The sequence below is a fragment of the Balearica regulorum genome, chromosome 24 (genome assembly GCF_011004875.1).
Source record: "Balearica regulorum gibbericeps isolate bBalReg1 chromosome 24, bBalReg1.pri, whole genome shotgun sequence".
Classification (NCBI taxonomy): Eukaryota; Metazoa; Chordata; class Aves; order Gruiformes; family Gruidae; genus Balearica; species Balearica regulorum.
The window spans coordinates 3,923,991-4,054,876 of record NC_046207.1 but is presented as its reverse complement, the minus strand read 5'-3'; the positions used below and the strand labels follow the sequence as shown (position 1 = coordinate 4,054,876).

The window sequence follows — 130,886 nt, the reverse complement described above, 5'->3', positions numbered from 1 at the left end:
TCCTGCCGCCCACCCCCACAGGATTTACCAGAACCCCGGCTGCCTCCAGAGCCTCAGCCAGCAGCCGCCATTCCGGCACTGAGTCACGCAGATGGTACTCCAGCAGGGCCAGCCCGCTGGGATTCATTCCCTCCCAGCACCAGTGCTCCCTAGCCAAGCTGGAGGCTGCATCTACACCAGCATCTCCTTCAGAGAGCAGTCCTGCTTTGCTGTGCCCCGCACAGCTCCTTTCCCTCACCCGTAGTGCAGGGGGATCACAGGGGCCAGCGACCCACCTGACTTTGGTGGTGAACTGCACGCCGGTTTTGATGACCAGGGGCCGGTCGGGGTGCATGGGCATGCAGGGCTGCCTCTCCACAACGAAAGCACTGCGGGGAAAAAGCACAAGGACCACGGTCAGACCTCAAGCCTGGCCCAGCACGCTCTCTGCCCACCCCTCCACACACTGCCTGCAAGCAGAAGACTGCCCACAGCTCCCTCCCAGCCCTCCGCACCTTTTCATCAGGTTCCTGAACAACTCCACAATCCGCTCCTCCAGCATGGGCCGGTGTTGGACAATTGGGTCACCCTTGTAGGACACCTTCTGCTGCAGTTCTTCCAACTTCTTGATCTGCTGCCGGGTCTGTAGCTGTGATTCGGCAAGAGAGGTTATCCTAGGGGAGCAGGAAGAATCAGTGTTAGCTTTGGCTGCCAAGCCCCGCACAGTCCCAGCCCGCAGGGCCCTCTCCTCTTCCCATGCTTGTGCGAGAGAAGACGCTCTCCATATCAAGCCAGTGGAGAATGGAATGTGTCTGTGGCTCCTGGTACAGTGCCTTTTTCTAGGCCACACATTACCAAAGAAACCTGCACGTGCTCAAGTTCTGCAAAGACAGACCAGGACAAGGAACTTCTCACAGCAGCTTTAAAACTTCACAGGCTGGGGCTCATCACTCCAGCACTAGTGCCCACTATCAAGGATCAGTCCGACTAGCGGATTACATTTATGCTTGCAGGCATTAGAAGCCGTTTTGCAAGGATATTTCCAGGGTCAAAGAGCTCATTTCCACTGCAGGTGTTTGAATGCCACCTCTCTAAGGACTGATGCAACCCCTAACCAGCTCCTACCAGTTCTCAAGCCGGTCTAAGCAGATATTCGGTGGTCCACCGATGCAGGCAATCTGCTGCCGTCTCTTCCAGTCTGCCAATTCCTCATCTGCCAGCATCTTCTGCACATATTCCATGGCTGACAACAGTCCAGCCAGCTCACTCACAATACCCTGTCAAAAGAGAAAGCAGAACCTTCAACACCCTCTGACTCTCTCCGAGATCTGCAAGTTTCACATTCACAGACAAGAAAGAAGTCGCCCACAGCCACGTTTCCAGCACTGCTCTCATTTCTGGCCATACCCTTCGCATTTGGTCCAGCGCCGTGAGCATCTGTTCCAGCTGCTGCATTTTCTGCCGGGTGACGGACTGATTGTTTCCGTTCAGATCCTGCATGTCTGTACAGAGAGGTGAGAAAGCTCCAGCCGCGCTCACGGACTCCTCCTACCCTCCCAAGCATCACACAAAAGACTTCCACTGCAAAGGAGCAGGCACCCTAGAAAGCCATCAACAGTTTAGCAGCAATCTCAAGCACCTGGCTGGCTTTCCTGCATGCACAGCAGCACCATCACCACCACACGCCTTCCCTCTGCTCACAGGCAGATCTCTGGTTTAGCTCCCCTGGAGGCAGTGGCAGTAACAAAAGACAAGGTTTCTCCAATTGCCATGCAAATGCCCTGAACCTAAGCCACCCTTCTTGCTTGGGGAGGAGGCACCGGGAGGGCTGGAATGTGCCCTCCAGCAAGTTTCCTCACAAGAAGACACTTTGGTTTGCCAGACGCTAACGAGCTCCTATTACCTCCTTGGCTTTTCAAAGTCTTGTAGTTAAAATCAAAGTCATCCTGGAGATTCTCCACCACTTTCATCTTCTGCTCCAGATCCTGCAAGGCAAGAGATGGGGATTTATTCAAAGCACTAGATCACCGCGGTGGGGAAAGGAGGAGGTGCCTAGGCAGAACACATACCTGCACCCTCTTCCTCACATCCTGCAGATGCTGCTCCAGCATCTGCTGCTTTTCTGTCACTACAGCTGCTGTCGGATGCGTTGCCTGTCCCCCTTGCTGCAGGGGGGACAAGGAGGGCATTAGAACAGGGCCTCGACCCAGGGACGCTCCTCTCCCAGCCTGAAGAGGTTTTGCAGGAAGGGCCTTCACCCCCTCACTAACAAAAGCCAGTGCGGCTGGCTGCTCACTCGCAGCATTAGCTGAGGAGTAAGGTGCGCAGTGCAGGGCACACCCTGTGCAAGGGACAAGAGGATGCACAAAGCCAGCAGCCACCCCAGGCAGAGAGCACCCAAGCTGCATCCTGGCGGGAAGCAGCTACTGCCCTGAGAGCAGAAGTTATCAGCCACCGCAGCCAGCCCAGCCCTCGGCATGAAGCAGCTGTTGTTACTGAAGGAAGCAAGCGGGGAGCTTCAGACTGGCTTCCCCACAGCACCGAGTACCCACACAGCACTGCCGGGCAGGTGGCAGGACAGTGGCCCCAGGACACCGGAGTCGCTTACCTGGGCTGCGGTGGCAGCCGTCTGGAGGAGCCGGGACTCTTCCCACAGGCAGCGAGCCACAATGCGGGCTATTTCCATTGGCTTCTCCAAGTATCTGCTCTGTAGAAGGTTCAAACGCCCAAGGTTAGCAGGCACAACATAACTCCCAGGATCTCCTTATCCTTTAGGGCTGCGGGTCGCGACCCGTGCCAAGGAAGCCGTTGGACTTCCACAGGCTCCCCCAGCAGCACCCCCCACCAAACCAGCGCTTCCACCTCACCTGCAGGAACTGCTTGATGCGCCGCAGGTTGTGCTGGTACAAGACATTGGACTCCTGCAGGAAGCGGCTGTACTGCTGGTCAATCTCCCCCAGCAGGTTGTGGAACACCAGCGTGGCGTGCGACTCCTTGCTGGCAGCGTACGCCCTGCGCGAGGGAGGGCAGAGTCCTGGGCGTCCAGCACAGGGGAAAGGGCAAGGCAGCGCGAAAGGCAGCTCTGCTCATGCCTGCAGACCCCCGTGCAATTTAACACCCCAGTCGTCTTCCTAACCTGCACCAGAGCAAAGGCCAGAGCAGGCCTGACTTGCTTCACACCAATAAACCGAGCCCTTGGCCTACGCCCGCAAGGACAGAGCGACAGAGAGGTTTTGGACTCGGGCTTAAAGTCTGGCCTTAAGCCAGGCAGACAGCACGCACGAGCACCTCACCAGTCCCACGTGCTCTCTGGACGGGATCCAGGAACTGGCACTCTATGTCAACCTCGTTTACAACAGAGGCCAAAGTAAGTCAGCCCTGGATGGGGACATGTCTGCTTTGGAGCCCCCCCCCCCCTTCTCCTTGTCAGGGATCGGAGACCACGCACACAGAGACCCACTCCCCTTCGTGCCACACAGGCCTCAGGGAGGAAGACCAGTCCTGCCGCGTTGAGAGCCTAGGGAAAGCAGCAGAGCTCCTGCAGACAGCCTCGGCCGCTGCTGCCACCCCAGGGTGGGTGTCCCAAGCAAAGTCCCCACGCTGGCATTTCACAAGGCCTCACCAGTCCTGGCTCTCAATCCATGGGGCCAGGAACTGCCGGAGCTCCATGGGAAAGCTGTCGCTATAGAGCTGGTGGAGCTGCTCCAGGTACCGCGTGTCGAGCTGCTGCAGCTGGTTCCACTGCGCCATCCTGGCCAGCTCCGGAGACCTGGGATGGGCAAACGTGCTGCTCAGAGCTGGCACCCAGGAGCCTCCAGGCTCCCTCCTGCCAGCCGTTCCCAGCCACAACCGCTGCTCCCCTTCAGGGAAGCCTGACGGGCCCAGACCCAGAGACAGCCAGGGCACGGCGAGCCCAGGGCACACGGCTCCAGGGGGCTGGCACAGGCAAGGGTCGGGCAGTGCCCATCCCTCCGAGGGCAGCGCAGGGCCGGGGCAGCTGCTGGGTGCGCAGATCCGGGCCCAGGACGCTGCAGAGCTCCAACGCGGCCCGAGGGACGAGCCCATGGCTGGTGTCCCAGCAGAGCCGATCATGCGTCTAGGAGCTGGTTCCTCTTCAGTAACACCTCCCTCCCCAAGCCTGCAGTCGGGCCCAGTTTACTACCACGGTTCAAGGACCCCTGGGACCAGCGCTGGTTTGTGGCTCCAGGCTGGGCTCTGGCAAGGTGAGAGCGGCCGGCAGCTCCGTCTGGCAGGGCGGGCGCTGCTGCCATCACCCAGGGGCAGGCCTGGGTCAAGGGAAGGTGGAACCACAACGCAAAACTGCATCATTAGTGTGGGAATAATGGCACGCACGCCTGGGGGACGGCGAGGAAGGAACCAGCCTGGCAGCGATGGGAAAAGCCCTTTTCACACCCGCCGACACCTGCGCCCCAGCACTTGGCCATGGAGCCCCCGGCAGCACAGGACGTGGCAACCCAGCCTCGCCTGCCTGCAGGGCGAGCGGCAAAGCAGCCAGAGCACCAAAAAGTGAGGGCCCAGCAGCACCACTCCATCCTGAGAGCTCAACTCGAAATCAAGGTAAGCGTGGAAGGCGGCTTCAGCCCCAGCCCGGCCTGCCCCTGCCCTGCTGAGCTTCCCAAGAGCAGCGGCGGTGTAGAGGTTTCGCTCCAGCCACCCTAGCTGCAAAGCTGAATAAAGCCCAGATTCTAACTCATTCTCTTTTCACCACATGCTGTGAAATTAATCTGAAACATCTGAGGTCAGAAGAGCAGAGCTGGCAGCCGGTGGCCATTTGCACCAGATTAGAGGAGCACAGCAGACAGGCCCTGGTGCCAGGCTGAGCCTCACCCTCTCTCCCACCCCTGCGGAGGATCTCGCAGCCCACAAACGCCGAGGGCTCGGGGAGGCACAATCCAAAGTGGGGCCAGACAAACGCAGACAGGTAGGAAGCCTCATTTCACACTGCTCTTCACACCACAGGGTTAGACCAGGGTTAAAAGTTAACACAGGCAGCTCCTAACAACATTAAACCCCTCAGACCCGCGTTGAGCCATGCAGGAGCTCCCTGAGCACAGGGAATGCAGCTCCAGGCTCGGCTTCAGCAGCTGAGCTTCCATCTGTCCGGCTTCAGCCTGGTGAGCACCGAGCTTTCCCGCACGAGAACACACTTCCCAAGCGCCTGCCTTCGGCAAAGCTTTCTTCTAGAAAAGCACCATTTCCCAAAGCTTTCCTACCTTCTTGCCAGGGGAGTGGGGTGGGAAATGAGGGGGTTTGGGCATGGAGGTCACCAGCAACAGGTACAAGGCTTTAATCTGGTGCCAACGTCTTCCAGGTGGCCCCCAGCCAGAGCCACACATGCCTGCCCCTGCTCTGGGAGGCAGGGAAGGAGCTGCAGAGCTTACAGCAAGTGCAAAAGGCAGAGACTGCCAGAAAACAATAGAAAGAAGGAGGAGCAATTTTCTAGTTAGCAACTTGTGTATCGATGGAGATTGAACTAACACTAACGAGGGGATGGCAAGCTGCGCTCAGGAAGCGAAGGCACAGAGCTCTGCTGGACGCCAGCAGAAAGTCACTTCCCTGTGGAAAGCTGTTTGCTTTTCCCAAAGGTCACTGCAGCGAGTGACACGCCAGCTGAGGTTTGGGGACAGCCGGGCAGCGGCACAGCCAGTGCCGCAGGAGAAGGGCTGGCACCAGCCACGAGTCCCAAGCTGGCCCTGGGCTCAGATCAGAGCACCGCGCTCCATCCCACGGCAGCGCCGGCACAGGAGCCCACTGCAGCTTCTGCAGGAGCAAACCACCGTGGTGGTGAGACAGCCCCGAAGAGCTGGCGTGAAGGAAATAAGGAAATCACAGCGAACATGCCAGGAGGTGAGAAGGTCTGGGAGCGGGCCGGCAGCAAGAGGGTGCCAGGAGGCACAGAGCAGCACCCAGCAATTTCCAGCAGCATGAGAGGGGTCCACAGGCACCCTGCAGCTCCCACACCCCAAGGCCCTGCTCATCCTGGAGGGGCTGCGCAGCACGGAGAGCCAGGTTTCACTAGCAGCTTCTCCAAGATGGGCCCGTGTATCAGATCACTGCCACCTGATGCTTTCAGCATCACTGTATGCCGTGCTCTTCTGATCTTTGCTGCACGTGACACTTTCCCCATTTTTTTTTTGATGTTTTTTGTAAGAAGAGAGAAAGAGGGAATGTCCTGCTGTGGATTGAGACACAGGGAGAAGACAGACACTGGCACTTGACATGGAGTTTAAGAGATTTTTAAAACTTCACAGTATGAAATAGCCCCAGAGACAGGAGCAACATCCACAGGACATGATGAACCTTCAACAACCTTGAACAACAAACCCTCTGGTGCAATCCTCAGAGAAGACCACGTGAACCAAGCCTGTTTTCAATGGAGCAATAAGCAAAAAGTAGGAGAGAGACACTGGGCTGTGCAGGAGCCTCAAAAAACAGATGCTCCTTCTGCCTCAGAGTAAGACCTGGCTTGATGTGACAGGGCCTTTGTGACCCCGTAACTTTTGTTTTCTGCAGCTGTAGACCAAGAACGGCCAGGCCATTAGCCGCAGCACATGGCTGCGTACCGGGCATCACATCAAAGCCTCCATTTTGCAGTGGATTCAGCTCTTTGCTGGCTGTTTGGCTGCAGCAGCACGGGGAGCACTCCCTCCGTGCAGGGGCAGCTGCAGCATGCTTGCAGCCCTTTTAACTTGGTCCTGGAGGCTGCTACTACAGCAGGAACCATACGGTGCTTCTTCTGGGAGGAAAAACCCCAACAAATTCATGGGCCAGCTGAAAACCTACAAGCCACCAGAGTCCCCTGCCTGCTGGTGAGCTCAGCCACCTCATTTCCTATTGCACCACCAGAACGGCACCCCTACGCACTGAGGGTGCCTCACCAGCCTGTCTGGAGACGGCAGCCGCTGCCCCAGCCTGCCTCCTGCCACAGCAGCGTCCCCAGCCCTGAGCCGAGGACCAATGCTGCTGCGGTATCACCATTGCACGGGAGCCAGCTTCCTGGGCAGCCCCTCACAGCGCCCGGGGCAGAGCAGCTCATAGATGGACTTTCTCCTATCAGGTGGCAGCAGCCAAACCAGATGCCACTTCACTAGACCCTTGATTCAAGCAGATCATCCACAAGAAAGCCACAACCTGGGTATTTCAGGGCAGCACTGGAGCCCCAGTCTGCAGAGCACCGAAAGGCCAAAGGCAAAGCCAAGGCTGCCATGCAGCAGCAGCATTTGGACAGGAATCAGCCACTTCTCACTGCCACAAATAGCTGCAGGACGAGCCACCGCGGCAGCCTGGGCTCCCGCTCAAGCACGAGATCCTCCCTGCCGCAGCGCATGCTCTGCGGCCGCAGGAAGCCGGCGCCCTGCCAGGGCCCCAGCACCGTGCACCATCGTACCGATCCCTGAAAAACAGAACTAGCACGTAGCAAAACACGAGCTGCTCTGCCTCTTCCCACCGCAGGCATCTCCACGCAAGGCGAGCAGCTGAGGAAGCAAAGGAAGTCACTGCAGACCACACGCACAAGCACAGAAGAACCACGGGAGGCTCACCCCACGCGAGAGTGGAACAGCAGCCTGCAGGGACAGCCACTGCCTGCTAGCTGTGCCTGCGGCCAGCCCAGGGTGACACAGTCTCTGCTCGCCATCCCCAGAGGCTCCACTGCATCCAGTTCTCACCTCGAGGGATGTCTCAGCAGAAGCAGCAGATCACACTGAGTTTTTACAGCCCCCAGCTCAACCGGAGCCTGACCTGGCAAACCCTCCACGTTGCACCACAAAAGCAGCAGGTCGGGAAGAGCCTCAAGACAGGCTTTGCTAGAAAACAGGCTCACGCCAACAGAGACAGCTCTGCTGCAGCGGGCAACAGGAGGGCACGCAGCCCCGGGGAGGGGGCCTTGTGATGGAGGCTGCCCGGCCCATCATCGAGTCAGGGGAGGATGCGGAAAAGCAGGACCAGCTGGGAGCAGAAGTAGTCAAAAGCCTCCTCTCCTTCCCAAAGGGCTGAGAGGAGATGTTGCCTCCTTTGGCACAGCACCAAGCCCCAGCTCCTCCAGCATCAACAGAAAGCAGCCAGGCAGCCTGAATCACCAACCGCCCCGGAGGGGAAGGGCCCCGTGACGCTCCTTGCTGTCAAAGCCACCAGCTTTAGGTCAGCTCTGATCGGATCTGCCCCAAAACCCCACGCAGGAGCCTTTCCCCAGCCCAGCCCTGCCGCCGGGAAGCCTCCCTTGTCAGGGTTTACAGATCTGAGGGTTGAACCTTTCCGATTCCGCTGGGCTTGCCCGTCTCTGCGGTTAGTCTCTCCTCCCATCTCTGGAACAGAGCCAGGGAGCAACCAATGCAGCCAGGGCCAAGCACCGTATGATGCAAGCCCAGAGGTAAACACACTGTCCAGAGCTCAGAGTGAAGCTGCTAAAAGTAGCTCGAGAGCTAAAGTTCATCTTTCTTTAGCTCCCCTGGAAAAGAAGAGCACAAGAGCTGGGCCCAAGCTGGGTGGTGTCACGGGCAGCTCAGCAGAGCTCTGTCCACTCCAACAGCCTTATTTGAAACAGGGCTGCTGCCCTGGAAGCAATCCTGCAACTGCCTTCGTCTGCTTTCTCATTTCTGGGGCACACCTGAGCACAGCCCTCACCTGCACCCCCCCCAACAAGAAGCAGCAATGACCCCCCCGGGGTACACACGGAAGAGTCACCGGAGAGGGCACTTCTCAGCCCCTGCAGTGCCACGAGCAAGAGGAAGCTTGGTTACCGATAGCGTCGCATAGGTCACGTTAACAGAGCTATCACCAGCGGGAGCATCGTGGACTCACGCCAGTGCCAGATGCCATCAACAACACTTCACGGGAAGCCCTGCTTTCCAACAGGCAGCTGCACCCACACCAGGGCCTGGCTGCCCCGCTGCCACACAACCAGCAACGGGCTGACAAAAAACTGTTCTGCAACAAAGCAGCTAATTGCTCTGGGCAAACACAAGAGCAAGTTTTGAAAAGGCTGTTAGGAGAAGTCGGCTCTGCTGGTTTTCAGAGCCAGCCCCAGAGGTGGAAAAAGGGAGCAGCGGATGCAGAGATTTGAGAAAGGAGAAGGTGACAGCGCGGGGCAGAGGGAGGCTCAGGGCGACCTCGCAGCCACAGCATCGAGTTCCCTGATCAGCCCACAAGCCACAGCTGGCTGTTCCTCATCACAGCTCAGCAGCTCTCCAGGGTCCATCCCAACACATAACTCCTTGCTGAAGGAGCTGTAAGACGTTCACCACGCCCCCGGGGCAGAGGATACCCAGCCACACAGCCCTCCTGTCCTCTGCCGCTCCAACAGATCCACGGTAAAGCAGCAGAGTGTCACTCACTGGGGAGTGACAGGGACAGCTATTCCCTTCAGGGTGGAAATGGGGGTTAAGCACCCCAACATGCGCACAGAGGCAGGGCCAGTGTCCTGCAGACGCAGCAGGGATCTTCTCTAGAGCTGGCCCCAGGCAGCCCCCCCTCCCCTGGGACACCACCCCTGCTCTCCCCGCACAGCGGCCCTCCGGCTGTGCCCCAACAGGCACACGCGGGTGTGCGCACAGCCTATGGCACAGGACTCACGCACGCCTTGGGACAGCGATGCGGGACAGTGATGTGCCGAGTGGTGCGAAGCTGACGGGCAGAGCGGAGGTTGACAGCAGTGGCGGGCAGAGCTGTCAGCCCCCACAGAGCAGCTCAAATGTTCACCCAAGATGCACAACCCAACAGCTCTGCTCCGCATCCGCTCCTTGGCCACTCTGCATCACACCTTCCACCAGCGAGGACTGTTATCAAACCCACGCCTGGTCCAGGCAGAAGACCCCAAGCAAGACGTTGCCAAGCAGTTCTGTTCAACGGGTGGGTAAAGCTGCAGCCCTGAGCTCACAGCTCTGCTTAGAGACGTCACTCAGGTCCTCAAGCCTTGGTCTGACCAGGTGCAGGACCCTCGGTTAGGCTTTCAGTCACTTCATCAGCATGAAAGCTCCACACTGGGACAGGCTGCATCAACATCCATCCCAAACCCTCGCTCAGGCAATCTCAAGTTTGTGGCTCAAGCGCCATCCTACTGTTAAACCCCTCAAATTACAGGGACCGCGTGAAAGCCCACCATCCAACCTCACTGAAACCAGACCAGGCCCTGCTGATCCGGATGCTTTTCCCTCTCCAAGAAGCCCATTTAGGCTTCGAACCCTCTGTTGGGGTTTGTGCAACGTATGCACGCTTCACCAACAGACCCAGCTCTGCGCCGGTGCTTGGGGAGCGGAGACCACACGAGCTCAGAGTCTCACCAGCTTCTGGGAGCTGCCCCTGCCCAGCAAGGACTTACTTGCTCTGTGCCTGCTGGGAACCGTGGGAAGGAAAGAAATCCCACTTGCTGTAAGACCAGAGGATTAGGTTAATTAGTACCTCCCTGATTACGGCTCCCCGGGAGCACGGGACGCTGCCCTCACCCGCTGCTGGACGCCTGCTCAGGCCGGCAGCAGGTTCAGCCCCACCACCGGAACAGGCCGCAGCGGGACCGAGCTGCCGCCTCCCAACAAAAGTGAAACCACCGGCTGCCCGCGGCGCCGGCCCCGGCGGCAGGGACGGCCCCGAACCGACCGGGGGAGGCTCCCGGGAAAGACCCCCCGCTGCCTGCGGCTAGGGGCTGCGCAGACACCCGACGGGGCTCTGAGGGAGCGCCCCCCCCCACCCCGCCCCCGAGGCTGCCGCAGGGGCAGCGGCCGTGCACACCCCGCCCCCGGGGCCGCTCGGCCGCCCTCTCCGCGGCTCAGCCCCACCGAGGTGGGCAGCCCCAGCCCCGCGGCAGAGCCCAGCCCCAAGTCAGCTCCACGCCAGCGGCACCGGCCCCGCGGCCCCAACGGGACACCGGCACACCGGGCCCTGACGCCCAGCCCCGGGCCTGCGCCCCCCGGGGCCCTGACACCCGGCTCCCCCGTGCCAGCCGGCCCCCGGGACCCAGCACCAACGGGACCCAGCACCCCACGGCACCCCCGGGGCCTGATCCCCCCCCCTCGCGCTTACCGACGGTCCCGGGCGGGGCGGGGCGGCGGCTCCTGGGGCCGGCGACGATCGCGTCCGGACTCTTCCCGAGTGACGAGAAACCTGCTGCCCTCCCGGCCCCGCCCCGTGACGTCACACCGAGCGCGGCCAATGGCGGCGCGGAGCTCCCGCGGCCGAGCGAGGGACGGGCCCTGACGACCAATCAGCGCGGCCGCCTCTCGTCTCCGTACTGCTCGCGGCGGCGCGGGGGGGCTGCCCCGTGCCGGCTGTTCCCGGATGGCGCCGCCTCCCGCCGCGGGGCGGTGCTGGGGAGGGGGCGGTGCGCCGCGACGCGGCGGGGGGGGCGGCGGCTGCCGGGAACGGCCGTGCGGGAAACCCAGCTGAGTTCCGGGCAGCGCCGTGACGTCAGCGCGCGACCCGCGGCCGCCGCCACCGCCTCTTAAAGGGGCAAAGCGCCTCCCGGGGCGGGCCCTACGCTCTGCGCCCGGGGCCCGGCAGCGACCCCGCGTGGGACAACGGGGGGTTCCCGTCCCGTCTCCCCCCCCCGGCCACCCCCTCGCTGGTGCCCGCGGCCCGACCGGCGCCATGAACAGGCCGCACGCTGGTGGTGTAGAAAAGAGACTTTATTAGTTGCGCTGCTCGCCGGGACGCAGAGCGGGAACGGTCGGGGGCTCGTCCGGACTCCCGCCGCCTCGGTCCGCGGCTGCGCCCGTCCGGGCCCGGGGGGGGGTCTTGTGCCCTCGGTGCCAGCTGCCCCGACCCCGCTGCTCTACGGGAAGAAAACACCTCCGTGAAACCGGGCACGGGTGGGCTGGGAGCCGCCGCCGCCCTGCCCCGCGGGCAGCCGAGAGCCCTGCGCCTCGTGTCCTGCAGCGGGGTGGCCGGGGGCTGCCTGCAGCCGTGTGTTCCCCCCCCCCCCCCTTCCCCGGGACTGGCACCGGCAGCGCCTTCTCCGGGGACGGCGGCTGCGGCAGGGCTGCCCTGGGGAGGGATCTCCCGGGAGCCGCCGTGGGCCCGGCAGTGCAGGCACCGGGACGGGACCCTGGGGCTGGGGCCAGACTGGATGCGCTAGACAATAAGAAGGAAAATAATTCTTAGAGGAAAGGCGAGTTTATATATTCGGTTATGTTAGCAACAGCGGGCCTCGAGCTGCCTGGGAAGAAAAGCGACTGCGCTCACGGGGAAGGGCTGAGCCCAGCAAAGCAGACGGGGATCAGCATCACCACGTTCGTCCCTCGCCTGCCCGCTGGGATCAGCCTCCCCGGGCGCATCCGCAGCTCCCTGGACGAAGCAGCCGAGGCACCCGGCCTCCTGCCTCGCTGCCTGCTCCTGCGGGGCCGGGTCGTGCTGTGGCGGTGGTGGCTGCCTACATGAGAGCGGGAGCGTGGCAGCCCCGGGCTGAGCCAGGGCAGTGCCCTCAAGCTGCGGTGTGCTATCCCTTGCTGCGGGGGACAGGGAGTGAAGCTGCAGAAAGCGGGGAAACGGAGAGGAAAGCGGAGGACGTGGGCACGAGCTTGAGCCGTGCCGAGACCCCTGGAGAAAGCAGATGCTCAGTAATACTCAAGGTCCGGCGCTGGACCGGTGTCAAGGACACTCTCTGACAGCCAAGAGCCTCACATGGCATCAGCGCATCCCGTATCGCTCTGGAAACAAGCTGCAGCCAGTGGTGGCTGCTCCGGCACTGCTGCCCACGTGTCCCCTCTCCCTGGGCAGCGAGAGCGTACCTCGCTGCCTGCTGCCGCCACCCCTGCGGGTGTACAGGGACCAGATCCAGCACCACACCTCCGCGGTGCTCCCTGCCCCAGCGACGACGCGCCCGTGGTCACTGGGCCTCTGGCAGCCGGATTCATCACCTGGGCAGGGGAGCGCGTGGCCCGTGCTGCTCCTGCCGCAGCCCCAGGGCTGTCACAGCAACAGCCCCAGCACAGCGGGGAGGAGCAGCGGGCCCCGGCTGTGCGATGCCACGCGGGCACCCACGGCAGTCCCAGCTGTGGGGTGGCTTTGTGGCGAAGCCGTCCTGGGCACCGCCACGTAATCCGGTCCTTGGGAGGGCAGAGAGGAGCAGACCCGCCTGCCTGCCGCGCGGCTGGCTCCGCTTCGCCCGTGCTCTGCCCACCAGCAGGACTTGCTCAGCTCTTCCCTCCCGCACGCTGGGTGCATCCCAGTTCCTCTGCTCCCCCGAAGGGGCAGCCAGCTTGGGGGCTGGGAGTCTTCCTGCCCACGGGGATGGCCGCACAGCCTGGCACAGGGAGCCGGGGTGGTGTGGGCCGGAGGGCTGCTTGGCAGGAAGCTTTCTTGACACCAGGTCTTTGCTTATGGAGGACACTTGAGCTTTCCAGGTGTACAGCCGTTATCTTGGTTTTAGCACTCTCCAGCTGGGCCGGGTCCCCGTCACTCAAAGCCCATCTTCAGGTCTGGTGCTAGAAGGCTCTCACGCAGCCTGCGGCAGGAATGGTCTCCAAGGGTGATTTACCAGTGTAAGAAAAACAGTCCCGTGTTCCTAACGTTTCTGTGTGCTAAAACTAAAATATAAAATACACCTTGTCCAAGCAGGCAGGGGATTGGCGTCGGCTCTGCAGGGTAGTAAAGATGCATTGTGTACGCTTCCCCTGGGGCACCAGGGCAGAGAGAGATCTCGAAATGTGAATGATAACATGTTCAGCCGTCGTCCACAACCCTTCCGCGCTGCAGCCTGTTCTACTCGCTGTCGCTCTTGTCCACCAGTACCGCATCAGACTCCTCCGTGATCTCCAGCAACGTGTGCATCTCGGGGCTTTCCCCACGCATCAGATCCGAGTTTTCTCCCTCCTCTCCACCAACCTCCACCAGCTCCGTGGCTTTCACTTCCACCTCGCCCTCTCTTATTTTCTTGACATGGAAAGTGAAGGGTGGCACTTTGTAGACGGCTGTCTTGGACCTGGCATAGATGGTGTGGTCAGGGGTGAAAGACTTCCTCAGCTTGTCCCGAGAGGTCTTCATCTTCTCTCTCCTTTCATTAGTCACAATCTTGGTGCCCAGTTTGTTCATCCTCTTCTCCAGGTTGTGGCGGGTCTTCTCCAAGTTGTGGCGGGTCTTCTCCAGGTTTTCCTTGGTCTTTAGCTTAGTCTTCTCCATCTTCTCCTTTGAGAATGCCTTCTTAAAGTCATCCACTCTTTTCATGCCGCTTCTTTTGATGCGCTCTGCCCGTGACTCTTCAATAATCTCTTCAATCTCCACCTCTTCATCTGAGGAGAGCTGGACGTGGTCCTCCTCTGCATGGTCCTCACCCACAGGCACCTCCTCGCCCTCGCCTTCCTTCTCCAGCTTTTCACCCTCCTTTAGAGACTTGCTGATGCTCAGCTTAGACGGGAGCTTCACTTCATCCTGCAAGACACAGAGCGGAGCCAGTGAGACACACACCCCCAGCCTCTCCAGCTCGGGAGCCAGCCCCCCTGCCCGGCAGTGCCGCAGAGGAGAAGCACAGCTCTGACTCACAGCTGAACAGGCCTGGACTCATCCTCCCTTAGCACACCTGATAAATTACTGCAACGAGGATCTGCTCTACCCTCAGCAGCTTAAGGCTCTGCTACATTTAAGCTCAGGTACACTAGCTCTGCTCACTCTGAGCTGGTTCCAAACCCACCTGTGACTCCAGCAGTGCAGGAAGAAGCAAACCAGCACTGAAACTGGAGACTTTTCCCTTCCTCCTGTGCCCCCGTCCTCCAGTTTCATCTTCATCCCAGGACCTGGCCATCGCACCACCCCTCTCCTGGCCCCAGGAAGGCCCCAGCCCACACCCTGCCATGGAGGGGCGCAGGGAACCCACGTGAGCGATGTGGTGCCCCTTCACTCCCCAGCGCCTGCCCAGAGCCCTTCCTGTCCCCCCCCCCCAGCCCACAGCATTTTCAGCTTCCTTCCCGCGGGTGGTCTTCTCTCGGTCAGACCGCTGGCTGCCCCAGCTCTCCGGCCTGGCCAGGGTCTGGCCCGCGGTGGCCCCGGGCACAGCGCTGCACTGGGCTGCAGATGGCAGTACAGTCCGGAGCCAGGAGTCCGGCCACGCTGCCCGGCGTGTGCACGCTGGCCTGGGCCACTCCGGTCTGTGCTCAGACTTTCCCAAGGCCTGCAGGATCCAGATGTGGGGCTGGGACATCTCTTGGGATGGAGCAGGCCGCCCTTTTTTTCCCATTTCTCCACTGGGGAATAAGTTAGGGAATTTGTCTGAGCCCGTATCCGAAGGCAGCAGAGACGGCGGCCACGACTGACACAGCTAGGTCTGCAAGGTTACGCTGTGTCTCCTCGAGACGGGAGTGAATTCATTCAGCTTCTCCACTCTCCCGGGTCAGCCAAGTTTCTGATCCCGGTGGCAGAGGACAAGCATGTGCCCAGGAGAGGGGCACAGGTCTGGAGTGGGATTGGTTTTCATCTGAACAGCACATAGCGTGCGTCCTGGCTGCAATGAATCACCTCTCTGTTCCCAGGACAGGCTGGAAATAGCCCATCACTGTACAAAGCTTCACAGCTGCGGGGCTGCAGCCCACGGCTCAGAAATTTATTGCCTGAGTAGTTTTAATCTATGGAGCTGGGCGGGAGAGGCGCGGAGCTGCTGAGATGAGCGCTGTCAGAGAGCCAGCAGCAGCCGAAAGGCCGCGTGTGGAATGGGCACGCAGAAAGCGGAGCTGCTGGGCTGAGGTTTTGAGAAAAGCCTGGGCAGCAGGACAGCCGGGTGCCATGCCTGGCCCTGGGGCAGACAGGAGCTGAACAGAGCAAGGACGGGGGATCCCAGTCCAACACTGGCAGGATCAGGGCCCAGTGAAATCAAGGGACAGACCCTGCGGTACCCCAGGCCCGAGTGTTTGAAGTGCGTGGCAAACGCACTGGCTTGGGGATGCCAGGAGAGGAGCTGCCCTGTGTCCCAGGAGGGTGAATTTGTCGTGGCATCTCCTGTGCAAGGCTGCACGCTCTGCGTGTCACACTTGCACGGCTGTAGCCACTGCACCAACGCAGCCACGAGCTAACGAGCTACGCAGATGTCAAGAGCCAGGACACTCGTGATGGTCAAACCACCAAAACAGTCGCTGTGGCCTGGCCCTGAAGAGCTGCGCCAGCTCCAGCCCCGCGTCTGCGCAGGTTTCTTTGGCGCTGCTGCGGCAGAGGACGTCCTGATCCCTCGCGCAGTGCCGCAAGGGACAGCGTGTTTGCACGCTGGCGCCCCAAGCGCTCTCCCACCACTGCACCAACATGCTGCGGCTCCGGCTGACCAAAGTCACCGCCACGCCATTGCTCTGGCCTGAGCCCCTGGACGGAGGCAGGACAGGACGCTCCCTCTGCACACAGGGCTGCTCGGCTCGGCCGGCTATGGCATCCCCAGCTCTTCCTTCCCCTACACCACTTGAGAACTGACATAAGCTCACTGGGAAAACGTTGTGAGCAATGAAAGTCAGCTCCACAGAGCGCTGGGCTCAGTGAAGGTGACACGGGCTGCAGTGTCTGTGGTCAAAACACAGAGTCTGCCACTGCCGAGGTTTTGTTCTGGGGTTTATTCAGGGCAGAGAGCTGCGCTGGGCAAAGCTCTTCACCCTCTGGATCACAGCTCAGGTCCCAAACACTTTCTGGAGATTAAGGTGAAGTGGCCAACATATGTTTTCTTCATTTGATTAGCCACTTCAGGAGAAAACAATACACATGCCTTCCAGAGGGTCAGGTCAGTCCAGAACAAACCCACATCACTGGGAAGGCAGGGATCCTGTTCTCCACAACAACACCTGCTCGAGCGATCCCAGAGACTCCCGGGGACCCTGCCCTGCCGAGCCAAGAACATCAGGAACTCCATCCACTTCCTTCCCTCGAGTCAACACAATGAGCCAGAACAAAGGCATCCCCCTCTCGCCTGGCATGACTGTCACTGGAAACTGGCCATATCCTGCAAACTCAGATACTTATCAGCCCCTTGTTAGTTCCAGAACATGTGTGTGCAGAAAGAAACACCACCTCAAAAACTCCATGTCTGCCACATAAATAACCACCTTTCCTTGTGTTAAACCAATAAATCCATCTTCTGACTGAATTTTCTGATGTGGCTGAATGGCTGCACTAGCAACACACCCATCCGACCTCAGCAGCATCCTGTAACTCTTTCCTCACAGCCGTGAAGACACGGCCAGCAGCAGCTCCCAGTACATGGGACAGCTGGAGCAACCCCTGTTAGGGTGACAGCGTGGCTCTCTGTAATTCCTGCCACTTAATCCTGAGAACAGCCATTGCCTGGCTGTTTGACCCTAACCCACAGACTGCACTCGTGTACAGACCCACACTTCTGCTGTCCCGTGCACCGTCCCCGCAGGCAGCCGCCCTAGCCCCAGCCCAGCATCGTTCATGGACGCGAGACTCCGCTCGCGCCTCTTTCGGCAGGCTCCCTCGTTGCTCAAATACAGAAGCAAAGAGCGAGCAAAGCTATTCCCATAAGTAAGGATGCCTACATTCTCAACCTCCCCCCTTGAGACTGTTTCCAAGAGCTTTTCTCCAGCTGTGCTTGGGAAACCCTTTGCAATCTTTACTCGGCCCCTTTCCTGCAGGGCCAGGCTGACCAGGGGTGACATGCCCACTGCAGGGCTGTCAGGGCCCCCAGATAGTGTGTCTCTCTTTCCTATGCCTGGTGTAACTCCTGCATTTTTTCCCCCTGACTTTTCTTCAGTCTGATTGCTTATCGGAGCCATAGATAACCAGCTGGAGGACAGCTGGTGGATTTTCAGCACCAAGTGCCACGGGTCTCTTTCCTGACTCAAAGCCCACCTGCACTAGAGAGCATTCCTGCTGGTTTAGCGGGCTCTGGCTTATACACAGCACAGCTGGTGTGAGAACAACCAACGGCTCTGGCACATCCTAATGGGGACAAGGACGTTGGCACTGAGCATCCCTCATGTGTAGCCCCCTACCCGCACCCAGACACTGCGCAAATGCCACCAAGGGTCTCCTCGTCCCCGCTTGAGAGGTGTTTCTCTTGTGGAGAAGGGAACTGCCCGGTGTGGGCAGAATGTGCCTACAGACACGGCCGTGTTTGCCTGTGGTGGAGAACGATGGGACCGTGCTGGAACGATCAAGAACCATCCTGGGTCTACAAGTGGCTGCTACACAAATCCCTACTCTGGGCAAGGCACTATGATCTGTGCACTTTATTTCACTCATGACTCATCCAGATGAGCCACATTTTTAACACCAGGCATTCCAACTACTCTATTTTTACTGGGAAAACACTGACCCTTGAAGTGGGTGAGTCCAAAATCCTGGGTCTTGGCATCCCTGCTTGCTGGGGTGTTCAAATCCTGGCTCCCAGTCAGCAGACGCAAACCCCTTGTGTTCCCTAAACCAGTTTGAATCCAGCTGGCACAAAGACAGCGGGTAAACAAGCTTTGTCAGAAGACTTTTATACCAGCAGAGGAAAAATCTTCCTGCTCTGTGCACGAAGCAGAGCTATGCCTAGCAGAAGGACAGGCAGTGTCTGTGTCTGTGCTGGGACTGAGCTCGCTGCCATCTGATGTGCTTCACAGAAAGGTTCAGCTCTGATTCAAGTTCTATTTTTCTTTTACCCATTTGCAATGTGCCACCCCCAGCCCATTTCACAATCCGACACGTACAGCTGTGCTGTCCCCTCAGCACAGATATCTCCCCGAGGAAGCAGTTTGCTTCGGGAAGCTCCCTCCTGCTGGCAGAGCCGACGGGACCAGCAGCCCGATTGCTGCAGACCTTGTGGGCGCCCGTACCCAGCGTCGAAGGCAGCTGGCTGCCAGCTGATGGGGTGCTGCGCTGCTCTGTATTCCTCCCGCTTCAAACAATTCAGAGCTGTTAGATCTATCGGGCAGACCGGCCTCTGCCTGGCTGCACTAAGTGGGCTTTTTATCTGACCTTGTTTTCAAGCCGAGTTCCCCTGCAGTGAGTCACGCAGGCAGCCCCATACGGCCATGTACACACCGCCTGGTTGCTACAACACACGTAAACACTTCCCCTGTCTTATAAAAGGCCAATGAGACACAAAGCTGAGCGGCATTCCCAGCCTAGCAGAGCTCTTCAAGCACTGGAGAATCACCAGCAAATCTGGGGAACATTCCCAAAATGCGAGAAGGGCTCCTGGGTTGCTCTTGAAGAAGCTTTTATTGAACTCCCAGCCACTCCCATCTCCAGTTTGAAGGTTTAATGGAGGTTTTTTTCACACGTGCATGCTAATCACATCTGTACTTCATTTCGTTTAGTTATTTTTACACAACTGCAACAGCACAAACAGTTGAGTTTGGTTGACATGCAGCCGTAACATGCAGAACACGACCAGCTCACATCCCCAGGCTCTGCTATGACCAAAACAGGCTGATCCCAGCGGCTGGGTGAGCCGGAGCTGCTGCACCTCCTGCGCCACCCCAGCCCTTCCTCTGCCCACTCAGGGTAGATCAGACAAGCTCTGGCCTGGGGGGAGGCTGAGGGAGGATTAAAAGCATCTGGGCAGCAGACAGCCTTCCAGGTCAGATTGAGCCCTGCCAGGGAAGAAAAAGTTCTGCACTCCCATTGCCACGATAACCGATTTGCTCTGCCAGTGCTCAGAGGATGCTTTTCTGCGCTGACCTTCCATCAGAGTCACAGGAAGGAGGATTCCTTTATTCTTGAGTAACAGCAACACACCTGATAAGCACCCACAGCTCAGCAGAGCTCAGGGATGTAAAGATGCCCTGCGCAGAAAAGAGGAGAGCTGTGCTTTCTTCCCCAGTGCCTTGTTGGAACAGACGTATTCTGTGGAGATTATAATTGCTATCAGACTCTCTTGCTCTATCACAAAAACCCCGCCTTTTTAAAAAATCTTGTCACTCTCCTTGAAAAGGAGACGTTTTCCCTGGCAGCTTCCCCCAGAGACCCCGATTCCCAGGCTGAGTTTACCTTTGCCCAGCTCCCCGGGGGAGTCTTGTCCACTGACCGACATGGCCGTTCCCACCGTTCCCACCACCGGGTGACCACCCAAAGGGCAGGCAACTGGAGCTTACGGTACTTTCTCCAGTAGCCACACAATAAGAGGAAGGCTAACACGGCACTATGCTGTTACCAGCAGCCCTCGTGGCATGAGATAAGCATTAGACAAACAGCAGTTAAAGTCATCACCGGCTCCAGTCGGTGCAGGAGCCTTGCTCCTAGTGAACAGCGCTGGGGGCTGCCGCTGAACAGCAATGGATGCTGCAGTGCCTACCTGAGACAACTGTAGTTTTATGTCACATACTGCCTGTCTTTTATCTATTTTAAAACAACAACTTCAAACCATTTCACAAACACTTATGAACTAAACCTTACAACAAGCCTGAGGAGGTAGGTATTACCAGGTCTGTATTTCAGAGGGAGAAAATGAGGCTCATAAAACAGGCAGGGTTTGCCCAGTCACAGCAGACGCCAGCAGAGCCAACTGCTCCAGGCTACTAGCCCTTCATGCAAGCCATACAGCAATTCCTCCCTCCCAGATCGCAGAAGTAGCACATGACAAGTTCTGTAATGCCCGAGAGAAAATCACAGCTCCTCACCATCCTTTATAACTAGGGCAGCGGCATGCAGCAAGCAGCAAGCAGGTTAGTCAACAAGCAGCGGCATTTCTGCCAAGTGAAAGATTAGCCTTGCAGGTCTGAACGCTTGCAGCAGCCACAAGCAGGCGGAGAAGGCAAAGGCTCTGGAATCAGCAGCTTTCAGAGTTTCAGAAGAGGTTCAAAGCGATCTTCAGGGATCTCCTGCTGAGGCCCTAAACTGCTGCCTCCTCGCATGTCTTCTGCTGATTTGGGCCATGGCACTTTCTGCAGCGTGGGCAGAGGGAACCTTTCCGGGAGACGGCTCAGAGGGCAGTCCCTGGCGAAGACTCAAAGCGCACGCTCTGGATCTTCTTGGGCTAAGATGAGGAAAACTGCGTTTCAATGGCCAGCGGAAAGGAATCACAATGGAAAAACTTACCTGTCCCAGTTGGAAATCTGATCAGGAACATCGCCAACAAAGGAATCCAGATTAGCATGAGAACAGGCAGAGAGAAAAGGCACAGGGGTGTGATTTAGTAAAGGGAGAAGCCAGGTAGCAAAATTTGAGAGGAAAGACAGTCAGCAAAGATTTATTAGAAAGAAGAGCATCCTTCTCTAATTTATGGCAGGTCCTAGGAGATACAGGCTCCCCTCTATGTGTAAGATTATGAAAAGATAGTGATTTTAAACCCCTGTGTTTATGAATTCAAATACACAAGCTGGAGAAATAGAAACAGCCGGGTGTGAGTCCAGAACTCCATCCACTGGTTTTGCCAGCATATTGACCATATGCTCACCAGAAAATCAAAACCTCTCTCTTCTGCTAAACGCACCCTGAGGACAGGGGGTGGCTACTCAGCATCCCTAGCAGCAGCTGGCATATAAAATTAACCCCTCCATATGCAATAAGCATGGCCTCGACTCTTACGTTCCAAAGGCTGGACAGATTTTATCTCCAATAGTGCCAAGAGGTCCATAAAAAGAGAAGCCTCGAGTCCTTAGAGAGAAGGCTGGAGAGGGACTCTTTGCAAGAGCATGGAGTGACAGGACAAGGGGGAATGGCCTCAAGCTGAAGGAGGGAAGATTTAGATGAGATATTAGGAAGAAATTCTTCCCTGTGAGGGTGGTGAGGCCCTGGCACAGGTTGCCCAGAGAAGCTGTGGCTGCCCCTGGCTCCCTGGCAGTGTTGAAGGCCAGGTTGGATGGGGCTTTGGGCAACCTGGGCTAGTGGAGGGTGTCCCTGCCCACGGCAGGGGGTGGAACTAGATGGGTTTTAAGGTCCCTTTCAACCCAAACCGTTCTACAAGTCTACGATTCTAAAATTACTGAATCCTGCAGTAAGGAATCACCAAAGAATACTGCTGAGACAAAGGAAAAGATCTAAAATACTAGAAGTAAAAGCAAAATAAGTTGGGATTAGGTAAATGTTTAAGTGATAAGCTAGTTCATTCTCAAGTAGCATCTCCCTGACTAGCAGAAATCCTTCTACACTGTAATTTTGTGTATTGCGCAATCTTCTTGGCAGTTTTTTCTATCAGGCACATCTAGTTACTCTGTGTCCTGGAAGCTACATCCTAAAAGGCTGTATCTTCTTCGTTAGCTGGTGAGACTGAGCAGCATGGCACCGCACTGGAGCTGGTTCAAACCTGATGGTGAAAAGCAAGGGAGGAATGGTGCAGGGAGAGGAGGAGGAAAAAAAAAAAAGCACTTTGGAAAAGTGCTTTTGCCTTGCCAGTGAGTCAGAAGAAAGGCAGGGCTGTAGGAAACACAGAAGTAAATAGATTGCAGAGTGAAAAGGTTGGGTTTTTTTTTTTCCTCTGACAGCAGAAAAGTTTTGATCCTATTATCAGTCTGTTTGTACAACTGGCTTTACTCTCAGAACTGCTCCTCCCGGATAAACCTGTCCCAACTGATTAATAACTCCAGAGCTATTTCTGAACAGCAAACCAGTAAAGATGGAGTTTGCATTACAGATGATTTGCAGATAGATCTGTGCTGATACTGACATTTGCATCCTCACATAAAGCTACAGACTAAACATCCTGAGACTTTTTATTCTAAATATTTTCCCTCACTGACACTGAGCATCTTTGTTTCTGGTCCTTGTCTTATCTTGCAGCTGGACAGTGGACCCACAATTCTTCAGGTACTTTGTAAGTTGTAGAAGATCTTGCAGAATCAAGAGGACAACATTATCCCAAACAGGATAAAAGAGGGCTAAGCATGTTGCCAAAGAGCTTATGAGTCATTGCCATGCTTTACACGGGTCACAGATGCATCACAGTATATCAGAGTGGAGACTGCATAGTTCTCTACTCATTACATAGACAGGGACAACACATCGCACTTCTGCGTAGTGTAGAAAGAAGCAGCTTCAGCAAAGATGCAGGAAGAGCCCCCAGTTTCACCAAGTCTGTGCCTAGGTCAAGCAATATGCTCTTTGGGAAAATGGCTGTGTTTGAGTGTGGTTGCTCCCTCCTCCCGCCTGCCTGGCAGAAACTGCGTGCCTCGCCTGGAGCTGGGACAGGGCGACAGCGCGCGGTGAGTCACCCACAGCACGCTCAGTGCCTGCCTCGTGAGCAATGCTGAAGGACACAGAGGGACGCATGCCAACTACAGAGCATTCGCGTTTACATAAAATGGGGGCAATGGAGATAATATGCAGGAGTACTCCTGCTGCTGCGACACTCACACCCTTCCAGAGTTCTGCAGCGCCTACAACACTAAGCAGCTTTTACCACCTACCGGTCAAATTCCCACCCAGGGTACATTGGAGAGTAATGGGACCCGTGTCTTTCCAGGGCACAGTCTGAGCACCGACTGGCTTCTTGAATTCTTCGGTTTCTAATGCCAGACCTGCAAACTTAGTTACATGCAGCCTTGAGAGTTTTTCCTGCTATGTGTCCATGATAGGTTAATTTATTTTTTCTGAGAGCTTGTATCTAGCTTAAGAATGGGAAAATGGGCCACAATCACGCTGGAAACTAGAGCATTCCAGCTACCCAGCCCAGTGAGCACGGCTGGCAAATTCTGCACTTCATTATACTCCCATGTGCAGTGGCCCCACAGGCGTCACACAGACATCACGAGGGATGCTTAGATCCTCTGCTGATAGGCACAAGAGAGGCCAGAGAGGAATATTACCTTTGCCTTTATTTTCATGAGCCATTACTCGTCCGATCTAACCCTATCCCAACCGGCTAAGCAGCCTCTGGCCCTTTGCTCTGAGACAATTTATTGCTGCACAGCTCAGTATGTAACTGTAATGCTGAAAGGATTTCAGCAAAGCAAACAGTCCTGGCACTAACTCCTTATAAATAATACCTGAGCAATGAAATATTAATGCAGTTGATTCCAGGCTGCGGCAGAGAAATCCATGCTCCAGAGCTGTCTTTTGGTAGAAAGATTGATAATCTGCACTAAGAAAAATCCTGGAAGGGAGAGCTATCAACGCCCTGAATTTTTTTTAAGGCTCAGTCTCCCATGATTTATTGAGACTCTTATAATTCAGTAATGTGCAGAGAAGATGAAAAATTCTTTGCACATCAGGGTATTAACATGGTGCGCCTTACAACGGATGGAGAACACGCAGCATTGCAGCCTGAAGGAATTGAGCTGAAGGACATTTCTCTCCTTCCCCTGGGATGGCATTTTTTTCACCTCTAATTTTGCTACTTCTGTGACCAAAAGCAGGAGAACAGAAGGGAAGATACAATAGCTTTCTGGGCTAAGAGACCCCTGTATTCCAGCAACAAAGACAAAGGATCAGAGACAAACAATATTAACTCTTAATTAATGAGTATCAGTTCATACGATTCGAATTTTTTGTGGTTTTTAACAAAGGCTTCATAATTAATCCTCTTTCATATTTTGTTTAAGAGCAGAATAAAATAAAGTGGAGGCAAATCCAGCACCAGAGGAATATGCTGTCCCCATCGTCCATACCAGAACTGCCACTGGATGAGACGTTTCTTGGAATTTGGCAGGTTGCTGATGCACAAACCCACCAGCGAGCCCCTCACAGTAATTCTCCGCTGAACCTGGGATAAGAACAGTTGGGGCTACAAAGGGAGCTGCTTTTGAATGGATTCACAGCAAAATGAAACCAGCCTTTTATTTTAAAGTATTATCAGGAAACAAATACAAAACCCGCTGGCTGCTGCAATGCAAATCTCTGCAGTGAACTGCTGGGAAAAACTGATGCCACACATAGGGCTGCTCCCGATCCAGAGAGGGACTCAAGTTCAAGCACAGAGCACTCCTAAGCACACGGAGCCAACTGGCCTTGCAGGAAAAGCGTAACATGGGTGCCTAGCACCCATGCCTCTCCCCAGTACTATCATTCAAATTTTATTTGAAGTTTCTCTTTATTCTTTATCACTTGTACTTGGGCAAGCTCCCTCGAATCCAAGGCATGGAACCCCCACAGGCTGTTCTTTGGGATTGCAGATCACACTGGCTCTCATGAACCCTCTGCTGTCATTAGTCTCATAAGGTTTTTGTTTCAGAATGATTCATTTGAAACAAAACCATCGCTCGGGGCAGCTGACATACCGTTTAGGCGGTGGAGAAAGGCTGCAGCCCAGGGGCAGTGGGTGCGTCGGCTGCAGCACATGGGTTTGTACGCCCTGTGCTCCCTGCCCCGTGCTTCTCATCAGACCCCTGAGCTCATGTTCTTCTCCGTGCTCTCTTTTGAGGAGCACAGGCCTAAAAATGAGGCTGCTCAGGTCTGGCCTCCGAATCTGTCCTGTTAACATGTGGGTTTGGCATTCATCCCTCCTCCCCACGATCAACAATCTTGTTGTTCTCATCCGTATAAGGCCCACTCGAGGCACAAAAGCCAAGCTGTGCTATTTATATTTCCTCGTCCAGCCCTACCTACCCTACACATTGTACGGTTGAGATTCATGTTCTGCCCTGCTCTTGTAACCACCCGGCCCTTCCAGAGAAACTCCACGTCTCACGAGGCCCTGAGCGGCTGCTGGAGTCACCTGAAGAGCAGAGGAACCCCGGGGGAGCCCCCAAATCTGACAGCGTGGGGAGCAGCCCGGCTGCACACCTCTGACAAAGGCTGCTCTCCTCCCAACAAACAATGCCGCACATCACGAGCCAGACTTCTCTCGAGCCCGGCGCCCACATGAGCCTCAAAATAAAGGACCAGCACATTTTAGAAATTCAGTACTCAATACGTGTGCTGAGTGCTGCAAGCGTTTGTCTGGCTGTGAGAAAATCAGGGCTTTCACATTTGCAGGAATAAGTTTAAAATGTTTTGGGGAAAAATGCCGTGCTTACATAAGTGCTGACACATGCCATTCTTCCGATGAATGTGGCACACTGTCTGGTTTTAAAGCAGTAGCTTTTTGGATGCGACATCCATTATTTAATCAGGAACTGTAGTAACCAGCCCCAGATTCTTGTATCCTAAAATCAGGAGATTTGGGATGAAGTCACTTTAGTTTGTTTTTATTAGCAACGACTCTAACCAAATCTGTTGGTGTCCTAATTTCTCTGAAGGACAGGAGCCCAGGACAGATGGCACAAAGGAAGCACTGAGGAGCTCTGTTCACATGGGCTGCTAATAAGTGCACGTAGTCATTTGACATCAGACTTTTTAGGAAGGCGAGTCCTGTTTACGATGAGAGTACTGAATGTCTGTTTACATAGCAGCTTGTCAAAAGTCTGTCACTTTTGCTTTTGGTAGGCTCATTTTCAAAACAAAAAGATGTGGCACTTTGGAGGGGGTTTGGTTTTTTCAATTTTTATTCTCAAGAATCACTCTAATTCCCTACATTAAGTCAGTGGAAAAACTCTTGCCTCGGTAGAAATCAGACCAGCTCCTGGCAAAACCAGGTACAAGTGGATTTGAGAGAGTGAGAAGGGAGATAGCGCGGGCATGTATATAGGTGACTGCAAGTGACAGCCCGTAAAACATTCTGCTTAATGCCTCGCCCTTGGCCGGTCCCAGTGGAAGTCATTTTCAGTTCTGCACTTTCTCCCCCATAGTTTGAAACTGAGCAGGCAGATGTGCTTTAGGCTCATCTCGACAAGTCAAGCTTTCCCTGAATAAAATTTGATTTTTGTTTCCTCCTACTCTAACAACTAGCAAAATGCCACTCTCACATGTAGTTTGCTCTCTTCTCCCAAGGTGCCAAAAGGTCTTATAGGGACTGAAATAGTCCCTCCGTAACTGCTGGAGACTCCGTATTCAGCGCTGAGAGAATAATCAAACGTCTATAACCGGTAATGAGTGGATTTATCTTTACCTCCTTTTATTTCTTCAAACCCCAGAATCGTGCAATATTAAACCCCTATAGAGCATGACTACTGTTTTAGTCAGCTATCTTGCTTGATAATAGCCACGGCTGGTTTTAGGTAATACTTTATGTCTCTTAAGATGAGCTTATCTCTTTTTCTCCAAAAGGAAAGACTAATAAATCTTTGCATTTTTAGCCATAGCAACTGAAAATGCAATTGCACAGGAAAGTTAATCACAGCTTTCCAAAGGCAGCTTTTTCTGAGTTAGAAAGTGTTGCTAACCATCACAGAATTAGTTGTATTCTCAACAAAATATCTAACATAAATTTTGATAGGTGGTGGGTCTTGAGAAGTGAAACACTGAATTAGAAAAGAGTTATTTTGTAATCTTTTTTCTTTAATTAGAGACACAGTTAGGAAAACACAGTGACTTTTGCTCATTTAAACTCCCAGAGTGGAGCCCACCCGAAAGTTCTGGGTTTATAGACTCTTGATACTTTTTTTTTTTTTTTTAATTTCATGATTATTAATACTGAAACACAAAAGAATATTAGTAAACGGATAATCCAGCGGGAATCAACAAGGCTTCTTGCAACAAATAGCACTGTTCAATGCAAGTAAAGCAGCTGAACATCATCCTCAATTTAATAAATGTTTTTACAATATACCCACAAAAATATCACTTCTTTCTGTATAGAGTTTCTCTTTAAATGTGTTAGCATTATCTGCTTGCATAATCCCAGACAAAGTACCACTCTTGTCATTGATGTGCCTAGAATTACTGACTGTGATAAAATACTCATATGAATAAATTGGGACACAAAAATGTAACCTGCTGTTTTTGTAAATCTGCTGTGCAATTCCCACACTCAGCCTCTGTTAGGAATTTCTGAAGAATGACATGTCCATAATTACAGTCAGACACAAACTCTAAAACCTCTGTCCCTCCCAGAAAAAAACAGAATAAAAAACCCCAAAGCCAAAAGCAAAACTTCAAAGATCCCCCAAAATGTTTAACTTGTTCAGAACAAAAGGGCTCCACAAATAAGGGAGACTGCTGTACAAGTCAGATTATTTTTCCTTGCACCAAGCCATACAATTCAGGTTTCTGTACAATGAAAATTACATGCTGACTTTTTTATGGAGTGCAATCTACAGAATAATTGCAACTATTAAGCAACCCCATTTTCTATATGAGAAATAATTAACGTAGCTCTGAGACAGACTGTGGATTGATGTAATTCAGAAACATTCTCTGTTGACCAAATATCTGTTTCCATCGTATGCGGGAAAGAGTGGTTACACTATTGCAGAGGACTGCAAAAATATACCCCGTTCTTCTAGGAGATCCCCTGTGGTCCATGACTGGTCATCGAATTCTCATTGTCTGAGTCTGTCTTTGCCACAGTAATGCCGCACAATACTACTATCAAAAAAAGTATTTGTTACTCTGGCACGTTAATATTATTATTGCCTATTTCTTTCTCTTATTCAAACATCAAAAGCCCATCACAGATTTTGTTTTTCAGTTTAAGCACCAAATTAAGAGATAATCAAGAGTTTCTCCTCCCAGAAAGACCTTCATTTGCCTTAGCAGTGTCCGTCACAAGCCCGCGCGTTTGCTGCCACACCTTCGGCCTCCCCAGATCTGGATCCTTTCCCTTTGTGGCAAGGTCTGCTCAGGCTTCCCGCAGAAGCGCGAGCATTTCCATGAGGGCGCAAAAGGCTCCATTTCACATGAAGCAAACCTGGAGAATTTCTCACTTGTGACCTGTGGCCTCCCAGTCAAATCACACTAAATTTCATGTGGAGAAATTGTTCCGAATTACACATTATTCTTTTTTCTTTTTTCTTTTTTTTTTTTCTAATATCTTCATGATTCACAAAATCCCTGCTATATTCCCTTATCAACTGATTCACTCAGAGGCTGCTCTGTCCTCATTACATGAGCAAGAGTATTGCCCCTGATTTCCTTTAGAAGCAGGATTGTTTTTTCATATTCAAATAGAAACTCTACTCAATACTCATAATCAACAGCAAACCAAAATGAACAGCTCACAAAATGACAATGTGCCAATGTTCAGGATGTTTCCAAAGGACCTAGAAGCTTGCCAACTTCCTACCTATTTCCGTAACCCGCAAGGAATGTTATGTTTAAACAATTCCCTTCGCTCTTCTCATTTTGCAACGTTTGTTGCTTCTGCAGTGCATTTAAAGTTCTATTTTATTTTTCCATGGATAGATCCATCCTCCCCCAGAAGCCCGATAAAAAGAGCTTGTAATAAATATATATACACATACACACACACATGTATATATAACTGGTGAGGTTGCCCGTATGCTCTGAATAGGCTCGAGTACTTCAGCCTTTCAGGCATGATAAAACTACAAATGCTTAAGCTCTGAATTAGAGAGTTACACAGGCCCCCGTACTTGTTAGATTCCTCAGCCTATTATGATCAGCTCTCCCTCCAAACCCTGTAGTAAGAAGCGTTTTCACTTATTTTCTGTTTTTCTTCTCGCTCTTCCTGTGATCAGCACTGGATGCTTCTCTATTTGCCCCTGACACTGTCTATTATTAACTTCTAACTGAATCATTAACTATTTCACTCACTTTTCTTCTGCGGCTCAATATAAGAGCTTGCTCTGCTAAGAAAAACTAACTCCAGACAGAAAAACTGACAGAAACATATTCCTCTCTTTCTTCTTGTTTAATATTAAAGGAAAAATCCAACACTTAGCACGGGGGTTGAACATCAAGCAAACCAAAGCTGTTATAAAACCAGGCAACTAGAAGATTCAAGACTCGCAGGTTGCAGGAAAAAAACAACATGGAAATCTAGACAAGCACAACGGGAAAGGCAGACCTGAGCACTAATGAGCTCAAGGAGCTGTTCTGTATTTTCTCTGTCTGTCCTAGTCAGTGAGATAAACCCTGATGCTGGGGTTACTGTCTCTGTTGTTATCAGATGCATGTCACAAATCTGAAATATTATCGCTCTCCACGTAGCAATACACATGTTGCCTCTCAGCAGAAAAGACGTTAGCAGACGGATTTACAAGTCTCCTGTCCAGAACCCAGTACATTCTTGTTCTTTTTTTAGTTAAGTAGTAAAATCAGGTTATTTTGATACTTCTGGTCCATTGCAGAGAGTGCTTATGGCCATTCTCACTATCTTCATTAAAATTCCTGATAAATATAGCAACTCTATCAAATCTTATCTTTGAACACACAGACAACACTAAATCATGAATGAGAGAGCTACTTTGGATCTGCCTTAGCTTGGACCACCAGACAGTCGGGGGAGTTTGGGAGAGTAACGGGCCGCACAGAGTGACAGAACCCTTAGCAAAGAAAACACCCACTAACAGGAGATAAGGAAGTTGTGAAATAGCTCCTTACCTGGTAGATCATGACTTTGAAATTTCTGCGTTTCAGGAGCTCCGCTTCGTTGGCTTCTAGCTTCTTTATCTGCCCAGCTTGCTTCTCCAGGTTCTGCCGAACGGTTTTCACATTGACGCTCACCTTGCGCACTTTTTCCAGCATCTTGTTCACGGTGTTGCTGGTGGTGGTGTGTGCCTTTGTCAGCTTGGTTAATTCTCCTTGGATGCTGGTCACTGCGCTATCCATCTCTTGCTGTCTCTCTTCCAGCTGTGTTTGGGTCAGCTGGATCTGATCCACTGCTCCAATAATCTTGTCCAGAAGGGTCAGCACCATCACACCATTGATCTGGTCTGATTTGATGGGTTCTTCAGGCGCTTGCTCCTCTGAGGCCTCAGAAGCAGTTGGTGGTTCAATAATTTGCAAAGTAGTATCCTCCATGATCGCTTGGGAGTCCTGGCTCTCAGAGCCTGGAGAAGCTGTCACTGCAGGGAGAGAGAGGAGGGAAAACTAAACCCGAGCCTCAGCTAAACTCTGCACTGGGAGACACGCCAGAAATGGAGAGCACAGTGTGTGGATGTCTGTGCTGAAATTCAAATGGCACAGCTCTGCAAAGTCGTCCAGTGAAACTGCTCTGCAAAATTTTCCAGGCTTGCAGGTCATTGGCTGACTCCACCTCAGCTATATAAAAGCAGCCCGCTGCCAAATGCCTGATGACCCACCCTTTCTGAAATGATTAAAATAGTTGGAGGGGAGGCGATGGCTTTGCATGCAAACACAGGCACAGCTCAGAAAGGAATGCAAAGCTCTGAAACTACAACTGCCTCTTCTTTACCATAAGTCCAAAGACACTATAAGCAATGAGAGGAAAAAACAAAAACCTTGAGTAAGCAGCTCGGGAAGCTGCTGGAAAGAAAGCCACCCCATCTGGGCACAGCTGTATACATTAAAGGAAGGCTGGTTTAAAGAACTGCACGTTAAAGTTCAGCTGGAAAATTCAGATCTTTTGCCAGTTGTTAGCTTTTTTCCAGGACTAGGAGAGCCTGATTTTCAATACTTTAATGAAGGCTACAATTTGGACTGAGTAATTACAGCACATAACTTCTGGATAATAAAAATGCACGCTCCCATGTGTGTGAATGTACACAACAGGCATACACATGATATATACAGTGTGCACCACGTCTCTATGCAGAGTTAACACAGAAAGAATAATTCACTCCTGCAGTGAAGCAGCTGGCCACTCCCACCTAAAAGCAGCTATCACAGCTCTGCAATCCTCTATCCATCGACAACTCTAGTCACTAGACTTAAACGCCGGACACGCTTCAGCATATGCCACACAAAAATGTACTTGTACGCAATGCCCAAATACTTTGTGTTACAGAAGGCTTAATTGGTAAAAAAAATACTAATTGTTTCAGAACTTAATAGAGTACACATTGCTTTGGAAAACATGAGGAAGAAATAATCTTTATTTTGCTACCTTTTAACCTCAGTATTGACACAAAGCAATTCACAGTCTTATACAGGGTTGGCAGAAGTTTACGCCTCATGGAGCCATCATCAGCTTACTGCCTTAGAAGACACTCGGGAGGTGCTACCAAAGACTGTCCCCAACAACCCAGCAGGACCAAGCACAGGAATGTGAAGAAGGAAAATTCAAATCTTGAGAGTGACCCTGGGTGAGACCCTCCTCACTGTCCCTGGTGTTGGCTCAGCCAAAGGAAACCAAGCTCCCACGGACAGAACTGCTGTGAAGCCTCTGCTGACCCGGGTAGCAGAAAGCCCTTCCAGGCTGGGTAGACCCGGCCAGCTGCCGTTTCCCTCTTGTCCTGTAGCCTTGACAACAAGCGATTCATACTCAGCACATCCTGCCTCCCGCCAGGGTCAGGCCCGCCCTTGCGATTTGCCACAGGTTGGCAAATAAAATGAATGTTCTCCAACGCTCGGCTTCTCCAGGCTGAGGGCCTACCTCAAGGCAGTGCTGGAAGAAATGCTTAATCCCAAGCACACAAGCTGGGAAACCCACGGCGCACAAACAGATGTACAGAACATTGTTCAATGATGAATGCTCACGACAGTCAGCACTTTCCATGCCCGTGTTCTCTGCCATGTGACAGCTCACTTTTTACTGCTGTTGTGCCCGCACTGCACCATTGATCTAGATTTGGTTTCAACCCACCACAACTGTGCATCAGTAAATTGTGCTGTGCAGCCTCCACAATAGATGTTATGTCACGTATTAAAAATAGGTTGCTTTTCTATACCCTGTTTTTCCTGGAGGGACCTTTTTCCTGAGGATTTATTTCCAATGTTGCTGCTGATGAGTCAGTTCCATGAAAAAAACCCTCACTCCAGCCAGATAGCATTGAGGCTCTGCCTTTGTTTCTCACTGGGGATATCTGCTTCAGAGTGGATTTCCAGCGGTAACTGCTGTGAAGTTTCAGGTACAGGACAGGATGCTAACAGACCGGTGCTCTCTTTCCAGGTCTGCTATCTATTCCATCTGTGACTTCGATGCAATCCCTGTGCCTTCATTTCCCCATTTGGGAGTAATTAAAAAAAATCAGACTGAATAGGCCAATCTAGATAGAATCAGATAAAACAAGAGAACAGGAATTTGCATTTGTTCTTGATACTCAGTGGAAGAGATGAAGTGCCACACTCAGTGCCTGCTGTGCACGCAGCAATCACACCCCAAGCTAAAATGCGATGAGTAATGTTCTGTGTCAGGACTAACTTCATTTCAGCCATTTTCTGCCGTGGAGACATACCAGGGAAAGCCAATAGGTGGCAAACTGCAGCCCCCCCCCTTTGGAGCCTTCGCGCTGACTTGAGCACGCAGGACAGTGAAATCCATCTCAACCTCTTCCAGCGCGAACAATTTCTCACTGGTCTCATTGCACAGTAGGTATAGTTTGATCTTTGGCTCTTCCACGCTTGCACTATGCCTTCGATATTACTGATCATTCCAATATCCCAGTGATTTTACAGCACCGCTACTGAATTTTTCTACATCAATTTTACAATCTTTACGTGGACAGACAGTCCAAACAAAAACTAACATATTTCAACTTCAAAGAAAAACTTCAGCCCTATGCAGGACAACAAAGGACGACAATGTGCAACATCTGCTTCCACATCAGTCCGTGGAAGTTCCTGTGACTACAGGAAACTGTTCAGCTCACTAACTTCTTAAATGGCAAGATACAGCTGCTTAGGGCCTGTCAGAAATAAGGAATGGCCTTGGCTTGCAGTGGACAGACTCTCTGTTAAATTTCAATTTGTCCCTTCATCTGTAGCTTAAGTACAGTGGAAATGGACTGGACAGAGAAAAAGAAAGAAAATTATCCCCTGTTTTCCAAAGACCTGGGGATAAGTAGAGGGGGAGAAAACGTGCAGTATGTGTGCAACTTTCTGTACTGCTAGATGCATCCCACAGATGAGGAGAAGTCAGCTTTACAGGCCACAGCTGGTATAACGCATTTTGCAGCACCAAACTCATTTCACGACAAATTATTTGTGTTATTTAACCTTCTAACTTGCTTGTTTTTTCATAATCAATTTGAGAAATGTCAAATATCGGAATAAAAATGAAAACTGAGACTACTGGCAGCCCTGCCACTGCCATTTCCATCACACAGCACCAGCAGCCTCACTAACACGGCCGGCGTGCAAAAGCACCTTTTAATCATATCAAGACCGAGCATTTACTCAAAGTTAGTAAGTAGAAGTAGTTGGAGGTTTAGCGTATCTTAACTTACATATCTGTGATTTTTGGCTTCCTTCCCAATGAACCACGTTTCCATTAACAGCCTAGTGCAGAAAACCCCTGACAGGCAGGGAGGTTTCTTGTATTTAATTGGATTTCTGTGTTACCAAGCGCTATACCCTCGGGTTAGCCTTGGGGCTGCAGGAGGGAATTGCCTGCCTTAATGTGTGCTTGTACAACACCCGGATTTAACTCCAAAAAGCAATTTTTTGCTCTTTTATTTCCCCTAACTCTAATGACTTCAACAAGGGACCTCTGGTTTCGGACCAGCCGGAGCGAGGAGGCAGCAGGGCGGAGGCGTGTGAGGCTGGAGCACCCGCTGGGCCGGGGGCCGGGGCCTGGGCTCAGCCGGGTGCAGACCCTGCGCTGCAGGAACCGGCGGAAGGCTGCCGGCCGGGAACAGGCCGGGAACGGGCCGGGAAGGCGGCTCTGGGCCGAGGGGGGGTGGTGGTGGTGGGGAGCCCCAGAGCGCGGAGGACCCCGGGGCCGCCCCCTGCAGCCCCGAAGCGGGGGGGGGGGGGGGGGCAGCCACCCGCGCCAGCGGCTCTCCAGGACCGTACCTGTGGCCGCCGCTGCTCCCCGCGGTCGCCTCACGGAGACGAAGGCCGGGACCCGCCGGCGAAGGGCAGGCCGCGCCCTAGCGCCTCGGCCACGCTGCCAGTGACGTCACTGCCTGCGTCACGGCGCCACCAATGGCGTCAGGGGCGGGCAGGTGACGTCATCAGCCCCCGCGGAGGAGCGGACCCAGCGCGGGCCGGGTGTCGGGTGACGGAGCCGGCCCCATCCCGCCTCGCCGCCCTCACTTCCGGTACGGGCCCAGCCGAAGCGCGCCGTCGCCTAGGAGACGTGCCTGCGTGACACCGCCCCGCGGGTGTGGTGACGTCGGGGACGGGAGCCGCAGCGGATCAGCTGGTGGCGGCTGCTGCGGGTCCGGGCTTCGCGGGGGCTGCGGCAGGTAACGCGGCGGGGCCGGGGTGGGGCGGAGCCGAGCCGAGCCGGGCCGGGCCGGGCCTACCGTGCAGGCCGCCCTCCCGCCTGGCTGCTGGGGTCGGGCCTGGGACCGTGAGGGAGCGGCGGGGAGGCCCCTGTGGCCCGGCCGACCCCTGCTCCGTCCCGATCCCGTGCCCGGCCGGGCTCCGTCCTTACGGCCCTTCTCCTCAGAGACCGCGGCGGGGCCGGCGCCGCCATGGGGGAGCTGTTCCGCAGCGAGGAGATGACCCTGGCCCAGCTCTTTCTCCAGTCCGAGGCCGCGTACTGCTGTGTCAGCGAGCTGGGCGAGCTGGGGAAGGTCCAGTTCCGCGACGTGAGTACCCGCCGCCCCTGCGGACAACACCCGGGGCGCCGGGAACGGCGCTGCAGCCGCCGGTACCCCCGTGTCCGTGTCCGTGTCCGTGCCCGCGGCGGCGGGTGCCGCCGGAAAAAAGGCCCCGGGTGTGGGGGGGGCCCGGGGATCCCCGTCCCTCGCTCCCGGGGTGGTTCGGGCCCCGTTGCCTTCGGCCGCGGTGGGGGGGTGTCCCTGAGGAAACGTGTGTCTCTCTGCAGCTGAACCCGGACGTGAACGTGTTCCAGCGTAAGTTCGTTAATGAAGTCAGGAGATGTGAAGAAATGGACCGAAAGCTAAGTACGTTTCTCGCTGGGGTTTGATCCGGCTCTAAGACTGCAGCTTTTACCGAACGAAAAACCAATGCAGGCTAAACCTGTAAGGCAGCGTTAGAAAACACAGGGCTGGCTGCAGGGGAGAAGGCTGCCTTTCTTCTGTGTGCCAGCCACTCAGCCTGCCTCCGGGGATTCTCTTCTGCTTGAAAGCTAGCTTTAACCGAGTAAGAGGGTCTTGGAATAGGAGGTGAGAGAGTTCACGGCTGCCAGACGGGCTAGGTGGCGGTTACGGTGATGGTTTGACATTGAAGTATCTTTTTGGTTACCATTAACAATGCTGTCTCTCCAGGGTTTGTTGAAAAGGAGATTAAAAAGGCAAATATTCCTATCATGGACACTGGTGAAAACCCGGAGGTGCCTTTTCCGCGTGACATGATCGACTTGGAGGTAACGATGTGTGTTAAGACTCAGCTAGTATTTGACTCTAGATGAAACCGGGGGAAATCATCTCACTGGTAGATACCAACTGAGTTCAGAGTCAGGGGCGCATTAGTGATAGTCCCCCCGCTGCCACTTGAAATGCTAGCTCACGTCAGTTTAGCTCACGTCACTTTGATTTTTGATTGATGAGCATTGTTTTGCTTGTGCATTTATCCCAATACAGTTAGAAGTGAAAGTACTTAAAAGGAAATTCACCCATTTAAATGAATCAAAAACTGCTGGAACTGCCTGGTTTACGGTGGGTCTGTGTTAAAGTTTATGAGGGTTTTTAATGATTTGAAGACCACTGTATGAATCCAGTCTATAAAAGACTGGCTGAGCATGAAAGGTTTCAAGTTGCCTGAAAAGAATGTCACAAATCTGGATCTGCGTACCATAGACTGGAGACGCATCTGTAATTGCATGCAAATTGTGCGGGGATGTAAAGCATCTTGCCTACTTTCTTCTTTTAATAGACTTAAGAGCACTTACTTATGGAATTGCTTTAAGTCCTTTTTCTTTCTCCTTTTCACATCTTGCAGGCAAACTTTGAGAAAATTGAAAATGAGCTTAAAGAAATCAACACAAACCAGGAAGCTCTGAAGAGAAACTTCTTGGAGCTGACAGAATTAAAATTTATACTGCGTAAAACTCAGCAATTTTTTGATGAGGTCAGAATACCGGGGGCGGGTTAACACTTGGGGAGCTGGTTCTTCTCCCACAGATTACCATTTTTATTCTCAAATATATTTTTAATTGCTGTTTTGGACAGCAGGGTCATTTTTATGCTTTGTTTAAGAAAGCTTCTCAAATGATTTTCCATTTTTCATGCAGTACGCATAGCTACCCATGATTTACCTCTTACGATGTTGTTTGGGGGTTGTTTTAGTTAAGCAATGGTTTGTTTAAAAATTGTGTAAAATAATTAAGATACCAGTAGTTTTTAAAGCACATCAGCAGACCAGAAATTTGATGCTACAGTGAGCACTGTCTTCAGTGGGTAAGAGTTTCTTTGGTACCTATGCAGATAAATGGTAATTCCTCTCTGTAAGCGAGGCGTGAATGCCAAGCTTGATTTCTCTTCAGCCTTTGACATGTTATATAGAGATTACTCATTAGGGCCATAATACAAAGTCCACTGAAGTAATAGATTATTTATTTATTATTATTTATTTGAGCCTTTGATCAAACCCTAAAGTTTTCAGAGGTAAGTTAGGCCAGAACCTGGCAACTCTTTCACTGGGCCTGAGAAGAGCTTCTCTGATGTCATTTGTGACACAGATGTAAAGCCTGCATGGGAGAAGGCAGTGCTTCGTTGTAAAGCTTAAATATCTTAAAGTCTAGGGAGTTTTCTCAAAGCGCTCCTGTATGTTTGTTAGAACGGTAAGGACTTGCTTTTGCTGAGTACGTGTCCTGTTTCCTCTAATCCAAGGATTTGATCAAAGAGTTCTTCATGAATATGGCTTCTGGTGTTTACAGAGGCTGTGAACAAGTAGAGCTGGGCTCCTGCAAACTTCAGGCCGTTTATCTAACGGTTAATTTTTTTGGTTTTTGGCACAGGATGCTGCCTGTTCAGGCATTGAGGTTGTTCCCGTGCCAACACAAGTCTTAGTCACTGCTGACATAGATACTGCTGCTAGTATGATCGGTTGATTGGTCATGGGGTTGGTTTCGATACAAAAAAACCTCGTCTTCGAGTGTTGAGTGTTCACTAACAAGTGTCTCCTTGGACAAACAGCATTAACCTGATAATCTATTACTTAGCTGCGTTAAGGTGTCACCGCCTGCTCAGTATTGAGTAGAACCAAGTACAGCAAGTGCTGTGTGCTTTTTTATTAATTACTGTCCTCTCTAGTGAGAGCTGCCTACTGCTTTTGTTCAAGTACAGTATGGTCAAACTAAATTTAAAGATCAAAATCAATTTTCTAAACAGTCTGTATCAGGTCACCCACAAAAGGGAACTCATGTCAGACTTAAATGAACTGGCCACAGAAAGTTTAGATCTGTTCCTGCTCCTGTTGATAACTGTTTTCTGTAATAATAAACCAAAATACAACAAATGAAAGGTACTGCTCTATGTAGAAGCAAACTGAACCGCGCATGTGTGAAGTTCAGTAAAATGTAAGCCTTAAAAACGTAAAACTGTTTCAGTTCACACTGTAAGCAGCAAACAGCTGGGTGAGAGGTCCCAGGTAGCCCAGGACTTCTGAGCCTTGTGCAGTCTACTTATTATCCCAAAGTGGTGAACGCTTCTTTTCCTCATGCTGTCATTTGCACAGTACCTTCAACACTTGAAGTTTTCAATAACTTGTAATTAAGATTGTGTTATTCATAGTAATAAGTTGCACAAGAAATGGCTTCCTATCCAAAGCTCTTCACACTGGGCATTTGCTCTGTGCTCCGGAGTGTGTGCACCAGGGGAGGGAGGATGGCAAAATGTTTTCACATGTTCTTCATGTGACCGTTCGAGTCAAAGCAGCCATTTCTTGTTTCAACATACCATGTTGATGATTATGCTCCTTTTCTCAGTCTTCTTGTCTTTGCTTATGAAGAACAGTATGAGCTGGAGAGATTTCTCTCAAAGTTTTGCCTAGAGTGTGAGCGCAAAAGAAGACTGGAAAAGTAATGGTTAATGGCATGCAGTCCCCTGTCTCTCTTTCCTCTAACTCTTCTCACCATCTGCTTTTTTCTGTTTGTTTTGCATCTGCCATTCCTGTCTGGGCTCTGGGTTAATAAGTTTGATGGTGAAATGAATCCCTTTTAGTTCTTGTGAAAATTTATTTTTGTTCTGTTCGTGAACTGGAAGGGGCTTGAATTGTATGGCATTGTGTGTAGCATCCAGAGCCATTCCAGAGCGGAACTGTAATCAAGAGTAGGGAAACTGAACCTTTCTTTCAGGCCTTGAGATTAAAGGTGTTGATCTGGATGTACAGTAAGCAATTTACAAATGTTTAATCATGAAAGGTGCGCGTTCTAATTCCTGATGTGCAAACGCTTGGGTTTTTCCCATCCTGAATGATCTGATGTAGTAAAAAGTACTTCACAATAACTATGATGGTTTACTCGCAGCTGGTGAAAACTCTTATTAAAAGTAAATTTCCTAGAGTCTTGCTTTTCTGCATCGTAGCTGGAAAGCTCTTTCGTTTCCACATAGTCTCTCAGGTTTTTATTTCTGTTAAATCTTATAACACTGCTTTAATTATCCTTCCCGAACCAGAGCTGATGTTGCTGTGCCGTTCCCTTTCTAGAAAGGGTGTGATCATCAAATCAAAGCGCTTGAGAGATGCATTTAAAAACAAGGTTTTGTTATGCAAAATAATCCTAAGAAAGTTCTTGTTTAGTAAAACTGGTCTAATCCAAATTTATTCTAAGCTGCTTTGTTTTGTAATTTCAACCTCTCTAAGCAGGACTTGTCTTTGTTTTATACAGTGTCCTGAATAAAGGACATAGCCCCCAGGGGGTCAGGGATAATATTAAGCATTTATAAGAATTACGCTCTCAAGTGAAGCAGATCTCAAGTTTTCACATGTGCTGTCCTTTTTTTATGTTTCTTATGCTAAAATGTGGTGCACCTCACAAAAATTATCCCAGAAAATATTTTGATGACTGATAAATACAATACAAGCCTCTTAAAATTGTAACTTTATCTTACTGTTTTTCAACGTCCTGAAATCTAGATACCAAATAATCACTGGTATGTTTGGTCTGTATGTTTTGTTTTGGGGTACCAAACTTCCTCCTTTTGGTTGTGTTCTCTATGAAGCAAAATTTTCATTCTGTTTTTGATGTTGCAACAAGTTGCCTTAAAGTTGAAAGGATCAGAAATTCTTCGTGTTGGCTTTCCAAATTAATTTAAGGACTCCCTTACTTTTGTAACATCTCTAAGCTAAAGCAAGTGTGTGTCCAAGCAATTGATTTGCATTTGATGTCAGCCTTGCAAAAACTTTTATTCTATATTGTAAATGCTTTTATTTGAAGTGCAAGTAAAATGTTGTAGAGTTTTTCGCTAAAATTATGATGCAACTATTGCACAAAGAAACTATGGCTGAGTCATTAAATTTGCTATAGACTTTTGCAAGGCTGCGCTGTATGTGTGCATGCGTTTTAAGTGTTCTAGGGTCAAACTCTACCTTCCAGTGTATTTTAGCAAGTTCCCTTGATAGCTCTATGGGGAAGACCGCCTGTGTACCACAGAGGGTAGAATTTGGCCCTCTGTTTGTGCTAAGGAACTGTAATTTTCGTCATTTCATTATATAAGCTGCAGAGGTAGAAATAACTGTGACACGGGGTTGTACGAAGTATGAAGATGATGGCACAAGAGGATGTGACTTGAGCATCCTTCCTGACTTGAATTGCTGACACTTACAAGCTATATTCCCAAGAATTTTAGCCTGCAGATTAGCTGCAGTGAAGGACAGTATAAATCAGTGTCCTATTTTAATGCCTGGCTAGTCAAAAAGTGAGCAAGATCATCATACTGCCTTAAGCGATGCATCTTATGCGTGTGGTGATAATACATATAGTGAATAAGGATAAATACCTTGAAGAATGAATAGATTTAATCCGTAAGCATGTTTTTAAGCTGGATGGATTGTATGTTTTTCCTGGAGGGAGAACTTTGTAAAGCCAGTAAAGAAAATTAACATCCAGTACTTCCAGGTTTTGTTACCAGCTCTGACCCTGAGTCTATGCTGACGTGGCAAGTATCATGGAATCAGTCAAACTATCGTCACCTAATGCCAAAATGCATGAGGCATTGCCTTTGCTTTGGAGTACGGCAGAAAGCTGTCACGTATAGGATACGCAGGGCTTGCAAAACTGGTTGTAGGGTACAGCCATGTGAAGTTGCAGGCTGCCCTAAGGTCAGTTAAACTGTCTCTGGGAGACTGACCAGAGCATTGCTCTTCCCATTTCTGTAGAACAAGACTCCCAGGCTACTTCACTTGCACGTACAGTTTCCCAGGCACCTCTTAGTAAATGCCTTTTGCATCTTCATTAATATGCAGGAATTGCATGAGCGCAAGAGGGAGTCAGCATCTACCTTCACGTTTTTCTCCATTTAAGATCTAGGGAAAGATGAGAGTACGGTGTGTCGTTCTGTTTTGCGCCATTAAAAGATGGTTCTTGGGAACATGACTTGTATTTAAAATGATAAATTTTTTTGAATTCTGCCTTTCTTCAGACTTATATATACCACAGCCCCTTTGTTCTGTTGCAGCAATCTTCAGACTTTTCTTGTAGGGAAGCTTTGCTGAGCCATTCCACTTTTCCTCTTGTTTTCCTTCCTTGTGTGATTCTTGCTGTCTTTTCTATCATCTAGCTCCTCCTCCTGCTGTCTTATGTTCATTCTTTCTTTTTCTTTTCTTTTTTCTTTTTTTTTTTCTTTTTTTTGTCTCCCCAAACTATCTCCTGGTTCCTCGTTCCCTGCATGCCACTAACTAGTTTCATTAGATATTAATTGATTTGTGAATTCAGGCTGAATTGCATCATCAGCAGATGGCGGATCCAGACCTGTTGGAGGAATCCTCTTCGCTCCTGGAACCAAGTGAGATGGGAAGAGGTGCCCCGCTCCGACTTGGGTAATGGCAATTTGTGCTTTCTCTGTCCTGTGTTAGGGTTTGCTGGCTTACGTTCATCCTACGGCATCTACAACGATTTGTGGAACTTAGCAGACAGACAGATGAAGGCTGATCTAAAACTAGCCATTGTCTCTGGTTTTGTCCTGGGTACATTAACTTCCCAAGTCCTATCTGTGCTTTGCACAAAAAAAATTTACTAGTTTGTTCTTTGTAAATCTTGTCTGGTTGCTTTTTCAGACATTCTGGGCTTTGTTGAAACTCGTAACTGTTGTGGGTACATAATACTCAAAAAAATCCGTATAGTTCTATATCCTCTTCATTAGCTGCTTCCAGGCCATCTTTGTATGTGTGTAATTCTTCAGCTGGGTGTAGGGGTTTGAATCAGTCTTCTGAACGTAGCCCATGGTAGCTGTGACTGCTATAATCCTTCCCGTGTGAGGTACCAGGAACCTATTGAAGTGAAGACTAGCAGACATAGAAACTGTATGCCTAAATGCATTTGTTTCTCCTTTAACCAGTGAATTTTTTTTTTTTTAATAGACGATTGATTTCATTCTGTTAAAAGGCATAGATGCTGCTGTAGTGCAGTTGGTTTTGTTGTGTTTTTATCTCTATATATTTAGAGGACCTTCCACTTTGCTTAAAGAACTAATTTCAAAATAAGATTTTTGTGGCTTTCAATCTGATGCTAAACTCCAGTTGCCATCAGTGGTTTGGGTGTTAGGCTATGTGTTCTTTTAGGCGTAGAACTTACGTTTATGCTGTCACCTTCACAGGTTTGTGGCTGGTGTGATCAACCGTGAGCGAATCCCCATGTTTGAGCGCATGCTGTGGCGAGTGTGCCGAGGGAACGTATTCCTGCGTCAAGCAGAAATTGAAAACCCTCTGGAGGATCCTGTAACGGTAAAAGGAACTCTTCTTTATGGCAGCAAAAGTCTCAAATGTGTGAAAGGTTTTTCCTTATAGATCTAAGCCTTTATTCCTCAATGAGCTCTGTGCAGTCAAACGTTTGTGTTGTGTCCCCTCACAGTACCTACTTGCGGCCTTTGAGGCTTTAGTGACAAATGCTTTCCTGTTTTAGTAAAACAAAAATAGCAGGATGCATGGTGAATGCTGTTAAAAGGAGGAAAACTCAGAATTTGGGCTGCAGCAGGGCATAGCTGCTTCTCTGGCACAAACTACAAGCGTGACTCCTGTATGCAGTTCTGAATAAGTAGTAATCCTCTTTGAAAGAGGCTCTTTTGGACACTCACAGTGTAACATCTGTAGCTCATTCACTCTGAACGTGGACTTTTCATTTTTCTTAATTTGCTAACAGAGAGATGAGTTGAAACTCAGTCACTGCCCCTTTGTTTCTCATGTAAGGCTGACTTGTCCCACCAGCTGCTGGTAGCTGACCTGTTGAATTATCTGTCTGCTAGGAGAGACTTTGTTCTTATTGTGCAACGCTTCCTTAAATTGAGGTTACACCTAATGTAATCATTCTTGAAACGTTACGTTAAAATTTCCTAAGTAAGGTAGAACAATAACTTGTCAACAAATGCAGGAAAGGGGACCCGGGTACTGACACAAAAACAGCTGTACAAAGAATGTGCCATTGGCCTCCCTGGAGACTCAAAGTTGTTAAACTCCGTTTCATCTTATTTTCATTCATTCTTTAGCTTTTTGCTTGATTCTGTAGGTGAACTGGCTGCAATAAGTGCTGATAAGTATTTCATTGCATCTCTCTTCTTTTGGAGGTCTTCCCAGGTTTTCCTGTTTATTGCATTGCCTAGAATAGGTAATAGATAATCTAGAACATTTTGCTTCAGTAAACCCAAGTACAGTAGAGGTATTGTATACTGAGGCAGAGAACATTGCTTTCCTTGTGGCTGTTTCAGTGTTGTTAAGGTACATTCTTGACTCACTGTGCAGATATGAGTGCTATATGTACAGATTCAGAGGAAGGAAAACTAAGCCTCTGTTGTAAATTGCTCATTTCTGTAAATAGCTGAGCTATTACAGTGCATTCTTTCTTCTGTTCTAGGGGGATTATGTGCACAAGTCTGTGTTTATCATCTTTTTCCAAGGTGACCAGCTGAAGAACAGAGTCAAGAAGATATGTGAAGGGTATGAAAGTCTTACAGCTGGGCAGCTCTCAAATATGTGAAACACATTGACATGAGTTAATATCGATATATTTTTAAACTCCTTATTTCACAGTGACTGTAGGAGCACATATTTTGACAGCAAATAAAACATATCATAAGTAGCTGAGACATATTTTACAGTCAAACTAGCCACTCCCCAAGCCTATAATGCTCAAAGTGGATGACTACTTTGCTAAAGAATGCCTGAAAACAAGGGAGTTCAAGTGTTGAACTCTTGGACAGGCTTAGTGGGATGTCAGTGGGCGATATTCTCACAGGGGAGACCAAGCGTGCCTGCTGCTAGCAGCAGCTGCATTGGCATGATAGCAGCACCCTGAACTGGGATGGCTAATCAACTTCAGCACCTTTGAGACCCTGTCAGTACAGGGAACGGAGGGTTTTCTCCCATTTCCATTTTCTTAAGCATTCAGCTTCTGTTTTGGCCTAAAGCAAGCTTCTGTACCCATTTGATTTAAAGACTGAAACTGCTTGGCCGTCTTTGCTGATCAGAAACTTCTCTTAAGGCGCTTCTTGCTTTATTTCTGTGTTCGGCCATCTATTTCCCTGACTGGTTTATCTTCTTTCCATCTTTGTTACTAAGGTGGCTTGCATGTCTTTCAGATTCCGTGCCTCCCTCTACCCATGCCCAGAAACACCGCAGGAGCGGAAGGAAATGGCTTCTGGTGTCAATACCAGAATTGATGATCTTCAGATGGTAAAATAACCAGGGTCAATGCCCTTTTTTCTTTTTTCTTTAGTAATAGAGTTGAAAACATCTTTGGATCCTGTCAAAACAGGAGAATTTTTGGCCCTATTAGATGGCTATATTTTCAGCTCCAGGTAGCCTGAGACCAGCAGCTCAGCATTGCAAGAAAGATGTTTGGAGACTGCTCCGTTGTTTTATTTGTCAGGGTTTAGGGTGTTGGGGTGGTTTGATCTTTCTGGAGGGCTAAGCAGTTAATTATGTATGTGTAAGTACAGCATCGATAGAGAACTGCATGCCAGAGAGCAAAGAGGAATATGCATGTGTAAGGAGATACTGTGTTTTCCAGCTCTGAAAGCATGCTTGTATAATTGCCTGCTTCATCTGCAAGAACTTTGAAAACATTTAAACTTATTTCCAAGTTGAGATAACAATGCTAACTTTAACTTAGCTATTCTTTTTTCTGCCTGTCTTCATATTTTCATGTTGTGCTGCCCTGAAGAGCTTCTGCTTTACAACTAATCTCTTGTGCAGCAGCCTGAGTGTTGGTAAAAAATAATCAGCACACAAATCTACTGGTGCCAGCTCTGAAATATTTGATGCTTGCTTCAAGGAAAGAAAGGCAGTATGTTATAATGCAGAAAAATCTAAGGGATTTGAGACAAAAAATAGGAAAGGTTCAGAAACTAAAAGGAAAATCGGTTGAATCTGAACTGCTTATTTGATACAGAAACTGTTTCAAGCTGGGAGTTGTGTAGTGCAGCTGTTTAGCAATTTTAAAGTAGACAAGAACTCAGAAGTAATTTATCTAGTAGGATTCAAAGCTGCATGTGCCCTGTGCCCTCACTTTCCCTTGAGTCTAAGACTTTCCAGTCTGGAAATCTGACTTGGCATGAATTAAATATGTTCCAGTTGGAAAACACCCTCAGTAGAAAACACTTTCTCCTTTTTCCCTTCAGTAAAAAAGTCTTTTGTTGTAATCTTTGTGTGTTTTCTCAAGGCAACGTACACCTCACTTGTAGAACTCTTCTCTGTTCTTCTAACTTGGGTGGAGGAAAAAGTGTTCTCTGTAATCTCTGAACAGTTCATTGTTTGAAATATCCACTGACCTTGGAGTTGGAGGAGGAAAGTAGTCAAAAAGAATCTCTGGAAAGAAACCTTAAAACCTTTTAGCAGAACTAATTAATACAGAGACTAAAGCATATATTGCAGGGATGTGGCAGTCTTGGGCATGGGATGGGGGAGAGGGCTCATCCATCCATCCTCAGGGGGGTAAGGCTGTCTTGTTGGTCAGCCTGATTTCTCTGTGCACTTCTGTATGCTTCGAGTTTTGGTCAGTGATTTTTGCCTCATCTTTATCCTACTTCTCCATGAAAGGTGCTGAACCAAACAGAGGATCATCGCCAAAGGGTTTTGCAGGCAGCCGCTAAAAATATCCGTGTCTGGTTCATCAAAGTACGCAAGATGAAGGCCATCTACCATACCCTGAATCTGTGCAATATTGATGTGACACAGAAGTGCTTGATTGCTGAAGTCTGGTGTCCTGTTGCTGACCTTGATTCTATCCAGTTTGCTCTCAGGAGAGGGACTGTGAGTAACCGCTCTACTGCTCCTGTCTGCTCCTGTTCAAGCAGACTAGCAACTGTCGGCAAACGCAGCATGGATTAATTGATTTTTCCGAACTGCGAGTCTCATTCAAACAGCCCAAAGGGATGGTTTTCAGAGTCCTCACAGAGGACAGTTTATTTACCATGCAGGAATTGTGGCTTATAGATAAACTTCGTAACGAATACATTGTGTAAAGCTTTTAAGTCCTGTGTTTGAGTCCTTTGGTACGTTTAGTTAACCTGGCAGTGCTTTGTAGTCCTGCTGTTTGGATATACAGTGGAACTTAGTCAAAGGACCCATCCAACACATTTGCAAGCTTGCCCTCTGATCAGAATAGTTGGGTGTCTGGAAGTCCTTTCACTTGCTGTTTTAAAAAGCAAACAAACTCTTGCATGAGTTTTCTTGTCTGTTGTAATCAGGCACTGTTCATCCTTACTACAAGTGCTTCTCCTCCTGCTATACAAAGTGGAGAGCAGTGGAAACTTGGCAGCCTTCCTCAGCTGCTCAACTATATTTCTCATCGTGCAAGCACACTACAGAAATGCAAGCTTGTAGTTTTCCAAATGCTAATGAGAAAGTAGTGTTGTACTCTGTACTCCTGTGCTCTGAGGGTGGCTGATCTAATCTTTTTTTTTTTTTTTTTTTTTAAAAAGGAGCACAGCGGATCCACTGTCCCATCTATTTTAAACAGGATGCAAACCAACCAGACCCCACCAACATACAACAAAACTAACAAGTTTACTTCTGGCTTTCAAAACATTGTTGATGCTTACGGCATTGGAACATATCGGGAGATAAATCCAGGTAAATTCATACTTATAAAAGTCCAAGACATCTATCTCAATTTTTTAGTCATGGTGTTTCTCTGTATTGTCTGTCCTGTGTGAAAATCTCTAATAGAATACTTAACACCTTTCAGAAGCAGAGGAGAAGCTTGGGAATTATATTGCTGAATTGCATAAATTGTGCTGTGGTAAATCTGGGCCTACTCAAACACAGTGCACTAGGGGTATCATCTTTTCTCTTACAGCACCATATACGATCATTACCTTCCCATTTCTGTTTGCTGTGATGTTTGGAGATTTTGGCCACGGAATCCTGATGACTCTGATTGCTGTCTGGATGGTGCTTAGGGAAAGTCGTATTCTGTCACAGAAGAGTGACAATGAGGTAAAGTGGCAGGTTATGCTGAGCTTTGCATTTAAAACAAAGAGTTGCAGCTTCGTTTACTCACATCCTTCCCCCCTTGAGTTGAAAATGCCCATTTCTCTTCATGTTTGAAATTTGTAAAGTGCAAGACAGAGAGAGAAGCTTGTAGACCACCACTGTCATTTCATAACAGCAGTGAGTTCCTTTGGTTTTCCTTTCAGATGTTCATAGGAAATTATTCCTTTCAGTTGTTTGAAGGAAATTGTTTATCAAGTGTAGATAAGCTGTTGTAAACAAGTCACCCAGAACATGGGTGGATCATAAAGGGGTTCAGTTACTGCAAAACTAATTTCTGTATGCGTATATCATATCTCCAAGATTTTTCCTATTTGCTGATCTAAGTGGATTTCACTTGCTCAGGGCGTAGGTCGACAGGAGGTGAACCAGAGTTAAGATACATTGACAGAGCGTGGAGAAAGCTGGACAGGGTCTGCACTGCCTAGTTCCAAACTAGTGCTGCCAGCTGGGGCTTTGCATCACCGTGTGGAGTGCAATTCATCCTCCTCAGCGAATCCCAGATTCTCTGTGGACAGTCACGCTGCCTGTTTATCCTCTGTGTTCAAATTCTGTTCTGCAGTGCCCTTAATCCCTGCTGTGGGGAAATAGAGACTTTGGGCTTTTTAGTCCATATGGCCAATACTGTTTGTCCTGCAGCTGACTGATTTTACTGTTTCATCTTTGAGAGACCTTCCCTGTTCTCATCGACTTTATTTGTTCCTTTTTGTTTTTTGTTTTTTTTGTACTAGATGTTCAACATGGTTTTTAGTGGTCGCTACATCATTCTGCTGATGGGACTGTTCTCCACTTACACAGGCCTCATCTACAATGACTGCTTCTCCAAGTCTCTTAATATGTTCGGTTCATCATGGAGTGTCCGGCCCATGTTTTCAAAAGGCAATTGGTCGTGAGTAAACAGTTAGTAACTAGATAAAGAGTGACAGTGATAAGCAGGTGACTTATCTTTCCCCATTGTCCTCCCAGCTCCGGAAGACAAAAACTTCTGAACTCAGGCTCAAGTAGAATTGGAAGAGAGGTGTAAATGTGATATCTATCGAGTTTCAAACCAGCTTTTTTTTTTCCTCCAGAAAACTTGTAAGGATGCAGTTTAGCACCTTTCTCCTCATAGACATAGCAGGATTACTGTCCTCTGCATCTTTCTCCCTTGTGACATTGACTGACAGGTCAAGAGACAGGTTTAGATTTCATTTGGAAAATATCTAGGACCACACAGGAACCTTAAAGTTATCTCAATTTGAGATATTCCTTGCTCTCACAAGGGAAGAATGTTGGTAGCTCTTACAGAAAGAGGACAGTGTTGCTTGTGTTAATGTTTGTGTAACCTACTTATACCCAAACAGAGATGCCTTGCTTGAGACAACTCCTCTGCTTCAGCTGAACCCTGCTATTCCAGGGGTGTTCGGTGGACCCTACCCCTTTGGCATTGACCCCGTAAGAGCTTTTCCTTCCTCTACTGCCCTTTAAGAACGTCCTCTGTGTCAACAGAAAGAAAAGTGCCTGTCCAGTTCATTGTGAAAGATTTCCACACCCGAGCCATTCCCTTAGCAAACTGTTTATCGATGTTGGAAATGCTCCCGAACAATAAAATTAATTTTGTTCCTATTGAGATGCTGGATTTGGGACAGAGATACTTGGTTTCAGGTCCATTAAAGGTTTCTTCCTCATCCTTTCTAAGCTGCAGCTTTTTAATCAAATTTTGTTAGACTTGCAAATCACTTTACGAAGTTCCTTTTTTTACCTTGAGTAAAGTTATTTATCTCTTTTTTTTTTTTTCCAGTCAGTCTCAGAAACCTAAGTTTCGAGTAATCTGTCACTTTATATCTGCCCTCATCAATAACGCTGCTCCTAACGCTGCTTAAGATATTTTAAACAAAACTTACGTGTGTTCCACATTAAAGAGGAAGTGCAGAAAATCAGAATGATGTGTAGTTGTTCATTTAAATGGAAAATCATATTTTTTTCTGTCGAGGATACAGCCCCCTTTTTCCTGCAAATTTTGCCTACCATAAAAACAAGCAAGGTCTGATTCCTGCTCAGATGGTGGGATCAGTTGCTGTAAGACAGTGTTCCAAGCAGAAAAAGGTTGTCTGCTCATTTCCCCAAAAGATATCTGTGTGACAAACACTTCTTTAAAAAAACCCTACTTACAGCCTAACGCTTCCTGGATGGTTAATACTGTTTAGCTTAAAGTGAACATTTTCATTTTCCTCTGTTTTTCTTTTACTCGGTGTTTGGCTGCTGACTCAGTGTTGTTTTTCACAGATTTGGAATATTGCCAGCAATAAGCTGGCCTTCCTCAATTCGTTTAAGATGAAAATGTCTGTGATTCTTGGCATTATCCACATGCTCTTCGGTGTCACGTTGAGTCTTCTCAACCACATGTAAGCACTTTGTTCTGTTTTTCTCATGGGGCGGAACCTCTCTGGGTGTAATGCGTGTATTAGTTTAAGATCAGGAGCCTCTCAAGACTTTAACTTCTGATTGAAGGGTGTAGTACAGTTGTTTCTGCCTGCATATGTAGAACTCTGCATGTGAAGTAGTATTTAAGTCCCAGCTATTGTTGAAATGCTGAGCCCCTGCAGTTTTGTTCCAAAGAACTCTTTCTTTTTTTTTCTTTTTTTTTTCTTTTTTTCCCTGTAGCTATTTTAAGAAGCCACTGAACATATACCTTGGATTTATTCCAGAAATGATTTTCATGTCATCACTGTTTGGATACCTTGTTATTCTCATTTTCTACAAATGGACAGCCTACGATGCTCACACGTCAAAGGATGCACCAAGCCTTTTAATACACTTTATCAACATGTTTCTCTTCTCCTATGGTGATACAAGTAATAAGATGCTTTATAAAGGGCAGGTGCGTGCTCTTGCTAGAATAAGATCAGAGATCCTTCATGATATTAGTCTTTCATTGACCTTATAATAATTGTGAAATCAAGTGTGAAACTATTTTTCTCTGTGATAGAGGAAATGTGACGTCATTTCCAAAGCCTGACGTTATGTATTGTTGACGAAGAAAGGAATAATCCCTGTACCGGGGATTTGTATCAGTCTGAACATCAGTCACTTGTGGCTCCAGAACATTTGGATCCAGACCAATAGTGGAAGGTGATTAGGAATATTGTCCTGCCTCTGCAGTGCGGTGCCTCTAAGACACTTACGGCATTTCATCCCTGTGCTATCAGTCCTCTGCCAAACTGTCATTCCCTGCAGAACCTTTTGGATTTTTCCTTTAATCTAAATCAGTATCAGCATTACGTGCTGTGTACCGTCAGATGGGGCAGCTGCAAGCAGGTGTTAGGTACAGCACATCTTGCTGTTCCAGGAAGAGAGAGAGAGTGAAGCGTCCACGTACTCTGGGAATTCAGTCGTTCAGTGCTCCATAAGAGCTCTCCCTTGGTTTTGTGTGTGTGTTTGAGCACGGGCTGCCACTAAATCATCTGAGACTTGTTTCTTTTACAGCAAGGGCTCCAGTGTTTCCTCGTGGTGGTGGCATTACTGTGTGTGCCGTGGATGCTGGTAGCTAAACCCCTGGTCCTTCGCCATCAGTATTTGAGGAGAAAGCACTTGGTGGGTGACTATCTTTTATATTTCAATATGAAAACTAATTCTGGTTGAAAAGCTGTTTTCTCCGTCTTGGTCTTGGATGCGTAGGTTCACACTGCACTGTGACCTGTAAAACGTTTTTGCATGTTTCTAGGTATGAAGGCAGGTGGGTTTTACTGGAGACAAAGTATTGCCTGCCTGCTTCTCAGATCTGGATCCAGCATCAAATCTGCTTTTAAAAACCCCGTATATTGGTCATGATAAAAACAATGTATCTGGCTTGAGCTTTGTCAGCTGGTTTAGGAACACTGTCTTACTAGTTGCTGGATGCACTTCTGTGCCTTCGCTAGGCTGACAATGTAAAAGCAGAGATGTAAGCTTAATTGGCTGGCAGACTTATCAGCCATCTTTGTTAAAGCAGTTTGGATGGAAAAAAATAACAATTAAAAGGAAAAAAAATAGACTTATGCAGTCATTTTGTGAGAGGTTGTCTTCTGGGGTACTCTCTAGGTTTCCAACTGTATCGTAAAGTATCTTTATATAACGTGCAGGAACCTGGCACACGTGCACTGAGGATACTTGAAAATTCTCCCTGCATGTATGGCAGACAGCTTTTAGGATGTTAAGTGAGTCAAAGATCAGTTCAGTTAAAGACACTCCCTCTCCCTTCTCTGACCATCTTTCATCCTCCCATGTCCCCTCCATTCGTCTCCCTTTCTCTTTTTGTTTTCTTCCTCCTCCCTTTCTTTTCTTCCATTCACTATCAGGAAGGGCAACCCGTGGAGGCCCAAGTCAGCACAGTCCCGAACGAGCAGGCACTAGAGGCAGCAGCGGCTGCAACAGTGAGTGGATTTAAAAATCACCTGATGGATTTAAAGATGGGAGTTGGCTTTCTATCTAATGATCAAGAGAGCATGGAATGTATCTGAATTTCATAAGTGAATGACAACTGCACCTTTAGGGTGAAAAACACTTTCTCTTGGAAAGAGCAAAGTTCAGCAAAACTGATACATTCTGGAAGAACTACCAGGCTGAAGGATAATAGTTATGTGTGCACAGAATGCAGAGACACTTCTTTGCAGGAGTGCTGCTGAGATCAAAACCTGCAGAGCAGCACAAGAATACCTTGCTACCTCATCCCCCCAGGTTAAGTTCCCCTTTTTTCCTTTTCTTGCGTATTTGTTTAAGATAGATTAGGATTCTTCTCAGTGAAGCGTTTCTGTTTGCATTATGTGTTCCCAAACATCATGTTTGTGTGATGGCCTCCCAACAACTTCATCTCAGTAGCTGCTGGATTTTTGACACCCATGCCCTTGTAGACACTTTGGCTTGAAACTATTATAAGATAGTTGTGCACAAATAAGCCTCTCGGTAGCAGTTGTTTCTACTTATTTGTGTCCAAACCTATAGACGGCACTTTACTGCCAAAGCTTTCTGGCAGAGCGAAGCTTGCAACAGCTCCCAGAACTTGGTCCCTTCCCCAGTACCGCATATTTCACCTTGTTTTCAGTTGTGAATGCTGCCTGTCTAACTAGGCAGCGTAAATCTCACAAACTACGTGAAGCACACTGTGCACTCTGCACGTCAAAGGTACTTTGAGGCACTTTTTAGCTGTCGGCCAGTGTTTCTATCATGACTTTTTAAATAGCCTCACAGAAATGTCAGAAATTTAAATGGATCTTTTGTGCGTAATCCATCCAGCGTATTAAGTTCATCTCAATACAAGAAGCTGTGAGGGAAGGTCTTTGTATGAGGTGCGGTTAGAAGTATAATGTAAACAATTACATTATACTGTTGGAGCCATGTTTAGATTGGACACTTTACAGAGAACAGATACAAGTTGAGTGTGAGGGAAAAGCTGCAAAAGTGCAAGTTCACACAGGCTAGAAATATATAAATAGAATACTGGTACATCAGTAACTTGTAGTGTTTCAAAGGTGCTGAAAATCCTAATAAAAGCATTGTCTTACTTGCAAATTTATTTTTTCATTTTATTTCTATTTTCAGAGCATAAACATCTACGTAATTTGTTTTTAAAAACCAGACAAAATCTGGCATTTTGGGCAAATTTATAGTTCAGCCTAAAATAAAAGTAGGCTTCTAAGAGCAAATCAATTGAAAAAACATCGAGCAGCCGTTCCACTGATATGCCAGAGAGATGAGCAGACAGGTCACGGGATCTTAAGCCTCCTTGGTGTGCCCAGTCATCCCGAAACTTCCAAAGTCTTAGTGTGTCGAGTTAGTCCGTTCACGCTCCGTGTCACAGATGACCCCAGTGCCATGCTAAAGCTGAACGCAGAGCTTTTCTTCCCATTTGCGGCGTTTCAGTTTGCCTCTCTAGGTGGGTCGGACTTGCAGGTCTTAATTTATAGTCTCTTAGATCAGTCATGAGCGTTTTCTGTCTTCGGAGCATCTGGAGGGAGATAGAAATCCTGCCGTGCAGGGCACAGTGCCGCTTGCTGAGCGGAAATCCAAAGGCAGTGATGTCCACATTAGGCCTTCGTTCTTGAGGCATATAAGCTCTGCGTGAGGGCGCTGTCGGATGATCAACAGGTTTGTGCATCCTTTCTTGGTGGTAAGACGGTACAGAGGAGGAAGCCTGCCATAAATCAGATGTTAACTGTGCAATGATTACAGTTGTCAAGTCAGAAGAGCTCCTGGCTCTTTCAAAGCTTCAACTCAATTTGTAGGTTATTTTCTGTTTGGAGTGAAAGGAGTTACAGCGGAGGGTCAGATGTTGAATGTCAGAACAAATGTCTAAAAAAGGAACTGCTTGCACCACGTAGCATTTCCAAGTAAGGGAAAGTCTGATTTCCCACATGTGGTGTCAGTATGCCTGACACTGGTGGGGAGCAAGTGTGTGCGTGTATATTTGTGTCAGTCCTTTCTGCTGCGAGTGGCCACTTGTGACTTGTTTCATTCACAACAGCAGTGGTGTTTCAGTGCTTGTCCAACAGCTGCTGGGCAAAACGTTGGGTCTCTTGCACGCCAGTGCCAGCAAACGTCCTCTTGAGAGATGTGCCTTTTATTTTACTTAGGGCTGCAGTTACTTTGTAGAAATGCATCAAGTATTCATTCAGCCAGACTTTTTTTCCCCAGCCCTAGCAGGAATCAGCATCTTTCCCATCCAAGCTGGGAAATAGAATTGTACAGCTGGCTTAACCTGGGCCTTAATATTTTGTTTTCTTCTGTGAGCTGCTGCTGCACACGGAGTCATAAGAAACATGCACTCTTGCAGCAAAACACAAACAACACTTTGCTCTTTCTTTTTCTGCATGTGTTAGGGAACGCACAACTTTGGTGGGATCCGGGTGGGCAATGGACCAACTGAGGAGGATGCTGAGATCATTCAACATGACCAGTTGTCCACCCACTCCGAGGAGGGGGAAGAGGTAAGCACCTGACCATCCTCCCTCTCAGGGCAATGCGCGCGGTAGCAGAATATGCTAGCTTTTTGACTGTATTTAACTGATTTCCAAGCTGTTTAAAACCACATAGCAACATTTTCAGTGAAGTGTTTTCGTAGCAGTTTTCATACAGACTATCTCTTGGTCATCCCAGGGCTCCAGAAAAAGCAGTTTAGTGTGCATATAAAGGGAAATGTGGCTCTGTTTGTCCCCCTCACGAGGAACTGTCATCCTAGGGGCTGCACAATGAGAGTTGCACAGTGCTCCCGGGTGGCAGACACAGTTCATGCTCTGGCTGAAGTGCAGTGCAGTTGTGCTGCGTGTGTCGCCAGTGTCAGCGAAAATCCAGGGGCCATACTTCTGCAGCAGTGAAATCTTGTTTACGTATGCATTTTGGCTCTTGGGGGCAATATCAATTGCTTTGGCTTACCTCAGGTAGAGAAGAGAAAGGAGTTGATCTCACGTAGTTTGGGAGTATTCTGATGCCTCTTAACAGTTCTCCAGCGATATTTTGCCTCTGTAGTGCATGTGATGTGTTCCTGCTTTACTGTCGTGTTTAGGAGGGAATTATTGAATGTGTTCATGATTAATGTTGTGATCGAGACACCGCACTAAATGTAAACTTATGTTTTCAAGCCTACAGAGGATGAGGTGGTAAGACTACAGCCAGCTTTGCGTTCATGTGTATCTGGACCATTTCCCATTGGTGTAAAACACATGCTGAATTAAACATGTTATGTCACAACATCTTGTTTTCCAAAAGATCTAGCTATTTACATGTTACGGGCCATTTTTAATTATCCATACATACATGCCCTTTAATTACTTCATCTATACGGCTTGTTTGTCTTATCCCCTGTCTGCAGATCTTGCTTAGTTTACCTGGAAAACCGTTAAGCTAGAAGTCTGAAACTGAAAAGTTTTTGCTATTAAACTTCTGAAGAAGAAGTCTCGTTTGCCTTATGTTGTGTCTTTGGTAATTCTGCACTGCAACAAACTGTTTAAAGATACTTTTTTCCCAAATTATCTGCAATTTTAAGGATGATACTGGTTGTGCCAGTCAGCAAATACAGCAAAACCAGTCCCGTTTCATACAGTTTAACAACTTAACTAACCAGTATCTTTCTGTAAAAGAGAAGCTCTGTTCTGAGAAACTGCTCATTCATTAACGCTTGTAACAAGTGTGAGTATTAAAGAAATTGGTTTTTTAGGAATACTTATACAGGATTGATTGTAGGTTTCAGCACTATGGGGTAACTGATTTTATTACGAAAAAATAACAATTCTGTGAAATTAGAGTAGCTTCACAACGATGATGCTGTTGTAAATTGATCTGCAAGTGGCCTTGCTGAGGGATCTGTTCTCCATAGGTCCATCTAGAATTGAGGGGGGCGGAAACGGTGTGCCGGTGTACCTCTTAATTCTATATATCACTAAACCTGTAGAAAATGTATAAAACTACAAATATTGTGCCATAGCAATCCTGCTGATTCTCCCGCTCCCTAGCATAGTGGCAACTCTCTCCAGCAGTTGCACATGGCTGTAAAATGTCATTGTTTAAATATTTGTCACATTCCATTTGCTGCACGCTGAGTTGCCGTGTGTGCTGGGAGGTGGTGCTGTTTGCTGGGGCAGGTTTTAATAAAAGAGCTCTGCAGTTCACGTTCCGTGGCGAAAGCATTAGGCTTTTGAGAGCTAATTTAACTTAATTGTTTGAAATATTTATTGCCCTGGATATACAAGGGGAGAAATAAGAATATAAATAGCTTTTTGTGCATGCTTAGAGCATTAGTCACTTGATGTATTTAAAACATCATGTTCACTTAAATATGAGCAGTTTCTGAAGCGTGGATTAAATCCAAAACGTAGGGAATGCTTTCCCAAGCTGCAAAATAAGAAACTCTCCTACATGGCAGGCTTCCTTATAAGTTCTTCTTTTATTATTTAAAAAAATTACCAAGACACAGAGACTTTGCCAATGAACGGTGCACAGATGTGACTTTTTCAAGATTGCTTTATGTGTTATTTTTGCTCTCAAAAAGGGCAAGTTCATATCTTGCAAAGTGCTCTTATTGATCCTGTAGCAAAGGTACAAACACAGTATCGACTTGGAATACTGTCTCCTTTTTTGTAGCGGTACGTACCGATTACTGGTGGACTCATATGAATACCATCTTGTTGCTGAACAGTCTTTTCCTGGCAAAGTCCATAGCTGAATTTGAAATACTGTACTTTCATATGCTAGAATGTGAAAACAATAATATTCAACCCGCAGCAGCGAACTGTCGTTCTACAAAAGCTAGCAAGACAATTCATTTTTCATTTATAAAACTGACGTGCTAAGCCAGGAGAAGACAGTATCAGTGTCTAACTTCAAACATGATGTCCTTGGTAATAGCACCAGGTAGCGTGCTTGTTTTCCCCGGTCGGCCAACCCTGGCTGCTTGCAAGGCTCGCGGCTCTCCATTTTCTGTGTTCTCTTTGCAGTTTGACTTCGGCGATACTGTGGTGTACCAGGCTATCCACACCATTGAATATTGCCTGGGGTGCATTTCAAACACTGCATCCTACCTGAGGCTCTGGGCTCTCAGCTTAGCCCATGCACGTGAGTATTCCTTACGGAATTGAGATTCGGATCCGTGTGTCCGATCGCGCTGGGCAGGCGGTAGGTGAAAGGGAGGAATGCACGTAGCCTCTCGATGCTCAGCTGTCAAGCACTGCTGGAAAAGGACAGAGCTGCGTGTGCGTTCGCTGGGAGGAATTAAGTGTAAACACCAGCATCTGCTTGCATAGCGCTCTGTTAAAAGGGAGGGGTGGAGTTGAAAGCCGTGAATAAAACAAAGAGCTGCTGAGCAAGGACTCTGCCCCGCGCTGTGTGCAGCAGTTGGAGGTAACGTCCTGGCATACTTGGCTGCAAAAGCTGTTGTCCTTCTTAACTTTCTCACCTCATTGTAGTGGGATTTTGTTTGACTTTAGTTTTTGCTTTATAAGTAAACCGTAACAACCCTCCGTTCTTGCTGAATGCTCTGAAATGAGCCCTCTTCTCCCCTTTCTCCTGGCAGAGCTCTCGGAGGTGCTCTGGACCATGGTGATCCACGTTGGCCTCAGCGTGAGGAGTCTGGGTGGAGGCTTTGGCCTCTTCTTCATATTTGCTGCTTTCGCTACTCTGACAGTAGCGATTCTCCTGGTCATGGAAGGGCTGTCTGCTTTTCTCCATGCGCTCCGCTTGCACTGGTGAGTTACTGGAACATGCAGAGACTTCATAGCTCTTCATAGCAAGAAAATTGATGTCACCTGGACAATGCAGAAATACTATCTTCTAGAAAATTGTATTGACCCTTACATGGGAAAGCTAAGGCTGTAAAATTGGGGTAGTGGATAACACTGAGCCAAGATCAGCAACGTTCAGAAGTGCTGGAGTACCACAGATCTACCTAAACATCTAAATGTCCTATGGCAGATGTGCTCTGACAGCAGAAAGTCTTTAAAAGGGTCAGAGATTTCAGTCTTGTTTCTAGTGATACACCACTCTCTCCCGATTGTATGCATAAATGTTGCTTAGAAATTGTGGAGAGCAACTGATCTCTGCTTAAAAATAAATTAGACTAAAGCTTTGTGATCAGTGGGATGGGAAGGTTGTGCTAGATGGATGAGCGTGCTTGTGGCTTTCAGTGGGACTTTCTTGTTCTGTCTTTTGGTCTTTTGCCTGGTTCTAATGTTTGTGTTCCTTAGTGTGCAGTAGCTACTGACTGCAGTTTCCTTCATGTGGTCTTGCTTGACTTCGTAAGACCTTGCATTGAACAGGGGCAGCTATGTCTGTCTGCCCTTTGGGGTGCTGTGGAATAGGAGCTATTTCTTGCTTATTGGCAGATGCTTTTGTAGCCCTTTTGCCATGATTATTAAGTTCCCGTGCGTGCAGACAGCCAGTAAACAAGAATGAATTACTAGAGTACTCATCGCCTTCTCTGCACCCAAGTATGGAAAGTATTCAAGAGCTTTCTCTAATCCGTATTTAAGAGCACGCATTGTTCCACTCAGATTCTCTGGTTAGTGTGCTGGTGGGATCAAAGGAGCAATGTGGGAATGGGTTTTGCTTGCCTAGGGTTCTCTTCAATTTAAAGTGTAGGGAGTACGTCTGTGCGTAGGGAGTGCGTCTGTGCCTCTGTAGAGTTCAGGTCGCTGCCATCTCTTAAGGTAGCTTCTTTCCTGGTAGGTCAGGAGAACAAAGTGAAGTCCCATGAAGTTCACAAGGAATATTCTGTCTTGCTTAAATGGGAACAAATGGTTGTGAGCACTTTTTAAAACTAGTTCTGTAAGTGAAAAAGGCAGCCAGTGCCTTAAAAAAAAAAAAAAAAAAGAAAGAAAGAAAATCAGCCTTTTTGCACTTTTTCCCCTGCTTCTGGGGAAGGAAGGCTTTGTCCTTTTGCCCTCTCCGTTGGCAGCCTGCGGGGTGCAGGCTGGAGTGTCCTGAGTGCCTGGGTCTTTGTAGCTCAGGTGGGTCGAGCTTCAGCCCCTGGTTTGGAGGTGTAGCCATCTTGTGCCGAGGAGCCATGGGGGGGCTGCTGCTGCAAATGGCTGCTGGATGGTGCTTCTGTTTTTCCTGGCATCTAGCCTAGAAATCTTCATACCAGTCACTTGAGAACTTCTTGCTGACTGGCTAGTGTTTCCTCATCCTGCTGTCACTGTACTACACCATTGCATCAGTGTGAAAGGAGCTCTGCAAACCCTGCCTGGTATTATGGCTACGCGTCCGAGAAGAGCAGAGAGTATGCAGTACTCCAGCTCCATTTGCAGTGGTTATGGTCAGCAGTTGCTTGGGAATCAGTGGATTTTCAAAGTCTTGTTTCTCTGGACTGCAGTGCTGCGTGGTACACTTCTGAACAATGGCAGATGAACAGTTCTGAATGGCTTTTCTTCTTCTTGGCAGGCTCTGTGTTTTCTTTTTTACCCAAAGGGATGGGGCTGAGATAAGAAAGCATGTTTTTTCTGGAGCTACCTGTCTTGTGTTAATAATCACGAACTGTGCTTATGGATACCGCTCACAGAGCACCTGGAACGAGTGTCAGCTGGAGGCTGCAGTTCAGCCAAGAGGTGGCTTTTCACATCACCAGGCAATCTCTAAAGGGTGATGAAAAAAATTGTCTGGAAATGTGTCAAGGGAAGATGCAGGTCACTGAAATGGCAAACAAATGGAGAAACCCAGATGGGCAACAGCCATGAGCACATGGATCACTGTGCCATGCAGACCAGTGCAGGGCACTTGCTGGGGAGCTGCGGAACTGAAGCTCTTAATGAAGCCATATTTTCCCTAAACTTGTAAAACTTTAATGTATGTTCTCTAAGAGAAAAATCTCTTCAAGCTTAGAGCCTGAAAAGCAAGTGTAAGGCAATATTTCAGACTGCAAGTAATCTGCTGAAATGATTTTGGGTTTGTTGGAATTTTGTTATCACAGTGGAGAGGAAGGCACCTGCAGTTGTTCAAAAGAACAGACTGTTAACATTCCTTTTAGCTTCTGAACACGAAATCAGGATGTTTCCAATGGTAGGTGTTCCCTTTTTAGAAGGGGGTGGGGTGGGGTGTCAAATACAGCTGTCCTGGGAAGAGCAGATCGGATTTTCTGGCTGTGGGAGAAGAGTCACCTATCAGGAATTCTGAAGGTGTGGGTGGTTCAGCCTTCCTGGAAAGGAGGAGGAATTTAGCATGTGTCTTTCTGGTGGGGGAAAAAAAGCACAGATTGTTCCATGTGCTCTGCCTATCATTCCCAGATGAGGAAGATTTATTGCGTGTTTTCTCAGAAAGTATGTATTCTTTCAGCAGGCTGGGTTTTTCTGGGGCATTCTGGGGTGGAGGAAGCACTCCGAGTGCTGCCAAGACTGCAGGCATGTGTATCGGAGGTCTGCTGGAGCTCGGTAGCTGGTTGAGCTGTACCCCACACCGTGCTGTTAACTCCTTTTACCGGTCTGAAATATATTACCTTTGTATTTGCTTTTCAGTGATGTAGTTTTGACATGGATGTTTAGATTAAAGTAGCTTACGTTTTTTTTTTTTTTTAAACTGGTTAGCTCTTCTAATGTGAGCAAACATAGACTTTGCCCAGAAGGAGAAGTTTGTAACTGGATTCAAAGTAAGGTCTCAACATCATGCATTGATGCAGGAATACGGTTTTCGTGGAGCTGTTTTCCTGTGTGAAGAAGTGTTTTAGGTTCAGTTTTAGGCCTGATTTAGAGCCAGAAGCTAGTCTCCCTAGAATATGTCCCAAGACCAGGCCACAGCTAGAAAGAATGGCTAGCAGTAGGCATAATACAAAGCAAATGAGGTTAATTCAGAGCGGTGTCAAGTGGGGTTTGTATTGCTCTGTAGGAGAGAGGTTGGTGCTAGGTGAGCATCGTGATGTACGAGGTTCAGTTCAAGTTTGGAGCAGTCAGACCACGTTGTTCAGGCTCGGTTCTGGTTACCCAAGCGTCTCTTGGCCAGTCTCCCACCCCTCAGTTCGTGTCCACGTGGAGAGCATGGGTCCTGGCCATACGTGACTATAGGTTTGGCAAACACAGAGAAGTCTGTCTGCTCTTGCTAAAAGTTTCGGTCTGTTCTCTCCCTCAGGCGTAGCATCTGGCCAGTGTGCGCACTTTATTCTGGCCATACTTGAGACAGACATAAACCTGATTTTTCTTTATCGTGGGTTGCCTGAGCTCTTTGCCACTGGTCCATAAACATCCCCAGAACGAACTCAGCCCCTTGGAGGCCGTGAAATGGACCCAAAGCAGTGCTCTCGGCCACGCAGCCTTAGGGGAAGCTGAAGGCAAGGAGCTCACACGACACCTGTTTTGTTCTGAATGGCAAAGTTGGAGAGTGCTGTGGGTCTGCGCAGGGATGCCGAAGTAGATTGCAAGCACAACAAACGTGGTCAACCTCAAACAACCGTGTAGAATAAATAAAAAGCGGCAATTATGCGGTGCTTCGTGGCGGCTGTTCTCGGCTGTAAACTGAGAAGGGACAGGCAGACTCTCCTCTGCCGGGGCAGAGCTCTGGCCCGCTGCCGCCCACGGGGCAGCGTTGCTTTCAGGGCGTGGGTGTGCTGGAGTTGCATCGCGGCAGCGGGAGTGGTGAAGCCCAGCTCCCCAGCCGCTTGCCAGAATTTTATTTTTCTTTGTAAAGGTCGTGAGCCAGAGCTTGTCGTTAGTGTGGCCGTTAAGAGCGCGCTACTGCTCTAAAAGGCAGGCTCCTGTTAAGCACAAGACAGAATGACCCAGGGTGCGGGGTATGAAGCTGCTGTCCTTTTTGGGAACGAGTAACTGCAACAATCTCCGCACAAACACCCCAGTCGCGCTCTGACCGCAAGGTGCGCTGGGGGCTACCCCCTTGGAGGTGTGCTCTGAACACAGCTGACCCCCGGGATTGGCACACTCCTTTGAGAACACGAATACCAAGTAGGAATTTGCGCTTGTACCAAATTTAAGTTTCCTGTTCAACAACTGTCTCTGCAGTGGCTTCACACGAGGGAGCTGCTTCCCACTGTGAGCTGCTGAGTTTTTGAGACAGTGTGGGTACTCTATGGCTGTGTTGGGTTGGAAAATCCACGTAACTGCAGTCCAACGAACACTTAAGCTAATTATTAATATAAAAAAGCTGAAGAGTGGGTTTTCTTGAATGCTGACTGCCAGAAAGCTTTCTGGTCTTTTTATTTACAGGGCAATGCTAACTCTCTAGTAAATTCTTCTGCAGAACTTGATCACTGGTGGGAGAGACACAGTGCAAAGTTTAGAAATAGAGCTGGTACGCATGACAGCCAGTGATCCTGGAAACAGCAGTGTCTCAAACAAACAAACAAGAAAAAGACCTTGAATTATGGATGTTCCTGTAGGCAATTGCAGAAAAACCACACAGAACATTTAAGCCATGATTTTTGGTTAAATAAACGTTTTTCACTAGTTCCCTAACCTTATGAAAGCCTCTCCTGGAGCTTCAGGCATCCAGTTGTGGCCAGTTGTAACTGAGAGTGTCCAAAAAGAGCTTTCAGATGTCGGGGCCAGCTGGAACAGTTAATCATCAGGGTTAAAATTTCATTTACAGTGGGTTCTGTGTGACTCAGATACCCAACCCTCTGCCTCTTATTTCGCTTTGCTTACAGAATAGTTACTTAGTCACAGGATACTTATGGAGATTATCAGGGTTCCTGAAAAACTGGAGCGTGTTGGCAAGGAGCCCTTCCTCCCACGCGGAAAATCCTGCTCATCCCAGGGATTCCTCTGCAGGGACGTCTGTGTATCTGCATGAACAGGCAGCAGAAGATACGAGCAGAAAGCTGTTTTTCTGAAAGTTTCCCTCCTGAGCTCTGTTGCAAAATCAGTTTCTGCCAGCTGAAATGCAGCTTTGGAGTTTGCCATGATTCCCCATTTGAAAAGAATAATAATTTGAGTCTGCCTTTTTGTGCTTCATAAAAATACTTCTGAATTGTGTTAAATTGCTCTACAATTTGCTGTCACTTGATTCCTACAGGGACTTCGTTTTTTTTAGTGGATCACGCAATGGAAAGTGTTTCTCATGAGGCTGCTGAAACACTGTGCTTGTTTTTACTGTGAATCATGGGATTATTTTTTTTTTCTTTCCCTATTTGGTGGCTGCTGACCATTGGACAGTTCTCTAGAATAATTCTTTTTTTAAACCGAGTTTATTTGGGGAAGCAGGCAAACAAGGCTCCGTTAATGTTCAGCTGGAGACAACAGGCACATCTCTAGCTCAGCAGAAGTTGTCATGTGGGGATAAACCAAATATGCTCAACTAAATAAACAGAAGTAGCTGATGGAGGAAGTCTGAGCGCAGCATCATGCGATTGAGGTTTGTTCTAACTAAAATGTGAACTTTAGTAATGAGATCTTATAGGAGATGCTATGTGCTCCCAAGTGATACTGCATTTAGGGAGTTCATCCTATTTTTCCTGCCCTTTTATTGCCCGTGGAGGTGGGATCAAAGTACCTGGACAGTTCTCCTGCTCCTCTCCAGAAGCATCAAACACAAATGTGGGTCTTGTGCCAATGGATACACTGCGTTGTAATTCCACTTTTTCTCTTTAAAGCTGTATTTTTTATATAGTTAATAATCATACTTTTAATGGCGTTCTTGCTCTCGTATCCAAGAGCTTCCTTTTTAATGAACGCACGCTCTTACCTCTCTTGCAGGATTGAATTCCAGAACAAGTTCTACACTGGCACAGGATTCAAGTTTCTCCCTTTCTCCTTTGATACCATCCGTGAGGGCAGGTTTGACGACTAAAGATCCCTCCGCTCGACCAGAGTTAGACGTCGTGTGTTTATGGCTAGCTCTCTCCCATGTGTCTGAGTTGCATGTAATCCTCCCATAGTGAAAATAACTTATTGCAGCACACTCGAGTGTTACCGTGGCGTTTCAAAGCCAAGAGCTTTGACATTCTCGGGTAATGAGTGACACTGGATCAAAAAAAACCTTTTCGTTCCTCAAGTTTACCACTGAAGATACTAAGTGCATGAAGTGTCTGAGTTTGGTGTGTAATAGTGTACTTCTCGTGTTGTGAATTCCCTGGCAAGCTTATCAGGGCAGTGTGAGAGAAATGCAGCTCTGGCTGAGTGGGCATACCAGCACAAGGAGAAAAGGTGTAACAACTTCAGCTTGCACAAAGCTTGCTGCTCAGTAAAAGGTTCTTTTGAGAAAGTTTTACATCTGGATCCTATGTGTCTCTGCCTCTGATTAAACAAATGATGAGCAGTGGGCAGTTGACAATCCAGGGCACGCTTCTCCTGCCTCTAGGGCTTCCACGTGTGCCATGTTTTAATCTGACAAAAACCAAGGGATTCAGCTCTTTGAAGTCTGGCTGTGGCTTGAGGAGCCATATGAAGGGGCAGGACTCGGCCTCAGCTAAGTGTGTGGTGGCTCTGTTTCCTCTAGTGATGGGGAAACACCTCGTCCTTCCAGAAAAGGCTGTTCCTGTCCTCCCTGGAGAAGAGCTTCTCCTTTAACTGCGCACCTGCACGCTCGTATCCCAGGCAGAGCCCTCTGCCCAGCAGCGAGGGCCCGTTCACCTCCTGTTTCTGGAGGCGGTGGTGAGAACAGGGGGCTTGGGCACAGAGGGCTTTGCTGCCTTGTGCTGGCCTGGGGCAAGATGGAGAAGGGACGAACTGTCATCTTGGCTACTGACTGCTGGCAGTGGAACTTCTTGGGTTTCTTGTTTAAAAACAAAGCCTCGAGGCTGCAGAGTCCTAGAGGCACATCCGGATAATGCACGTGCAGGCTTGGCATGAGTGGGGGCAGCTCTTGCGAAGGTGGAGGTACCAGTGACATGTCATCACGTTTGTTCGGGGTCTAAGGAGCCTTTTAAGGGAGAACAGAGGCTGAGTCTTGCCATAGGAGTCCCATGGCAGTGGAGTCTGGGTGGGATTTCCCCAGGGTAGCCGTTGCTTTTTCTCCTGTGCAAGATGTGAATAATTTCTTGCCCTCCTCGACTCGATGTAGCTGTAGGAGCAGTGGAAGGGTGTGTTAGTGTTGTGTGTAACTGTCCTGTTTAATTGTCTCAGTGGATCTGAAGTATTTGTGTATGGATTAGAACAATAACGAGAATCATTGTAACCTGGAATTGAAGAGGAAACGCTATGTAGTGCAGGGCTGTTTAAAATGATGTGAGAAAGGTGTGCGTGCACTGCACACCACAACGAGTGCGTGCACGGAGCACGGGGATCCTTGTGCTGCGCGTGGGCAGCTTCTGGGTAACCACTGTGTTTACAGGTGGACGTGACTGTATGTTTACAATGATGTCTACAGAAAGAAAGATGAAATCAAAATGTGTCTGCATGAGGAGCAGTGACACCAGTCCTGCTTGCCCAGGTAGAATGTGTTGCTGGCAGTCACTGTGTAAATTAAACTAACTGCACAACAATTACTGGGGCCTCTTTTCTGTTTCCCCGCACTCTCCGAAGGGTGTTCCAGGCAGTGCCCCTTCCCTGTCCGACACTGGGCAGAGCCCCAAAAGCCGCCCAGGGGGAGCTGGGACCTTCAGCTTTCCTGCCCTGGGATCCTGTCGTCTCGCTGGCCAGGACGGTGAGGTGGGCAGAGCTGGTTTGTAAAACGAGACCGGCGTGACCGTGCCTTGGCTGAAATGTCTCTGTGCTTATCGAGCCCCGGCTGACATCCTGAGCAAAGGCTGGTTGGGGCTGAGCAGGGGCCGCTTTGTCCTGGAGCCTCCAGATAAACCCATTAACTGAGTGAAACGAGCAGTTACGCAGGAAGAAAACTCAGGCTTGATTAAACCCGAGAGTTGTGGATGTCCTTTCACAGGGGCTGGGCAAACACGCTCTGCGTGCTCAGGGTGCAGCCCTGCTCCTGGCCCCCCAGGCCACAGGGCATCCCCCCCTCCGTGGGGACCCGCTCCCCACCGGGGAGGGACGTGTTTACTCAGGCCTTTCCTGCAGGGCTTGGAGCTGCCTGAGGGGGTTTTTCCACATGTGCAGGAGGAGCGGAAGGGAGGTTTCTGTGGGGGTTTGGCAATTGTGTTTTTGAAGCTGTTTGCAGCCTGGTGTGTTTCCCATCTCCTCCTGGGAGGGTGAGGAGCTGGTCTGTGCTGCCCCTGCAGCTGGAGGATGCCTGTCCCTTGTCCTCCTGCGCCCCTCGGATGAGGAGACGGATCCCCCGCTGCTGCTGTGCCAGCTGTGTCCAGGGGATGCTCTCTCCTTTCACCCCTTCCCCTGCTCTCTTGCACCACTCCCGTGTGCAATCACAGTATTTCTGCCCGTTTCCATGGCTCCACTTGGCTGTTTTCATGGCTCTGGGGCCACACGGGCAGCCCTCGCCGCTGGCTGGCAGGGCTGGGCCCCCTCCGTGGGCTGTGGTGGGGACCCCCCAGCCCTGACCTCGTCCTTCCCTTCTGCATGAAAGGAGGTGGCAGGGCCATCCCTCACAGCAAGGCTCTGTCGTGGCCATTGCCCACGAAGCCCGAGGGACCCTGCACGACCCGGGCAAGCCCCTGCTCCCTGGAGGGGTTCACGCTTGTGCCCCTGGCAGCTCTGCGCAGAGGCCTGGCAGCGCAGCGGGACCTCTCCCGGGTGCCACTGTTTGCCGTGTCCCTGGCCGGGGCCCCGCTGCTGCCTACTCTGCCTGCCCTGGCACTGCCCTCTGCCCCCGCCGCAGCAGGCAGCGCTGCCTGCCCTGCCTGTACATTATCTGCCTTCGCTGCTGCACCCGCACTGGGGCCCGAGGGTGCAAACCAGCCGCTGGGTGCGATGGCTGCAGGTGCGCAGAGGGGTTGGGGTGCAGCGGGGTTGGGGTGCAGCCTCCCCTCGGGGTTCCTCCCCGGGGCTCTGGCGTCCATCCGCCTTCTCCGGCGGGCGGCAAGGCCTGGGCCCCTGGAGGCGCGGAGCACCGAGCACCCACCTGCCTGTGCCCCGGGGCGAGAGGGCAGCCGGAGCGGGGACTTGGAGCAGGGGTTCGGGCCGGTCCCGGGCTGCTCCGGGCCTCTCCCCCGCCCCGGGCACCGGCTGCGGCCCCCGGCGGAGCCTCCGCTGCCCGGTCTCGTAGCGCCCCCGTCAGGGCGGAGCGGCCCCGGCCCGGGAAGGGCCCGCGAGGGGCGGCCCGAGGGTGCGGGGGACCGGCGGGGCTGAGCCGGCCCCGGGGGACGCAGCCCTGGGAGCCGCCCCGCGGCCCTGGAGCGGGTCTCGGTCGATCCCGGGAGCCTGGAACCGGGCAGCGCCGCTCCCCCGGGCTAGGGGATGCTCCGGGACCGCCGCGGCCCGGTTCGCCCCGCGGGGTTTTGGAGCCGTCGCGGGTGGAAAACGCGATCTGAAAACAGCCCGGAGCCATCGGTGCCGGCCCCGGCGCTGCCCGGCCCCTGTGCCCCACCACGGCCCGGCAGCCACGGCGGCTCCTGCTCCCCGCGGGGGGTCCCGCTGCCCCAGGCGGGAGCTGCAGCCCCGGCCCCGCCAGCCCGGCCGGCCACCCAGAGCGGGCGGGGAAGGGACCGCCGTGGTCCCGGGGCGCAGGCAGCCTCCAGCCCCCGCCCGTCCGGGCTGCCAGGCCCGGCCCTGCCCGCTGCTGCCCTGCCCGGTACATCCCTGCGTCTCGTCCCCTCCGCTCCGGGCGTCAGGCGGGCTGAGACCCGCCCGCAGAACCGGCACCGGCCCCGCCCGCCCCGCTCCACGGTACCGGCTCGGTCCCGCCCACTGCCGGTTCCGCCCCGGCCGGCCCCGCCCACCTCCGGTCCCCGATTGGCGGAGCGCGGCGGCGCTGGGGCAGGGAGCGGCGATGGCGGCGCGGCCGGGGCCGGTCCTGGCGCTGCTGCTCCCGCTGCTCCCGCTGCTGGCGGCGGCACCGCGGGCGGGCGCGGGGGACGCGCGGCAGGAGGCGGCGGTGCGGGCGCTGGCGCGGCGCTTGCTGGGCCCTCGGGCCGCCGCTGTGGCGCTGTCGGTAGAGGCGGCGCTGGCGGCGGGCGGGCCCGATACCTACCGGCTGCTCTCGCCGCCCGGCGCCGCCGTGGCTGTGGCCGTGACCGGTTCCAGCGGCGTGGCGGCGGCCGCCGGTCTGTATCGCTACCTGCGAGATTTCTGCGGCTGCCACATCTCCTGGTCCGGGGAGCAGCTCCGCCTGCCCGACCCGCTGCCGCGGCTGAGGGCCGAGATCCGCGCCACCGCCCCCGGCAGGTAACGGGGGCCGCGGGGTCCCGCCGGGGTCGGTCCTGTCCCGACCCGACCCGTCCCGTCCCGTTCTGTCCCGCGGGGGCGGGCTGGGCACCGGGCGCGGGGCCGGGCGCTGCTCACGCCTCGTTAGCCCGGGACAAGGCGCCCTTACGTAACGGGAACGGGGCCGGGAACGGGGCTGGGAACGGGGGGGATCCAGCCCGCAGCCTCCCGCCCGCTCCCCCTTAGGTACCGCTACTACCAGAACGTCTGCACCCAGAGCTACTCCTACGCCTGGTGGGACTGGGCGCGCTGGGAGCGGGAGATCGACTGGATGGCGCTCAGCGGCATCAACCTGGCGCTGGCCTTCGTGGGGCAGGAGGCGACCTGGCAGCGGGTTGAGTATCGGGGCCCATGGGACCGGGCAGGGTAGCGGGGCGGCCACGGGCCCGGCTGAGTGTCCGCCGCCTCGTGCAGGTGTACCGCTCCCTGGGGCTGAACCAGTCGGAGATCGACGCGTACTTCACGGGGCCGGCGTTCCTGGCCTGGAACCGGATGGGGAACCTCCACGGCTGGGCAGGGCCGCTGCCACCGGCCTGGCACCTCAGACAGCTTTACCTGCAGGTACCGGGGACACCGGGGCTGCCCACCCGCCCGGGGCAGACCCACGCGACCCCCTGCCTTGCTCCCTGGGGCTGAGATGGGGCTCACAGAGTCTCGGGGGCTGCTGCTCCCTTCCCCAGGCTCCAGCGGTGCCCGGGGTCCTTTTGCAGGGAGGTGGGGGCTCCTCTCCCCCTGCTCCCTCCCTCCTTCTCTCTCCCAGTACCGGATCGTGGAGAGGATGCGCTCGCTGGGGATGATCACGGTGCTGCCGGCCTTCGCAGGCCACGTGCCCCAGGGGGTTCTTCGGTAGGTGCAGCCCCATGACGCTTGTGGACCCCACGGGGCAGATCAGCCCTGGCTGCAGCTCCCTCCCCGGTGTCTCAGCTCTGTGCCCTTCCTGGGATCCCACCTCCAGCCAGCACCCGCTGCACAGGGCGTTCCTGGGGCCAGCGTGGCTCCTGACCCTCCTGTGCCCACACCGGCTTCCCCAGAAGGTTGCCCTGTCACCGCAGGGGCGCAGCGGTCCTGTCCTGACCCTGTGTCTACCCTCCGGCGCAGGGTCTTCCCACGCGTGAATGCCACTCGCCTTGGGGGCTGGAGCCACTTTGACTGCACCTACTCATGTACCTACCTGCTGGACCCGGAGGACCCCATGTTCCAGGTGATCGGGACCCTCTTCCTGAAGGAGCTGATCAAGGAATTCGGCACAGACCACATCTACAGCGCTGACACCTTCAACGAGATGACCCCCGTCTCCTCTGACCCTGCCTATCTCTCGAGGGTCAGCAATGCCGTCTTCACGTCCATGACGGGAGGTGGGTCAGCGTGTGGAGCCAGCCCGGCTGCGAGGCTGTGGGCTCCGTGCGAGTGCTGAGCTGCCTGTGCTCGGCAGAGCCCGTTGGTGCCAGACCCTCAAAGTCCCCTCGCGGGGTGGTGGCTGCGCCAGCAGGGCCTGGCTGGAGGGGAGTCTCACCCTGTGCTCCTCTGTCCCCAGCCGACCCCGAGGCGCTGTGGCTGATGCAGGGCTGGCTCTTCCAGCACCAGCCGGACTTCTGGCAGCCGGCGCAGGTGCGGGCCCTGTTGCGTGGCGTGCCCCTCGGCAGGATGATCGTTCTCGACCTCTTTGCTGAGTCCAAGCCCGTCTACCAGTGGACAGAATCTTTCTACGGGCAGCCCTTCATCTGGTGCATGCTGCACAACTTTGGAGGCAATCACGGCCTCTTCGGCACCGTGGAGGCCATCAACCACGGCCCCTTTGCGGCTCGCCGCTTCCCCAACTCCACCATGGTGGGCACCGGGCTGGTGCCTGAGGGCATCGAACAGAACGACATGGTGTACGAGCTGATGAATGAGCTGGGCTGGCGCCAGGAGCCCCTCGACCTCCCCAGCTGGGTGACCCGCTACGCCGAGCGCCGCTACGGCGCCCCAAACGCCGCCGCAGCCAGTGCCTGGCGGCTGCTCCTCCGCAGCGTGTACAACTGCACCGGGGTCTGCGTCAACCACAACCGCAGCCCGCTGGTGCGCCGGCCCTCCCTGCACATGGACACCGAGCTGTGGTACAACGCCAGCGACGTGTACGAGGCCTGGCGCCTGCTGCTGAGCGCCGGCACGGAGCTGGGCTCCAGCACCACCTTCCGCTACGACCTGGTGGACGTCACGCGGCAGGCGGCTCAGCAGCTGGTGACCAAATACTACCTGAGCATCTGCCAGGCCTTCCAGAGCCACGCGCTGCCGGAGCTGCTGACGGCCGGCGGTGTGCTGGTCTACGACCTGCTGCCGGAGCTGGACAGCCTCCTCTCCAGCCACAGCCTCTTCCTGCTGGGCCGATGGCTGGAGAGCGCCCGCGCCATGGCCACCAGCGACCAGGAGGCTGAGCAGTACGAGCTGAACGCCCGGAACCAGGTGACGCTCTGGGGACCCAGCGGGAACATCCTGGACTACGCCAACAAGCAGCTGGGGGGGCTGGTGCTGGACTACTATGGCGTGCGCTGGAGCCTCTTCGTGTCTGCCCTGGTGGAGAGCCTCAACTCGGGCAGCCCCTTCCACCAGGACCAGTTCAACCAGGCCGTCTTCCAGGTGGAGAGAGGCTTCGTTTACAACAAGAAGCGCTACCCGGCCGTGCCGGCTGGGGACACGCTGGAGATCTCCAGGAAGCTGTTCCTCAAATACTACCCCAGCGCCCTGTGGCGCAGCCGGGCTGGTCCGGCGTGACTTCGGGCTGTGCCTCCAGAGCCTTCCCCGCACGGAGGGCAGAGACCCCGAGCCCTCCCGCCTCCAGGCTCCTGCAGCTCCTGGCCTGAAGGCTTCATCCTGGCAATGCTGGAATGAAAGCGCAGAGCCCCGGTGGCACCCAGCCAGCCTGGAGCCGCCATTCCCCTGCGTGGGCAGGATGTGCCCCGAGCGGGGCTGGCAGCCAGATGCGGGACAGGCTCTGCCCCGGGGACTCATCCTGCGCCATGCTCCGTGCTCAGCCCTGGCTGCCCCGAGCCTGTCCCCAGGAAAGTCGGGCTGCCCCGGCGTGAGCCTGGAGGTGAGGGCCCAGGGGAAGGGCTCTGCTGCCCCGGCACTTCCAGCTGGAAGCTCAGTGGGAGCCGGGACTGTGCAGAGGGACAGAGGGACAGGGCACACACGTCCCTGCTGCGGGGCCCTGACTGGCTGGTGGAGACGGTGATGGCGGAGAAGCAGCCAGGGAGGTGGCAGCAGTGGGGGGGGAAAAGCAGCTTCTGCCCCAGGGGGAAGCAGGGAACCGGTCTCATCCCTGCTGTGGTCCTGGGCCTCCCCGCGACGGGGTGGCTGCCCGCCCCATGGACCCCAGTGCCTGCGGGGCCCCCGCCGCTGCATGGCCCCGGCCACACTTGGTGCCTTTTGTATGAAAGAGGCTTTGCAGAGCTTTCTGCGGTGATGCCAGGGCCACGCTCCCTGGGACGGGATTTTCTGGGCCTTTCTGCCCCCGAGCTGGGGCTCAGGCAGAGCCCGGCCGCGGTGCTGCCAGCGTGCAGAGCAATTAAAGGCCTGGCTGCTGCGCGCTCTTTGCTCCCGTGTGTGTCCATCTCCTCTCTGCAGCGCGGGACGTACGTGAAGCGGGGTGCAGGAGAGCGGTGCTCAGTCCCTGGGCCTGAGAAATGCATTGCCGGATGCGTGCCGGCAGCTGGGGTGCCTGGCACGGCGCGGGGCGGTTGGGGCTGGCCCCGGCTGGTGCCAACTCCCCTTGTGCCCCAGAGCCTCCTCCTGCGGGGGGGGTCCCGGCTCCGTGAGGTCTTTATCGCAGCAGCTGCGCGAGCATCGAGGCGCAGGGAGCCTCGAGCGCGGGCAGGGAGGCGGGTGGAAGGGCCTTGAGATAAGGCGGCAGACACAACACCCGTGACGTGGGGCGGGGGGACCCCCCTCCCAGCCCTCTTAAACGGCGCGGCCCCCTCGGCCGGCACTGCCTGCCCATGGAGAGAACCACGGTGCTGATCACAGGCTGCTCCTCGGGCATCGGCCTGGGGCTGGCCGCACGGCTGGCAGCCGACACCGCTGGCAGGTTCAAAGGTAAAGGGGTGACGCTGTGCCGGGGGGTCCGGCACCGCCGGGGGTCTCCCAGACAGCTGGTGCCCGGGGGTGGGCTGTGGCTGGTGCCGGCCGTGCAGCTCGGCAGCACCGCTGCCCCACGGCCGTGCTCTCTTCCCCCAGTGTACGCCACCATGCGCGACCTGGCCAAGGGTGATCGGCTGCTGGAGCGCCTTGGGGGCTGCTGCCCCGACACGCTGGAGGTCCTGCAGCTCGACGTCACTGACCCATGCTCGCTGGCAGCTGCCGCGCAGCGGGTGCAGGAGCAGCAGCTGGACGTGCTGGGTACAGCTCTTCCCAGTGCCCCTACCGTCCCCGGGGTGGCTGGGGGACCTCTCTGGGGTTGCTGACCCTCCCCAGGGCACCGGGAGCAGATGCCAAATCATGGGAGATGCCGGCAGTCCTGGGGTTGGGATGGGGTGTGTTCAGCGGAACAGGGGTGCAGGAGCTGGGTTTGGGGGTGCCGAGGGTCACTGGCACATCAACGGGGAATGGCCCCCACGTTCCTGTTTTCTGGCACCTCGATGGTGCCAGGGACCGTGAGGGGGGCCGTGGTGCCTGGCTCACTGGTGCGGTGCCCAGCAGTGTGCAACGCGGGGGTGGGACTGATGGGTCCCCTGGAGACCTGCTCCGACCAAGCCATGAAGACCGTCTTTGACGTGAACCTCTTCGGGGCCGTCCGCACCATCCAGGCGTTCCTGCCCGCCATGAAGCGCCGCAGGGCCGGGCGGATCATCGTCTCCAGCAGTATTGGGGGGCTGCAAGGTGGGACCTGGCCCTGCTGCGGCAGGAAACCCTGGCACCCTGGGCATGGGGAGCCGTGGGGAAGGGATCCAGTGCTCAGGGTGCGGCTCTGCCCCAGGGCTGCCCTTCAACTCCGTGTACTGCGCCAGCAAGTTTGCGGTGGAGGGGCTGTGCGAGAGCCTGGCCATCGTCCTGCAGCCCTTCAACATCCAGTGAGTGCCGGCAGCGCTGCGGGGGGCTGCAGGGCTGCATTCCTGCCCACCAGGCACCCGAATGGAGGGATGCTGAGACCGGGGGGTACTACGGCAGCTCAGGCGCTCGGCTCAGAGCTGCCGCCCCACTCCCTCCCGCAGCCTGACGCTGGTGGAGTGCGGACCCGTCAACACCAGCTTCCTGGCCAACCTGCAGCACCCAGACCCTGAGGGCAGCGAGCTGCAGGGCCTGGATGCCGAGACGCGGGACCTCTACCACCGATACCTGCGGCACTGCCAGAGCCTCTTCCATGACGCGGCCCAGGAGGTGGAGGACGTCCTGCAGGTCAGTCCCTGCGGGCTGGGGGTGAGGGGCTCCGGGATGATGGCGTGCCCAGGGGTGGCCGTGGGGCCATGCCGGGGACGGGTCTGACCCCTCTGTGGTGGCAGGTGTTCCTGGAGGCCATCAGCACCCCCTGCCCTCCCCTGCGCTGCGTCACCACCCAGCTCTTCGCCCCGCTCTCGCGCCTGAGGCTGGCCAGCCCCGACAGCACCATGTACGTCCGGGCCATGCACGACTTCGTCTTCGGCCACGGCGAGGCCGGTGGGGACCAGCCCTGAGCAGAGCTGCCGTGGCACCGGGGGAGCTGCGCTACGGTGCGGACCCCCAGCCCTGCGATGTCCGTGCCGGCCAGGGGGGCTCGGTCCCACCGTGTCGCCAATAAAGCCCTTTGCAGCCGCCCGGCTCCCGGCTCCGTCCCTCTCGCCGCAGCCCCTCTCCGAGCAGCCCCGCCCGGGGGCTGGCGGGGGTTCAGCCCGGTCTCGGGGGCTCCCCCTGCCTCCGCTCTGGGGTTCCCCGGGGTTCCCTGGGATCCGCGGGGCTGGTGGGGACCGCGACGGTGCCGTGCCCGGGGGTACCACGGTGCCGTCCGCGCCCGGTGCCGCGGGGGGGGGGGGCCGGCTCTGTCCGTCTCCTCCCTCCGCGGGCGGAGCCCGGTCCCTACGCTCGCCTGCACCGGGGCTCTCCGCGGCCTCCCTTCCCCGCTGCCGGGCACCGACGCCGGCCACCGACACCGGGCACCGGCCGGGCTCCCCTACACATACCGAGAGGCGGGTCGGGGTCCGGGGCGGTCCCGCGGTTCGTTCCGGGGCGGTGGCGGCGGTTTCCGGTGGGGCCATGCCGCCCTTCGGCTCGGGGCTGCTGGTGCTGACGGCGCCGCTGGGCGCGCTACCCCGGCGGGCGGCAGCTGCGCTGGCGGCGGCGGCGGGGGTGGTGGCGGGGCCGTTGTACGTGCATCTGCAGCCGGGGTTGCGCCTGGCCTCCCCCGCGCCGCGCCCCGCCGCGCCGCCCGCCTGCCCGGCGCTGCTCCGGGCCCTGGCCGCGCTCTACGCGGTGGCGGAGGCGCAGCGGGGCCTGGACTTGCGCGTCCTGCTGGGCCCCGGCCACCGCCTGGCACGGCCGCCTCGCGTCCTGCTGGCCACCGTCGCCGAAGCGCCGGGGCCGGCGGGGCCGGTACAGCTCGGGCTGCAGCACCTGGCCGCCGCCGCCTACGGCTGCCCCCCGCGCCTGCCCGCCCTGCTGCTGGGCGGCCCCGAGGACGGTGGGGGGGACCCCGAGGAGGACCCCGAGGACCCCGATGCGGCGCTTCCCGACTTCTCCGACGTGGCGGTCGGCGGCACCTTCGACCGACTGCATGGCGCCCACCGCCTCCTGCTCAGCGCCTGCTGCCTCCTGGCCCGGCGCCGGCTCCTGGCCGGGGTGGCCGACGGCGACCTGCTCCGCCGTGAGTCCCGGGGCGGCTGGCACCGTGCTGGGACGGAGGGAGCCAGGGGCGGCCGGCCTTGCTGCTGCCGGTATGGGGCCGAGGAGTCAGCCCGGTGCTGGCCGGGACTGGGCGGTGAGGGGCCAGTGCCATGGCCGGCAGTCTGGGGGCCCCGTGGTGCGGGAGGTCCTGGCAGCCATGCACCCAAAGGACCCAGGCGGTGCGGGCCGGGCAGAGTGATGGTGGGGACCCGGTGTCCCATCTGCGCCAGCGAGCAAGGCGTGCAGACGTGGAGCCGAGGGTGCAGCGAGGGCGAAGGGAGCTGGAGGAGGTAGCCTCCCAAAGTCACGGATGGGTTTTGTCTCCATCTCCCGGTCTTGCTTTTCCGTCGCGCTCTGCCGCCGCTCCAGGAGCTGTGTGGTGTTCAACAGACGCTCTCTTTCTTCTCCACCCTCCTGGCACCCGGTAGACAAAGTCCTGATGGAGCTGATCGAGCCGTACGAGCTGCGAGCGGCGAAGCTGCGTGAGTTCCTGGAGGACGTGAAGCCCTCGCTGCGTTACGACATCGTGCCTCTGGCCGATCCCTACGGCCCCTCGGTCACAGACCCTGACCTGCAGTGCTTGGTGGTCAGCGAGGAGACCCGCAGGGGAGGGGAGGCCGTGAACAAGAAGAGACTTGAAAACGTAATGCCTGCACAGGAGCCCAGCGGGCTGCCCCTTCCCGCCCTCTCGCCCCTGCCCGCCGCTGGCCGTGGGCAAATCGGGTCTTGATGAGCAGCCGCGGCTGTTCGGCGCCCCAGCGTGCCACGGCACGGGCTTGAAGGCAGGACGCAAGTGCGTGTGTCTGCCAGTACCCCGCAGACGGGTGCTTTGCACCAAGCTGCCCCTGCGTGGCCCAAGGGTGGTGCAGCCTCTGCACGCAGCATGACCTCAGGCAGCACTGCCAGCCACGCACGCGTGGAAGGTTGGGGTCAGACGGGCAGATCTGTGGGCTCCCTTCCCCTCTTGGCTGCCAGGAACGTGCCCCGTGTGGGGACAGAGCTGCCCTGTGAGGACACTGGGGGCAGCCTCGTTTGTGCTACTTGGTTCAGGCCTTGACCTCCCGCTGAGCCCCCTTCCTTCTGCTGTGTCCCCGGGGCTGACAGCCCTTGGGGCTCCCTTCTCTTGGCAGGGGCTCCCCGAGCTGGCTCTCTACGAGATCCTGTTGATGAAGGACCCCGACCACAGTCAGCACGAGGAGGAGAAGATCAGCTCCTCCAGCCTCCGGCAGAGACTGCTGGGGACGCTGCTGCAGCCTCCACGGGTGAGGGGAGGCGCTTGGAGAGCCACAGGCCATGGTGGGAACAGTGTGCCCAGGAGGAGGGGGGGCAGCAACGGGAGCTGGAGAGCCAGCCCATCCCCCTGCCGCAGGGGACAAGTTTTGGAGGACAAACTTCCTGCTGCCTGTACCAGCCCCCGGCAGGACCAGGACCCTTCATGTCTGGCTCCAGGCTGGGTGGTCGGGATCCTTCTCCACCAGAGCCCGTGTTCTCCATCTGCTGACAAGGGCTTTCCTTCTTCCCTTAGCAAGACCCTGCCTTGCCTTCGCGCCCGTATGTGATCGGCTTGACTGGAGGAACCGGGAGTGGGAAAACCTCCATTGCCAAACTCCTGGGGCACCTGGGAGCGTTCCTCATCGACGCGGACAAGCTGGGCCATGCTGTCTATGTCCCCGGTGGCCCTGCCTACGAGCGGGTGGTGGCGGCTTTTGGGGCAGGTAGAGCCACCGAAGGCTGTGGGGAAGACTGGGAGGAGGAAGAGGAGGGAGGGGTGTGCCATCGTCCTAGCGTCCCAGGGAGCCGTCCTGGCCTGCACTCCCCTCCATCCCCGTGGGTTTTGGGCTCCGCTCCACCCACTGGTGCTGTGAGGCTGATTCGGTGATACCCTGAGCAGGGCAAACCACTGCTTTGCCCAAGTCTTGCGTGTCCCGTGTCAGAGCTGCAGTGAACTGGCTGGTGCGGAAGGCTAAACCAGGCTGCCATTTGTCTAGGGAAAGCTCTTCCCTGTCCTTTTCTGGAGTAAGGTGAAGAGGTGCCAGGTCAGGTCCTACAGCTCCTTTCTGGGTCCCTTTGAGAGCCCCGCGCTGAAATCGTTTCACTCTGACCTAGGCTTGCCACAGGGAAGCGAGTGGGATTCATTCCTCCCAAGCCTGTTCTGGTTCTGTCTTGCAGAAATCTTGAACGAAGATGGGACGATTAACAGGAAAGTCCTTGGGGCCAAAGTGTTTGGAAACCAGGTAAGAGCAGCACAGAGACTGTCAATATTTAATCTCATGAGCAGGGAGCTCTCCGTATGTGCTGAAGCTTTTTATTTTTCAGCCCTTTGAGCTGATGACACCTTCCTGACTGTACTTTCTGGCAGTGACGTACAGACAGGGCAGGACACAGAGGTCCTGTCTCTGTAGCCAAGTCAGCAGCCATGCTGGACACACTCCTCTCACCCTGGCAGCTGCTGCTGCCTCCCTGTCCCCATCCCTGTCCCCTCTGTCCCATGCTTGTCCTTCACCCAGCGTGGAGCAACAGCCCTGACGTACGCAGAGCCAGTTCTCCCTGACCCTTGCGTGGTTTGGGCTCGTACCCAGAGAGGCTCGGTGACATGGCAGCCAAAGTTGACCCTCCGCATCTGGCTTTCTTGGCCGGGCCAGTGCTCGGCCCTTCGCTCGCGTCCTCTTGGCTACCCCAGCCCAAGCGTGGAGGCAGCTCAAGGGTTCCCCTGAGATGGATGGGTCTCTACGTGGGTGCTGCTGCATGGGGAGCTCACTGTGCTGCGGGGAGGGTCTTTGGAAGCGCCTCTCACAGCAGAGACTGAGGTTCTGCTGTGCCTGGCAGGGCAAGGAAAATAATGGGAAAAAGAGCCCCGACCCCCTCAGCGGGCGTGGGAGCCTCTGGCCAGCGTGGAGCTCTCCTTCCCTGCGCTTAGCGAGCAGGCGATGGGCCGGGTCCTTGCCCCGTGCTTTTGCAGGTTTTTTCTGGGTGCCCTCTGTGACCGCTGCTGCCACCAGCGATCCCCTTGTTGGCTGGCCAGGGGTTCTGAGGGCAATTAACCGAATCCCGTCGTGGTCCTTTCTAGGAGCGGCTGAAGAGTCTTACGGACATTGTGTGGCCTGAAATGGCCCAGATGGTCAAGGAGCAGATCAGGGAGGCAGATGCTCAAGGTAACTGGGGTGGCTCCCATTGCAGCACAAAGGTGGGAGTTGGGTGCATGGTCTTGTGCAGCACACCACGACCCAGAGCCCCCAGGAATCTGCTGCTTTTGGCAGCACTGTGAGTATTTTCCATGCTCAGATCCCCCGCTTCTCTGCTTGGGCAGCTTGCCGGGGATTTTCACTAGCACATCTCAGAGCAAACCCCTCCACTCCGCTGGGCTGGCAGCTGGGACGGGCTCACCTCAAGCTTCCTACTCTGCAGGAGGGTGCAGGTTGCTTTCTCTTTCCCACGTGACTTCAAGTCCGGTTTTGGTGTAGTGCTCCAGCAGTGAGCGTGGCGTGCGTTCCTTCTGGGAGCAGAATTTTTCCAGTTCTTGGGAGACGCCGTTGGTAGCTCAGTAGGCATTCGGCTGGAGGCATTGGCTTGCCGTGCCTGGGAAACGTGCCGTGCCAGGGGCGCCCTTTAAGCAAACACAGTCTCTGCCTGCTGCTCTCCGTTCCACACGAGGTTCTTTAGCTCAGCAGTAAAGCGTTTGTGCTGCCAGTTTGCAGGAAGGCCTGAGTCTGCGTGTGTAAGTGGACTGGCTGGGTTGGACCCCGAGGAGCAGTCGCGCTGCCTTGCGATTGCCAGGTAATGAGGAATGGCCTCGTTCCCTAGGAAAGGCCGTGTGCGTGCTGGATGCTGCCGTACTGCTGGAGGCTGGCTGGCAAGACATGGTCCATGAGGTGTGGACGGCCATCATTCCAGAGGAGGAGGTGGGCAATGCCCCCCCGGCCCATCGCTTGCTGCCGGGGCTGGTTCTCAGCTTCCCCTCCAAGCTCCTGAGTGTCCCCTCTGGTCCTGCCAGGCTGTGAAGCGCGTCATGGCCAGGGACGGGCTGAGCGAGGAGGCTGCTCGCAGCCGGCTGCAGAGCCAGATGACCAACAGCCAAAGGGTGGAGCAGTCGCAGGTGGTGCTGTGCACGCTCTGGGAGACGGACGTCACCCGCAAGCAGGTGAGCCCAAGGCTGGCTGCAGCACTGGGGGCTGTCCCAGGTGGCGAAGGGGGAGGCGGGTGACTCTGACGGGGGCTGGAGGGCTCAGTGCTGTGCCCGGGTCACCCATGGTGTGCCTGGGCATGCCAGTCACCATCGAGGCTGCCTCTGAGCGTGGCCACAAGGGACGAATTTGGGGATGTAAACGCAGCAGGGAAGGGACAGGAAGCGTGAGACCCTTGTGTGATGCTCCTGCCCGTGCCATGGTGCTGCTCGCCTCGTCCCCAGCTTGGCCGTGGGCTCTGAGGTGCTGCCCCGTGTGGGTTCTCTGGCAGGTGGAGAAAGCCTGGGACCTCCTGCAGCAGCGCCTGAGCCAGGAGCGCAGCCTGTGAGGGGGTCACGCTCCTCTTGACCGTCATGCGTTGACCCCCACGGATCCCACACCGGCAGGACGGGAGGCGAGGGTCCGTGTCCTGGCATCACGTGGCGTCAGTGAGCCGGCCATGCCGGGGAGCAGCACGGCCTGGGGGCTGAGCCCCCCCCCCCCACGTCTAGCCCTGCAGAGGGGCTGGGGGTGTCCTGCCGTCCCCTGGTGAGAGGGGGGACGCTGCAGGGGCTGCTGAGGCCAAAGGGCTGAGTCTGCGCTGATCCTGGACCTGCCTGTGTGACAGTAAAGAGGCTTCTCCCCCTGTGGTGTCCCTGTGCTGGTCCCGTCCCTGTTCCCCCCAGCCCGCCCTCGCAGGGGGCTGAACCCCCCCAGCAGCTGGCTCTGGTCCCCTGCCCGAGCCCCTGCCTGTCCCTGCCCGGCTCCCGGGTGGGGCATCGGGGGCCCAGGACGGGTCCTGTCCCCCACTTGCCCCCCCCGCTCCCGACCGCCGCCGGCAGCGGGACCGCAGCCCCCGAGACACTCGGTGCCGCCGGGGGTGGCCGCGGCCGGGGTCCCGCACGGTGCCACCGGTCCGTCCCGTGGGCGGGGGGGGGGGGCGGAGCGGCCGGTCCCGCCCCCAGCGCCCCCCATGATGTCAGCGGGAGCACGAGACCGTCCCACCCCGGTACCGGCGGGGCAGAGCCGAGCCATGGCCGGGCGCGGGCGGACGCTGCTCGGGGTGCTGCGGACAGCGGTGAACGGCGGGGCCGCTTCCCGGTGAGACGGCGTGGGGCCAGGGCGGTGCCGTGCCGTACCGGTGCCGTACCGGTGCCGCGGTTGCGGCAGAGCCGGCTCCCTGACCCGCTCACCCCTCCAGGTGTCTCGGCATCCCCCATTCCCCGCCGGTGCAGCCAGCGCGGCCGTTCCTGATCCCGGCGGGCACCGGCCCCAGCAGGCACTGGGAGCGGCGGGTCCTGGGGTGAGTCCTCCCGCCGCCCCGGGTCCCGGTCCCGGCCCCTGTGGGGGCATTGGCCGGGCTGTGCGGCCCCCCCCGACCCCCGGCCTGACCGGTGCCTCCGGCCCAGGTACTCGGTGGAGCAGATGTACGAGCTGGTGGCCAACGTCGGGGAGTACCGGCTCTTCGTGCCCTGGTGCAGCCGCTCGGCCGTGCTCTCCCGTCGTGGGCAGGTGCTGCGGGCAGAGCTCGAGGTCGGCTTCCCGCCCTTCCTGGAGTGCTACGTCTCCGAGGTGTTCCTGGGCTCCCAGCGGATCCAGGTAGGCAGGGCCAGGAGCGGGATGCTGCAGGTCCCGCTGGGGTGGGGGGGTGTCGGGCTGCACCCAGGGAGCCAGACACCCCAACAGCTCCGTGAGGTGGGGACCGGGGGGGGACAGACACAGGGTGCTGGGACCGTCCCATCCCAGTGCAGGGCCAGGGCTGGGCCCCGCACGCTTCGGGAGCAGAGCGGCCCCAGGTGACACCCCCCCAGCACCGTCTCCCTGCCGCAGGCCGTCAGCCGGGACTGCCGCCTCTTCAGGCACCTGGAGACGCTGTGGCGGTTCGGGCCGGGGCTGCCCGGCCGGCCAGACACCTGCTCGCTGGACTTCTCGGTGAGTGCCTCCCCCTGCACGGGGTCTGCCGGGGCGGGCAGGGCTGCAGGCAGCACCGGCCGCTGCATTGCGGTTGAGGGGGGGGGGCTGCCTGCCTGCCGTGAGCCCCCCCAGCACCTCCTCACTCCCTGCCAGGTCTCCTTCGAGTTCAGGTCGGCGCTGCACTCCCGGCTGGCCGGCCTGTTTCTGGACGAGGTGGCGAAGAGGATGGTGTCGGCCTTCGAGGGCCGGGCGCAGGCGCTGTTCGGGGCGCAGGCAGCGGTCCTCCCCTGCCCACGCGAGCGGGCAGCGCGTCGGGCCTGAGGGCGCCCCGGCCGCCGCAGGAGACGTTCGGGCGCTCGGTCCCGGTTTCGGCTGGACTCCGCCGTCAGCCCCGCTCAGGGCCTCCCCCTATTTATGTCTATTTAACCCAGAGATATAAATTATTTTTCCAACGCCGTTTCTGTTCCACGCCGCTGACGGGCTCAGTGTGCGTCCGGGCTCCGGTGCTCCGTGTCCCAGCAATGAACCCCGGTGGGGACGCTGCCTGCTCCCGCTGCTCCCCCTGCCCGCCTCCCCCGGGGGCTCAGGGCGGCTCCGCGCCCCCCCGCAGCTCCCCCCCGCCCCCCTCGGTGCCGGTCCCGCGGTGACGCACCGGCCCGGCACCTTCCCCGCCGGCAGCTCCGCCCGCGGCCCAGGGCAGGGGGCCGGGTCGCCCCGTTCTGCGGCACCGGGGCCGGGACCCCCCGCGGGCGGCGGACTCTGACCCCAGCCCCGGCGCTCCTGCGTCACCCTGACGTCAGGGCGGTTACGAACGCGCCGAGGCACGTGACGCTGCGGGCCGTGCCGCTCCGGTGAGGGCGCCCCCTGGCGGCCCGGCGGCTCGGGGCGGACTGCGTTTCCCGTCGGCCCCCGCGGCGGTCACATGACCGGGGCGGGCGGAAGATGGCGGAGCCGCCCGGCGCCGCGGCCGAGGACTCGTGGGGGAAGGTGGCTCCGTTCGTCGGGTTCGGGCGGGGGGACCGGGCCGGCCAGCGGGGCGCCGACAAGGATTCGCGGGGCTGCGGGCGGTGGGCGCGGGGTCGGGGCGGCGGCGACGGAGGGGCCCGAGGGCGGGGTGAGCGCCGGGTCGTGGGCGAAGGGTCGGGGAGAGCGCGAGGGGCAGGGTCAAGGGTGAAGGCGAGGGGCAGAGGCCGAAGGTCACTGAGCGTGCGGGGTCCGGAGCTCGAGGGGCGGCCCGGGGGTCAGGGGCCGGGGGGGGGGAGCCCGGGGCGCGGCGGCCTCCGTTGGCTGCCGCAGCCCGGCTGACGCCTCTCCTCCCGCCCGCCGCGGCCCCGCACAAGGTGGACGCAGCCTACAGCGACAATGGCCTGGACTCGGGTAGGTGCCCGGGCAGCGCCCGGTCCCGGCCACCCCCGCGCAGTCACAGCAGCCGCCTGTCCCGAGCGCGGCGGTGCCAGCGGCTGCCCGGTGACCCGTCCGCCCTTCCCTCCGCGCCCGCTCTCACGCCCCGGGTTTGTGTCTCTGTGAAACCTCTTCTTCCAGCGCTCTTTATGGAAAACGCCAGGAAAGGAAGCATCGTGTCACGAGCCAACAGCATTGGCTCCACCAGCGCCTCTTCTGTCCCCAATACAGGTAGGCCCGCGGGTCTTATCCGCTGTGACCGTGGGTCTTTCTGCTCGCTGCGGTGCCCAGCGTGTAGCGGGGCTTCCAGCTCTGTCCCCTGTGCGAGGGTGCGAGCGCGGCCGCCTCTCTTGCCGGCTGGGCAGGGTTCCCACCCCCAGCAGGGAGGGAAGGTGATGGGGAACAGCATCAGGGCGTTGTGGTTTCCAGCGGTGTTTGGAGTAGGGAATCGGTCAGGTTTTGGCATCTTCCTCGGGGGGCTGCAGGTGTTTTCCTCCTGCCCAGCGCTACAAGGAAAGGGAAAAGGTCGGCAGGGCCCCGTGGGGTGTTTGGCCTTGGCCTGACCTGCCAGAGTGGGGGCACGGGGCTGTCCTGGGCCTGGCTACAGCCGCAGGGCCCAGCTGGTACCCCGAGCCGTTGTCCCCTCTGCGCGCCGATGCCCTGTGCTTCGGGAGCTCGCCGGTCAGGCTTCTTCACGCTCATGCAAGTTCCCTCCACGCAGATGATGAGGACAGCGATTATCACCAGGAGCCCTATAAGGAGTCGTACAAGGACCGGCGCAGGCGGGCGCACACCCAGGCGGAGCAGAAGAGGCGAGACGCCATCAAGGTAACGCAAGAAGCCGCAACTCGCTGGTTCCCTGGAGCTCTGCAGCGCCCAGCACCCCGCTGTTCTCAGCACCTTCCCCTTTGTTTTCCTGCTGGATCTGCCCTCTCCAGACACGAGCGTGCCGGGAGCCGCCTTGGCCCTGGCTGGCTGCGTGGTGGGAGCTGGGATCTGGCACCTTTGAAACAACCGGTCTCACACTGCTGAGCTCCAAATACACACGCTGTGGCTCTGTGTCCCCACAGAAAGGCTACGATGACTTGCAGGCCATCGTTCCCACCTGTGAGCAGCAGGATTTCTCCATAGGCTCCCAGAAGCTGAGCAAGGCCATCGTCCTCCAGAAAAGTGAGTCTTGAGAATGGAGAAAGGGAAGGGGGTGCTATCGAGCCCCAAAACACCTCACTAGAGCATTCAGCCTCCTCGCCGGAGGTTCAGTGCTTCTGGACCTTCTGGTGAGGTGATGCTCTGGGGGAGCCCAGGTGCCAGCCACCTCCCTGAGGAGAATCGGGGCAGCCGGGAGCTGATGCTGCCCAGGCTCGGGCACCTTCTGTGGGGATCTTGGGGGCTTGTGTGTGCTCTCGAATCCTCATTCTGTGTTTTCATGCTCAGCCATCGACTACATCCAGTTCCTGCACAAGGAAAAGAAGAAGCAAGAGGAGGAAGTTTCTACTCTCAGGAAAGACGTGATGGCCTTGAAGATCATGAAAGTGTAAGGGAAGAGCTGTTGGTTGCTGCCCTCTTCTTCCCGCTGTTTTCCCCCCGTCCTTTCAAGGCTCAGTGGGTGCACTCAGTGCTTCACAGACAGCCTGGCATCCGGAGCACCGAGCCTGTCCCTGCCTGCTGCCGTCGTTTCTTCTCCTGTGGCTCGTTAGTGTGGGTCTGTTTTGAGTCACTTGGTGGAGTTTAGTGTGAAGGTGGATCCGAGTCAGAAAATGAATCCGCTCCCAGCGTCAGGACAGGCTGCAGCTTCCCGGAGTTTAGTTACTTGTGGGATCTTCCACAAAGGCTCAGTCCGCCCCGTCCCTGCAGCGGGTCTCAGGGGCAGAAGCTGAGGCTGAGGGGCCTCACGCTGCTGCTGAACACGGGGCGCTTGGCTTGTTTCAGGAACTACGAGCAGATTGTGAAAGCTCATCAGGACAACCCAAATGAGGGGAAGGACCAGGTCTCTGACGAGGTGAAGTTCAACGTTTTCCAAGGCATTATGGATTCCCTGTTCCAGTCCTTTAACGCCTCCATCTCAGTAACGAGTTTTCAGGAGCTCTCGGCTTGCGTCTTCAGCTGGATTGAGGAGCACTGCAAGCCTCAGGTGAGCGTGGGAGCCGTGGCAGGGGCTGCTGTGACAGCAGAGGGAAACGGGGCAGAGAGCTGGAGTGCAGGACTCGGTGCAGCTGTCCCCTCCGGGGGCTTCTGAAAGCTCAGCGTGTGACCGATGCTGGGCTGGGGCAGGAGCCGGGGGGGACAGGAGCCGGTGCCCGAGCTCCAGCCTCTCCCGCTCCAGCTGCTGGAGTGGTTTGATGCTGAAAGCTGGCCAGGGTGAAACAGAGTTTGGAAGGGAAGTCCTGCTCGGTCCCCGTCACTCTGTCAGGGCACCTAAAGGTTTTCTGGGAATTAAGAAACCTCTGAGTTTCTGCAGCCCAGGAACGGAGATGGGAGTGTTTCCCATGTGGGTGTGGTGGTGTTTGGCACCGTGTGTGCCAGCTCGGGCACCGTGAGCGGGGCTGATGCCCGCAGCACGCGCCCCAGGCTCTTGTGGGAGTCACTTACGGAGGACGGGCCGTTCCCCCGCTGGAATAACTGACTGTGTCTCCTCTCTGCCCCAGACGCTGCAGGACATTGTGATCGGGGTCCTGCACCAACTGAAGAGTCAGCTCTACTGAGCCTTTCCGCTGCAGCACCAGCGGCTCCGGGGCTGCCGCCGCCTCCACACCCGCAGGGACGGGGTGTCTCCTGCCCTGGGGCCTGCGTGACGGGCACTGGGAAGGGCTGGGCCGTCTCCCTGTTCTTAAAGCTTCTCTGAATTATTTATTGTGTTGACTATGAAACCAAAATGGGGCTGTGCAGCCACCTCTGGTACTGTCACAGTCAATATTACCAAATATTTAGCAAAGGCGGGGAAAACCGTGTGTATTGAGGAGAGGTTTAAGGTGCCAGAGAGTCTTTAGCTCAGGCAGGCGTGGCGGGGTTTGCCTGCGCCACCGACTCTCTGCTGCGGAGCAGATCTGCTCTGTAACCTCAGGCCTCCGATCCAACCCCTGCTGATCCTGGGGGGGGACGGGGAATGAAAGAATGCATGCTAAAAGCTGTTGGTTTCTGTTAAAACAGACTAGGATTAGGCTCTTGCCCTGACTGCGGGCTTTCTCGTTCCTCCCTCTGAAGCAGCTCTTACGGGGCAGGTGGTTTAAGTCGTGTAGATGCCTTGGGGAAGCCAGGCAGAGCTGGCCGAAGGACGAGCCCGTCTGTGCCAGGGAGACACTCGGCACAGTCACGACCTCCCCGGGGGACTTGCTAAAACCCGACCTCTTCTGCTGTAGCCGTAGTTCCCCTGAAAGGGAAAGGGGAGTGAGCTTTCTGTGCAGGCTTTTCCCGAGTGAGAAGCTGAAACGCGTCTGGCTTCATCTGTCTTTGGGCTTTGATGTGGCCGCACTGCGGAGGAAGGTCGTGCAGTAGCTGTAGCACAGCGCTGCCACACGCCCTCTGTGCGCCTCCTTAGAACTTCTGTATACACACCCCTATACATAACCAGCCTTGATTTGATCTTTACTTTTGTTTTTATGAATCACTGAAATCATCCTGAAGTATTACCGGTGTCAGCTTTGCAGACAGATGCTCTCTGGGACACTTTTCAACCCATCACACGCTGCTGCTGTCAGTATGGTTCATGGCTCTGGCCAACGCAAATACTTCGTGGCACGGGGTAGCTGCTGCCCAAGCGACGGTTGTTCACCGCAGAGCGATTGTACTGGGGCTCCTCCCGCGTGGTGACGCTGGCAGCAGGATTTGTTCTGCCATCACCTTCGTGTTCCCACTCCAGGGGTAGTGGATATTTATTTTTACACTGTTTTCCACTGTCGATGAGGTAGCACTCAGCTCCACGTTACATGGTTTGAACACTGCAGCATGAGAATGTTTAACCTATTGCTTCTACCCACATCGAGTAGCAGAAAACCCATTTGGGGGGGTTATTTTTATAGAAAATTATTCTTCAAGCCCCACATTTGGGTGTCCTTTCCAATGCAATGGAAGCCCCAGAGTCAAACCCTGTGGTGATGCACCTCACCGATGAAGCGCACGCAGGGTCAGCTGTGTCTCTCCTGGAAGATGTTGCTTTGTGCTGAAGAAACCCCTCTCGTGGGGTGAGTGGGTTCGGGCTCTGCGGGTGACCGGGGGGCACAGACCAAACCCCTGGAGATGCTCTGCCAGAAGCAGCCTCCTGCCCTGGGAGGAGGATGTGGAGTTTTACAGACCTCACATGTGAAAGCAACATATTTTTCTATTGTGAAAAATAATTAAATAAATTTTGCTGAATGTTTTAATGATTTTTTTTTTTCTTTCTGCTTTTATTTCTGTTGCTGTGGAGCTTCCCCCCAAGAGCTGCTCAGACAGAGAGGTGGTTTCTTGAAGCCCAGCCCAGCCATTGCGGCTCAGGTGCCCCTGGGGGCTCCTGCCTTCCCCCGCTCCGCTCCCAGGGCTGCTGCATCCCAGAGCCTCAGCCCTGCCCAGCACCCTTGGACAGAGGAAAATGCCACAGCAAAGCACAGCCGAACCAAACCCCTGGTGTTTAATGGATCGTATTCTCCTGTCCCACTCATTCACGCTGCGGGAAGCAGCTGAAACACACGCAGAGCTCTGCAGCAGTAACGGTCACTGGTTTATTTGCCTCACTGAGGCGATCGCTTCCTTTTCTTAGTGAAACACCAGGGACTCTGCAACAGAGTACCGACACCTTTCCCCTGCTGCCGCAGGAGGATGCCTCATCTCCAAAGGAAGAAAACATTTGCGCCGCAAGCGAGACAGCAAGAGGGCCCAGTGCTGAGTTACCGGCTCCAACCACCCTTCCGGTGGCAAAGCATTTTAAAACAAACACATATAAATATGCAGGACGAGCCCAAGCCCTGCAAAGAGGAAAAAAAAACCCAACCCAACAGCTGAGTTTTAGCATCAGCTCCTTCTCCCTTGGGCAAAGACTCGCTCAGTGCCTCACACAGCCGCTGGCAGTGTGACGTTATGGTCCTCGTCCGTCTCTATCCCAACCTCCTCCTGCACAAGAGCAGAGTGTCTCAGCAGGGCGGTGGCCCCGGCAGGGCAGGCAGAGCCACAGGCAGGGCCGCAGGCAGGGCAGGCAGAGCTGCAGGTAGGGCCACTGCCTGGGGCCACGGGGCAGAGCCCAGCTCAGTACTTACGAAGAATTGCTTCTTGCTTTTGGGGTAGCCCTCCAGGATGGCGTCCAGCAGCTCGGTCGCCTGGAGAGACAGGGGTGCCGTGAGGGCTGTGGGGCAGCCGCACCGAGCTGCCAGCACCAGGCAGCCCCACTACAGCTGTCGGGGACTGTCCCCCGTAGGGGTGTCACGAGCCAGCGCAGCTCCGGTGACAGCGTGGGAGCAGCTGTCTCTTAGCGCGAGGAGAGTCTGGTTTGTTTCCTGAGGCCAGGCAGAGCTCTGCAGCGACATGGCCTTTCCCAGGGCATCATCTTGGTACCCCGAGTATTCCCCAAACCCGCACGGCACCGAGCGCAGCCAGCACGGCGCTCCCTGCTCCGCTGCACAGCATTCGCCTGAGGTCTCCTCGCTCAGCACCGCAGCGGTGGGAAGGTGCTCAGCTCAAACAGGGGCTGCTCCCCAGCACACCCCACGTCCCCGACACGGTGCCAGTGTCACCCAGTGTCACCACGGGACTTGTCACCTCCGCTTCCCACCCACCCTGCCCGACGCCGCGACTGTTACCATTCGCTTCCTCCTCCGCCACTCCTTGCAGTACAGCTTCTGCTCGCTACAGACCTGCGAACAGCAAGACAAAGTGAGAACCAACCCAGCAGCAGGTGCCCTGTGAAGCCGCCGTACACCCGAGGGGGGAAGCGCCTGGTGCCAAGGACCCACCAGACGTCCCAGCTTACAGCCAGAGGTTATTTAACAGCACAAGTGGCCCACGAAGCCCCTGCAGGGACATGAACCTCTCTGGGAAAGAGATCACCCGAGACAGGAAAAGGGGAGTTGACCAAGTGGCAAAGGTTTGCAAGGAAGAGGCAGCTCAGGCTGTTTCCTAGAGACACCCCAAGAGCCATCACCATCGCACACATAGCCGAGGTTCGCGCGCAGGCTCTGCAGAGCGGCCCAGGTCCCACACAACGCTCTGCCATATGAGTATCAGTCAGACTGGGGACCTGGTGACCTGGCGAAGGGTCTGGTATGATTGTCCCAGCCCTGGCCCTGCTGCTGGTACTCGGCGCAGCCCCAGGCAGCTCTTCACCTTCTCTTTTTCTTCTGGAGTCACGTGGTTAGTAGCAGACTTAATCCTCTCCAGTTTCTCCACGTAAATTGCGCAGCCCTTCCTCAACTCCTCGATCTCTCTGGCCATCTCGGGGGTTGTCATGGAGCTGTTCAGGTCCTTCAACTCTGGAAGGGATGCACCCATCACCAGCAGGGCCGACAGCCCGGCGGCCAGCACACAGCTGCCCGTGCCCGCGGGGCAACCAGCTGCTCCCTCCCGGTGCCGTGGGGGCCTGGCCGGACGGGCAGGACGCGCTCACCCGCCTCCATCTGCCGGCAGCTCTGCTGCAACGCCTGCACCTTGGCGGAGAGCGCGGCGATCTCCCCGTCCAGGCCGCGGAGCTCCACATCGCTGGCGGCCGGGAGCTGCTCCTGCGGCGAGGCGGCGGGTCAGCGGCGGGGGGGGGGGGACGGGACGGACGACGACGGGTGCCCGCCAGGTCGGCGCCCGGGGCCGGGGCTCACCTGGTCGGCAAAGTAGATCTTCTGCTTCCCGTAGGCCTTCTCGCGGACGCGGCCCTGCTGCGCCAGCTGCTCCAGCGCCTTCACCACGGCCTGCGGGACGAGCACCGTCAGCCGGGCCCCGTGCCCCGGCCCGCCCCGCGCTCCCCGGCCCGGCCCCGCTCACCGCCTTGCCCAGCCCGTGCTCCCGCTGCAGGTTCCCGAAGGCGTCCTGAGCGCTGTACGGCCGGTTCTGCTCCCGCAGGTACCGCAGCAGGACGGCGGCGGCGGCGGCGCCTCCTGAGGGACAACCCGCCGGTCAACCGGCGGCCGCCGGGACAGCCCGGGACCGCGAGAGGAGGCTGGCGGCCTCCCGGGGCTCACTTGCCGCCCGGGGCTCGCTCACTCACCGCCCGCCGCGGGGCCGTCGCGGCCTTTACTCATCCTCCGCCTCCGCTCTCCCCGCTCCGCTCCCGGCCGGCGGCGCTGACGTACTTCCGGCGCGCCGCCCGTTCCCCGCCAACCGGCTGATGGGCGGGGAAAAAAGACGGGTTCGGATTGGCGAGGTGAAGCCACGCCCATAGAGGGCGGGGCGACGGGAGCCCAGGGCGGTGGCCCTGCCCCTCCGGTCCCGCTCTCCCGGAGCGCCCCCGGTTCCGCCCGGCCCGGGGCAGAGCGGCGGCCCCAGGGCGGGACAGGCCCGGCCGCGGCGGGACGAAGGGGACAAACGGCGGCCGGAAAGCGCTGGGCCAGCGGGGGGAAGGGGAGGGGGAAGCTCTGCACCCCCGGAGCGGACAGGAACCGGTCCCTAACCCCCGCCACCACCGCACCCCAGGCCAGCGGGGAGGCTGCCGCTCGTGGAAAATAACCCGTTAAGGACCCCCCCACACACACACCCGGGGCTGCGGGCAGCCGCCCCCCCCCTGCGGTACGGCAAGGGGTTGATGCGAGCGGCTTGAGACAAAAAGCAGCAGCGACAGGGCTTTCCCTGAAGAGGTACGTTCTTTGCTGCACAACCGGGACGGGAATCGGGTTCTATGGCTTAGAAGAAGCGATGGGAAAGCTCAGTGACGCAGAGAGGGCCGGGACCATCCCGCTGGCAGAAGCGCTCTGCCCCGTAGGCTGCTGGTTCGTTAACACGAGCGCGACAGGCGCACGCTCATCCATCACCGCTGGCTTGGGCTGGTGTCCCCCCCAGTGCGGTTCCTGCCGGCGGGTTCTCGACCACACGAGGCTGGGAAGCGGCAGGCTCTGCCCGGGGCCAGAACAAAAGTGCTCGGGCCGACCGGCTCCGGCTCTTCCCTCCTGCAGAAAACCCGTCCCTAGCAGCTCCCCAGAAGTGCAGAACCACCACCGTCCATGCCAAACATGTGCCGGAGGAGCACAGGGGATTTTTAGCAAATCGTTATTCTGTTATTTTAGGAAAGCAACACAAGAGCAGCTGCCACACGTAGATGTTCTTTGCAGGACTCTAGTCATCACAGTAGATGTCTTATTGCCATTACGTCTCTTACAAAATAACATCACTAGAAAGCTGGAACCGGAGATGAGTGGTCATTGCAAGTACAAACATTGTGGCTGTACACCGTCGTGTCCACAGGAGGAGCAAGGGGTTCGTATCTACCCGGATATTGCTGGGAAAGACTTGGATTCTGTGCACATTTTAGGAGCGGGGAATGGTTGTCTTAAAGACAGAACAGCATTAAGTCCCAGACACTAAGTCTGAGGGGAAACCAATCCCGTTCACCTGGTTACCATCAGCTCTGGAAGGTCGGCTTCAAGATTGTTCTCGGCGGCGCTAAGTCAGTCTGACCGGTGGTCTCTAGAGCTGCAGCCACCAGATTTATTGTCTTAAGTGAGGAAGTTCGGAGCAAGCAGCATCCCGGCAGACAGTGCAGGGCAACGCATGGGTGATTGTGGTGCTATCACATCAACGTCTTTTCCCTATGAATTACCAGTGTAGTTTATTTTAAAATCCAAGCGAGGCTACAGAGTCACAAGTCACAGTGGTGTTCCCAGCCAGGACTGGCTGTCACATCACTCATATCCATACAGGAGACGATCTAGGTAACTGTGCAAGGCTTTTCCTTCCAGGATTCCCCTCCACGATGCGCAACAGAAAACCAGAGGGAAGCGGTGGGATTGCTTACTGGCCCCGTGAGCCAGCAGGATCCAGCTGGTTCAGCTCGGACTGATCCAGCAGTTCAAAGTCATCCCCTTCCGCGTCAGTGTCCAAGTCCGAGCTGGCTGTTCGCAGATAAGTCTTTGCACCTCTCTGGGGATTGTCGCTGCGCGAGGAGCCTGGCTGAGGGGCTCCTGACAGTGCAAGCTGTATCATCCCTCTGGTGACAAACCCGGCTATGTTGTTAGTAAGATTCTGTACAGATGGCAGTGCGCCGGATTCTTCCTGGTCGTATGGGAGATGGAGATCTTCTGCTCCTTGTGGGCGGTAAGCCAGACTTGGGATCCCAATGCTGGTGTCATCTTCGTCATCCATGCCAGTTGCTTCCGGGTTTATGGAAGGGAAGTCGGGGAGATCCCTGGCAAAAGATTCTTCTGGGTCACTGTGGCCGTCCAGGTCTAGAAGGGGAAGAAGTGCTTTAAATACACAGCACAAGCCAAACACCCTGCAGGCAAGGGCAGCACAGCACACAAAAGCTGGGCCGTGACTTCCCCAAGACAGACCGTCTCTTGTCATCTCACAGACCAAACGCTCTTTACTCTCCCCCCCGCGGCTATTCGGGATGCCTGCTGACCTCCCGGTTCTGCAAGGAAGGCAGATGCTGAACCAGAGGAAAGCACCCCCTCCCAGACGCTACGCTGCAACCTGTATCCGTACAGCCTGGCAGAACTGGATCTGCCTTTGAAGAGCAGCTGTCATTGCTCTACTAAAGCACCACAGGAATTAAGAAGGAAGCTCAGTTCTGAAAAAAATAGGTAGCTGCATCTCATCTTAGCCAGCAAGACAGACATCAAACAGCTAGACCTCAAGGATAGAAGGCAATGAATGCATCCTCCCTCCCACACATCGCACCGGCGCCTGCTCGGAGTTCCACACCTTCCAGGAACTGCCCATTTCCTCTCACCTTCTGATCCCTCTGTCAGGGGAGTCTGGCCCCTCGAAAGGTTAAACATCCCATTTTCAGTGTAGGAAACCTCAGCATCGGAGTGCTCCGAGTCAGAGATGGTTAGTTCCTTGGCAACTACAGAGTCATCCAGCTTTGAAATAGGAGACAGAATTGAAAACATCAATACTGGAAAACTTATTCCTGTACCTCAAGACAAAATACACGATCCAGTGGGCGCCAGTTAAACCCGGTCCTCATGGCAGGCTGGTATCTGAGGCTCATTTCACACTTCACTGCCCAGCCTAGGAGGCTGTAGTTGGTACAAGCAGCGCTGGACATACTTGAGTGAGACAGAGTAGGAAAGACCTCTCTAAAAGGAGAACATCCTCATGTGATTTTTCCACACAACTCAGCTACAACATGCTGGATACAGGGCCACGTGCTACAGCGAGTTTGTTCTATTCATCCGAGCTCTATTTCAGAGATGCTTCGTTACCTTGGGACAGAATGCGGCAAGCTCCTCTTCGCTGTCACTCCCATCTTCCACAGCCTCCTGATGAAGGGATCGGCGACGCACTGCCAGAAACCAGAGTCAAAGCTTATTATTGCTCCCAGGACAGGGGTCTGTACAGGACCAGCCTTATGCCGAGCAGAAAACCCCTAAACCGGCAAGCTTGGACGTAACATAACACAGCATGGCATGCTTTGCTCCACAGCAGAGCAACGTGATCATTTCTGACTTGGGTTGCTGCAGATCTTTTGCCGAGATGAACATGTTTAGCAGCTACCTTGCACCGAGCCCTTCCCCTTTTTTCAGTGCAACTGCAATATGGAACACACAGTTCTGGCAGCTGAGAAACGGAGCGGCTCGGCACTGTGAAAAGCTTACACCAACTGCTAGCCGGGAGATGCCTGCGGAGGCAGAGCTGCCTCGCTTCCTTCCCAACGCAGTTGCAAGTATTTGCCAAGGGTGCTGGAGCGACTGCCACGCCACACATGCAGCCCCATCCCGCTCCAAGACCACGGGCTCGATTCCCAGACTGTTTCAGGTACCAAGGGTCAGAAACACAGTACAGAAACTTACGTTGCTTCTCCCGCTGCTTTGATATCATGTAGCCTCGAACGCTGAAATCCAGCCGCTGCAGAGCTGGCTCCAGCTTCATGTACATGCGCTGCCCCAGTCTGTGGTACACAGCAAGGGGCCACAGCAGGATGAAGAGCACTGAGGTAAGTGGGAACGTGATTAGAAGTTCATTCAGGATGCTACTTGGCAAACACCTTGCCCACTTTGTGATGCAGCGTAACATACGCAGTACGCAAGATCTGAGTACTGAAGGCAACACTGTGGGAGGCAGTTAGAATCAGTGCAATCACCTCTGCCATTTTAACAAAATTGAGAGGCCAACCTGTTAGTGCTCAGCTCTACAGTTACTAAGCACTCAAACATGTTCTCTCTGGACCAGAGGCCTTAGAGTCCTGGTCAAGAACCACCACATTCCAGGCAGAATGCATTATTTTAAATTTTAAAGCCATTCACACAAGCTTTCCTTTTGAGCAGAAGAGCCCCATCCCTTGGACGTTCACATCCCGCCCATCTCTACCCCTTTTCGCTTGTAAGTCTGTAATGGCATGGAGATCTACTTACACAGCAAGTATGAGAGCAAGAGTCCGGGGATATACCGGCCCAGGACAGCCAGGAAAGTAAAGACTCCACACACTAGAAGGCAAAACTGAAGACATGGGAGACAGTGAGTTTCCACGGTTAAGCAGTGGATTCACTCAGTTCTTGACCATCTTGTTCTCTGCAGATTCTAGGTCAAGTTGTAATTCTAACGACAGCGAAGCCTCCCTAGCGTGCAATGACCCTGCTCTAGGACTAGCACAGACACAGGAGGTATCTGGCTTCAGAGCGATGGGCAGCACCAAGGCCTCTGCCTCAGAATACGAGGAGCTTCCCAATGCAGGTATGCTAAAAGCAAGGAAGAGGCTAAAGAAGACAAAACTCTGAGGTGAAAAGGATAAGGACAGTACCACAGTGTTACAGGTTCCTCTCTGCATAAGCCTCAAAAAAAGAAGAAAAAGGGGCAGGGCGGGGGGGGAAAAACTTGACACACTTTCTCAAACTGTTAAAATCCAATGAGGGAGATGAGTTTGACAGACACTTTAAAAAGCTAGCAACCTCCAGAAGGAGCAGCTACATTTCCACTTCACTAGCGCAGTCAACATGCTGACACTCGTGCTCTCCTCCCTCCTCCACAACCTGATTATTCTGCCTGTACTTTTTATTCTTCTCCACCACTTAATAGCCACGTTGTTGTGGGAGACCTCCCGTGGTAACCTCCCATGTCTGAATGCATTCAGCCAACGCTGGATGCCACCACAAAAGGATACTAGTGGTCAGCAGCAGCTCCACACCAAACATTTTATTTGCTGAGGTCTGTACATTCTTACCTTTCCAGGGTTTTGCCTCTTGAAAATGAAGAGATTACTTAAGAAGTTGGTCCCAGCCACCCATCCTTCAGCCAAATGGTGACAGAGTTCTGGCACTCCGAGCAGCCGAGGGTGAACATATCCCCAGCTGCAGCAAAGGGAAGAATTCGAGAACACATATTACTGCGTGAACGTCAGTGCAGGAGTCCCTTGTTACAAACACTTGTCTCAATGCTACCTTCTCTTCTCCCCCAGCTCCTGGGCTCTAGAGATGAGGGTCAGCCTGCCTTTCAAAACACCACCCTGCCAAAAGCAGCACTTCTACACACTTTCTACAAGTGTCCCCCTTCTCCTGTAGCAGCTAAGGAGCAGGAATTTCAGTCATTTGCTTTTTTGGCTTAGACTAGTTTCCATGCTACTGGAGGGAAAGGGCAGTGCAGAAGCAAATCAAGCGAATCCGTTTGCTTTTTCTGCATTTATCCGGTCAACCGAACCCCCAAGAATTCAGCACGAGGTTTACAAGCAGCCTTGGACCTTACGTAATATATTCAGTTAGTTCAGAGGCATTATCTTTGGCAAGTTCTATTAGGGCTTTTTAACTGCTAGTCACAAGTACTTGAAGGTTAGGAAGAGCAATTCCTTTTGTACTTGGGCCTCTTGCAAAAAAAAAAAAAAAAAATTAAAAATTGTCATTTGGCAACAGCTCAAGTGATTTAATCAGGAACTGAGCATCCAGCGGGGCTCAGCAGCACCGGCAGGCAGAAAGGTGTGCCCAGAGAGAGGAAGGTGTTGTTAGTAAGACAACACCCCAGCATTTCTCAACCCATTATTAATGCTGCAGTCAGATCATAACTATGCAGTAACAACTTCTGGGACAAGCCTATAAACATTCCCTATGGAGTCTCAGAAGACTTCATTATGTAAAAAAAAAAAAAAAAAGAAAAAAAAAAGGTGGTTTTCTCCTACTGGAGGCCCATCCAAAAGGAATTGCTTTTAAGGCAGCACCTGTAACTTAAGGGTGCGGGGGGGGAGACATTTTACAACACTCAAACAAGCATTATTGGGGGTCAGCATGGGGCAAAGATTAAGTATAATATAATGCCTTGGGCAAGTCGAAAACATGTCAGAATGGCTTGGCAGACAACAGGGCTCCGTCCTCCCTCTGCTAAGCAGCTCCCTTCTCCCCCTTCCTTCCTCACTCAAGGAGCCAACACTACAAACATGTGCAGGTACTAATTACACGGTATCACAGCAAAGTACCAAACAGCAGAGGATTCAATTAGTTTCCTACCTCTCATTGTCTAATTCGTCAGGTCTTGCCACTAAAATATTAAGAACAGACACTACATTAGTTGCAAGAAATTTGCCATGAGAACGCTTAGCTCTTGGGATTTAAGTAAAGATTTAACAAGCTGGGGAATACCTGGAAAAGACAGTAACTATAATTAAGAACCAGAGATGCACCACCCCAGAACACATTTTGAACACGTACATGTCACAGTATGAGACTGCAAGAGAGTCTCCCTGTGGCCCCTCAATATTTGTTGGGCATTGTCTGGAAGGCTGCTCTGGTTTACAGTGACAGGTATTAGCAAAAACCACGGCTTTTATCTCCCTCCCTTCCCCTGCACACCCCCAGATGGGGAAGGAAGAACAGCTTGCTTACTGAGAGGCATCAGAGATTTAAGTCTTTTGATACTTTCTCACTCAGGCTGGGATTTGGAAAGCGGCCCAGGGATGTACCAGTTATCCTGACAAATCAAAGTTGAGGTTTTGAGGGAGCCAGACAGACACTTCCTCATCACTTCAGCTACAGAGCCCAAGCCACGCTGCTGCTAGGAACCGAGGAAAACCCTAATGTCTTCCCAAGAACTAGAGAACACAAGTTGAAGCAGAAAGCTGGGAGTTGAACTTGCTAGTTAGTTAGGGAACTACCTCGGAGAGCATGCAAACCACACACACTGCTTTAAAACCAACCTGTCCGTGCAAAGCCAACAAAATCCTGAGCTGCTAACGATGGTAGTAGTCATGAGTATATTAATATCACAAATGACAGACAGAACTGCCTTATTTACTGAAAGTTTTAGACTAACTTCATTAACAGGCCTTGAGACGCCTCTCCTTTCAAAGAAATCTCTACTCAACAGCAAGGCTGGGACTCATCTTTGTCTTAAAACATGAAGCTAGTTTATTACAGATTCTGAGGAATAATCCAGACGTGTTCCATGTACGCTTCAATTCTTGTTCTTGTACTGAACGTTCGGAAGGTGAATCACTGCTTCAAAACCTGCACTAGTTCACGTACGCCAGATGTTTCAAGATTATGAGACAAATACCAGTGTCACAAGCACAAAAAGCTCTTCCTATGTTTATATAGGTTAGGATTTTCCAGCTCCAGGAAGAACGTGCCTACAGTGTTCCTGCCTGCTTCTACACTCACAAAGAAAAAACTCCGGGATTTTAACTATTTAACTCCAGGTGGTGCAGACCCTATATACCTCTAGGGCTAAAAATAGCGCTTGACTTGCTGGTATCAATTCAAATGTTGCAACTTACCTCCAATTTCAGGCCAGATTTTGTTCTTCCACTGATCTAGACAAACTACTACTATAAGGGTAAATGCAACCAGGAACAGCAAGCGAAGAGAAGTCAGAGCAAAAAACCTACGGGGAAGAAACAAACAAATCGGTGCTGAGAAGATCTGCACACAACAGGGGTAACGCAAACTAGCTCAAAACGAATCGGTCAGTGTTATGGTTTAAACCCAGCCGGCAATGGAGCACGAGGCAGCTGCTCGCTCACTCCCCCCACCCCAGTGGGACAGGGAGGAGAATCGGGGACGGGGGGAAAGTGAAACTTGTGGGTTGAGATAAAGACAGTTTAAGAGGACAGAAAAAGAAGAGAATAATAATAGTAATGATAAAAGAATATAGAAAACAAGTGATGCACAGCCCAATTGCTCACCACCCACAAACTGATGCTCGGCTAGTTCCCGAGCCATGGTGCCCCCCCGGCCAACCCCCCAGTTATATACTGGGCACGATGCCATATGGAATATCCCTTTGGCCCGTTGGGGTCAGCTGTCCCGACTGTGTCCCCTCCAATTCCTCATGCACCCGGCAGGGCTGAGAAGCTGAAGAGTCCCTGACTTTGCATAAACATTACTGAGCAACAACCAAAACATCAGCCTGTTATCAGCATTGCTCTCATTCAAAACACAGCGCTACACCAGCTTGCTAGCAAGAAAATTAACTCTATTCCAGCCGAAACCAGGACACTCAGCGATAGCTAAAGAAAAACGAGCAAGTGCTAATCAGTCAGCGCTCAGCCTGCCCGTGCTGCCTGGTGGGAGCTTATCAGGCAGCTGCCGTCAGGCTGCTGTAGGCACCCTTATCTGCTCCTGCCATTTCTAGCAGGACAGCCTTGCTTTACAGGGGGTAAAGCCCTGCTTTTCACCTGTCAGAGGCAAGCAGAACCTGCTGCCCCTGCCTGCACAGCGCACAGAATAGCTTGGGTTTCGCTGATTAGTTTTATGTTTTCAGATAACAGGAAAAACACGCGGAGAGGGACAGAGCTGAAGTAGACATCAGCGCTTCCAGGTTCCTTCTTGTCCGCTGAAACGGGTCACGGACTGGGCTAGCCGCTCGGGCACGGACGGTGCTCACGATCCCCCGTGCGGGGTTTGCTCACCGGGTCCCGGGAGCAGGGGTACGAGGGAGCCGTGAGCCCGGTCGCTAGTGCCCCCCGAGTGCCGGCCTCTGCCGCTGCGCCCACCCGAGCCCCACTGACACGGGGGCAAATCCCCTCAGGGCAGCGCGGCGCAGCTGCGGCCCAAACCGAAGCGGCCCGGGGCGTTCCGGCAGCTCCCACGTTACCGAGCGGCCGCGGAGAAGCCGACCGGGGCGAGGCGCACCCGCAGCCCCTCCGCCGCCGTGAGGGGCCTCGGCGGGACGCGCCTTCCGACACAGGGACCGCTCCGCAGCCCGGCTCCGCCGCAGGGGAGCGGACCCGGCTCCCTCCGGGACGGCCTGCGCCCCGGCCCGCCTCCCGCCCCCCACCAGCCGCGGCCCGGACCCCGCCGCCGCCGCCGCCCCCCGCTCACCAGAAGAGGCCGTGCGCCGCCACCCACCACAGCGCGCTGCGGCTCGGCCGTTCCCACACCAGCGCGGCCTGCGCGGCGCTCAGCAGCGGCTCGTAGGGCCCCAGGCGGCCCCGCAGCGCCGCGCTCAGCTCCTGCACCCTCCGCTGCCGCTCGCCGGGCCGCGCCGCCGCCATGGCTCCCGCACGGCATCAACATCCGGCAGCTCTACGCGCGCGCGCACGGCAGACCACCGCCGACATGGCGGCCCCCTGCGCCGGAAGCAAGGCCGCGCCGGGCGCCGCCATCTTGGCGCACGCGCGTTGCCAGGGCGCCGCGAGGGGCGGGAGCGAGCGGCGCTCTCCCGGAAGTCTGCTGCGCGCACGCGCAGTGCCGTTGGCGCCGGGCGGGAGACGCGGCGGAGTAGCGGGGAGCCGGGCGGAGGAGCGGAGCGGAGCGGAGCGGAGCCTCGGCCGCGATGCCGCGGGAGATCATCACCCTGCAGCTGGGCCAGTGCGGCAACCAGAGTGAGTGGGCCCCCGGGGCGGACGGCGGCAGGGCTGGGCCGAGGGAGCGCGCCCCGGGCGGGGCCGGGATGCTGTGGGGGGCGTGGGCGGGGCCTGAGGCGGGGGCGGGGCCTGAGGCGTGGGCGGGGCCTGAGGCGGGGGCGGGGCCTGAGGCGGGGGGCGGGGCCTGAGGCGGGGGGCGGGGCCTGCCGGCCCGGGGATGCTGCGGGCTCTGCCCCCGGCCCGGCCCGGCCCGGCGTTGGGGACCGGCCCCGGCCCTGCCCGGCTGACCGCGATCCCTCGCAGTCGGGTTCGAGTTCTGGAAGCAGCTCTGCGCCGAGCACGGCATCAGCCCCGAGGGCATCGTGGAGGAGTTCGCCACCGAGGGCACCGACCGCAAGGATGTCTTCTTCTACCAGGTACTGCCGGGCCCTGCCTGCTCCGGGACGTGGAGCGGGCACGCCGGTGCTGCGGGATGTGCCTGCCCTCGGCACCGGGTTGATCCATGCCCGGGCGAGCGCAGGCAGGGCGGTCTGTGGCTGCATCAGCTCCCTCTGGCAGCCCCCGCTCCCCGTTCAGGGACTGCAGGGCTGACCCTGACCCCGGGGCTGGGTTGAGTGGCAGCCTCAGCCCGGCGCTCCTGCTAGGCAGCACGCTGCCAGCGCTTCTGCCTGCGCTCTGGTGTCTGGAAATGGATGTGTTGTGGAGGCAGGAACGCGAAGCTGAGGCTGCCATAGATACCACCTTACGTAACGGCTGCGAGCCCGTGAGGGGAGAGCCACCCCCCCGTGCCTGCCCAGCATTCGGGATATGCTCTGGGGCGCATAAAGATGCTGCATTACAGACAGGCTGTACATAACAAGTTTCCCTTCCTCCTCTTCCCTGTCAGACGCCGGCTGTGCCGTGATCTCCCGTGGCCAGGGGGTGGCACACGCACTTGCAGTTTCTCTTGCAGTAAGAAGCGGCGCTGAGCTGCGACTGCATCATGATCTTACTGCTCCTTGTTAAAGGCGGACGATGAGCACTACATCCCGCGAGCTGTGCTGCTGGACCTGGAGCCTCGAGTTATCCACTCCATCCTGAACTCCCCTTACGCCAATCTGTACAACCCAGAAAACATCTACCTGTCAGAGCACGGAGGGGGAGCTGGGAACAATTGGGCCAGTGGCTTTTCACAGGTAACAGCTCTACTGCTCCTGGGTGCAAACACAGGTCACTCTTTAGGTGTGAGGCTTTATCGTGGCCTTCTCAGGTCAGTTTCTGAAGAATACTTCGTCATTCAGCAGGGACTTAGGCCTGACACTTCATAGCACCTTGGGCGCAGGGTCACTTTGCCACTCTGACTTGGCTTTGCACCGGGCTTGAGCAGCTCTTCTCCATTTTCTGTGGGAAAGGAACAAATCCTGGTCTGATTTCTCTTGCAGGGAGAAAAAATCCATGAAGATATTTTTGATATAATAGACAGAGAGGCTGATGGGAGTGACAGTTTGGAAGTAAGTAAAGCAGAGAATTTGGATCCGGTTGCCCTGCTTGGTGTTTTCCGAGCCGGGCTGCTCTTTTATACGGTCGAGTTCAGCCCTCTGGTGTACACAGACTTGCTCAGCTTGCTTCTAGGTGCTGAGCAGAGAACATGTAGAGAGGGGAACTAGGGAAAGGAGCTCTTTCTCATCACTACTGCATCTGCCAGGCTTCCCCAGAAATCTTACTGTATGCTCAGCAGGGCATTTTTCTGCCCCAAATACTGCTTGCATTGGGCGCTTCCCGCAGGATACGGTCCACAGGAAGAGTTCCAGGCCTTATGGTGCTTTTTCCTTTCCCTGTTCCACCTCCCTCCCATGTTCTCCCTTGCGTCGGCTGAAGAAGGACACATGCTGCTTGTCCTCCAGCAAAGACCCTCTGCAGCAGAGGAGGGAGCCGTGCGCAGGCTGCCAGCAGGACGGTGTTTAGACCCAAAGTTGCCGAGTGCTTTGAAATCCACAGAAGGAGCCCAGGCAGCTGCAGCTTCGTTTTCTCTCCAGCTGGCTTAAAGGGGCACCAGGGCACCAACAGCTCTTCGGCTGCTTTGCCGCATGCCTCTGGCAGGACCTTGGGTTTACACGGATGGTGGCCGTTCCCTGTGCGTAGACAGACAGGGCTCCCTGGTGTTTGTGTCAGGCTATCACATGGCAACAGGGAAAGGGAAAATGTCATTGTGAAGTACGTCGGTAGAAGATCCAAGAGCCCGTTGCGGGACCTGCCCTGAAGTCAGGTAGAGGGAGTTTGGCCTCAGGTACTCCAGAAGGAGGGGAATGGCATGGAGGGCCCAGAGAAAGGGATGAGAACATTTTGTATGACTGACTCGCCCCTGAATGTGACGTTGGAGCTATTCTGAAGTCTGTTCTGGAGTGCAAGGAATCCAGGAGGCTCCTGAGCAGCAGTTACGCTTTGTGGTGTGTAGAGATGTGCATTCCACCCACGCTGGCAGGAGTGGCCTGATGAGCCCATGGCTGTCGCTGTGGTCCGCAGGAGCCAGGGCTAACCTCCCCTCCATCCGCAGGCTTCAGCTCCGTGTTCTCAGTTGTCCCGGGGGTATTTCTCGCCCTGGCTGACAAGTCTCTGCTGGAGGTGGCGGCGGCACAGCCTGCTTTGCTCTCCATGCTCCTGGGGCTGAGCTGGACCTTGAGCTGCCTGCGTTCTGCTTCTTTCCAGGGGTTTGTGCTTTGCCACTCCATTGCCGGTGGTACGGGCTCCGGGCTGGGCTCCTACCTCCTGGAGAAACTAAATGACAGGTGAGCATTCCGCCTTGTCCCCTTCCCTGGGGGGCAGAGTCTGGCCCAGCCTGGGCACCCTGCCCAAGCTGGGAGCTGCAGAGCGCTGACTCAGAGCCACCGCCCCCACCCAAACACTGTCTTGTGCAATCCCTGGCATGCTGCCCGGGGAAGGGATGGCTCCTGATACGCCTGGGGATTTCAGAGCCTCCAAAACTGGACTCGTGCTGTCCAAACTCTGCCTTCCCTCAGCCATTCTTATCAGGCAGCTGCCCTCTGACACCTCGCTGTGCAGGGGAGGGTGGGAGGCTCTAGCTGTGAGCTCTGAGCTGCCACCCCTGCCTGTTTCAGCTTGCAGCCTCTTGAAAAGGCTTGTAAGCAGCTGCTTAATCAGCCTGCGGATGGCTTGGCCTCGCCTGTAGCTCCGTCTGGCAGCCTGTTCCTGTACTGCTAGGGTAGGCACTGCTGGGACAAATTCTCTCCCTCCCCGGGAGCCGACTCTGGCATGCAGTGCTGGTGACTCACTGCTGTCCTGAGCCCTGGAGACAGCAAAGGGAGCTTGTGGGAGGAGAGAGTGCTGGCTTTGTGGTTTTAACCCTTGAGGTGGCTGGGCTTTCTCACCAGGTATCCCAAGAAGCTGGTGGAGACCTACTCGGTTTTCCCAAACCAGGATGAGATGAGTGATGTTGTAGTCCAGCCATACAACTCTCTGCTGACACTGAAGAGGCTGACTCAGAACGCTGACTGCGTGGTAAGAGTTCCACTGCGTGTCAGGCCAGCAGCGCAGTCAGCTCCAGCCTGGCACCCCTGTCCCCAGCCGCTCAAAAACGCAGCCTTTGCTGGGGCAAGTGCCGTAGCTGCACGGGGTGAGTGCCGCAGCAGCGTAGGCTGTACCTGCGAAGCCTCAGGTGCAGCGACGAGTGTACCCCCATCCAGAAGGACTGAGCAGATGTGGTGAGCAGGGACGGGGGCTCTGTGCTAACCCCTGCTGAGCTATCCGGCTTGGCATTTCTGCCTCCGGGATCCAGCAGATTCTTCCCATGGCAGCAAGGACTGGCTGCGCTTCCTCTGCGTAGCTGCGCTGCAGCCTTCTGCCTGAACTCGATTCCAGCATCGTTTTCAGCACCCACAAGCCCCAGCCAGGCAGCCTCATTAGCATGCACCAGGGCCTTCGGTCAGGCCCTGACCAAGACACCGCTCGTCCCTCTGCACGTAGCAGGCCAAGAGAGCTGCGCCAGAGCTGCTGGGGCTGAAGGTTGCCGCGAGGTGCTGGCCCAGAGGCAGTGAGTGCTCTTTGGGAGAGCGCTGGGGAGCACAGCCAAGACGGGAGGGAAGAGCTTCCATTGACAGTGTCAGTTACGCTCCACAGATGAGTCAGCTTGTGGTTTCAAGTGTCTGCCACCTGCCGTGGAGGGCTTCGCCAGGCTGCGGCGCTCAGGGCCTGTGCTGGGCGATCCGGTGCCCTCGGACACGTAGCCGGGGCTGCCCTTCCTCAAACTGCCCCCGAGGCTCTTCACAGAGGCGGTTTTTCTCTTGCAGGTGGTTCTGGACAACACAGCCTTGAATCGGATCGCGACAGACCGGCTGCACATTCAGAACCCGTCGTTCTCTCAGATCAACCAGCTGGTGAGAAGGGCTCTTCTCTCTGCAGAAGCTGGCATGGAGCTTCCCGGCTTGGGTCTGAACCTGCTCCACGGGCTGGGCGCGGTGGTGGGCAGCCTGGAGCTGTGAACGAGGGTCCTCCGCCCTTCCCGGGGCGGCCTCTGGGCGCTCCAGCTTCCCCTGGCACAGCTGCACGAAGCAGGTTTCGAACGTGCTCTGTGAGCATGTGGTGACGCCACCGCTGACTCCATCCTTTCCCCCAGGTCTCCACCATCATGTCTGCCAGCACCACCACGCTCAGGTATCCCGGGTACATGAACAACGACCTCATCGGGCTGATTGCCTCGCTGATCCCCACCCCCCGGCTGCACTTCCTCATGACGGGGTACACGCCGCTCACCACCGACCAGTCGGTAAGGCAGCCCGCCAGGCACTCCTCCCCTTGCTGCCACGCTCACCTTGTAACATCCGTCAGTCCCACGGTCTTGGGGTGAGCTGTAATTGCGTGTTCCGCATCCCAGGCCCGTGTGCCCGTACCACGTGACAGCCGCGTGTGACATGAATCAGATGTGAGCAGGCAATCGTGCTCGTGCCGGGCTACCTGCTGCATGCATCAGGATGGCTGCGGCAGCTAGGGGAGAGCTGGCGGTATCTGATCTGAGAAAAGCCACCCTTAGAAACGATCGGAGCGAGCCCAAAGTGGCCCTGCCAGTCCTACTGCCCCGCTGGCCCAGGCCGTTTGGGCCGGAACGCTGTTGATCATTGTCGTGCCAAGACTGATCATGGGTTCCAGGCATCAGCCCCTTTTCGGGGTTTGATCTGTGTTCTGGGAGGGGATTGCCACCCCTCAGCTGCACCGAACGCTACCGCTTGCGTTTAGCTCGTCCCCAGGCAGTGCCCCCTCAGCTCTCCACCGGTGAGAACGGGGCAGTTCTGTTTCAAGAGGCACTCACCTGCGTCGGCCGCGTCTCAGTTCTGCTGGGAGCTAACATCTGCTGTTCTCTCGTTGTGTGCATTTCTTCAGGATGTTAGTCAGAGAAGCAAATCTGAAAAACTGCTGGCTCTGAAAAGGGTATTGAGCGTGTGATCTGTCCTCCCCGGGAGGAGTGCGGGGAGGGCTCAGCCAGCAGCTCAGACGGTGCCTGGAGTGGGGCTGCCACGCCACCGGGCTGCCCTTGCTGCGGGTGCTGCTTCGGGTGCCAGCCCTGGCTGCCGTGGCAGGCAGCAGCTGGGCAAAGCCCATGACAGCCTCCAGCGACTGCGGTGGCCTGTCTGCCCACAGGCTCAGTACAGGGGGAGATGGGGAGGGGGAGCAGTGGGGAATGACCCCTCTCCTGTCCTCCAGCCCTGCTCCTTGCCTCGGCAGTGGAACGGGATGGAAGTTGGACACCAACAACGTGAAACATGTCCCTGTCACTCTGGTCAGGGGTGCAGCTCAGTGCTCTTGTGTTGGAGCCTCCGCCAACGCTCCGGTTCTCAGCCTGGCTGCGCCTGTTGTGTGACTTTGGGATTTCCCTGTCCTGCATGTGGCTTTGCACGTGGCCCCATCCCCGGGGCGAGAGCTGCACTGTCCAGCTGCCCTGCGCTCCTCTGTGTGCATATGTGTGTGTGTGTGTGTGCAGGGCAGTGGGAAGGCAAGGGAGCAGCATGCCCGCTCCCTCCAACCCCTGGCTGGTGTTTGCAGGTGGCCAGCGTGAGGAAAACCACAGTCCTGGATGTGATGAGAAGACTGCTGCAGCCTAAAAACGTGATGGTGTCCACAGGGCGAGACAGGCAGACCAACCACTGCTACATCGCCATCCTCAACATCATCCAGGGGGAGGTGGATCCTACGCAGGTGAGCTCCCGCAGCCGTTTCAGATGCTGATGGCAGTGGCACGGCCTGCCAAGGAAGGGCACGGTCACTGAGAAGTGGCTCCAGGTTACTCCTGCACGGGCCCTGGCCTCTAGTCCCTTGCTGTGAGGAGCCTCCCTGCCTGCTGTTTGCCGAAATCCACCTTCCTGAGGCCGTACGTCCTGCCAGGAGCAGCTCCTGGGTCTGCTGGGACCAGGCTGCTTTGCCCATCACCCTGCTGCTCTCATCCTCCCAGGTTCACAAGAGTCTGCAGCGGATTCGGGAGAGGAAGCTGGCCAACTTCATCCCCTGGGGTCCTGCCAGCATCCAGGTGGCTTTGTCCCGCAAGTCCCCCTACCTACCATCTGCACACCGCGTCAGCGGCCTCATGATGGCAAACCACACCAACATCTCCTCGGTGAGTGCCTTTCCTCTCTGCCCGGGCAGCACTGGGGTCCCACAGCTGCGGTTCTGACATCCTTTGTCACAAACGCATCTTCTCGGGGGCTTTCACAAAGCGGCAGCAGGGCCCTGCAGCTCCCAGCCGGGCACAGAGGGCTCAGGTCTGCTCTGGGGTCCCGATCAGTCCTGCTGCAGCCCTGGGGCTGTTCTCCCAGGAGCAGGCTGCAGCACGATTCCTTTCTCCCTGGCCAAAGGCGGCCTCGGATGCAGGAGCTGATCCCGAGTACTGGCTGGGTGCAGGGTAGCAGCTACTTCTCTGCCAGCCTGGGGCTGCTGCCTGCTCCCAGGCAGCAGCCTGAGGAGGTCAGGACCCCCCCTGCCCCCACGGGATCCCCGGGGAGCTCTGGCCCATCTGACCCCTGCGCCGCTCTCCAGCTGTTTGAGCGGACGTGCCGGCAGTACGACAAGCTGCGCAAGCGGGAGGCCTTCCTGGAGCAGTTCCGCAAGGAGGACATCTTCAAGGACAACTTTGACGAGCTGGACAACTCCCGGGAGATCGTGCAGCAGCTGATCGACGAGTACCACGCGGCCACGCGTCCCGACTACATTTCCTGGGGCACGCAGGAGCAGTGAGTGCCCTGCCAGGGGACGGGAGGGTCCCACGGCCACCTCCACGCACGCCGGCAGGGCTCGTCTCTGCCGTGTCCACGTTTAGCACCCCTCAGCGCTACCCGGCCACGGTGGAGTCGTCACACCGGCTGCAGACGCACGCTGCGCTCCTCAGCGGAAGCGGCTCTGCAGGGAGCAGCACTGCCCCTGAAGACCCTTGGTGGGGGGACAGCCTCCGCTCCACCATGTGCCCTGGCCCAGGACGGGACTGGGGCAGCCGTGCGCTGCGCTGGTAGGGAATCTCCACCCGTGGGAGCAACGCTCGCGAGGAGGAGGACGAGAGCGAACCCGGGCGCTCGGAACGGGCCTGGCCCAAAGAGTTGGGTGCACGCGACCCCTGTGGCCAAAGGCTCTGCGTGGCTGAGCTAGTCCTTGCCCTGGGCAGGAGCTTTGTTCCTCCATCGCCAGATCAGGCCTGGGGCACAGGCTGTATCTATATTTTTGTAGGTTATTTTGCTTTAATAAAGGCTGTTCCTGCACTGACGCTGCCTGCATGGCTCCTGGAGCGAGCAGCCGGGCAGGAAGGCAGCTGCAGACGCTGCCAGGGCGGGAGGACTGAACCGGAGCCGCCACTCACCTGCACGTCCCGGCGGTGCGCAGGGCTGGCCCTGCCTCGACCGGCAGCACGCTGTCTGGGCCCAGGCGGTGCCGGGCGACTGCTGCGGCAGAGCCAGATTTACTGGAAGGACCTGCCGGCGCAGCTGACCAGGGACAGGAGCCGGCACCACCCTACCTGCCCTGCCCGCAGAGCACGCGGGTGCCCGCGTTAATGTTTCACGGGGGCGAGGCCCCGTGCGGGAGGGAGGCCCCCCGAGGGGCTGGGGGGTCCCCTCATCGCTCTGGATCTGAGGCAGGGGGATGGCACCGCCGGGAAGGATGCAGGCTCGGGGCTGGCCAGTGTCGATGGAGGGGGACGCAGATGGACACGGCAGCTCCAGTCCTGCCCCGTGTGAGTCAGGCTGCGAGGGACGGGGGCGTGGGGCAGCGCTGGAGCCGGCCCAAGCCCAGGCAGCCCAAGGTGAGAATTAGCCTTTTCCTCTGACCCCGTGGCACTGAGCAGCAGGCTAAAAATACCCGCCCGCCATGGCAGCGCCGGGCTCCCACGCCCTCTTTGGCACCGGCCCCGCAGAGGCACCCGCTGCTGGGGCAGTTCCCCCCCCCTGCCCGGGGCGGCCAGTGCCAGGGGGTGCCGGGGAGCTGGACGTGGAGCCCGAGCGCTGCCTGCGCTGTTGATGAAATGCCAAAGGGCAGAGTGAGCAGCGGCCGGAGGGACAGTAGTCCCTGCCCCCAAGGACACGCTGTGCTGCTCCTCCCCGCCGCCGCTGCCTGTCCCAGGCCCTGCTGCGCTCGCCGCCCTGGGGATCGGACCGTCCCTGCCTCCCGCCGCGGGCCCGAGCTCCGGGACAAGAGGCCCAACCTTTCTTTTGTGCATTTATTTAGAAAAACAAATTACACCCCCACCCCCCCCCCCAAGACAGAACCGACAAACTTTACAGAGGCAACACTGAGGGGCCAAGCCCCAGCCGTACCAGCCACCACCCCGCTGGCCACCCCTGCGCCACGAGCCCCGCCACGGGGCCACCGCGAAGCGGCAGGGCCCGGCCACTCGGAGCCCACTAGTCCCTGAGGCGGCTCGGCCAAAAGCCGCCCGCAGCTTTCCAGGAGGGGTGGGTTCAGCGGACGGACAGACAGACAGACGGACAGCACCGCTGCCCAGCACCCCCTGGCTCGGGCAAAGCCCCTGGGGCAGCAAGAGCCGGGGCGCGGGCAGAGCTGCCAGGCAGCACGAGTGCTGGAGGTGAAGGCACCAGGTGGACAGGGGACAGGGACAGGCCTGGGGACAGCGCAGGGGACCACGGCATGGCGGCCCCGCTGCCCTCCAGGGAAAGTGCTGGGAGACGTGGGGGGGGCGCGAGCGTCTCAAAATAAATTAAGGAAATAACTAGAAAGGCAACAGCGGCGCAGGGAGCACGAGCCCCTGTCCCCCCCCTCCGGGGAACGGCTGGGGACCAGCACAGACCTGCCACTCGCTGCCGGGCTGGCCTCCCTCCCCACGCCGTGCGTCAGGAGCACCCTGCGTGGCCACGCTGGCTGCCAGGCTAACTGTGGAAGGAGCCCACGGGCGGCTGGTGCTGCCACGGCCCTGCTGTGGGGCAGAGCCCCTGGCATGGCACGGCGGGGCCTGGGGGGCTGGTGGCCGGCTCCTGGGGCCGGGATAGCCGCCGGGCACCCGCAGAGGTGAGGTACGTGTTGAGGAGCTGGGCGATCTCATCCACCTGTGGGGCAGAGGGGATGTGCTGGGTCAGCCCCGGGGCACCCGGCACCCTGTAGCCCCCAGGGGGAAGGAGGGATGGAGGGAGGGCTGCCCCGTACCTGGGAGGTCTCGAAGAGCAGGTCCCGGTCCTCCACGGAGAGGCGGAAGGTGCTGCTGTCAGAGGCACCGAAGGAGGAGATGCGGCCATAGCAGAAGCTGTCCAAGGGCTCGGGCTCCCCTGGCTTGTAGAGCGAGACGGCCTTGGCCCCGATGCCCAGCCACAGCCGCTGGGACCCGGCCCCCACCGGGCTCTGCAGGGAGAGGGGTGTCAGGGCTGCCCGCTGCCAGGGCTGCCCACTGCCCCTGCCCTGCCAGGGCCTCACCGCACGCAGGTCGACGTCGAAGAGTGTGGAGCCGAAGCCCGGCCATTCCCGCACCAGTGCCACGTAGGCGGCCATGGCCTCCGGCCGGCCCATTCCCTGCAGCAGCTTCCACTTCTCCACGATGGCAGCCATGGTGCTGGCCCCCTCCTCTCGCAGGCGGCCCCGCAGGCGCTGGTCCCGCTCTGCCCGCTGCTTGGCCAACGCCTGCCCCCAGAGCCCGCCGGCCAGCAGCCCCGCACGTAGCCGAGCCCCCCGGCACTTGGTGGGGGGCCGATGGCGGGGGGCTGGCAGGCGGGCGTGCAGCACGTGGGGCGGGAAGAGCTCTTCCAGGCGCGGGAAGGGGGCGTGGGTGGAGAAGTCACTGTTGAGGCTCTGCAAGCGCAGCGCCGCCAGCGTCTGCAGCGTCTCCTCCGATGTGGGCACGTAGCCACGCAGCACCATCTCGTGCGCCTGCGGGAGGGCGGGGTGAGCCGGCGCAGCGTGGCCACCGCGGCATGGCCACCCTGGCACGGCACGGCTCTCACCTGCTCGAAGAGGAGGGCAAACTCCAGGCTGTCGCGCGGGACGTTGTCCGTGTCCAGGAAGCCGTAGTGTTTGAAGCAGAGCCGGCATGGCGGGTCTTGCTCCCGCTCCTCCCCGGCCAAGCTGCGGCAGAAGGGACCGGCCCCATCAGCATGGGGAGGCATCCCCACACCGTCCCCTCCCGCCCACGGCCCCCCCAGCCCCTCTCCCCCGTAGGCAGCAGAGTGGGACATTTACTTTTCAAACCTGGTGAGGACGTCAGCCAGCAGCGTAGCACTGCCCACGGGCTGCTCCCGCCGCCGGGTCTGCTCATAGAGCGCAAAGAGGTTGGGGCTCTGGGACAGCCCCAGGCGTGACACGAGCTCCCGGGCCACCTGGGACGAGACAAAGGCAACCAACGGTGACTGCACGTCCCTGACAGTGGCGCTCAGGGCTGCAAAGGGACACAGACAGGTCATGGTGGGCAAAGGCAGGTGGCCCCCCGCCCCTCTCCACTGCGACTCAGCTGGAAGAGACCCACAGGAGCCCCCCACCTCCCACAGCACGCCGCCACCGCGTGCCGAAACATCCCGAGCTCCCTGCCCGGCGTGGATGCGGCCCCTCACCTCCTCGGCCGTGGTGTGGGAGCTGATGGCCACACTGCAGGCGGGCGCCCCCGGGCAGTGCACGGTGCAGATCATCTCCTGCCGCCGCATCAGCACCAGGATCTCTTCCAGGGAGGGCACGCACTCCCGCCCCTTCGTCTTCCCCAGCGCCTCCCGGATGAAGCAGGCATACTTGGCCATCTCCGAGGCAGGGAACCGGCTCTCTGTCCTGCAAGAGATGCCAGGAGGGTCACGGCGGCGTCGACCCGATGGGGGACCCGGCACCCGGCGTGCTCCCCGCCTGCAGCCAGCGCTCGGCTGTTCCGCCGGCACTCGCCTGTCCAGGTGGAAGCGCAGGAAGCGCAGGACGGGCGGGGAGGGCAGGAAGGTGCAGCTCATGCAGGTGAGCAGCTGCCAGTAGTGCAGGTCGCCCTGCCTGCCCGGCGCCGGCGGCTCCGTGGTCTGCTTCACCAGCTGGCAGTAGATCTCGTCCACCAGCGGCGGCAGGTCCAGGCAGGTCTGCAGAACGCCCTGCATCAGCGGCACCGGGTCCCGCTCCGACTCCAGCTGCTGCAGCGAGTTGAAGAGCTTCACGGCCTCGTCACGCAGCGTGGTGTAGCTGCGGGGGCCGGGGGCTGCGGGATGGGATGGGGGTTAACAGCCCTGTGGGTATCCCCAGCCCCCCCACCCCCACCCCAGGTGCCATATCCGCACCCAGGGCTGGACAGAGCCCAGCCCAACGCCTGCCCGCCCCGCACAGCGCCCAGCCCTGCCCGGCATCGCTCCCACCAGCCCGGGGTGCAGGACCCCCACCCGCCCCTCACCGCTTTGGTCCAGGCTGCCGTAGGGGAAGGGCAGCAGGGGAGCATAGAGGGGGCTGCTGGTGTAGCGCAGGATCGGGTTGCAGCGGTAGATCTGCTCCAGGACCTCGGGGCTGCCGCAGTGCTCCTGGGAGGGCAAAGCGATGGCAGCAGCTGCAGGGGGGCTGCCCGGCCGAGTGCCCGGCACAGGCACCCGCCGTCACCCCAGGGCACGTGGGGCCCCGACCGTCCATCCCGGCCCTGCCGACGGCTGCAGGCGCAGGCGGCCCCGTGCCAGGGGCTCACCTCGACATCGCGCATGAGCAGCTGGGTGGGTGTCTGGACGGGCACTTTGCTGTCGATGACCTTCTGCACCGCGCACACCCAGTGCACGGCCTCGTTCAGGTGCTCCGTGTACAGGCGGTAGCAATGCTTCCTGCCAAACACCGTCACGCTCCAGTAGCCTGCAAGGGACAGACAGCTCACCCGCTGCCCACCAGCACCCTCACCCCAAGGACCCCCTGCCCCAGCTGGGCCACGGCGCAGCCCCTCCTCGGGGTGACGGAGGCCTCCCGGGGCTGGGAGGGTGACACAGGGCATGAGAGGCCACAAAGGTACAGCCTGACTGAGGGGTGCAGGCACCCTACCTGTCTCCTTATAGGTCTGCTTGTCCGGCCAGAGCACGGAGCAGAGGCTGGTGAGCACCAGGGAGCCCAGCCGCCGGGCCCCCTTCTCGTTGCTGCTGTAGTAGTCCAGGGAGTCGGGCGTCAGCACAAACCAGTACTTCCGAGGTCGGATCCAGGGGGTCTTCACACCGCCCCGCACCTCCCGCTGCAGCCAGCCTGGGAAGAGGGAAGCCTCAGCCCCCACCATCAGCACCATCCGCCCCACCGGCTCTCCGGCGCAGGGCAGGGGCTGCCCGCTCCCCGCCAGCCCAGCCGGTGTCCCCTGCCCCTCTGGGACAGGATCCAGCCGCAGCAGGGGCGCGATCCTGCCAGCCATGGCTGTGCCCCCGCTACTCCGGAGGCAGAGGCCGCTGTGCCCACCTTTCACGAGAGCGTCGGGGTCATCCTCCACTGGCCCCGGGCCCTTCTCCACGATGAGGCTACGCATCTCCTCCGCAACGAGCAGGGACCTGGGGACAACACGGGGCTGAGCCCGGCTGCCCATGGGTGCCTCCCACGGCCCCCGAGCAGGAAGCCAGCCTGGGGGCTGGGGTGAGCTGGGTCCCGAGGAGCTCCGGGCACCCCGCAACCTCACGGTGGGAACGCGGCAGAGCCATCGGGTGCAGATGACCCTGACTAAAAATAAGCTGTCGCGGCCCTGCCAAGGAATTCGGAAAATGAACAACCAGGAAGGAATGTTGGCAGCGGCATCGGCACTGGGAGGACGGGGAGCGAGCAGGCCCCTGTGCCCCAGCACCCCGTCTCCCCGGGCACACACCACCCCAGGGCATGGACTTTGCCGGTGGACATGGCCTGGCAGAGCCTCCTGGCCTGGCAGAGCCTCCTGGCACAGGAGCAGCCACGCACAGCCCCTGCTGGCTAAGCCTGCGGCAGCCAAGCCACCCGGCATGGCAGAAGGATGGGGATGGAGCACGGTAGTCCCAGCTCTGCCGTTCTCTGCTCTAGCTGATAGACTGGCACAGCGTGGTGCCAGCCCCGTGGACGTGATGGTACGGTGCACACCAGCACCAGTGCACCCTCCCACAGTGCGCCAGGCCCCCAGCTCCTGCAGCACCACGCAAGGGACGCGATGAGATGCCCCGTGGGCTGGAGACAGGGGGTCACTCACCGCTCTGAGCCACTGCTGCTGCGCGTGGGCTGGCTCAGGCTCACCTCCAGGGACCCCTGGGGAGAAAGGAGACGTCTCAGCCCCACAGCCACCACCCGGCACCCCCGAACATCCCCCCTCAATGACTTCTTGCCTCCTCGACAGCCCAGCTTCAGGCCCAGAGGGGCAGGCTCACGTCCTGCTGCCAGGGGACAGGGAGCTCTGGTACCCCCACGGCCGCGGCAGGAGCCAGGGCTGCAGCTGGGGCACCCCGGGGGTGCAGGGGCAGCCTCCAGGCGCGCTGGCTGCATGTCCTCGGCTGACCCGGCAGGCTGAATACCGTGCAGAATTGCACAAGGTCAGTGCTGAGTAATACGCTTACGGCACAAAGTCCCATTGTAATGGGGCCGCTGACTTCCTGCCCGCGGCGATGGGACGCGGCACAGGGAAGTCCCTGGCCCCGCAGCGGGATGGGGGCCTGTTCCTCCTTGCGCGGCACAACTTGACGTGGACGGTGCTGCTCACGTGATGACCACAGCACACGTGCTGGGACACGAGGCAGAGCCCAGGCACTGGCAGGCACCGGGTCAGGCAGGGCGCCCCGGCAGAGCGGGGTGCGGGGATGCAGCAGCGCCAGCGGATGCTGCCCCGGGAGATGTGCGGGCGCTCCCGCCAGCTGCAGCCCAACGGGGCAGCCGGAGGCGTGACAGGCCAGAGCGTGCCACGAAACACCAAGAAAAAGAGACTGCTGCTAAAAATAGTCTGGAGGGGGGGGGGGGGGGCTGCTGCAGGTATGGCTGTGCCACGGGGTGAGCCAGCCGCCGCTGACCCGTGGCATTAAGGGGACCTGTTGCGCAGTGTCGGCACCCGTGCATGGGGCCGGCTCCTCCAGCGACCCCAGCTGCTGAGGCCGGGGAGGGCCCCGCACACTCCTGCACAGCTGTGGGCACGGACACGGTGCTCAGCTCCTCGCCCGCAGCCCACGGGAGGAGGAGGCAGCGGTGGCGGCCGGCTCCTTCTCAGGGATATAAATAAACAGGAGAGGAGCTGTGGCGGCAGGGCCAGGGCAGCTGCTCCCACGCTCCCAGGAAGGGGCGGCCGGTGCTGCGGGTTTCCGAGGATCCCCCCGCCACGGCGAAAGGCTCCCCAGGGGAGCTGGCGTCACAGCCGCCCACGCCAGCCTGGACCTCTGGAGCCAGCGCAGCCCATGGGACACAGGAAGCCCAAAGACAGCTCCTGCCATTGCCGTGCCCTTGGCACTGCCACCATTGCCCGGAGGGCTCAGCTCCAGCCCTGCCGCTGTCTCCCCACTGCCCGCCGTTCCACAGGGGTGGCACCGCTGCGGAAGGGGACCCGCTGCCAGGGGACGGCCAGCGTTGGGGGGGGGGGGGGGGGTGTCAGGGCTGCCCCCAGCCCTGCGCAGCCAGGGCAGCTCAGGGGCAGCAGGGCCGTGCTGCAGACCCCGGGGCGGGCAGGGGGGGAAGAGGGGTCGCAACAAGCGGGACTGGGCTGTCACCACCCCCGCCACGTCCCCTCCGGGCAGGGACCGGGCCCCGTGGCTCCGGGTGCAGGAGGCAGCTGGGACGGGCAGGAGGAACCCCGGGGGCTGGGGTTCCCCCCGCCACCCCGCGCTATCCGCCGAACCCCACGCAGCCCGGCCGGAGGAAGCGCCGGTTTCCGCCGCTCCGCTTCCCTAAACAGAGGAAGCAGCCGGAGCGGGGAGATCCAGGCCTGCTCCCCGCACCCGGCATGTGCTCCCGGGGTGCTGCATGTCGGGAACAGCCCCGGCCTGCTCCGGCAGGTCTGTGCGGAGCCGCGGCCGGTCCCGAGCAACCCGTCCCGCACCCCGGCCAACCTGAGCTCGGGACAGGTACGGCCCCGGTGCGGGATCCGGCGCTGCCAGCCCCGCAGCTCCTGCCCCGAGGAGCAGGCAAGGGCCGGGCAGGGCAGCACCCAGCTCCGCGGGCGGCTCTGCTGCCCAGCCGGCCCGGCAGCGCCCCGGCTTCGGCCAGACCCCAACACCCCACAGGCGCCTGGCTCCCCGCCGCCGCGGCACCGGCAAAGGCCCCGCGCCGGGATCCAGCGGGCAGCGGCCCCCGCAGGCCCCCCCGCACCCCTCGGCTCTAGCCCGCGGGCTCCGGGACCCCCAGTGCCCGCCCGGAGGCTGCCCCGAGGCAGCGGCTCCTCCGCACCCGCCGGGCCGGGCCGGGCCGAGCCCCCCCCCTCCCTCCCCGCGGGAACCCCCCGGCCGGCGGCGGGGACGCGCCAAGGGCAGCCCGGGCGGCGAGACCGGCGGGGACGTGCCCGGGCAGGCGGCTGTCGCGTTCGCCGGGGCGGCGGGGACCGGGCCGGGCCGGTGCAGCGCCGCCGAGCGCGGGGGCCGGTGCCGAACGGCCGCGCCGAGCCGGGCCAGAGCCGTGCGCCCCGGGGCGGGAGGAGCCGCGCACCGCCAGTCCCGCCGCGCCGTTGCCCGTCCCGGAGCCGGTGCCGGGCCCACCTGATCTCCCTGTGCGCGGAGCTCGAAAGACACCTCCTCCTCCTCGGCCTCGCCGTCCGCGTCCCGGTCCGCCTCGCCGTAGTCCCGCCGCAGCAGCGTAAAGCCCTGCCGGCAGCACAGCAGCCACCACAGCCCGCCCGGGAACGGCATCGCCCCGCCGACACCGGACGGGACTGGGACTAGGACCGGCACCGGGACGGGACCGGCCCGCCCGCGCCGCGCCGCGCACCGGCCGCCGCCGCCACCACCGGTACCGGCCCCGCCACCGCCGCCGCCCCGGGCGGGCAGGGCCGGGCGCGTCACCGGCCGCCGCCAATGGCTGCGCGCGGCCCGGGGCGGAGCCAGCGCGCCCGGGGCGGTGGGGCCGCCGCTTGCGTCATCTACGGGGCGGGGGCGCGCGCCGAACTGCGGGGAGCGCCGGGGGCCCTGCACGGCGGGGCTGCGACAGGGCCGGTACCCCCGATCCGCCGGCGGCACGGTGCACCGGGAACCACCCGCACCCGGGGGTGGGCACCGGCACCGCGTGCAGCCCACCGGCACCGGCACCGGGCGCGGGCCCCGTGTTTCACTGGCCACGGCGTCGAGCTGCCCCGTGGCACCGGCGCCATGTGCTGCCCCAGCCCCTCCGCGCCACGGCACCAACGCCCATCCCGGGCGAGCCGTGTGCCGAGCCGTGTGCCGGCGGGCAGCGCCGCAGGCTGCTGGTGCAGGCAGGGGCTCCGCGGGCAGGGGGGCACCGTGTTCGGCAGGCCCGTCCTGCCGGCCCTCGTGGCACCTTCCTGCACGAGGAGCTGGCGGAAGGGGCTCGTGGCGGGGTCACACCCGGTGCCGCGGTGAGGCGGCGCAGCTCAGCTCGGCTCTGGGCCCTGCCTGGCGGCAGAGGGTCCGCGGCACCCACGAGCTGGAGGCACCCACGGCCCCGCTCCTGGAGCCCCAGAAGGGGTTAAGCACATCAGCCACGGCTCTGGCTTTGCTACAGCTGTTGGGTCAACACCGTCTCTGGGAGCTCGTGGTGCCGGGATGCGCACGCAGGAAGCGTCGGCTGCCAGCTCTCCTCCCACGCAGCCAACGCTGGGCCTGTGCCGGGCTGCGCTGGGGACTGAGCCCCGGTGTGGGGCCGGCAGGGCAGCCGGGGCAGGCATGAGCACCGGGGCAGAGCCGGCCAGCCGTGGAGGGGACGGAGCCGGTGATTCTGGGCGATGCGGGGAAATGGTGGCACGGCTCTGGGGCCGGCTCTGGGGCCAACCCCGGCACTGCTGTGGAACCAGTGGAGGAAGGAAATGGGGCCGCCTGAGGCCGCAGGCCGGGCAGAGAGCGGGGGCAGCTGCGCTGCCGGGCCAGGTACTATCCAAATCCAGCCCTTTTGACCCCAGCAGGGTCAGCGTAGCGGGGCAGAGGGCAGCAGGGGACGGTGGCCCATCACCCCGGCTCTGCAGCTGCTGCACAGGGATGCAGCTGCTGAATCAGCGGTAATTGCATTTCCGGCCCAGCAGTAGGTAAAGGGTCCGGGATGGCTTCTCCCGGTCAGAGCACTGGGCTAATCCCTAGCGGGAGCCTGGGAGAAGCAGGAAGTGGCCTCCAGCCCTGGCAAAACCAGGAGGCTCTTCCCTGCACGTCCAGCTCCACTGTGGAGACCCCATGAGCGGCTGCACCAGAGCCAGGTCCCGTCCCGCTCCCGGCACCCTGGAGCCCTTCTTCAGCTGGGCCCAGCGCGTGGAGCTGCTGCACGGCCCCAGGCGCTGCCAGCCCGTGGCCCTGGGCTACTCAGCACGGTGCCAGCCCCATGGGGGCGAGGGCATCCCGGCTGCGCCAGCCCCAGCCACAGCACCCTGGTGGGAACCGCTGGGCCGGGATGTGGCGGGGCAGAGGAGCTCGTGGGGGAAGTGAGCAGGCGAGAGGAAAGTCCCTCTGGCCCCTCTGGCCCCTCTGGCCCCTGCCTCGGGTGGGGGTTTCCGTGTGGACCCAGGGCAGGTTGTCGCCAGCCCCTTTGGCACCTTGCCTGCGGGGACGGTGGCACGGGCTCTGCCGCTGCCTCGGCCAGGGGCTGGGGTCTGCTGGGGGGTGACCCCCGCTCCTGCCCCCAGCTGCCCCCTCTGACCGTCCGGGCCGTGCTGAGGGTACCGCGGGGCTGGGGGGGACCCGGGCCGGGACATGCCCCCACCCCGGAGCCGCTGTGCAGCCGGTGCCGGTCCCTGGGCCGTCGCCCTCCGCACGCCCCCGCGGAGCCCCCGCTCCCCGGCCCGGTCCCTCCGTCCCCAGCGTGTCCCCGCCCGCTCCCCGGCTGCCGGACCCCCGGCTGGGCGCCCGCGCCGTGTCCGGTGGAGCCCAGGCAGGGGACCGCGGGGACAGGCAGGGCACAGGCAGGGCACAGGCAGGGCACAGGCAGGGAACGGCAGGAAGCGCGAGGTTCTGCTGCCGCCTGCAGGCATCCCCCGGCCAGCACCGGTGGGCACGGGCGGGTGCGGGTGCGGTTGCGGCCCCCGCCGCGCTCCCCGCTCCCCGGCTCCGGTCCAGCAAACCCCTCCGGCAGCACCGGCCCGTCCCCCACCGGGTCAGCCCCGGCCCTCACGGAGACGGCGCTCGCCCGTCGAGCCTCGACCGGGATTTATTGTGAGGGTGGGAACCAGCTGCCTGCCAGGGCCCTGCTGTGTGCGTCCGCTGTCCCGAGCTCACCGGCACCGCGCAGCCCCCCCGCAGCACGCGTGACACCGCACGGTCCCCTGGAGCACGTGTGACATTGCATGGTGTGTCCCCATCGCAGCACGCGTGACACTGCACGGTCCCCTGGAGCATGTGTGACGTTGCATGGTGTGTCCCCATCGCAGCACGCGTGACATTGCATGGTCCCCTGGAGCATGTGTGACGTTGCATGGTGTGTCCCCACCGCAGCACGCGTGACATTGCATGGTCCCCTGGAGCACGTGTGACATTGCATGGTGTGTCCCCACCGCAGCACGCGTGACATTGCAGGGTTCCCCCCCTGCCTGGCGGTTCACTGCAGGGCTGCTCTTCCCTCTGCCCACGCGTGTGCAGGCACCGTCCGGTGCTGCCCCTGCTCTGCCGGGGCGCGGGGCAGGTCTGTGCATGGACAAGGCTCTCTCTCCCCGGGAAGGCGCAGAGGGACCGAGCCCCAGGGTGCTGGTCCCTGCCCCGGCTGTAGGCACCATGTCCCTACACCACATCCTGGCAGGTGGAGAGCGATGTCTGCCGGCGGGGACTGGGGCAGCCGGGGCAACGCGCTTCGAGGGGTCCCACGCAGCGTGCATTGCTGGCCAACAGCCACAGCTCCTGGCGGAAGCGCTGGCCCAGGAAGGCGTAGAGCAGGGGGTTGAGGCAGCACCGCAGGTACGCCAGCCCGCCGGTGACCAGCAGCGCCAGGTCCTTGCGGCGGCTCTGGGTACAGCTCACCTCCCAGCTGGCCAGCAGCTCGGCTGTGTCCAGCAGCACCATCAGGCTGTGGGGCAGCTGCAGGGTCACGAACACCAGCACAAGGGCCAGCAGCACCCGCAGTGCCCGGTGGGGCCGGGCGCCACGGGCAGCCAGCAGTGTCCGGGCCACGGCCGCGTAGCAGGTCACCATCACCAGGAAGGGCACCGCGAAGCCCAGCACGACCTGCACCAAATTGGTGGCCCCCCGGGCTTCCCGTGACACCGCGTGGGGAAAAATGACGCGGCAGAGATAGAGGTCTTGGTGCTGCTCTGCTTGGCTGTAGATGAACTGGGGCAGCGCCAGCAGCGTGGCCAGTAGCCAGGCCAGCCCCACCGTCAGCCAGCCATGGCGACGAGCCCGTGGGCGCAGGCGGCAGGCAGCCGGCACCCGCACGATGGCCACGTAGCGGTCCACGCTGATGCAGGTGAGGAAGAGGAAGCCACTGTAGAAGTTGAGGGCATAGAGGCCCTGCAGCGCTTTACAGGTGGCTGTGTTCAGGGACCAGCCCAGCAGCATGTCGGTGATGGTGAAGGGCAGCGTCAGGAGCAGCAGGAAGTCAGACAGGGCGAGGTGCAGGAGGCAGACATCGGTGATGCTGTGCGCCTGGCGGTAGCATATATGTGTGAGAAGCACCAGCCCGTTCCCCGCCACGCCCAGCAGTGAGAGCAGCAGGTAGACGGCAGGCTGGTAGATGCGGGCGAAGCCCTGCACCGCCAGCTTCTCGCAGAGCTCGGGCAGCATGCCATCCTCCCACGAGTACTCATCATCCCAGGAGTAGAAGTCGGTGGTGGCAGTCAGCTCCATCAAGGAGGGGCTGGGGGTCACCTGCGCAGAGGGAGGCTGATGGAGGGATGCTCGGAGGGGGCGGTCCAGCCACAGTGTGCAGTGCACCATGCCCAGGGCATCCCTCCTCCACCCAGTCCCACTGTGGGCAGCCCAGGCGTGCCGTGGCCTGTGGCCCCACACTCAGTGAGGCTTCTGTCTCACACCCAACCCAAAGCAGCGAGAGATTGACTGCACGCAGTCATTCTGAAAGTGACTCCCCACTTCCCGAACAGCCACTTGCAGTGTAGAGTTGGTGTGTAGTTGATCCTGGCCACAGCATCCCAGCACAGCACCATGTCTCACAAACTAACCATGTACCCGCTGCAGGGGAGCTGCTCCTGATGTCCCCTGAGGCTCAGCACCCAGCCCACGGCCCCAGTTGCCCCATGCAGCCGCACCTTTGGGCTCCCAGGGTGGGCGCTTTGGACAGGTCCCCGTGTGCGCCCTTGGGTGTGCATGGGGACTTGCCCAAAGCACCCACGCACCCATGTGACGCCCTGGGGACCCCAGTGCCGGCACAGCCCCACACTGCCTGGTCCTGCTCCCAGCCACGGAGGTCCCGGGGCATCCCGTTGCCTTGCAAGCAGCTGTGCACAGTGCTCCCTGCTCCCGGCCTCTCAGCCCTGCTCTGGGGCGGAGGGACAGCACTGCAGCCTGGCGCTAGACAGCCAGGACCCCATTGCCACGGAGGTCAGGATCCAGTACGACTCTGACTCAGAGCGGCCTCACAACAACGGTTTTGCTCCGACTCCCATCAGCGAGCCCAGGCGGCCGGGTCTGATCCCCCCCACCCACTTCAGGGCCACAGGTGGGATCTGAACCCAGCACCAGGGCAGGATGACTCCCCAGCAGCTCCCCCAGCCCCTTCCCTGCTCCGGGCCCCGGGGACCTAGAGCAACAGGCGCTGCCCTGCATTCCCTGGGGCTTTGTCTTTCAGCCCAAACCCACATGGCTCACGAGAGAACCGTTTAAAAGCAACAAGAAAAGCCAGCGAGGGGGGTCCCCACCCAGCCCCCAGTGAACCCCTCACCTGATGCCCCCTCACCTGCTCAGGCATCGCACAGCAGGACCTTTCCCCCTGGCCGCAGTGGGTCTGGAGCTGGTTGTGTCTGAACACTCTGCAACCTGTTTGAACACGTGCCGCTTCCGATACCGAGAGTGATGCAGAGTGCAAGCCCAGCCCTGGGGAACGTGAGGAAACAGATGCAACCCCACTCCTGAGCCCTATCTCTTTTACTTTGTAGGTAACATCTGCGTGTCGGGGACAGAAATAGCAGTTCCGCTCAGCCCCTGTCACTCCAGGCTGGGGGACAAGTCTGGGAGCACCCAGCTGCAGGGTGCAGAGCCTGTCTGAGGGCACCCAGAGCATGCAGGAGACCCCAGCCCGCCCCGGGGCTGTTTGCAGCTCCTGCCCCACAGTGGGGGTTGCCTCTGTGGGGCTGGAGGAGAGGTTGGAGGGAGCAGGGCAAGGAGAGGAGCGTGGGCTGCTGTGGGCTGGTGCTGAGCCAAGCACAGGCAGGATGCTGGTCCAGTGGGACCAGCAGAGCCACGTCGGTCCAGGAGTGGCTCATCCTGATGGGAAACGCGACAGTTCTGGGAACTGGGGCGGCTGCTGGTGCACAGCATCCCCCTCACCCAGGGATCCCAGCACTGCCCTGCACCCCCATGCCCCTGCACCCCATGCCCTGCACCCCCATACTCCTGCACCCCTATGCCCCTGTGCCCCCACATCCCTGCGGTGCCGAGCAGACGTGCTTCTGGTTGTTGACAACAAAATTCCCAACCCCCCCATTAAGGGGGAGATTAGTTCCTGTGGGACAGAGGCCCCACTTTCCTCCCCCCAGGGGGGAACAAATTGATCCCTGGCTTTAACGGGCTTTCGGCCATTTGCAGTGGTAATCCCTCAATCCCCCTTTCTCCCCGCTACAGCCGTCTTTGCTGTGGCTTATCCCAGCTCTGCCTTCAGCCCTCCTGCTGCCTGCACCCGGGTGCAGGGAGCAGGCAGGGTCTCTGCCAGCCCTGGGAGCTCGCTGCCAGCGCCCGTGGGGCAGTGGGGCCGTGGAGCTGCTGTGCCCTGGCTGGAGAGTGGCTGGGCAGAGGCAGCCCAGCCCCTGGGCACAGGGATGTCCCCAGGGCTCTTTGCTGGGGAGTCTCTTCCCGTCCCCTGTTCTTTCTGCAGCACAAGGACGCCGGCTGCAGACCTCTGCTCTGTGCCGGCTCTCGGGGTGCCATCCTGCACCCTGCATCCTGGAGGAAGGTGATGGAGGAGGGTCCTGGGGCGAATGCTGACCCTACGGCCAGCTGTGGGTGCAGAGCAGGGACGATGTGTGCCCCCTCCCCCCGGCCCAGGGCTGTCACAGACCTGACCCAGCACAGGGACCAGACATGGGGTTGTGGCCAGAGCAGGCAGCACCCCTGGGGTGTCAGGGTAGGGGACAGACCCACAGGCACTGGGACGGTCTGGGGGACGGGAGGGTCGGTGCCTGCAGCCCTGGCACAGAATTCTGAGAGTGCCGCTGGCTGCCCACGGCCCCGCCGCACCTGGGGCTTTCTGTTTTCTCTTTCGCCCGCCAGCCGCAGCCTCAGCTCTGCCTGCGCAGGAAGCGTCCCTGGCACCCGCTGCCCACAGATGACAGCCGCACTGCTCTGCCTCGCAGCAGCCAGGTGCCCGGCACGGCGCTGCCAAACCTGGTGGGCAGCACCCTCGTGCCAGCGGTGTGGAGCTGCCTGCGCCGAGCACAGCCAGGCCAGCACCCGGACCCTGCTTGGACCCGGCGGCCCCCGGTGCATCCCCATCCCTCGGGACTGGGCTTAGGGAGCCGCACGGGGCTCCTGGGGGATGGGGACTCCCCAGAGTTGGGGGGCCACAGGGCAGCGCAGGGTCTGTGGGGCAGGCAGCGTATGTAGGCCACGCGGCTGCCATCCCCCCCATCCCCTCCGTGGGTGTCTGGGGATGTTTGGGAACAGACACAGGCTAAATCCTGTCTTCTGCACCACTGGAGAGACAGGCGACCCCGAAACCCGCAGGCCTTAATCTGCGGCTTGATTACAAACTGCCGCCACATCTGCTGCAGGAGGGCTGGTGGGCACCGCTCCCCCCACCCCCAGCTGCTGCAGGCGCTGGGTGCCTGGGCCACATCTGCGGGGGGTCACATCTGGGGGGGAGGTCACATCTGGGAGGGGTCACATCTGGGGGGGCCACGCCTGCGGGGGCTCCCACCACCCATCCTGGTGAGGGCTTGGCGCTGGGCTGGGCACGGTGAGGGCTGGGGGCTGCACCGGAGCCGGCGATGCCCGGGGAGCTCCCTGCACAGCCCCACTCGTGTCGGCCCCGTGCCCTGCACTGCCGGTGCCCCGCGCTGCCCACGCAGCCCCACCCTGAGCCCCCCGAGGCCACGGCCCGTGGTCCGGGTGCAGCGCGGGGAGCTGTAACCCCGCACAGGGCCCGGCACCGAGGATAACCGGGGGGTAACCGGGGGAGCCGGGCGGGAGCACCCCTCGGGGGCGCGGCAACGGGGGGGGGGGGGGCCGGGACTCTGCGCCCAGCTCTGCCGCCGCCGCCTCCCCCCGGTCCCGGGGCCGCCCCCTCCCGCCACCACCGCCCCGTGGGCGGAGCCGCCGGCCCCGCTCCGCCGTGCGGCTGCAGCACCGGGAGCGGCGGCGCCGAGGGCGCTCGGGGCGCTCCAGCATGGGCGCTCGCTGCCTCCTCGGGCTCCTGCTCGCCGCCTGCTCCGGTTTCCTGCGCCCCGGCCCCGGCTGCCTCGCACGTAAGTGGGGCCGCAGTCCCGGGAGTGGCCGCTCCGCACTGCGGGACCGCACCCGCCGCCCCGGCCCCGCACCCCCGAGCCGTCCCAGCTCCCCGAGCCGCCCCCGGCCTCCCCGTTCTCCCGTGCATCCTCCGTTGTCCCCCGAGCATCCCCCGGCACCTCCCGGTGCACCCGTTCGCGTCGTCCCCAAGGTCATCGCCGGACACGGGCGGCCGGGAACCCCCCCTCCACCCCCCCCACCCCCACCCCGCGCCCTGCCCGGGGCCGCCCCGCCGCAGCCCCCCCCCCCCGGCGGCACCGCACCCGCCCGGATCCTCCGGGGCCCGGGGGATCCGGGATGCCCGGGGATGCCCAGGGATGCCCAGGGGTGCCCCGGGCACCCGCCCCGCTGCATCGCATTCCCGAGCCCGGCGCGGCCCCGCGTCCGTACCGGGGAGGGGGTTCGGGTCCCGGCACCCCCGGCCCGGCCCGACCCCTTGTCCGGGCACCCGGGAGGGCGGGGGCAGCCCCGCGGGAGCCGGCCGGGGCTCCGCCAGCACCTCGGCCAGCGCCGCCGGCCCGGCCCGGCCCCGCCGCGGGGCTGCACCGGGCTGGTCCCGGGCCCCGGTGCGGGAGGGGCTGGGGAGCGTCTGCCCGGGCACGGGGCCGGGGACCGGCAAGGCCCTGGCCTCACCGAGCAGCTCTCTGCGGCCCCTCTGAGCTGCGGCCCTTGGCCCCTTCCCCCAGGGCAGGGGTGGCCCGGGACCCGCTGGCTGCGGGGGATGGAGGCGGGGGACGATGCAGGCAGGAGGCGATGCGGGCAGGGGCTGATGCAGGCAGGGGGCGATGCAGGCAGGGGGCGATGCAGGCAGGGGGTTATGGAGGCAGGGATGATGCAGGCAGTGGGCGATGGAGGCAGGGATGATGCAGGCAGGGGGTTATGGAGGCAGGGGGTGATACAGGCAGGGGGTATGGAGGCAGGGGGCGATGGAGGCAGGGGGTTATGGAGGCAGGGGGTGATGGAGGCGGGGTGATGCAGGCAGGGAGCGATGGAGGCAGGGATGATGAAGGCAGGGGGGATGGAGGCAGGTGTGATGCAGGCAGGGGGTGATGGAGGCAGGGGGCGATGGAGGCAGGGGGCGATGGAGGCAGGGGGCGATGGAGGCAGGGATGATGGAGGCAGGGGGCGATGGAGGCAGGTGTGGTGCAGGCAGGGGGTGATGCAGGCAGGGGGTGATGCAGGCAGGGGGGGGATGGAGGCAGGGGGTGATGGAGGCAGGGGGCGATGCAGCATGGGCGCAGCGCGGCTGCCCTTCGCCCTGCAGTGAGGGCTGGGGGTGCAGCAAACGCTTCTGGGCTCCCTGGGCTCTGCTCGACCCATCCCGGGGGGCCCTGCGAGGGGTTCGGGGACCTCGGCCTCGCCGGAGCGTCCTCTGCAGATGTCGCGAGTTTTTGCACGGCCCCCCCCCGGCCTCCCACGCGGGACCCTGCGGGGCGGGGCGGGGGGGGGGGGTGTCCCGGTGCCCACGTCAGTGCGGAGGCTGCTGGTGCGGGCGTCGGGGCCCGCAGAGGTGTGTCAACTCCGCTGCAGTGGGAGGGGAGAGCGGGAGCTGGACCCGCTGCGCCGCCGGACGCGGAGCCCGCAGGGTCCGCAGGGTCCCCAGAGCCCGCAGGGTCCGCAGGGCCGGGCCGGGGTGGGGGGGCTGCTGCGGGGACACCGCCCAGTTCAGTGCCCCGAGCCCAATTCCCAGCCCCACTGTCCCCGCAGGACCCTGCTACGATGAGCTCGTCGCTCCCCTCTACTCTTCGTCCATCGGTGCCTCCTCCAGATACAACATCTTCTACTCGGCCAGCTTTGCTCGGCTGCACAGTGAGTCCCCCCCATGGGACCGGGGTGCAGATGAGGTGGGGGGGGCCAAGGGCAGGGAGTGCCCCCCCACAAGGTCTTGTCCCACGAGGGGCTGAGGAGTCCTCGGGTGCCCACGGCAGAGCCCTCAGCATCCCCTGGGGGTGGGGGAGACCTGATGTCCCACGGCCCTCCAGCTCCCACCCGCAGCGGGGTGCTGCAGTGGGGCTGAGCAAGCAGCCCCCGCTCAGCTGGGAGCCGCTGGGTGCTGGGCTGTGGGGCCGGCTGAGCCCGCTCCCCCCCACAGGCACCAGCGGCTGGTCCCCCGACCCCCGGGACAAGCAGCCCTGGCTCCAGATCGACCTGATGCAAAAGCACCGGATCAACGCGGTAGCTACGCAGGGAACCTTCAACACCTATGACTGGCTGACGCGCTACATCGTGCTCTATGGAGACCACCCCACCAGCTGGAAACCCTTCTTCCAGCAGGGCAGCAACTGGGTAGGTGCTGCCAGGGCACCCGGGGGTCCCTGCGGGTGGGGGAGCAGAGATCCCTGGCCCAGCGCGAGGTGCTAATGGTGGCCCTTCATCCCCAGACGTTCTTTGGGAACGTGAACGAGAGCGGGGTGGTGCGGCACGACCTGCACTACCCCATCCTCGCGCGCTACATCCGCATCATCCCGGTGGCCTGGAATCCACGCGGGAAGATTGGGCTGCGCCTGGGCCTCTACGGCTGCGCCTACCGTGAGTACCCGGCTTGGGGGCTCCGGCAGCCCTGCGCGGGGTGGGACCCTGGCCTGGCTACCCGTGTGGCAAGGAGCCAGCTCCTGGCTCCGGCACGCCCAGAAAACCCTTTCCCAGAGGGGATTGTGTCCAAGCGGTCTGCAGTCATTAGCTCTGGCATAAACTATAGCAGAAAGGAGTGTTCCCCGTGCCAGGGCACCTGCTGCTGCGGGCAGTGATGTGGCTGGGGCTGCTCTGCTCTCCCCAGGGTCCCACGTGCTCTACTTCGACGGGGATGACGCCATCTCCTACCGCTTCCGCGCCAAGAGGATCAGCACCCTCGAGGATGACATCTCCTTCAACTTCAAGACGCTGGAGCAGGATGGGGTGCTGATGCATGGGGAGGGCTCACAGGGCGACTACATCACGGTGGAGCTCAAGCAGGCCCAGCTCCTCCTGCACATCAGCTTAGGTGAGCCGGGGCCAGGGGACCGGGGAGGGGCGCGAGGCCGGGGGGCCACTGGTTGAGGCTGCCCCTCCCCAGGCAGCAGCCCGCTGCACGCCAGCGAGGGCCACACGACGGAGGCGGTGGGCAGCCTCCTGGATGACCAGCACTGGCACTCGCTGCACATCGAGCGCTACGGCCGCCACATCAACCTGACGCTGGACGGAGAGGTCAAGCGCTTCCGCTGCCACGGCACCTTCGACCAGCTCGACCTTGACACCGAGGTGGGGGCAGCAGGCGGGGACCTGCCGGGATGCTGACCCGTGGCATCCCCCGGCAAGAGGCTGACCCCCTCCCTCTGCCTCCCAGCTCTTCTTTGGGGGGGTGATCGACCAGGACAAGCAGCACCTCACCTACCGGCAAAACTTCCGGGGCTGCGTGGAGAACATCATCTTCAACGGGGTCAACATCGCTGACCTGGCCCGGCACCGGAGACCCAACATCCGCTTTGAGGTCCAGCCCTGGGTGTGGCCCCTTCCCCGGGGGTTCTGTCCCTGCTGTGGGGGCAACACCTTTCCTGGAGGAGGGACAGGTCCTCAGCCCTGTGGTGGGGTGACCCCTTCCCCAGGGCCGGGCTCCCCCCCGCTGTGGGGTGACGCGAGGCCGGGCAGTGGCCGTGCTCAGCTGAGTGGCGCCGCATCGACCGCACAAGGTCATCCCTGGCCCGGGGCACCCACCCAGCACTGCCAGGCAACGGGATCGAGCCGGGGCGAGTGGGGCCGGAGCTGTGGGAATGGCGGGGGGGTGTCTCTCCACCGCAGGAGCATCCCCTCCCTCACCACCTCCCACGGTCTCCCCCAGGGCAGCGTGGGCCACTACTGCCAGGACCAGCTGAACACCCCCATCACCTTTGCTGGCATCAACAACTACGTGCGGGTGCCGGGGATCCCGCGGAGGAACCGCCTGGCCGTCAGCTTCCGCTTCCGCTCCTGGGACACTGCCGGGCTCCTGCTCTACACCAGTTTTGCCGACCGCCTGGGCTCCCTGGAGGTGGTGCTGAGCGAGGGGCAGGTCAACGTGTCCATCGCCCAGCCCGGCAAGAAGAAGCTGGAGTTTGCCGCAGGTGGGCTGGGGAGCTGGCACGGGGCCGGGGGCTGGTCTGGCGGCGGTGCCTCCCCACGCACCCTCCTCTCCCCACGCAGGGCATCGCCTGAACGATGGCTTCTGGCACTCGGTGCAGCTGGTGGCACGTGACGGCTCGGCCGTGGTGACCATCGATGATGACGACGGTGCCGAGTTTCGGGTGGCGCACCCCTTCCAGCTCCGCACTGGCAGCCAGTACTTCTTTGGAGGTGGGCGGCGGGGCGGGGGCCGGGGGCGATGGGTGCCGGGGGGCCGCTCACCCTGCTGTGCCTTGCAGGCTGCCCCAAGCCAGCCTCGGTCACCGGCTGCCGGTCGAACCAGACGGCCTTCCACGGCTGCCTGCAGATGCTGAACGTGGACATGCAGCCCGTGGACGTGGAGCTGCTGGTGCAGCACCGGCTGGGGCAGTACTTCAACGTGCTCTTCAACGTCTGCGGCATCACGGACAGGTATCGGTCTGGACAGGAGTGCTGGCTGAGAGCGGGCAGGGGCCGGGGGCTGTGCCGGTGCAGGGACAGGAGCCCTCTGCTCCCTCAGGTGCACCCCCAACCTGTGCGAGCACGACAGCCGCTGCGTCCAGTCCTGGGATGACTTCGTGTGCATCTGCGACCTGACGGGGTACAAGGGGGAGACCTGCCACAAATGTGAGCCCGGGGCCTCATGGGTGGGGGGACAGGATGGGCACCCATGGCTCCGCCGGCTGCCTGGGGCTCCCCTCGCGCTGAGCCCAGCCCCGTTTGCCTCTTCCAGCCCTTTACAAGGAGTCGTGCGATGCTTACCGGGTCAGCGGGAAAACCTCAGGGAACTACACCATCGACCCGGACGGCAGCGGGCCGCTCAAGCCCTTCACGGTGTACTGCGACATCCGAGGTGGGGGCGGCGTGGGAGGGCATGGGGGTCCCTCTGCCCAGTGCCCCAGGGACCAGTCCCCACCTGTGCACTGGGGCCAGAGCAGGATGAAGGGAGCGGGGACATCCCGGGGGGGCTGGTCCTAACAGCCCCCCCACCTTCACAGAGGACCGGGCATGGACCATCATCCGGCACAACCGCCACTACGCCACGCGGGTGACGGGCTCCAGCGTGGACCAGCCCTACCTGGGGGCCGTGGAGTATTGGAACGCCTCCTGGGCCGAGGTCTCGGCGCTGGCAAACGCCTCCGAGTACTGCGAGCAGCGCATCGAGCTGCACTGCTACAGCTCCCGCCTGCTCAACACCCCCTGTGAGCGCCGGGGGTAGCGGGGCCGTGCCGTGGGGCCGTGCTGTGGGGCCGTGCCGTGGGGCCGTGCCGTGGGGCCGCGTGCTCACCCTCCTCTGTGCCCTCAGCCGGGCTGCCCTTCAGCTTCTGGATGGGCCGACACAACGAGCGGCACTACTACTGGGGGGGCTCGCGGCCGGGCATCCAGCGCTGCGCCTGCGGGTTGGACAAGAACTGCGCCGACCCCAAGTACTTTTGCAACTGTGACGCCGACCACGCGCTGTGGTGAGCCGGCAGGGCCTGCGGGACGGGGCTGCGGGACCGGGGCTGCGGGCAGACGCTGGGTGTTCAGGCAGGGGTTCAGGCAGGGGCGCGGGCTGGTGAAAGGGCAGAAGCCCCTCACGGGCCCTCCGAACCATGCGTCATTTGCAGGAGGGCGGACAAGGGTCTGCTGACCTTCGTGGACCACCTGCCCGTCACCCAGGTTGTGGTCGGAGACACCAACCGCTCCGGCTCCGAAGCCCAATTCCTGCTGGGTCCCCTACGGTGCTATGGAGACCGTGAGTGACCGGATCTGCAGAGGGTCCCCTGCCTGCAGAGGGCCCATGCCCCCGGGGTCCCATGCCTGTGGGGGCCCACGCCCATGGAGGGTCCGTGCCCATCCCTCACCACCCCTCCTGCTCCCCACAGGCAACACCTGGAACACCGTCTCCTTCAACAGGGGCGCAGCCCTGCTCTTCCCCACCTTCCAGGCCAACCACAGCCTCGACATCTCCTTCTACTTCAAGACCACCGCCTTGTCTGGAGTCTTCCTGGAGAACCCCGGCTCCCGAAACTACATCCGCGTTGAGCTCAACAGTATGGGCGGGTGGGGGGGTGCGGAGGCGTGGGGGGCGGTGGGACCGGGGGACTCCTCCCGACATCATGTCCCCACAGCCACCAGGGACGTGGTGTTTGCCTACGACATCGGGAACGGGGATGAGAACCTGACGGTGCGGTCGGTGGTGCCCTGGAACGACGATGAGTGGCACCAGGTGAAGGCTGAGCTCAACGTCAAGCTGGCGCGGCTGCGGGTGGACAAGCTGCCCTGGGTGGTGCGGCAGGCCCCCCCACAGAGTTTCGTCCGCCTGGACTTCGACAGGCCCCTCTACGTTGGTGAGACCCCCCAGCCGTGTCCCCACGTCCCCAGGTCCCCACGTGCCACAGGATGCTGAGTCTCGGCCCCCCGCTGCAGGTGCGGCGGAGCACAAGATGCGCCCGTTCCTGGGGTGCCTGCGGGCACTGCGGATGAACGGGGTGACGCTCAACCTGGAGGGCAAGGCCAACGAGACGGAAGGCGTGCGGGTCAACTGCACTGGCCACTGCCAGGACCCGCCGGTGCCCTGCCAGAACAGCGGGCTCTGCGTCGAGCGTTACAGCCACTACAGCTGCAACTGCAGCGTCTCTGCCTTTGACGGGCCCTTCTGTAACCACGGTGAGCAGGCGCCTGCCCGCACTGACGGTGGGGACCCTTCCCGGGACCGGGGAGAGGATCCGGCACCCCCGTCACCCCGCGGATCACCCTGCAGACATCGGCGGGTACTTTGAGGAGGGCACCTGGGTGCGGTACAACATCCTGCCAATGTCGCTGTACGCCGCCCGTGAGTTCGCCAGCATCGTCAGCAGCCCCTGGCAGCCCCTTCCTGGCTACAACCTCACCAGCGAGGAGGTCAGCTTCAGCTTCAGCACCACCTCGGCGCCTGCTGTGCTGCTCTACGTCAGCTCCTTCGTCAAGGACTACATGGCCGTGCTCATCAAAGATGATGGTGAGGGCAGGGCTCCCTGCCCCCGGGGCTCACCCAGAGCCCACGGGCACCTCCCCAGGTGCTGGGGCCGCACAGGACCCTCCTGCACCCTGATGCCTGTCACCAGCCTTTCGGAGGGGCTGGATTTGTCCGCGGAGAGCCCCGTCCCTGCTGACGGCCCCGCTCTGCCCGCAGGGAGCCTGCAGCTGCGCTACCAGCTGGGCACCAGCCCCTACGTCTTCGCCCTCACCACCAAGCCGGTGACGGATGGGAGACCCCACCATGTCAACATCACCCGCCTGCACCGCACGCTGTACACCCAGGTATGGTGCTGGGGGACCCACCCCGTTGGGGGCCGGGGGGCTGCGGGGCTGGGGCTCAGGCTGGGAGGGGGCATGGGCAGGGTGCAGGAGGTGGAGGAGGCTCAGCGGGTGCTGACCTCGTATGCCTGCCCCCCAGGTGGACTATCTCCCCGTCATGGAGCAGCAGTTCTCCCTGTTTGTGGACAGCAAGCTGGACTCACCCAAAAACCTGTACCTGGGGCGCGTGATGGGTGAGCTGGGTCCTGCCCTCGGCCGCCCCCTCCCGTGCCGGGACCCCCGCGGGCACCAGGGTCTCCTCTGCCCAGCACAGTCCTTGTCCTCTGCGGGGATGAGCCTTCTCCTTCTGTAC

General features: G+C 57.3%; 14 protein-coding genes across 23 annotated transcripts in view; 8 read left to right on the top strand and 6 right to left on the bottom strand.

Moving 5' to 3' along the window:
- STAT3 (signal transducer and activator of transcription 3) overlaps window positions 1-11,160 on the bottom strand; it is a 17,490-nt gene extending 6,330 nt beyond the window's left edge. The window contains exons 1-10 of one of the 3 annotated variants that reach the window (XM_075775076.1): window positions 11,014-11,160; window positions 3,602-3,748; window positions 2,847-2,991; window positions 2,588-2,686; window positions 2,049-2,144; window positions 1,883-1,964; window positions 1,387-1,481; window positions 1,105-1,256; window positions 495-653; window positions 276-368 (exon numbers count right to left, since the gene is read on the bottom strand). In XM_075775076.1, coding sequence (XP_075631191.1) covers window positions 276-368; window positions 495-653; window positions 1,105-1,256; window positions 1,387-1,481; window positions 1,883-1,964; window positions 2,049-2,144; window positions 2,588-2,686; window positions 2,847-2,991; window positions 3,602-3,729 — 1,049 coding nt within the window. In that variant the 5' untranslated portion in view covers window positions 3,730-3,748; window positions 11,014-11,160. Of the gene's footprint in view, window positions 1-275; window positions 369-494; window positions 654-1,104; window positions 1,257-1,386; window positions 1,482-1,882; window positions 1,965-2,048; window positions 2,145-2,587; window positions 2,687-2,846; window positions 2,992-3,601; window positions 3,749-7,667; window positions 8,270-11,013 lie in introns of those variants that run through there. The other 2 variants (XM_075775075.1, XM_075775077.1) reach the window with 2 other exon arrangements.
- Window positions 11,161-12,828: 1,668 nt separating this feature from the next.
- CAVIN1 (caveolae associated protein 1) lies at window positions 12,829-30,788 on the bottom strand. The gene is made up of 2 exons (XM_010312466.2): window positions 30,154-30,788; window positions 12,829-14,355 (listed from the first exon to the last, which is right to left on the bottom strand). The coding sequence occupies exons 1-2, from the start codon at window positions 30,571-30,573 to the stop codon at window positions 13,690-13,692; spliced, it is 1,086 nt and encodes a 361-aa protein (XP_010310768.1). The 5' UTR covers window positions 30,574-30,788; the 3' UTR covers window positions 12,829-13,689.
- A 3,962-nt stretch (window positions 30,789-34,750) lies between these two features.
- On the top strand, window positions 34,751-64,021 carry ATP6V0A1 (ATPase H+ transporting V0 subunit a1). 6 transcript variants are annotated; one of them, XM_075775074.1, is made up of 23 exons: window positions 34,751-34,862; window positions 35,069-35,210; window positions 35,450-35,528; window positions 35,853-35,950; window positions 36,526-36,654; window positions 41,459-41,562; window positions 42,339-42,465; window positions 43,589-43,671; window positions 44,313-44,406; window positions 45,772-45,984; window positions 46,656-46,806; window positions 47,033-47,172; window positions 47,958-48,115; window positions 48,570-48,660; window positions 49,492-49,610; window positions 49,870-50,086; window positions 50,692-50,799; window positions 51,543-51,617; window positions 54,060-54,167; window positions 54,819-54,836; window positions 56,670-56,787; window positions 57,245-57,416; window positions 63,360-64,007. In XM_075775074.1, the coding sequence occupies exons 2-23, from the start codon at window positions 35,094-35,096 to the stop codon at window positions 63,451-63,453; spliced, it is 2,613 nt and encodes an 870-aa protein (XP_075631189.1). In that variant the 5' UTR covers window positions 34,751-34,862; window positions 35,069-35,093; the 3' UTR covers window positions 63,454-64,007. The 6 variants fall into 6 exon arrangements, with proteins under 6 accessions (XP_075631189.1, XP_075631186.1, XP_075631184.1 ...); XM_075775071.1 differs by lacking the exon at window positions 51,543-51,617 and having other exon boundaries at window positions 41,480-41,562; XM_075775069.1 differs by lacking the exon at window positions 51,543-51,617 and having other exon boundaries at window positions 41,477-41,562.
- Window positions 64,022-67,441: 3,420 nt separating this feature from the next.
- On the top strand, window positions 67,442-71,449 carry NAGLU (N-acetyl-alpha-glucosaminidase). The gene is made up of 6 exons (XM_075775082.1): window positions 67,442-67,838; window positions 68,064-68,211; window positions 68,292-68,438; window positions 68,638-68,723; window positions 68,976-69,232; window positions 69,412-71,449. Exons 1-6 carry the CDS (start codon window positions 67,444-67,446, stop codon window positions 70,626-70,628), a joined length of 2,250 nt encoding a protein of 749 aa, XP_075631197.1. The 5' UTR covers window positions 67,442-67,443; the 3' UTR covers window positions 70,629-71,449.
- A 229-nt stretch (window positions 71,450-71,678) lies between these two features.
- HSD17B1 (hydroxysteroid 17-beta dehydrogenase 1) lies at window positions 71,679-73,640 on the top strand. Of its 2 annotated transcripts, XM_075775112.1 has the most exons (6): window positions 71,679-71,948; window positions 72,090-72,251; window positions 72,552-72,731; window positions 72,829-72,922; window positions 73,064-73,247; window positions 73,352-73,640. In XM_075775112.1, the coding sequence occupies exons 1-6, from the start codon at window positions 71,852-71,854 to the stop codon at window positions 73,520-73,522; spliced, it is 888 nt and encodes a 295-aa protein (XP_075631227.1). In that variant the 5' UTR covers window positions 71,679-71,851; the 3' UTR covers window positions 73,523-73,640. The 2 variants fall into 2 exon arrangements, with proteins under 2 accessions (XP_075631227.1, XP_075631226.1); XM_075775111.1 differs by having other exon boundaries at window positions 71,679-72,251.
- A 232-nt stretch (window positions 73,641-73,872) lies between these two features.
- COASY (Coenzyme A synthase) lies at window positions 73,873-79,509 on the top strand. Its single transcript, XM_075775110.1, has 9 exons — window positions 73,873-74,685; window positions 75,134-75,348; window positions 75,836-75,967; window positions 76,231-76,420; window positions 76,875-76,939; window positions 77,773-77,857; window positions 78,507-78,604; window positions 78,697-78,843; window positions 79,158-79,509. The coding sequence occupies exons 1-9, from the start codon at window positions 74,079-74,081 to the stop codon at window positions 79,212-79,214; spliced, it is 1,596 nt and encodes a 531-aa protein (XP_075631225.1). The 5' UTR covers window positions 73,873-74,078; the 3' UTR covers window positions 79,215-79,509.
- Window positions 79,510-79,810: 301 nt separating this feature from the next.
- Window positions 79,811-81,231, top strand: LOC142605044 (coenzyme Q-binding protein COQ10 homolog B, mitochondrial-like). Its single transcript, XM_075775109.1, has 5 exons — window positions 79,811-79,966; window positions 80,067-80,168; window positions 80,275-80,464; window positions 80,696-80,797; window positions 80,933-81,231. The coding sequence occupies exons 1-5, from the start codon at window positions 79,839-79,841 to the stop codon at window positions 81,098-81,100; spliced, it is 690 nt and encodes a 229-aa protein (XP_075631224.1). The 5' UTR covers window positions 79,811-79,838; the 3' UTR covers window positions 81,101-81,231.
- A 420-nt stretch (window positions 81,232-81,651) lies between these two features.
- Window positions 81,652-86,541, top strand: MLX (MAX dimerization protein MLX). Its single transcript, XM_075774965.1, has 8 exons — window positions 81,652-81,766; window positions 82,120-82,156; window positions 82,322-82,411; window positions 82,902-83,008; window positions 83,251-83,350; window positions 83,615-83,714; window positions 84,110-84,311; window positions 84,826-86,541. Exons 1-8 carry the CDS (start codon window positions 81,722-81,724, stop codon window positions 84,880-84,882), a joined length of 738 nt encoding a protein of 245 aa, XP_075631080.1. The 5' UTR covers window positions 81,652-81,721; the 3' UTR covers window positions 84,883-86,541.
- A 225-nt stretch (window positions 86,542-86,766) lies between these two features.
- PSMC3IP (PSMC3 interacting protein) lies at window positions 86,767-89,449 on the bottom strand. The gene is made up of 8 exons (XM_075774963.1): window positions 89,340-89,449; window positions 89,117-89,229; window positions 88,954-89,043; window positions 88,749-88,860; window positions 88,469-88,614; window positions 87,946-87,999; window positions 87,406-87,465; window positions 86,767-87,262 (listed from the first exon to the last, which is right to left on the bottom strand). The coding sequence occupies exons 1-8, from the start codon at window positions 89,371-89,373 to the stop codon at window positions 87,203-87,205; spliced, it is 669 nt and encodes a 222-aa protein (XP_075631078.1). The 5' UTR covers window positions 89,374-89,449; the 3' UTR covers window positions 86,767-87,202.
- Window positions 89,450-89,912: 463 nt separating this feature from the next.
- Window positions 89,913-98,828, bottom strand: RETREG3 (reticulophagy regulator family member 3). The gene is made up of 9 exons (XM_075774884.1): window positions 98,530-98,828; window positions 96,984-97,090; window positions 95,719-95,749; window positions 94,449-94,575; window positions 93,643-93,727; window positions 93,082-93,219; window positions 92,494-92,573; window positions 92,016-92,148; window positions 89,913-91,509 (listed from the first exon to the last, which is right to left on the bottom strand). The coding sequence occupies exons 1-9, from the start codon at window positions 98,700-98,702 to the stop codon at window positions 91,076-91,078; spliced, it is 1,308 nt and encodes a 435-aa protein (XP_075630999.1). The 5' UTR covers window positions 98,703-98,828; the 3' UTR covers window positions 89,913-91,075.
- A 46-nt stretch (window positions 98,829-98,874) lies between these two features.
- Window positions 98,875-106,748, top strand: TUBG1 (tubulin gamma 1). Its single transcript, XM_075774882.1, has 11 exons — window positions 98,875-99,032; window positions 99,318-99,430; window positions 100,022-100,189; window positions 100,436-100,504; window positions 101,700-101,779; window positions 102,383-102,509; window positions 103,298-103,384; window positions 103,624-103,773; window positions 105,045-105,197; window positions 105,451-105,612; window positions 106,032-106,748. Exons 1-11 carry the CDS (start codon window positions 98,984-98,986, stop codon window positions 106,227-106,229), a joined length of 1,356 nt encoding a protein of 451 aa, XP_075630997.1. The 5' UTR covers window positions 98,875-98,983; the 3' UTR covers window positions 106,230-106,748.
- Window positions 106,749-107,683: 935 nt separating this feature from the next.
- On the bottom strand, window positions 107,684-115,396 carry PLEKHH3 (pleckstrin homology, MyTH4 and FERM domain containing H3). 2 transcript variants are annotated; one of them, XM_075775125.1, is made up of 13 exons: window positions 115,079-115,369; window positions 112,603-112,658; window positions 111,855-111,943; window positions 111,456-111,650; window positions 111,115-111,272; window positions 110,833-110,956; window positions 110,346-110,643; window positions 110,030-110,237; window positions 109,662-109,798; window positions 109,427-109,547; window positions 108,903-109,352; window positions 108,639-108,830; window positions 107,684-108,541 (listed from the first exon to the last, which is right to left on the bottom strand). In XM_075775125.1, exons 1-13 carry the CDS (start codon window positions 115,226-115,228, stop codon window positions 108,365-108,367), a joined length of 2,355 nt encoding a protein of 784 aa, XP_075631240.1. In that variant the 5' UTR covers window positions 115,229-115,369; the 3' UTR covers window positions 107,684-108,364. The 2 variants fall into 2 exon arrangements, with proteins under 2 accessions (XP_075631240.1, XP_075631241.1); XM_075775126.1 differs by having other exon boundaries at window positions 108,639-109,352; window positions 115,079-115,396.
- Window positions 115,397-117,962: 2,566 nt separating this feature from the next.
- On the bottom strand, window positions 117,963-120,432 carry CCR10 (C-C motif chemokine receptor 10). Its single transcript, XM_075775161.1, has 2 exons — window positions 120,378-120,432; window positions 117,963-119,332 (listed from the first exon to the last, which is right to left on the bottom strand). The coding sequence occupies exons 1-2, from the start codon at window positions 120,387-120,389 to the stop codon at window positions 118,250-118,252; spliced, it is 1,095 nt and encodes a 364-aa protein (XP_075631276.1). The 5' UTR covers window positions 120,390-120,432; the 3' UTR covers window positions 117,963-118,249.
- A 2,506-nt stretch (window positions 120,433-122,938) lies between these two features.
- Window positions 122,939-130,886, top strand: part of CNTNAP1 (contactin associated protein 1) — a 9,554-nt gene continuing 1,606 nt past the window's right edge. Inside the window, exons 1-21 of the mRNA XM_075775200.1 lie at window positions 122,939-123,099; window positions 124,847-124,948; window positions 125,232-125,425; window positions 125,521-125,668; window positions 125,916-126,119; window positions 126,192-126,376; window positions 126,462-126,605; window positions 126,954-127,215; window positions 127,295-127,444; window positions 127,513-127,684; window positions 127,773-127,879; window positions 127,986-128,105; window positions 128,251-128,454; window positions 128,559-128,715; window positions 128,863-128,990; window positions 129,121-129,288; window positions 129,367-129,585; window positions 129,665-129,904; window positions 129,999-130,235; window positions 130,410-130,537; window positions 130,674-130,767. Coding sequence (XP_075631315.1) covers window positions 123,021-123,099; window positions 124,847-124,948; window positions 125,232-125,425; window positions 125,521-125,668; window positions 125,916-126,119; window positions 126,192-126,376; window positions 126,462-126,605; window positions 126,954-127,215; window positions 127,295-127,444; window positions 127,513-127,684; window positions 127,773-127,879; window positions 127,986-128,105; window positions 128,251-128,454; window positions 128,559-128,715; window positions 128,863-128,990; window positions 129,121-129,288; window positions 129,367-129,585; window positions 129,665-129,904; window positions 129,999-130,235; window positions 130,410-130,537; window positions 130,674-130,767 — 3,442 coding nt within the window. The 5' untranslated portion in view covers window positions 122,939-123,020. The remainder of the gene's footprint in view (window positions 123,100-124,846; window positions 124,949-125,231; window positions 125,426-125,520; window positions 125,669-125,915; window positions 126,120-126,191; window positions 126,377-126,461; window positions 126,606-126,953; window positions 127,216-127,294; window positions 127,445-127,512; window positions 127,685-127,772; window positions 127,880-127,985; window positions 128,106-128,250; window positions 128,455-128,558; window positions 128,716-128,862; window positions 128,991-129,120; window positions 129,289-129,366; window positions 129,586-129,664; window positions 129,905-129,998; window positions 130,236-130,409; window positions 130,538-130,673; window positions 130,768-130,886) is intronic.

What these genes read in the sequence shown, in the direction of transcription:
- ATP6V0A1 (XM_075775074.1), top strand. Translation starts at nt 35,094, where the DNA reads ATGGGGGAGCTGTTCCGCAGCGAGGAGATGACCCTGGCCCAGCTCTTT. An exon ending in GGTGCCCCGCTCCGACTTGG is followed by an intron (nt 41,563 to 42,338) that starts GTAATGGCAATT and finishes TCACCTTCACAG; the next exon opens with GTTTGTGGCTGGTGTGATCA. An exon ending in ATTTGAGGAGAAAGCACTTG is followed by an intron (nt 50,800 to 51,542) that starts GTGGGTGACTAT and finishes ATTCACTATCAG; the next exon opens with GAAGGGCAACCCGTGGAGGC.
- RETREG3 (XM_075774884.1), bottom strand. Translation starts at nt 98,702, where the DNA reads ATGGCGGCGGCGCGGCCCGGCGAGCGGCAGCGGAGGGTGCAGGAGCTG. An exon ending in GCGGCGCACGGCCTCTTCTG is followed by an intron (nt 97,091 to 98,529) that starts GTGAGCGGGGGG and finishes TCTTCCCCGTAG; the next exon opens with GTTTTTTGCTCTGACTTCTC. An exon ending in TTGCCGCATTCTGTCCCAAG is followed by an intron (nt 92,149 to 92,493) that starts GTAACGAAGCAT and finishes CCTATTTCAAAG; the next exon opens with CTGGATGACTCTGTAGTTGC.
- TUBG1 (XM_075774882.1), top strand. Translation starts at nt 98,984, where the DNA reads ATGCCGCGGGAGATCATCACCCTGCAGCTGGGCCAGTGCGGCAACCAG. An exon ending in AGGATGTCTTCTTCTACCAG is followed by an intron (nt 99,431 to 100,021) that starts GTACTGCCGGGC and finishes TCCTTGTTAAAG; the next exon opens with GCGGACGATGAGCACTACAT. An exon ending in CTGGAGAAACTAAATGACAG is followed by an intron (nt 101,780 to 102,382) that starts GTGAGCATTCCG and finishes CTTTCTCACCAG; the next exon opens with GTATCCCAAGAAGCTGGTGG.
- NAGLU (XM_075775082.1), top strand. Translation starts at nt 67,444, where the DNA reads ATGGCGGCGCGGCCGGGGCCGGTCCTGGCGCTGCTGCTCCCGCTGCTC. An exon ending in GTGCCCCAGGGGGTTCTTCG is followed by an intron (nt 68,724 to 68,975) that starts GTAGGTGCAGCC and finishes CCTCCGGCGCAG; the next exon opens with GGTCTTCCCACGCGTGAATG. An exon ending in CTTCACGTCCATGACGGGAG is followed by an intron (nt 69,233 to 69,411) that starts GTGGGTCAGCGT and finishes CTCTGTCCCCAG; the next exon opens with CCGACCCCGAGGCGCTGTGG.
- PSMC3IP (XM_075774963.1), bottom strand. Translation starts at nt 89,373, where the DNA reads ATGAGTAAAGGCCGCGACGGCCCCGCGGCGGGCG. An exon ending in AGATCTACTTTGCCGACCAG is followed by an intron (nt 88,861 to 88,953) that starts GTGAGCCCCGGC and finishes GCCTCGCCGCAG; the next exon opens with GAGCAGCTCCCGGCCGCCAG. An exon ending in CTGCCGGCAGATGGAGGCGG is followed by an intron (nt 88,615 to 88,748) that starts GTGAGCGCGTCC and finishes CATCCCTTCCAG; the next exon opens with AGTTGAAGGACCTGAACAGC.
- PLEKHH3 (XM_075775126.1), bottom strand. Translation starts at nt 115,228, where the DNA reads ATGCCGTTCCCGGGCGGGCTGTGGTGGCTGCTGTGCTGCCGGCAGGGC. An exon ending in CCCCGACGCTCTCGTGAAAG is followed by an intron (nt 111,651 to 111,854) that starts GTGGGCACAGCG and finishes CCCTCTTCCCAG; the next exon opens with GCTGGCTGCAGCGGGAGGTG. An exon ending in TGCTCATGCGCGATGTCGAG is followed by an intron (nt 110,957 to 111,114) that starts GTGAGCCCCTGG and finishes TTGCCCTCCCAG; the next exon opens with GAGCACTGCGGCAGCCCCGA.
- COASY (XM_075775110.1), top strand. Translation starts at nt 74,079, where the DNA reads ATGCCGCCCTTCGGCTCGGGGCTGCTGGTGCTGACGGCGCCGCTGGGC. An exon ending in ACAAGAAGAGACTTGAAAAC is followed by an intron (nt 75,349 to 75,835) that starts GTAATGCCTGCA and finishes TTCTCTTGGCAG; the next exon opens with GGGCTCCCCGAGCTGGCTCT. An exon ending in CGGACGTCACCCGCAAGCAG is followed by an intron (nt 78,844 to 79,157) that starts GTGAGCCCAAGG and finishes GTTCTCTGGCAG; the next exon opens with GTGGAGAAAGCCTGGGACCT.
- HSD17B1 (XM_075775111.1), top strand. Translation starts at nt 71,852, where the DNA reads ATGGAGAGAACCACGGTGCTGATCACAGGCTGCTCCTCGGGCATCGGC. An exon ending in GCAGCAGCTGGACGTGCTGG is followed by an intron (nt 72,252 to 72,551) that starts GTACAGCTCTTC and finishes GGTGCCCAGCAG; the next exon opens with TGTGCAACGCGGGGGTGGGA. An exon ending in CTGCAGCCCTTCAACATCCA is followed by an intron (nt 72,923 to 73,063) that starts GTGAGTGCCGGC and finishes TCCCTCCCGCAG; the next exon opens with CCTGACGCTGGTGGAGTGCG.
- MLX (XM_075774965.1), top strand. Translation starts at nt 81,722, where the DNA reads ATGGCGGAGCCGCCCGGCGCCGCGGCCGAGGACTCGTGGGGGAAG. An exon ending in AGAGGCGAGACGCCATCAAG is followed by an intron (nt 83,009 to 83,250) that starts GTAACGCAAGAA and finishes GTGTCCCCACAG; the next exon opens with AAAGGCTACGATGACTTGCA. An exon ending in GGCCATCGTCCTCCAGAAAA is followed by an intron (nt 83,351 to 83,614) that starts GTGAGTCTTGAG and finishes TTTCATGCTCAG; the next exon opens with CCATCGACTACATCCAGTTC.
- LOC142605044 (XM_075775109.1), top strand. Translation starts at nt 79,839, where the DNA reads ATGATGTCAGCGGGAGCACGAGACCGTCCCACCCCGGTACCGGCGGGG. An exon ending in TGGGCTCCCAGCGGATCCAG is followed by an intron (nt 80,465 to 80,695) that starts GTAGGCAGGGCC and finishes TCCCTGCCGCAG; the next exon opens with GCCGTCAGCCGGGACTGCCG. An exon ending in CCTGCTCGCTGGACTTCTCG is followed by an intron (nt 80,798 to 80,932) that starts GTGAGTGCCTCC and finishes ACTCCCTGCCAG; the next exon opens with GTCTCCTTCGAGTTCAGGTC.
- CAVIN1 (XM_010312466.2), bottom strand. Translation starts at nt 30,573, where the DNA reads ATGGAGGATACTACTTTGCAAATTATTGAACCACCAACTGCTTCTGAG. An exon ending in TCAAAGTCATGATCTACCAG is followed by an intron (nt 14,356 to 30,153) that starts GTAAGGAGCTAT and finishes TGTGTCTTGCAG; the next exon opens with GATGAAGTGAAGCTCCCGTC.